This window comes from Passer montanus, unplaced genomic scaffold (assembly GCF_014805655.1).
Source record: "Passer montanus isolate IOZ18808 unplaced genomic scaffold, ASM1480565v1 scaffold11, whole genome shotgun sequence".
Classification (NCBI taxonomy): Eukaryota; Metazoa; Chordata; class Aves; order Passeriformes; family Passeridae; genus Passer; species Passer montanus.
The window spans coordinates 18,490,999-18,635,177 of NW_024357613.1; the positions used below are offsets into that span (position 1 = coordinate 18,490,999).

A 144,179-nucleotide genomic window follows, 5' to 3' on the forward strand; every position below is an offset into this window, starting at 1 on the left:
AACAAATTGAGAAATACAGCACACATCATTGGTCTGAGGAAAAGCTTCCAATTCTCCTGTCCTCCCAAACACAGGACTCTTTCTTGCAAAGCCCCAAGCCTACCTGAACTCCTGCTGCCCCAACCACCCCACTCATAACTTGTGAGTGCTGTCACAACACTGTCACAGCAAATTGAACCCCAGCAAACTTATCAGCCACTTTGTAACAAAGCTATTCCACCATGCAAGAACTCATCCACCTGAGCACACACTTCAGATTCCCTGGATATAGCTCACAAGCACCACCATACACTATTGTCCCTTATATATGGTCCCCCATACATATTAAATCTCAGCAGGAGCAAAAACCAGTCTGGGTAAGGCTCTCACAGCCCCTTCATCGACAGATCTCTCAAGGCTATGAGCCCACAAGAAGTCCTTGATTTAGCTGACCTCACGCTTGGCTCACGAACACTGTTGATACCAGGAGCTCCCATCACCCTGCTGGCCTCACAGCACCTGGAACTTCATCCCTCCCAGGCTGAGCTCCCTCTGCCCAGATCAGTCTCTCTGAATTTCAATCCCCTCTTACTTGGCAGGAGTACACTTGTTCTCACAGCGAATGGAAACATAGGAAACACATCTATTGTTTCAGGACAGGAATGTGACCACCCCTCCTGCTTAGGTCCCTGAGCCCCTTGCACCAAGGCTGAGAAACGAGCAAGGCTCAAACATTCCCACCCCTGAGCTGCCTGTGTACCCAGCAGAGACCGGGCACAGCAGCCCACGCTCCGCACAGGGCCCGGGCTATCCCCGGGCACTCTGCGGGCAGACAGCCCCCTTTGCACCCAACCTTGCGGCCTTAAGCTGAGACAGGGGAGATTCAGACTACATATGGGGGAAAATTTCACTGTTAGGGTGGTCAGGCATTGGAATAGGTGGGAGGTGGTGGAGTCCCCATCCCTGGGGGTGCAACAAGAGGTGTCCGGATCTGGTGCTGGGTGATGCGGTTTAGTGGTTTAGGGGTCACAGTGGCAAGTGCCGGGTGGACCGTGGGACTGGGCGACTTTAAAAGGTTTCTTCCAACCTTGATGACTTGACTGCATGCATGCAGCACTTAGAGCAAAGCAGAGACTAAGACATGCGGCAGCACCTTGCAGATGAGGGTCTCCCACTCCCCGTGCCACCAAATCCACACTCTCGGGAACACGAGCTCCGCCAGGAACCTCCTAACCCGACACCCCTCCCGGCCCACGGCTGCCCTCACACCGGGCACGGCGTCCCGGAGCGAGGCTTCTCACCAGACCGGCATCCTGCCCGAAATCTGGCACTGTCGCGGTTAAGCGGAGCCCGGCCAGGGGCACCGAGGTGCGGGGCTCCCGCACACGCTCCCGGCACAGCCCTGCGGGATCGGACAGTCCCGCCGGCACCGCCCGCACACCTGCCCGGCGCTGCGGGCCACGCAGGGAGATGGTTGGGATACTTTTACAGCAAGAAGCAAAACCAAAAGGATTGAAAGTGCTTGATACCTCTTAACGCACCTTTTACCTATCCTCAAACCCCCTTCCTCCCCTCCCGCGGTCCCTCAGGCAAGAGCCCGCTCGGACCGAGCGCTGCCCCAGGAGGGAAGGACAGGCAAACCCATCTCGGGAGCAAGAGGGAGGACAGCTCTTCATCGCCCCGATTCCCCCTTCAGGCCCCCCGACGGGACGGGGACGGGGGTGGAACACTCCCGGCTGCCGTCACTTCTGTCCCCGGGGAAGCACCGCCCTCCCTCCCTCAGCGGCGCAGCGGCGGCAGCGCCCGCGGGGCGGGCCGGGCCGGGAGCCCGGGCTGGGGCGGGGCATGCGCGTGACGTCACGCGGCGTGGGCGGTGACGCGGGCCCGCCCCGCTTTAAGCGCCGCCTCGGCGGGGCGGCCGCGCTCCGCTGGCGGAAGTGAAGATGGCGGCGGCGTCTGACCTGCTGACGGGATGGTGCCTCTTCGGCCTGGCGCTGCTGGTGAGAGGCGGCTCTCCCGCCCTGCGGCGGCCCCCTCACACATCCCCTCCCCTTCCCTGGGCCGGCTGCTACTCCTTCTTCGGCCGCTCGCTGTGCCAGTGCTGGCGTCCCTCCCGGTCCCCGTGCCCCTGAGGCTGCCCCGGCCGCCGGTGCTCCCCTGCCGCTCCCGCGGGTGCCGCAGGGCAGAGCCGGGGGCTGGCAGCGGGGCTGCCTTGTCCTTTTGCCCGGCGAGCCCCGCTGTTTGTGTTTTCGCGTGTTCCGCGTGTGAGCGCCGGTGTTGTTGCTCAAGCTGCTCTTAAGGAGGAGTGACTTTTGCGTGGTCAGTATAACCCTGGTGTGCTCAGGTAAAAGGTGTCTTGGTACTATGCCAGGCATCCGTACAGGCTCTAACATCAGTACCTACTTGCTGACGTTGTTATATACAGCTCATGAGTATTTTTCCCTGTGTATTTCAGGCCATTTTAATTTTCTGCTGGGTTTATGTGCGCAAGTATCAGAGTCGGCGGGAAAGTGAAGTGGTTTCTACCATAACAGCGATTTTTGCCCTGGCCGTTGCTCTTATCACGTCAGCACTCCTGCCAGTGGACATCTTTTTGGTCTCATACATGAAAAACCAAAATGGTACATTTAAGGTATGGACTTTAAAAAATGCTAATTGTCTCTTCAAAACAAGCACTTGTGTTGCAAAAGCATGCTCCTGGGTTGTGAAAGTGTTTGAAACCAGTGCTAATACCTGTTTTAGTGACTTGACTTTTCTCAAAGCTGGGTACTAGCACTGCATAAAGCACTCATATCTGGTATTTGAACTGGATTTCAGTTTTGACTTCTATGCTTTCTCAGATATTCTACTCATTTCCAAATGCTTGTTCCTTCTGTTGTGCAGAAGAGTGAATGTACTGACCTGAAGATAAAAGCAAATTGCTTAAGTGTTGCTTTTTAGTGCATTGTCACAGGGCATTGTGGAATAAAACTTGTTGTGCTTTTGTTCAAATATAGACTGTATTGCCCCTTTGTAACTTAGTTCTCTTTTTTTGTCAGCAAAAAAAAAAATACTGGAACATTTAAAGATTTATAAAGATTCACTGTGATAATCTACCTGCAATGTAAAGCCTGAATTAACAAGCATTTTGAAAGCTGCAGAAACCCTTGGCAGAGGGGACTGCTGTAGTATCTCTTTTGGCTGATAAAGCCTTAACTGAACTACTGCATGTATAAACTGTAGGGGGTTGCTGTGCAAAATGAGTTCCTAATGACATGAGTACTTGTTCATCTACTCTAAGAATTTCTGTAAGAGCTCTTCCCAATACTTCAAATATTACTTGAATTTTCAAGAAGAATTCTTGAAGGTATTGACCTGGTGTCTTTGTGAGGACATTGTGAGTAACAAGAGGTCGAACTGGAGCATGTGGCTATCTTTAATAACAACTTACTTGGGTTTGGAGCCTAACTGGATCTCTTGTAAAAGTTATGTTCCTGAAACAAATGATAAAGTGGGAGAAAGGTAAATGCCTGCACACCAGATTGTATTCCCTTCCTGTCCTACTTCCAAAGGAAGATACAGGTCTTGCCAGATCTGTGTAGTGCTTCAAAACTAGCTTGCAGTTAATATAGTGCTCTTTGGTTGGTGCTTATATAAATGCAAGGTATGAGAAGCCTTTAGAACTGAGCTGTGATGTGTTTTTTGTCGTCTTTATTGCTGATGGTTGATACAGAATAAATTAAGCTGTTACTCAATGCTGTTCTGAAAAGTTTGTGTTTTCAGGCCTTGCTTGGAATTAAAGTCATTATAGAAGATGGAAGAGATCTTTCATATGTCAGCAATTCAATGAAAATAGGAGTCTTAAATACATTGAGTGTCACTATCTAGAGAAATAACCATGGTGCAGCTGGGTCCAGCTGAAAAATGCACATCTAGTGGGGACTAAGCAGAATTCCCTGCTGCAAAGGACACATTTTTGCTAATGTGTACTTTGCCTGGTTAGAAACAAACCTGTGAGAACAGGTCATCAAAGGTGGTCATGCAGTCACTACAAATTTTTATTTAAGGAAATACAATTACTAGAATACAATTACTTATAATACTGTTTTTTGTGGGCTAGAAATCCTTGTTAATGGACACATGCTGTGATATGGTGAGGTGGATAGGTTCTATTTAAAAATTGTACTGAGAGCAAGCATTCATGCTTGTGGTAAACACTTCTGTTGTCAAGTACCTTTTTGGCTATGCTTTTGAGGCTTCTTTGCCCTGCTTAGTTCCTAGTGTTTGTAGGTACTTCTCATGGCTTGTTAAAATACAATTACTCCATAGTGCCTTGAAGAAGCATTCTTCTGTGTCTTTTAAGTCTCAACTTAATTAAGTTTCTAGCTTGCAGAAATAACGAGATCTACTGACATTAATGCATTTGAGCCAAACACAGGTGTTGAAATTATGATACAGAAATATTAATGTGGCCTTCTAAGTTGAGTGAATCTGAAAGCAGTCAGAACCTACAAAGCTATAGGTAACTACAGCTTTATTGATGCAGTAATTTCAGTTTAAGGGGTAATGTTGAGGTAGGAGGCTGAGAATGTCTTAAAATGAAGCATATGGTGTCCTGCACAGGACTGGGAGTGGTGATCCTGATGGTCCATTCCAGTTCAGTATTTTCTATGATTCTGTGGTCTTCGTGAATTGTTAAAGCTTTTTAACTGTCCTTGGTAACATGTGCTGCTTTCTTGCCATTGCTTTGCAAGTAGGATAGACTGAATTGTGTTTAGACTATTTCCTGAAGATTATTGGCCTTTCTCTGGACCATTCTTTCAAGTCCAACACTTCCAAGATCCTATAAATGATGCTGGGGTCTGAAGGACCATGACTCTGGCAAGACACCTTTGTTGCTTTGGATGGGCAGAGTGAGTTAAGTCTTTAATCTTCTCAGTGACTTTTTGAGGGAGATCCAGGTAGCAGATGTAGATGATATTCTCTGTAGAAAAATTAGTAGTTAATCAAAAAACTCCAACAGGATGATTTCAGAGCTGATGCCAAAAGAGTAGTGGCAGTTATCCAGATTCTAAGTAAAAATTTTTTCTTCTGTAAGTACACTTTTCCTCTAGATTCCTGTAGCCATGATATTTTATGAAAAATCCTTTGCTAGGATTTTTCTCCTATTCTAGCTGAGAAGCCTCAGAAAAGAAATGTAAACAATAGATCTCTGCTGTTGTGGAATGCAGCAGGTGCATCTGTGGTTGGTGCATGTTGGGTGTTTCTAATTAATGGCCAATCACAGTCAGCTGGATTGGACTCTGTGGGAGTCACAAGCTTTTGTTATCATTCCTCTCTTGTCCTTTCTAGCCTTCTGATGGATCCTTTCTCTCTATTCTTTTAGTATAGCATTTTAATATAATATATATAATAATATAATAAATCAGCTTTCTGAAACATGGAGTCAAGATTCAGATCTTTTCACTCATCCTGGGAGCCCCTGTTGGTTCAACCATATATCCCAGCTGTAATTCCTGGTATCAGTGTTAAGAGTCATGAGAAAAAAGGGTGCTCAACTTGAAAGAAGTGCTAAATGAATTTTCAGTTCATTTTTGATGTATCCGACCCTACTGTCAACTTGTAGATATAGCTGAAGGTTTACAAGATGAATAAGCTTGTAGCAAACCTAGGGAGAATCACATTACACTAGCAGCAGAGGTTAAATTCAAGGCTTTGATGGTTCAAAGTTCTCATTGAGAATTGTGTGTTCTGTGACAAGGGAAGGTGGTGTGTTCTGGCTACAAAGATTGGCTGAACTGTAAAACTGAGTGTCTTTTTTCTGAAGGTTGTGAATATTATGCTGCTTTCTGGGGGAATTCACATGAAAGTGTTGTGTAGCCTTTTTCCATCATGTATTCTGATGTGCCTTCCTTGACAAGGGCTGGGCTGTATGCTATGCCTTGGTCAGCCTTTGTTAACTTGAGGTTTTGTTCATTTCAACACGACTGGTAAGATAATGTTTATACATCTTTCAATTACTACAAATTATTGTTTATGGTAAAAGTGGCTTGTAGCATTTAGCACGTAATGGTGTATCTCATCATATTCTGAGCCTTAACAAATATTATCTTAAAGTTTTTATACTGAGTTAATTAAACAGGTTTGGTATTGGGAAGTTTTGCACAGTAGTTACACAGTAGAATTCACTGTAACTCCTTTTTTGGAGGATTGGATTACTTTGGTTCCTAGTACTGTTAAGTAGGAAAGGAGGCTTTTTGTTTAATACTAATAAAAACTTGAGTGTTACCTTGTACTTGAAGTCCTGATAATATTCAACAGCAGCACTTCAGCTCAAAGGCTTTGACTGTGAGCACTGTCAGTGCTTTAGTTTGTTTCAAAGGATTTCAAATGCATCCAGTTGCATCTGATCTGTTTGATCTGAAAACTTGTTGGACTTAATACAAGCACATAGGAACAGAAAACCTCGCCGTAGCTTAAAAACATAATATTGCTGCTGGAACCCAAATTCTCTGGGTCTGACCTACAAGTCTCATAAATATTTAAAGCGTAACTGATGCTGTCTTCCAGCAGGAAGACTGCTTGAAACAAGGGTGCTCACATCATTGTACTATCTTTTTTTTTTCCTACTGTTCTAGCAGAAGGCAGAGAGGGTGATGAAACCTTTCCCTTCCTTTTTGAAATGTATGAATTCTTGCTACTATATGAACTTAAAAGCCAGTGGCTTCTTTCAGTCTGGTTAAGACTGAGTGTGTCACAAGCCTTGGGTGTCTACATGAGCTGTTAAAAGCCAGTTGTCCTCTTAATGATTCAAAGAGTAGCATCTGCTTGATGGGAGGTACTTTTTGCAGACCATTTAAGGTTTTTTGCATCTTATGAGGGTGAGAGGGAAGCAACTCATTATGCAGATGCTCAGAATACAAAAACAGTAGAAATGTCCAGGATTTTTGTTTTTAGAAGGGTGCTAACTGAGAAGTTATTGACTGAGACCATGCCTCCTGAGTAAGAATTACTAGTTATGAGGCAATAATACTTGGCCAAAACATTGTTGCTAGGCAGATGGGGCTGAGATTGAGATGGGGCTGAGATTGCACGTTTCTGGATGCTACTTTCTATCTGGCAGTCAAAATCCTGGCACTGTCCCATTTTGGAGGTAACAGGCTGGAAGATCTGAGATCTGGATATGAAATTTCCTCATATTTAATCATGCTATGACTTGGTCTCCAGTCTTTCATACTGCATCTTCCTTTTGTTGCCTAAGCTTTGGCAGAGGCTAGTCAGAAGAATGAGTGCTTCATCTACATTTGATGAAACATCACAAATAGTGAGATCTGTTTTGTTGCATAACTTTAAGCTCTGTTAAGGGACATTTGCAGAGAATGGGAGCTAGCTTCCCTGGGTACTCATGAAAGTCTTACAGGGTCTAGCAGTTACAGTAAAAATGTCAAATTTAATGGGGACAAAAGAATAAAATTCATGGTTGTTCCTCACCAAAAACAGTGGAAAGTCAGATTAACTTACAATAGTTTTGTCTGTGGAAGTTGTCTGTACAGTTTGAATAGTACTGTTAAAATATGTTAACATGAGTCACTAACTGGACAGAGTTGCTGGGAGAAGACTTTGCTCAATGATTAATGCAGGAGCAAGTGTTCTTTGTAACTAATTTTCCATTAATATAATTATAAAATTAATCTTCTAAGGGAACTTTGCTTTGGATTTAGCATTTAGGTAAACTTAAAGTGTCTAAAGCTGCTTTTTTATGTCTTTACTTACATAGCAACATTTTACGAGTATATGTACTTTTTACACTTGTTTTTAACATGACCTAAGTTACAAAATACTTAAACATAATAGTTTAATTGGGGTCATCGTGCTCATTGCAATTTGTGGTTTCCCTTGTCTCTCAGTACAGTGCATCGGTACAGGTATTTTAAAGCTGATACATGTTTGCTAAACTGCGTGAATAAAATGAAGTACAGCACAACAGTGTGGAATGCCTGAATTCTGCAGGTCCTTAGAGAATGTGTTCCCATTTTGACACCTTAAACTGTTTGTTGAAGGCAGTTGAATTTTTACCTCCCTAATCATTGTGCTTCTACGCCATTTACTGTATATATTGTAAGCTTGGGTTGTAATGAATGGAAAAGAAAAACACTAGATCTAGGAGCTGCTCAAATGAGTTCTCAGCTGAGTCCTGGATGTGCTAGTTGAGTAAATTCCTTTACCTAGCAGCCTAGTATGTCAGCAGGGATGATGGGACTGTTGGAGCTCTGATACTCATTAGCTAGCAGTGCTTGCTTTTGACAAGACAGTGCTGCTGTCAGTAGCCTTTGAAACAGCTCGGATGAACTGGTTGCTGCCTTTGAGTTGCTGATGGTGGTGTGCATATGGATAATTTGCCAGTTAGAATTAAGTGTTTTGCTATGTAGTTTGTTTAAATGTGAGGCTTTGGCAGCTGAAAGGTGACATAATTGTGATATACCATTAAGTTGACTTGCATTATGTATTCTTCTTGTGCAGATAATGCAAAGTTTGTATTCTGAGGCAGATGTAAGTAATGGTGAAATGCACACATTTGCAATTTGAGTTTGTTTAGTGTAATATAGCAGCTCACTATTTTACTATGGTGTAGTGTATGCTTCCTAGTATAATACTCTGGTCCTGTATGTAACTTAATTTAAAAAACAAAATTAAAAGCAATTGCAATGTTTAATGTTTATCTGTATTGTGTTAAAAAAGCTTTTCTGTAGCTGAAGGAGAAGCAGTTCTTGGGCAGCTAAGCCATGTTGTATTTCCATTACTAGCTACCTCTTCTGTGCAACGGCAGTGCCTCTTAAACTCTCTTAAATTTTGGGTCTCACTGTTGCTTTTCTTGCTTGTTCTTGGTTTTTGTGCATTTTAAATGTCTCTATTGCTCGTAGGAGACACGTTTTTTCCAATAGCTACTTGGAATCAAGCCATGCAAACGGTCCAGTTCTATCTTGGTTTTCCCTTAGGCTTACTTCAAATCAGCATTTTCTTAATATATAACACGAGACAATTTAAATGTTCTGTATCTGTTCTTATTGTAATCTAATTTTTTGTGGTATATTTTAATACAAATGCCTAGAAATTTCTTTTTTAAAATGCTGTTGTGTGCTCTTGACCACATGTAGATTGGATCCCACATAACTAAAACAATTTTGAAATATGTTTAAGCTGTACCGGCAGCATTGGATCATTGTATTCAATCCCTGAGTTTGTCTGCCAGTGATTGTCATAAAATATTTAGGTTCCTTAAACCAATAGTTTCTCTCTTGGAGGTGAGGGAGTGGGCACAAGAACTTGGTTTCGGCTGTCTGGCTGACTGCAGTTTCCAACATAGTTGTACTTTCACTTTCATTGCTTCTGTTCTCCAGGCCATTCCCCAGGACTGAGTAGTGCAGTTACTTTTGCTTTTGTTCAAGGGATATATGTGCTCTTGGAATTTGACTTGTAAAATTAGCTGTTGCTAAGTTGAATATTCATGTAATTCAAGTGCCACTCAAACAAAAAAGTGAAGTCTTGCACTTTTGAAAAAGGAGATGAGAGCTTAAACTGATGTAATAACTAATAAAAATAAAAGTTAATGAATTATATATAACTGAGCATAATAAAATTTTTTCTTACACTTATGTCTAAGTATTGTTGTGTGTGTGAATTTTAAATAAAGCTGTTCTGTGATGGAAATATTGTGTACATTGTATACTTTGTCCAACTGTGTGGCCCATGGCGCAAGAAAGCTGGTAAAACAAGGCCACAGAAACTGTCAGATCTGGAACACTTCTCCTGTGAAGACAGCCTGAAAGAGTTGGGGTTGTGCAGCATGGGGAAGAGTAAGTCCTGTGGAGATGTTGTTGCTGCCTTTCAATACAGAGGGAGCTTATAAGAAAGATGTAGAAACAATTTTGACCAGGGCCTGTAGACACAGAAGAAAATGTAATGGCTTTAAAATGAGAGGGTAGATTTAGCTATGAAGAAGAAATTTATGGTCGTGTTGATGGTTCTCTGGAACAGGGTTCCCAGAAGAGTTGTGGATGCCCATCACTGGAAGCATTCCGAAGTCAGATTGAATGGAACTTTGAGCAACCTGACCTTGTGAAAGGTGTTCCTGCCAATGGCAGGATGAATGGACTAGGGGGTCTTTGAAGGTCCCTTTCAACCCAGACCATTCTATGATTATTTTCAGAGACTCTTACAAAGATTCTGTGGGAATTAGCAGAACATATGTGGGAGCTGCCAAAGCTATTTAATGTTCCTTTGGGTCTAAAACTTTTGAGAAACTGTCCTATGCTTATTCCTGTTTGCCCAGTGGTTTTCACTGTTGCTAGCAGTCTAGCATGGAATTCTTTAGAAGAAGCGTTTTGATTTCTCTCCCTTTGTGTCCTTTAGTGGTTGATTCTTGTATAGTCTTTTTTTATTACCTTTGATAATAAATGCTTCTATCCTTTATTGCTAGGTGTGGGCTGATGCTAATGTTTCAAGACAAATTGAAGACACTGTGCTTTATGGGTATTACAGTAAGTATTTTATCACTTTTTATTTTTCAAGTAATAGGACCTTTAAGTGAAGTAATGAATTTTTAGAGGTCATATTGGGTTATCCCTTTTTGGTTAAACATGAGTGCTCTTAAGAGAATGTTTTTTCTCTTCAAGAGCCCTCTAAAATGTAAATATACTGAAGCTAGTTCATGAAAAGGCTAGTGGTTTCCGTTGTATAATCTGTGGTTCACATGTTTCCTGTGTATTTAGTGGTCCCTTAAGGAAAACACATAGTTTTGCTGTAACTTTTGTGGCACTCAGTTCATGAAAAGGCTAGTGGTTTCCCTTGTATAATCTGTGGTTCGCATGTTTCCTGTGTATTTAAAACACATAGTTTTGCTGTAACTTTTGTGGCACTTAACATATGCAGCAGTGTGAAACTCCTCTACCATGTATAAAGTTCATGCAGCCATGAGTGCAACACTTTTAATGTTCAGATTCAGTAACTGCTGTGTTCCAAGTAGCAGTTACTGTGGAGGAGCATAAAGGAGTTGATTCAAAAGTGGTAATCTTGGTAATCAGTTGTATAACTGATATTAAAAAGTGACTGAAATAAAATCCCTGTTTACCAAACCTGTGCATAGTCTTATATCAGTTTTCTAGTGGTCCTTATGAAACTTATGGGAAGTTTTACTACTTGTGGATATATGTAGTGGGTATAGAAGTGTACTCATCACAGTTAGAGTGAAATACTTGGTGCAAACTCAGTGGTGGTTGCCTGGTTTTGTCACATTTCCAAAGACTTGAAGCTTTTTCTCCTAGATTATTGTGATCCTTTGAAAATATTTTTTAGAACAGGAAATTATTTTAAATAGTGGACTTATTTCATTAAATTACAGATTAATTATTGCCTGACAGTGATAGTGACAAACTAGAATAGGCTTCACCAAGCATAAAAATGAATAAAGTCAAAAGTAGCAAGAAGACTTCTGTTTTCAAAAAACAACTTTTAAAACAGAGATTCTTCACTGTATAATAGTGTAATTGATGTGTATTTGATTTTTCTTTGTAGTTTGCCAAAGTCTTGTTTAACAGACCAAGTATTTCACAACTCACAAGGTGGAATAATCTTCAAGCTCGTCTGTGGACTGTTTGCTATAGATTTGTGAGACTGATTGATGAATTTCTGGAAGGTGTTTTGGGCTAGCTGAATCTTTTGGTAAATCTTATTGATGAATTTCTGGAAAGTGTTTTGGGCTAGCTGAATCTTTTGGTAAATCTTGAACTAATTAGATTTAAAAGACTTAAACTTGAATTGGGAGAACTGCTTTTGTTTTTGGCCTTTCTGGACAGGTCTACTTGAAATACTGTAGGAAAATGTCTTATTTCATAGCATATCCTCCAGATGGTGGTAGAGATTTAAACATGGTTTTTAAAATTTCTTCTCTTATGATAATTTGACTAGATACACTTTTTCATAACTGGTTTTATAACTAGAGGTATGTTTAATAATAGTAACTTGTTTTTTTAGAAGTCTCCAAAAATCATATATAAAAACACAATGCTTCTCCTACATCATCTAGTGCCCTGCTGCTGTTGCCCAGCATAGTGACATAACAGCTGAGAAGGAGAAAGTTAAGCAACTCTTCCATTGTACTACTATTCCACTTTTTTTTTTTGCTATCTTCCTGGGAAAGTATTTGATAGTGGGGTTTTTTTTAACAGACAGGATGAGCAGAAGTGAAGTACCCTTTTGTGCTTAAGAATGTGAATACCAGTATTTCCTTGTGTCTCCTGAAAATAGAGAGATAACTATATAGATCCTACTTGACTGGTGTAGTTGTATTGACAATTTATGGTATTAATAATTGGTGCACTTAGGTCATTGTCCTTCAATCCAAGTCACTTCTAATTGTAGCAAGAATATGAAGACTGGGATTTAACTGATATTTTAGAATTTTAATCATTACTTTGCTACTTGCATTGCTTTTTACTGATAAAGCTGTAACTAAATATAGAAAAGCTTTTTTTTTTTTGCATAGTTGTTAGACCCCCTGAAAAGTGCACCTGGTTTCTTGGATAGACTGATAAAGTAGAATCAGTTTGTGTTGGTAGAATGGTAAATGAGGTACCTCTCAGAGTGAAGCTTGAAATAACTGTATCTCGAAGTGGGATTTGAGCAGCCTAAAAGCTTTTCTTAGGAAACCAGTCTAATAATTGCTTTGAAGCCATAGTGGCTTAGTGTGTTACTATTTCTAACCCCAAATGTAATAGAACATGCCTCACAGTACTTTAGTGATTGAACAATGATCGATAGTTGGCAAATGCTCTAAAAAAGCCTGTCAGTTTGTTTGGAAGGAAAACTCTTTTGCAGAAAGTGTTATAATTGAAAACTGTCCAATACAGTTTGCTTTGTATCACAAAGAATGAGGTTGAAACAACTAACAGTTGACAGTAACCTGGAGGTGTGTGGTGTAGCTCTTCCTCTAGTGAGTAAATGGTACCTGTTGGAGTAACCTTGATGTTCAGTGTCCTTTGATGAAATTTCATTTATGGTCACAGGGTATTATTGGTAGATTCTAATCTGCTTGTGAGATAGACCAAGATCATGACCTACATATGTTAGATGAATCCCAGCTACAGTGTGACAATGACTGTCTGCTAAATTTTATGGGATCTCTTCATGTGTGCTTTGAGGTCTGTGCTAAACTTTAGATTGTCCATTTCCTTTTTGAGTCAGCAAAAGTATGGTGATTCCTAAGTTAAAGTTTTATGAGTAAGAATTTATCCAAAAGGGTAAATGGTATTACTTGGATGATTTTTACATGGAGTTTTGTCTGCTTACTGCAAATATTTGGTAAGTCATTGACACTGAGTCATCAATGCAAGAATTTCCGCTTCTATTAGTTCATATTTTTATGATCTGGTTCTAGGAAAAGCCATTCTCAATACTCTGAGAGGTCTGTAGCTGTGCTTGACAAATACTGTGGAGTTGATCTACAGAAACACTTTCCTAATTAGGGTAACTGGGAGCAATGTGCTAGAGCATAAATTGAAAGTCACACATTCACAATATTGAAGTAGTATGACTACTGCTGTAGAATGCCTAGGCAGGCTTCTTTGAGTTTGAGGTTTCAAGATATTTTGTAGCGCTGAATTTGCTCTTGGCAAATGTGAGAGTTCATGAACTAACAAAACTTGTTTCTGTTCTTGCATTGCCATACTAACTCAATATGCTAAACAGTAGATATCTTTAACACTTTTGAAATATTTTTCCAAAGAATGAGTTCTATTTAGATATAATTAGAGATTCATATTTAGATTCTAGGTGTTGATACCTATTTGGCTTCTATACCAACTTCAGGATAAAATGCTGAGGTAGATTTTTTTGGGGGCTTGTGGGCGCTGTGAGAAGTGCACTAGCCAAGATAAGAGAATGAAAATGAATGTATTCATGGAAAGGTGTTAATTACATATATATGTGTATATGGAAAGGCGTTAATTAGTCATGCAAAATGGGGCAAAGATGAAAAATACACAAAGATTACAGGACTTATGTTGTCCTGAGTACTTTTATTTATTCTTTCAGAGGTGCAGTTTTGTGCTGGCACAAGCAGTCTTGGTTGTGTAGCACTTCTGACATTTTGAAGGCTTAGTAAACTGTTCCAGGATACTTTTCTTGTGGAGTGCAAATACTGTTACAGACTGCTTCACAGGTTTTAGCTTCCTAATGGACTTCTGCAATGCTCATAGTATAAGATAATGTGGAGTATTGAAAGATTTTCCTAAATAATCATGTTCTAAAGCATTTTCAGCTTATAATACAGGGAGTGAAGATTTAAACTTGAAGTTCTCTACCTGAAATTGGTCTTTTCATACCACTGGCTAATCCATCCAATTGATTTTGACAAGCTGTCTTAATGTCTTCAAAACTTGACAGTATTTGTAAAGACAGGTGTTAATCCTTTTACTTTATGATCACCTGTGCATCAAAGTGACATGACAGAAGGACTGTTTTGGTTTAGTGGCTACGCAGTTAAATATTGGTTGCAATCTCCAATTAGTCCTTGTTTTAAAAAGGGAGCATGCAGTGATGATACCACATTGCTACAGCTTGTTTTGTTTTGTATATTGAGGTCAGTAACAGCCATTTCTTTCATCCATGATGTACTTATGTTAATAGGAGAATCTGGTACCGAGTGCAGTGATCAAAATACCTTTAAATTAATTTAATTTGATATACATTTTTTAAACAACCTGTTATTGGGTGCCTTAGCTTGCTTTTATTCACTGTGCTTTAAGCTAGTATGGTATATCACCTGCATACACTTGATTACTTTTAGTCTTGTTATTGCTGAATTGAAGATGGATCTGAAATTCTTAGTATGAAAGGGTTCGCCTTAAGGTCCTTTGGAATGCACTAAACAGTAATAGTTTGTATGCTGGCTAGTGACTTTTACTAACTTTTCAATGCTTGAAATTAAGAGCTAGAATGAGAGGAATCTTTCCTTTGAATTACTGTGTAGTAAATGAAGTGCCAATGTAACTGTCTTCATTTAATTCTTCCTTCTAGCTCTGTACTCGATCATTCTGTTCTGTGTCTTTCTGTGGATTCCCTTTGTCTATTTCTATTATGAGGAGAAGGAAGAAGATGATGGCAACACATGCTCAGTAAGTTTACTCTAGCAAATGCACCAAGCAATAAAAAGGCAAATGAATATAGCCAAAGCATGAAAGCAAGAATGATTTTTTAAATGTAGAAATGGTATTAACTTGGTGATATTTAAGTCTTACTATAGTTCCATAAAAATCCTGGAGCAGGTTTAAGGAAGACATAGTCTGACATTGTCTAGTCTAAGCACTGTGGTCTCACATGAAATGAAACTTTAGTGAGATAAATAATTGTCTGTATTTTCATGAAGTCTTCAAACTTTCTGAAAATTCTTTTGAGGAAGATTTCATAGACAGGAAGTTAAAACTTTTTGAGACTCCATAGAATAAAAGCCATATATAGTGACAGCTTTTAAAGTAGAGAATAGGAAGATGGTACTGATTCTGAAACAGGTACTCAAATTTCATGTTCTTCTACTGTAGTGTTTACTTTTTTTCTTGAAGAAGGTAGTATAGTAATTTACCTGAAGCTAACATGTTTACTTTTGTAGTGCAGTGGTTTGAGACCTCCTAGGGAATACAGTAACTGCATGCCAGTAAGGTGCTATGTTTCAAAGGAAAATACTTTTCTGAAGTATTTCTGTGTGGAGGTTTTTTGTAGAATACCTGTTATGCCAAGTATACTACTTCATAGTTTGCACAAATTCCTTTATATTCCTTTTATGTCAATGTATTAACTTTCTCTTGAATATTCAGCAGGTTAAAACTGCGCTCAAATACACTCTGGGATTCATCACAGTTTGTGCAGTTCTTCTGTTAATTGGGTAAGTATTTGTATTGAGCACTTGTTCTATGCTTTGTTTATCAGAGTTCTGTGCATCTAAGAGGTAAATTATGATACACTGAATCTGTATAATCAACATCAGCTTAATCACTAATAGGGCTTAAGTATCCTGAGAATTATGTACCTGAAAGATAAGAGTTTAACTAGAAGATAAAATGGTTTTCTTAATCGTGGGGGTGCTTGTGCTTCCAAGCTGACTGGATGTGCAGTGTGAATTGGTATCAAGGACATGGTGGCTTTGACACAACTACATTAATGCTTCAGTGTACAATAGCGAGTAAAAAATTTGTCCTTATCTATGTCCATCAAATAGGTTTTTGCTTTTCTCAAGTGATTCTTCTGAAACGGACATTGCAAAACAGCTTCTTAGGAAAATTATTAGATATTATGTGCTTATACTTTCCTAAATAGAAATGTTGTCTGAAGAGTGTTAGTGAGGTAATGCTTGACTTAAATTGTGCCTTGTATGATAAAGCTTTTGCTGGCGTTTGTTTAAAAGGCAAATGTTACTGAAGTAAGTAACCTGTTTGCAGCAAGTGATCTTGTTCTGAAAGTCCAAGTAGTAGCAAAAAATTTATTTTAGATCACCATTAAGCATGACATGTACACCAATACTGAATCTTTCTCATGTCTGCTGTGTCATAAGCTTTTTAGCATTTTGATTGCAGCAATGAAGTTGGTAAAAATTGCAGAATGTATGCTGAAATGATCCATATCAAAGTACTGGAGCGTGAAGTGGAAACCAGAGTGAAATTAATGCTTCCAGGTGTATACCATCTTACTGGAATATTTAGTTTTGATAAAAGTTAAAGGTACATTTCTATCAAGTGCCTTGTCCTTTTAAGTGAAAGTAAGGTATTTGCTCTTATAAGATTTTAGGAGTTTATTACCTTAATCATTATCTAGAAATATGACTAGAATTTCTGGCAAAAGCTGTTTCTGACAGTTAGCTCACATCATATGTATAGATAGATGTATTGTATAACACATCCAGTTTAGAAATCTTGGTAGTGTCTCTAGTAGAAATCCTCAGGTGTAAGCATGTTCATTCCTCCCTCCCAGTAAGATAGAAAAAGATAATTCTTGTATTTCCCTTTGAAGTGAAGCTGCAAGACTCCTTCAAGGGGAAAAGGCTCAGTTTCAGAGGCAGCTGAGGTGCCTGTGCTGAAGAAAAATGTGACTTATATTTCCAGCATAGTTTTATATAAATTAAGTAGCATATGTCTCAGTGTTCATGTGTGTGTTTTTTCTGACGATGTTACCTGTCTTAGTCAGCTCTTTTCATAGCAGGGGCAGGGAGTGGCCACAGAGTTCCACAGTGTGACCAGAAGGAGATAAGCATGTTGAAGCTGAAGCTTCTATCTGCGTGGTTTGACTGAATGTGGTAGTGAAGACTAGTCTTGCAGTAGTGGGGGATTCTCTCACTGGTGGTTAGGATCAGAGTAATATTAAAATAAACTGGAATTTTATGTGCTGGGTTTGACTCTAGGTGTCTAGGCTTAAAGGACTAGAGTGCTCCTGCACACAGATTGAGAGTAAGGGGGGGTAGGAATATTTCCTGGTAAGTGCCTAACAAATAGTCTGTCTTCCTGTGCTTACATGACTAGTGTATCATAACCAGACAGCCTCTGTTCTGATTGGTTTAGGAAGTAATCTGTATGATTAAAAAGGGTCAATAAATAGTTTTAAAATTCTACATTAGGAAGTTTTTGGCTCTTCCTGGTCAGCTGTCCTCAGATGAATTATAAAAGCTATATTAAGCTGAAAGTTTGAATATCTTTTTCTTACTGGAATGTTGCCCTTGCTCCACTAGAGATCATTGTGACTTTTTTGGGAAACAAATGTGTTTTGTGCCATATAGTCTTGGAGGTTTTTCTGACTTGATAACACAGCTCAGTGAGCAGGATGTTATTGTCCAAATTGTTATCAGGAGTAGTGTTTGTACTACTTACTTTACTTGTCTGTTACAAAACAGTTGTCTGGCAAAAATGTGGATGTCTGAAATACTTAAATCCTCTGCACACAAATAACTTGATGCAGAGTACCATGAAAAGCAAAGTATAGAGCAAATGTATACTGGGATACTCAGAACTAGTTTGTTTTTTTTATCATACTTTTCCCCTTCCATATGTTAGACACTTTCTCTCTACTGTCTCTAAATGTCACGTGCTTGTCAAGGGGCTTGACATACTGCAATCTACATTAAGGAACCCTGAAGAAGTCTAGTATGAAAAAAAAAAGGCAGTTTTTGAGACTAATGAACATTTGGTTCCAAAATGCATGCTTCTCTGGCTGTCAGTGTTTAGAATTAAACTGGTTACCTTAAATTTTCTAGAACCATTAGCTCTTAAAAAGCTATGAATAGATCTAATTATCCTATAAATAGTTATGCAAATTATATCACAGCAGAACTCACTTAAGGAAATGAGTCTAAATCTGATGTGTTGAAAAATAATTTCCTAAGGATGACAGTTAATGACACTCTGATTTCAGGATCAAACTTTATCCATCTACACTTGTGTATTAGCCCTGCCAAGAGTGAATAGTTTTAAACTGCTTGTCTTGCATTTACTTTCCTTGTTCTGCAGCCTAGATATTGATCTAGATTTTAATCATAATTTACCCAGGATGTGTTTTGAACAGCATAGCAATTTGCTTCTATTCTTAAAATTACCACAGTTAATAATTTGATTTGTGTCCAGAACTCCCAAGATCAGACATTACAGCTGAGCTGTTTTGTTTGCTTGCATTACCTAAATTTATAACTCCTGTGTTCCTTTCTGGGGCCTTTGGTGCATGGGACTTGAGCAGGAGCAGAATCAGATGTCCATCTCCTTCAGTCAAGGATTATCTGAGTACTAACTGAAGAGTATAATGTATTCAGTAGCCCCTGCTCTGATTAGTGTCCTTTGACATGCTGGTTGTAAGTAGTCTCAGGAAAAAAAAAAAGGAAAAAAAGCTATTGTTCTCAATAGTAGGAAAAAAAAGCAAGAAGCTATAAATATCCTAAAATGTTCTTCCATCTTGTTTGTTCCCTGCATGTGGCCCACAAATGCAAATCCATAGTTGTGCTAAAATAAAAAGGACTTGAGCAATGTTCTCAGTCTCCTTTAACCATTTTTAGCAAATAAACCTGCAGTTAATTCTTTTTGTCATTTGTAAGTAGAGATGTTGCCTAACTTGGTTTTGAAGTACCTGTGTCTTCATTTTGTCTGGATGCTGTTTGACAGAATTACTACTGGAGGCAGATACAATAACTAAATCCGAAGTCAACAAACATGTGTTAACTTAAGCAAATGCTAGCCCTCAATTTGCCTCTTGCACATTCAAGAAGCTTTCTTTAGAAATTAAAATCTTGACTTTTAAAATGTCAACTTTTTATTTTTTTGGCAGTATCAGTTTGGTTTTGATGTGATGATTATATGTGCACACAGTTGGTTTAGCCCTAACCTTGGAAGCAAAAGCATTTGTTTTATAATTTGAGGCTGCTCCTGGAATATATGTGTCTGTTTGGGACTTCAGGCAGGGGTCTAATTGCCATACAAATTATGCAAATTTGTCATACAAGTCCAGTTGATATTGTGAACATTCTTTATGGACTTAGGCAAAGAAAGAACTCAAACCTAAATTGTTTCCCTTAAAATCTGTCTTCCCTGTGAGTTGTAGACATTCTATTTAATGTCTCAAAGTTACAGTTTCAGTGGTTTTTTGGTATGGAGGCACTGTTTTTCCATCTATTGCAAACTCAGCTGTTTTGTCTGTACAGATGCTGAAGAGTTATTCTTATTAGTTGACTTCAGATGATGACAACACAAAGCTTTCAGCTAGGGGAGTGTTTTACCTGACATTGTTCTCTGAGAATTCTTTGCTAGTGTACTTATTGGAAGAACAAAGAAACTTAGTGAACTTCTCTGCAGCTCAGTTCTCTGGGCCAACTACAAAACAAAGAATGGAATGGAGCAGATGTGGTTAGTTGTAATAATGGAAGATAAACATGTCCCTTTATATTTCAATGCTTGTTTGAGAAATCATTATTTTATTTTGGCTTTCAGAAGTGTATTTTTAGATGAGAATTTGTCTTAATTGATACTTAAAGTTTATTTGCTTCTCTGCATATGAATCAAATCAGGATAGTAAATTATATTCATATGTCTTTTAATTATACTTGAGTGTGGAGTCCTTACCTCTTTTAGGATGGGTAAATAGAAATGGAGTAAATAGAGGACGGGTTCATCAGACCTCAGACCTGACTGTACATACAAGTGTTAGTTGTAATAATGGAAGATAAATATGTCCCTTTATATTTCAGTGCTTGTTTGAGAAATCATTATTTTATTTTGGCTTTCAGAAGTGTATTTTTAGATGAGAATTTGTCTTAATTGATACTTAAAGTTTATTTGCTTCTCTGCATATGAATCAAATCAGGATAGTAAATTATATTCATATGTCTTTTAATTATACTTGAGTGTGGAGTCCTTACCTCTTTTAGGATGGGTAAATAGAAATGGAGTAAATAGAGAATGGGTTCATCAGACCTCAGACCTGACTGTACATACACATACATGTACTCTGCTGATCTAAATGTAGCATTTGAGGAGAATGTGAATAAAATTAAACCCTGCCTTTGCTTCAGGATTTCTGTTTTCTTAATTTGGAAGTAGAATTCTTCTTTTCACTAATTAGGGTAAGAGATTTTTTTTTCCTGTATTACAGTGCTTTTGTTCCTTTGGATATTCCCAACAAGAAGAATTCCACAGAGTGGGAGAAAGTGAAGCTCCTGTTTGAAGAATTTGGAAGTAGTCGTAAGTTTGAGATTTGTTCTGAGTTTTGCATGAGTTCCTACTCTACTAACCTCTGTCACTCGTTCATTGACTGAACAAGATAGTTGATTTCCTTGGTGGCAGTTTTCTAACTTTTCTGACTGTTTATCTTCAGTAAGTCTTTACAATAAGACTTCTTCCTGTTCAGAGAAAAACAAAAGTTAGGACTATTGTGAAAGCAGACACTGCCAGCATCTCCTCTCTTACTTTAAATACAAGTCCCCGTTTGACAGCAAGGACTCCAGTGTTGTGTCCACTTATGTTTATGGTGGAGAGAGAGCATACTTTCTTCACTTAGCTTTTAAATGCTGCTTGGATGCTGAAGTTCACTGACTTTCAGGACATGGTGAGTGTGTGTGATGTTGTGGTGGTCTTCATTCATTTACCTAATGAAATGCAGTACTGCTGTTCAGTCAAAAGGAGTTGAGTGGTTCTGTCTATTTGGATGAGAAAGTTCTGTGGGTGTTACAACTCCTCCCCGTTGCTCTTACAGTACTGACCTCTTCTAAAATTGTTGTTTGCAGTTGTTATACTTTATACTAGGGCTGTAAGGAGATGTTGAGAAGGCCAAACTCCATTGAATAGTATTTAACACTTAAGTGATGTAGTTCATGTGCTTAGCCAGGGTATGTTTTCAGGGTAAAGGTGTGAAGGAAGTGTTTTATAGCTGAGCCAAAACAGACTTGATGTCACTTTGCGTTACCCTTTCTTGAATACATTTGTAAAGTTTTTTAAGACATTCATCCCAATGCATAAGTACTCCATTACTTTTTGTTCTTGATATGCATCAGAGCATTGGCGTCTGTGTGAATATTTTAGGACACAATCATACCAGCCTTCGTCAAGTCATATTCTGCATTAGTCTAGGAATTCTGTACTGAAAAAAAGTTCCCTTCAGTGGCATATACCAAACACTGACAGAGCTAGCTAATCCCTTCAGGGCCCATCAACTTTATAATGTATAGTTTGCTTAAGTATTCTCTAATCTGATCCTCTTCCACCATCCTCTTCCACGTATTCCTTCCAACTTTTCTCGCTGTGCTCCCTGGCCTGGATTTCCTGAAGTCTGGTCTTGCTGGTAAAAGACTGAGGCAAAGAAAGCGTTCAGTAGCTCAGACTTGTCATGAAAAAGTCCTGTCCAGATCTCTGCCCCACTCAGCAACAAGCCTCTCTTTTGCCTCTTCTTCCTCTTGCCACTTAAATACTCAAAGCTCTTGTTTGCTTTGACAGCCTTGCTAGGTCTTTAATCATATGTTCTGTGCTGTAATCTGTGCTTGTAAACAGAGGAGATGGGGAAGACAAATCCATAGCTTATTGAATGTTTTGGCTGTCTGCATGTTGGTGTTTCTCTTGCTTTGCAAAGATTATAACAGCTCAGGAAAAAATGCTACTTAAACTGTTTATACAGATTGTGATAACGGTTGAGCTGAGATGTAAGCTAATTTTTCCAGGTGACCTTGATATGACTGTAACAAAGTATTTGGCTCTGTCTTTGCTATGAAATACAGTATAGCCTATGTTTATTTCTAGGAGAGTAAACCGATTAAGGTACTGGGTTGGGATGTGAAAGTCTGATTTTGTTTTCTATTAGCATTCTCCTGTGACTTGTAATTTCATAGGATAATTCAGATTGAAGAGACCTCAGGTTGTCTATTCAAATCTGCACAAAGAAGGCAGCTGTAAGATCAGACTGGGTTGCTCAGGGTTGCTTGATCATGTAGATATTCAAAACCCCCTAAGTTTGTAGACTGAACTCATTGTGGAAAAATCTCTCCTCTTACCTGTTGTGGATATACTTGCTGTCACCCAATTGTCTCACACTTGACAACTATGCACCACTGGGCTCCACCTGTTTGCTGAGCAGACAGCTGTATTGGGTGTCTCCAAACCTGTCTCTGTTCCAGAGTTGCTCAGGGCTTTATCACCTAGATATTCAAAACCCCGAGTTTTTCGACTGAGCTCATTGTGGAAAAATCTCTCCTCTTACCTGTTGTGGATATACTTGCTGTCACCCAATTGTCTCACACTTGGCAACTATGCACCACTGAAGAACTGGGCTCCACCTGTTTGCTGAGCAGACAGCTGTATTGGGTGTCTCCAAACCTGTCTCTGTTCCAGGCCAAACAAGCCTGACTCCCTCAGCTGCTCTGCACAGCACATGCTCCAGCTTCCAACCAACACAGTTCTTCCATTAGCTTGCTCAGATTTATCAGTCTTAACCTGCAGCAGGGGCCTCAGAACTGGTTGCACTGTATGGTCCCTTCCTTTAACAGATGGACCTGCTGCTGTTGATATAGCCTGGAATGCCGTGGGACTTCCATGCTGGCATGGCATGCAGCTGGCTTATCTTCACCTTGCTGTCTCCCAAGACCCCCATGCAGGGGTCCCTTGTGTTTTCATAGAGCTACTCCACAGACAGCAACTCTCTGCAAAGGGTTCTTCTGTGTTCCAGGTGCTGGAGGAATAAGGACAAAATGCTTGCCTGTTGTCTTTACTTGTACCTATTGTCCTGGTTTTATATTAATTTACCCTTTTCCTTTGTCTGTAGTGGCCTAAGAAATACAGAGATCTTGAGACATAGAGCAAACATCCAGTCATCACGTGGTAGTTGGTTGTGGAGTTATGAAAGGAGTGCAAACTCATCCACTGAGGCAAAGCCTGATAATATACTTCTGGTATACAATTATCAATTTTTCAGCCAGTTAGTTTCTTAATGTTGCATTGAGCACAGTTCAGACTTCTAAAGTGGATATTAAATGTTGGTTTCAAGTACATGTACAGGAGGATCATCAAATACAGTATGTAAGTACATTGTGTGATATGTTACAAATAGGCACCACTTGTGGGCTATTTTTTGCCCCTAAACTTCAAAAACAACTCAAATTTTCACAGCTACTGAATGAAAAATAGTGCTAGGTGGTTTTTGGTAGGTTTTTGGGGTTTTTTCTTTTGGGTTTTTTGTAATAAGGTTTAAACATAGCTGTAGTATTTGAAACACAGGAACATACTGCTTTTTGCTCTGGGGAAGTTGTTTGATATTATCTAGCAAAAATAAAGGGAAATATTTGAGCAATGAAGTTGGATTGGTTGTGCTCTTCTATTAGTTTTTGGTGGTTTTGGAACAGGACTGCAGGGTTAGTCAGAAGCATGGTGCAGCTTCTCACAGAGTAAGGTTATGATTTCTCAGTTTGTGACTGCTTAGTGCTGTGTTCAGTAAATAAGAATGGAAACTAGCTAATGAATGGAAACAAGCTAATATATCTGTGTGAGTAGAAATAAAAATTACTGTAAATTCTTGAATTAACTAGAGGGGAGGACATGGAGAAAACAGTAAACTCTGGTTATGACTGAGCACAAACACGAAATTGTTTGCTGAAGGTCAATTTCTGAAGTTTATTATAAGTGTCAATGTTACTAAGTAACCAAAGCCACTTGTGATGTTTTAAGTGGTGAGGTTAGGGACAGACCTGTTCAAAGGATTATGTAAAAGGTTTTAGGGAGTTAAATGACTTTATTTGGTCACTCTTTTACTATCTCTTAAATTACTAGAGTTATGAGACTACAGTAACCCTATAGTCCCCTGAACCTTTTCCAGTTTGTTGGTCTGTATATTCATTGAGTGCAGCTGAGGATTTTTTTGGTTGGTTGGAGAGTCCATGCTTGTCTGATTCTGCATAATGCTATTAGGAGAGATCAGGTGATAGTAAATGAAACTAAGATGAACCATCCAGAATGCACATGAAAGTTGTGCAAGTTACCACAGCACCCTGGGGAGGCCAGAAATAAGTCTTGAAGAGGTATTAGACAGTTATGGGAGCAAGTTCATTAGTGTCCTTTCAACCATTTGGGCCAATGTACCTTCTGTGAGCTTGTGAAAATGACAAGAGTCTGTCCTGGATCCTGCAATTTGGGTCCAAGATCTGCTGTGGTCAAAAAGCTGTTTTAGGTAAGGTTTTTGTCTGAGTTACAACTGGTAACTATGTTTTAATCTTTTTAGTCTTTCTCATGAGCTTAAATCTGTTCTAATTTAGGAAGAAGTGTCTCTAACTAATTTAGGAAGAAGTGTTCTTATACATTTACTGTATTTTCAACAAGTTCTTTTTTTTTTTTCCAGATGGCTTGACTGCACTTTCATTTTCCATTAGTTCCTTGACTGTGATTGGAATGTTGGCAGCTATCACTTACACAGTAAGTTGTTATGATAAAGATCTGCTGTGGTTAAAAAGCTGGTTTAGGTAAGTTTTTTTGTCTGAGTTACAACTGGTAACTATGTTTTAATCTTTTTAGTCTTTCTCATGAGCTTAAATCTGTTCTAATTTAGGAAGAAGTGTCTCTAACTAATTTAGGAAGAAGTGTTCTTATACATTTACTGTATTTTCAACACGTTCTTTTTTTTTTCCAGATGGCTTGACTGCACTTTCGTTTTCCATTAGTTCCTTGACTGTGATTGGAATGTTGGCAGCTATCACTTACACAGTAAGTTGTTATGCAGCATTTGCAGATTTTTACCTTCATGATACTGGCTCTACCTGTGTGGAAAACTTGTCATCCTAAAAAGATTCAGCAGTGTCTTTAGCTCTGGATTTTCATGGTTTGAAACATTCATTCTAAGTTCTACCTTTTTGCTGCTAATTGAAGGACCATTGTGTTATTAGTACTGAGGAGAGACCAGACTTAATTTTGATGTGTTTATGCAAGTCACGTTACTTATGACTTGTAACGCAGTCACTGACTTTACTTGCTCTCAAGCCTTTTGCTGTATCCGGGTGGAGAAATAATTAAATGTTGCACTTTTTTTATTCATTGAACTATGGCATAACCTAGAGTTGATATGGAGCTAAAGTACTAAAGAACTAAAGTTCTTTCTGAGAGGGATTTGAAAGGGCTCATTCTGTAACCAATTGTAAATGGTATAATAAAGGTTATATTAGTTAAACTGCCTGACTCTTGCTTTTACATACAAAGAAAAGGAACTGTTTGAATTTACTGACTTTGACCAACATTTAATGTTTATGTGGTCATTTGCTTTCCCAGTCTGTTCTGTTTCTTCATTCAGTGAATAATCAGTGTGTTTGTAATGCTACATGTTTTAATTTGTCATCAAGGTAAAATTTTGCAGCAAAGAAGCTTAAAAGCTTAAGGTAAATGACTGATAACAGAAAAAGCTTCAAAGTTTCTCAAATTACTGGTTTTCTGACAGGTTTTTATCTTTAAATTCATGTCCTTGCTAATATAATGTTTTCTTCCTTTGAAAACTGGCTCTAACATGGTTGTTCCCATGTAGCTTTGCTAGTGAATTCTAAGTGCCTTTGTAGCCATAACTTATGCAGTAAATTGTTTTGAGGCATTGGTACCTAAGGAGGTGTCTGTTTCAGGCAAACTATAAGTGTATAAAACTTGAAAAGGATTTAAGAAAGAGGGGAGGGGGTAAGGTGCTTATGAAATACTACCTTTAGACTCTTAAATGAGTAACAAGTATAGCTAATGATTTTCTGTCTCTCCAGCTGGTGTAAGTTACAGCAGAATTGTGGAAGGCAGTTCAGTACAGGTTTGCAGATGTGTCAGAACACTGACAGCTTAGTGGCCATCAGGGTCTGTGCAGGCGGTAGGAGAGCAACTGGGTGGATCAACTAGTGGGTATTTTAGGTGAGCTGAATTGCTCTCAGCCCCATTGATGAAGTGCTTTAACCTGATGAAGATGATTAATTTTATTACTTTAAGCCTTTTCTTAAAGTGATATGGGTCATTAAATTATTCAAGCTATCTTGCTGACATCTGGATCATGTAATGGTCAAAAAAGATCTAGACCTTCACTTAGCCTGTAATAATGTGCCAGATTTTAGTTTCCCTTAATTATGGAAGAAAAGGTTAATTTCTTGTTTGGATTGCTGAAGAGTACATATAGTGTTATTTTAGTCATGATACTAGCAAAAAAACCACCTTTGCTGGGAGAATATCAGTGTTTTGTTCAAACAACCAAGTATGATTTTTGTAACTGTCAGCAAACATCTAAAATGTGAGATTGTGAAAATAAAGCAACTTTATTCCTGACTGAAATGTGAACAATTTACAACAAAAACCGTAACAGATGTGGTGCTTTGGGATATGGTTTCATGGGCATGGTGGTATTCTGTCAGAAGTTGGGCTTGATCATCTTGGATGTCTTTTCCAACCTTAATGATTGTGATTCTTGGAATTTTTTTTCAATTTACTGCTAGTATTTCCTACTTCCAGTGTTATTGCTTGCTTATTTTTGAACCCATACTGGTTATAGACACCATTCAGCTGAGTATCACAGTATGCTTCTGTCCTCAACACTAGCTGAACCTGGAAATATGTGGAACCTGGAAATCCATGTTCAGTAACTTCAGTGTTCTGTGTTGTCTGTGTTTTCTCAGATGAAGGCAATACCTGAATCTTCAATATTGTTGTTTTAGTGTCAATGTATTTACAACTTATACAAATTCTGAGTGATAAATGAGGTGAAACATCAAGCATGAGAACTCTTATCTGAATGCCTTAATTACCAAGACTTTTGGGCTAATTTATTGCTTTGTAAACTTCAACTGAGCTGTCTATGCAAGTGCCCGGAGTGTGAAACTGATTTCCTTTATTTTTAACTGGTGTATTTCATCCTTAAGGAACTATCTGTTCTGTTTTACAGTAGGTGTTAAGGGAGAGTGGGAGAAATGGAGGAGCTATTTTACAGACATTTTGGGCATGAGCTCCCACAGGAGTGGGTTGTTATCTATGTCTGATGTGAGTTTTTTGTCATTGTTTGCAGGCAGTTGTAGAATCTTAGCAGTGAGCTGGCTTTGGTGTATGGGTGGACTGAGGTATTTATGTCACAGACAGTGAAAATCACCTATTAGAAGGTCCGTTCTCCATGTTGGACAGTGTTTTCTTTGTGCTCTAGAGCTTTCATAACGCCTTTCCTACCAGCAGTGTTGGTCAGGCTTCCATATTTAAGCTATTTTCACCTGCAACAGCATGGGTTGAACTTACCCAGTGGTATGACATAATGCAAAAATTACTTCAGTAACGAAAGTTTTCTGGCCTGTTGTATTTGTTTGAACTTTAGGAAGAGGTTGGCTCAGAGTGTAGTCTGTCTTTGCCAGTTTGGATTACTCCACTTGCTCTACTTCAGAGCAGGAGAACAAGATTCTGGAAGGAGTGACTGTTTTCTCTAGGTAGTTTGTGGTGTCTTTGTGTTGTGGGGTGGGGTTTTTTGCTGTATTATCCTTGTATAAAAAAATCACCTCTAGATGAGACAGACAGGAGTGCACAGACAAGTTTTTGTTTTTCAGGAAGCCTTCTACTGCCTATCAAATTGTTTATCCCAGTTTCCAAAGGTGGGAGATCTTTGTGCTTAGTCATCAAACCAGTCTTTGATCATTGGTGTTGTTGTTTTTAAGCACAGAAAGAATATTACGTAAGAGTGAACACAAGAACAAAGACACCTATTCCAAAATTTTTCAAAAATGTTTAGTAGATGATGGAAAAAAGGATAGATGAGGACGCCATGTGTGGTATCTGAGTTCCTGTGTCTCTGAATGGAAGTGATCTCAGATCTGTGGTTTACGCAGTGAAGAGTTGAGGATTTATATGATAGACATAACTGAAAATTTTTGATATTCCCCTGACTTCTGCATATCCTCAGCCTGTTTCAGTGCCAGAAACAGTTAAGGGAAATGAAGAACAGGTATATCTGTTCTTCATTTAAGGGAATGTTAAGGGAATGTTAAGGGAAATGAAGAACAGGTATATCTGTTTGCTATTCTATTGTTAAGGGAAATGAAGAACAGGTATATCTGGTGTTCAGTGTACTCATTCACAGTAAAGGAAAAAAATCTATGCTAAATGCTTATCTAATGAAGGTTGTATTGTAATAAGTAATATGTTAGCAAGTCCCTTCATACCTAATTAAAAATGGCTTTACATTGAATGCCTACTATAACACAAAACACGAAAAATGAATAGGAGTGCTGTGACTGCAGTTGACTGATTTAATCTTAAAATGTTATTTATGGAAGAAACCATGAAAGCGATGAATCAAGTGATTTTATTGAAGTCCCTGGCAGTGCAATTTATCCATTCTACAATTAGTTAAATGTATGTTAACAGTACTGCTTTGTGTGGCCTTCAGCATGAAGAATTAGATTATGGCGGAATGAATCAAGTGATTTTATTGAAGTGCAATTTATCCATTCTACAATTAGTTAAATGTATGTTAACAGTACTGCTTTGTGTGGCCTTCAGCATGAAGAATTAGATTATGGCGGCTCTAAAATTGAATTTTTGTTGTGGTAATGTACAATAATGTGAGAAGTTGGGGGGAAAAGGCTTTGGCACTGTCAGCAGGTAGCCTTGAATTTGAGTAGAAATAGAGAGCAAAAGCTCACTTCAGCATGTGTGTGTGCCTAGGCTTCCTTCATGAAAGCATATCCTCCTGCTTCCACAGGAGGAGGGATACAGCAGGGTGGTGTTATTGAGATTGTAAATGGCTGCAGTTTAATTTATAGAACTAATAAATTTACCCCAAGGACTAATGTCATTAAAACCTATTTTTTAAGCATCAATCTGCCCTGATTGGCTGTTAATGCAATGAAGAACAGAATTCTTATCAGATCATACTGTGTTGTAGCATTTGATATGTTGGGATTTGGGGGTGAAGGTGACAGTTGAAGGACAACAGAAATTGAAGCATCGTACTGGACTGGATTTGTGGATAACTGAGCACTTGTTACTGACTATAATACATATGTAGGTAATGTTACAGTTCAATGGGATTGTCATTATATTAGATTGCTGGGTTCCATTTTCTATGGCTTCAAACATCAAAATCACAATAAATTTGATCTAGTGATACATACAGAGAAGAGCTTTTCTTGCAATTTGAGTGAAAATGCAGTTTTGCTTTTGAGTTGTGAGCTTTTCCCTGGCATCTGAATGGGGTAGGATGAAGTACACTCTTACAACTGAAATTGCCAAAGAAATAAAGCTTCTTTGGTATGAAAAGTTCCTGATCTCCTCAATATCTGTGAAAAGTTAAAAGCTAGTTAAAAGCTTTTGGAGGTATTAGTAATAAATACTGATCCTGAAAGCATCTCATTCCTTAAGGTAAATCACCGGTGAGGGTATTAGCATGGAAATTGCCAGTTTAAGGAGTTTGGTGCAAAAGTTGCTTTTCCAAAAAAAGTCAGTGAGAAAATTCACAACTACTTTCATTGATAACTTAATACAGAAGATTGTGTGTGTACTTGGTACTTTTACTAAGAAGCTATAATTATTATAATAATTAGATTTTAATGCAAGTTTTATGCTTGCTAGGAAATATCTTTAGGATTCAAGAGCAAAGTAAATGCTTTATGGTATTTCTTCACACAATGTCATTCAAATGAGAAGATGAGCTGCAAGGAAGATGATTAAGGAGTAAAAGGAGCATTTAGAGGATTTTAACTCCACACATTAAATGGAACATTTGGAGTTGGTTTGTTCTCTTTAGTTTTCCATGTAATGATATTTGGGACAGTCCTGCAGAATGTGGCAGCAGTGTCTTCTCTGGGCTATAAAGGTGTCTGGCTGTGAGATGTGTGGTTTTTGAATCCAAACCTTTTTCTGGTAGAGTTGGCATTCTACAGGAAAAACAGAGCTTCTCTAACACTTGATTGCAAAGCAAGATCAGAGGTGTCTAGCTTGAGGCTAGACATTTTGGCGGTAGTGTGTAGCGGTAATCTAAAGCAGACATCTTTGTTGTATTTGACAAGTGTCTCACCTTATTAAAAACTCCGTAGCAGTAAATTCTCAAGTTGCTTCCTTACATTTGCCCTATAGACTTTCACTTTTTTAGTTTTGGGTTTTTGGTTGGTTTTTTTTTAAAATTATGGTCATTCCAATGAATGACCATAAGTACCTTCCTCAGGTACTTACTTTTTAAGTAAGTAAAGTGGGCACAGAACTGAATTGTCTAAATTTCCCAAAAGCTTGGACTGTAGAAAGCATATAGGTTAGGACCAAAGAAACCAAAAATCAGTTAGACTTGTGGTCAACCAGAATGTTTTTCGACAGCATGACTTGTTTCTAACTGTGTATAACAGTTTGAGTGCTGTCTCTAGATCTTATTCATATTGTTACAGTACAATTTTTAAACATAATTAAAAATTCTGGAAGCAAGTTTATGGACAATCTGCATTGCACTTAATTCTGAAGCTTCAAAAATTTTATTCTGGAGAAGTTTTGAGCTAAGCTGTTTTCAGAGTAATAATTCCCATGTCAGCGTTCAGCTCTTCACACACTATTATACTGTTGTAATAGGGTAACAGCATCTCTTGTTGGTGATGTGGCTTTGCCATGTTTGGAAATTGTACATCTAGCTCATGTTGAGCCTCTCCCAAAAATTCCGCATAGAGAAGCTTGTGAAATATGGGCTGGATGAGCAGATAGTAAAGTGAATTGAAAATTGACTGAATATCTAAGCTCACTGATGGTGATAAGTGGCATGAGATCTACTTGGAGGGCAGTCACTTGTGGTGTATGCCAGGGATTGATACTGGTTGCAGTTCTGTTCAACTTTTTCATTAGTGATCAGGATGATGCAGGAGAACCCTCAGGAAACTTCACACAACTGGGAGAATACCCTCTGGAGTTTATATTGGCGCTATGCAGAAGGACCTTGCTAGGCTGGAGAAATGGGCTGACAGGAACATTATCAAATTCAGCAAGGGAACATGCAAAGCTGAGGAGGAGTGAGTGTGTGCCTGTCCAGGGAGGACCACTCAGGAGAAGAGCAGTTCTGAGGAGGACCTGGGAGTTCTGGTGGACACCAAGTTAACCATGAGCCAGGAATGTACTCTTGCTGAGACAAGGCCTGTAGTATTCTAAAGTGCAGTAGGAGAAGTATTTGGTTTGTGTCTTTATTCTCAACCTTGGTGAGGCCACATCTGGAGTTCTTGTCCTCTCGGTACGAGAGAGAAGGAGCTGTAGAAGGGAAACTGGTGAAGGCCTGCAAAGATCATCAAGACACTTTGCTCTTATGGAGAAGGGCTGGGAGCTAGGACTGTCAGCCAAGACAAAAAGATGACTTAAGGGAAGTCTTAGTGACATGTACAAACATCTGAAGGAAGAGTACGAAGAGTATGGAGCCGGTCTGTGTTCACTGGTACCTAGGAGTGGGACCAGAGGCTGAGGGCCCAAGCTGAAACACTGTGAAGGTGTCTGACCACTGGCACTGGTTGCTTAGAGAGCTTGTGGAGTCTCCTCCTTGAAAATACTCAGGAGCCATATGTACATGGTTCTGGACAAGCAGCTCTAGGGGACCCTGCTGGGGTAGAAGTGTTGGACTGGTTGACTTCCAGAGTCCTTCCAAAACTCAGGCATTCTGCTGTGTGGATCTTCAGGGTTTACAGTGGTACCAGTGGGTCACACTGTGTTGTACCTCATGGTGTGAAGTGTCTTTTCTTTAAGCTTGGGTCTGGCCTATGAAATGGCTGAGGTGACAGTGATTGACAATAAGATTGGTTCTTTATTGGATTAATTTTTTCTACCATACTGGTTTTACTGTTAGAAGCTAATTTAGCTCATGTTGGACAACGCAGCTGTTCATTTGTGGGGAAAAAAAATATTATTAGAGATTCTTACTATGATTTATTCACCTTAGTATAACTAGTATTTCAAAAAGTACACTGGGCACTTTGAAAAACTATGTAATGTCAAAATAAGTTAGTTGTGTTAATAACTGCTAGTTTGTGCAAGATTATTCTGTCAGAGGATAGTAATAACTTTGAAATACTTTGATAGCTGGCAACTTTCATAAACTAATTGGTTAAGTGAAAGGGAGTATTCAGAATAGGGGAACAACCAAACTTTTAATACCTCTTCTTAATCTAAGTAATACAAATTTATTTTTCCTTTATTTTGTAACTTTGCAGCTTGGTTGGGCAAATGCAAAGTTACTTCCTTCTGTAAATAGATGTAAAAATATAAAACCTTCAGTTATGTTTCTTTTGACTGACTTTGAGCTAATACTTTTTAGTATGTCTTCTTTAGAATATAATACTAAAACTTCATGTTGGAATTTCCTGCTGAATACACCGAAGAATCATCTTTTCTTGATTTTAATTGACTGTTTGGAAGACCAGGAAGGGACAAAAAAGATGTAACTTGTGTATGCTAAATTTTTAACTTCTTAGGGGGAAAAAATAAAATAGTATAGGTGAATAATGTAGATGAAGTCTACAAATACTTGATACATTAATATTCCTGGCAAGTGCATAAACATATTTCATTTTCTCAAGTACATGCAGTGTTTAAATGAGCAACATTATTTAGACCTATGTCTTGATATGTCTCAATTCTCAGCATAATCCTTAATTGGTAGTTGCTTTTCTCTTTTCAAGCTTTATCACAAAGACTACTTTTTTGGCATTATATAATGTAGTACTGAAGTACAATGCTTGATACTTAAAATTGTTTTGTAAGACGTGAACAGGTGATCTTCAGTGGGGCAAATCCATGACCTTGATGATTTATACTGACAGCTTTCTATGTCCTATAAATATGGAATAATAACAAGAAAATTATAAATTAGGCCTGCAGTGCTATGCTGGTTTTGGCTGGGGGTGAATTTCAAACAGTTTCACTGATGATGTAGTTTGCATCTATTCTTTCATTAATGTGTTTTTCATTGAAATGGTTCTACATGGCCTTAGGTATTAAAACAATTGTTGTCAGCTCCAGATTGCTATTTGAATTTGAGACAGAATAATGAGTTGCTTGTACAACGATAGGCAGATGAATTTTTGAGTGATCTTGTGCATTTCACTTAGCATGTCCTTGAAGGATGACTATAATTGGCTTTGTAATTTTTCCAAACATTTAATAAGCATTATTTGATTTCTTATGGAACTATAAAATGCTCATTTTTTTCTCCATCCTGAAAGAAGAATTGCTAAAAAGCATAGCTTGTCTACTCATAAATGTGATGACTTTTTGACTCCTAATTTTTGTCCAGATGATGGTTTACTTTTCCACAGTTGATGTTTTTAACAACCAAAGAGCTTAAAACCTCTTAGAATCTGTCTAACCTTAAAAGCACCCACTCTCTAGTGATATTCTTTTAAGCAGATGTCAAACAGCTATTGAGAAATTGAGATATTAGTAGCATTTATCATCATTACTATTTAATCACTTCAATGCCAATTCTGAAATGGAAATGTAATTCTTTCATTATGTTCACTTCTCTATGAAGTAATAAATGACAGTTATGAAAAATATTTTTAAAAATAACAAACCAGTTTGATGGTTGTTTTAACCACTTGATTCATACTACGCTGTTGAAGAACTGTAGATATTAAACTGGTGGATAAATTATAGTTTTGTACTTTAAAATTTTAGAATTGGAAAGTGGATTAATCTTTGTTGTTTATGCTTTTCTAAGCCTGATCAAGTATAGAAGGTGACAACTAGGCAAAATAATTCTGGTCAATATTGTAACTGAAGCAGAATTAACTCTTTCACAGATGTTTTGTCCAGCAAGCACAAGTACACAGTGTGTATTAGAATAGCTGTAGTATTCAGCCTGTTTTATTTGGCTTCTGTATCTTATAAATCTTGACAGTTTTTTTGTGTGCTTAAACACTGACAGATAATGTGTCTGCATGGTGCCGAGAAAACATGATGAGAAATGAGGGTGAATGTATAGCAGGATACTGCAGGGAGGAAGAATAGAGAAATGGAGAAACAAGTGCTCAGTGCAAGATTTGTGTTGAGTACTGCAGATCATACAAGAATTGCCATACTGAACCCATCTTTTGTTCGATTAATCTGTTCCACACTTTGAGATGTTTTTTGTAACAATGTTATTCAAAAATTGTGCTCTTATAGCAACTGAAGACTAGATGCTAAAATTTCCCATGAGAAACTGAGTTTTTGCAGATAACATGTTGAATGACTTGAAGCTGTATGGCATGAGTTTTTTAGAGGAGGTAAATGGCCAACTGTCCATGAGAGAGTTTGCCATGTTCAGATGCATTTAGTAGGTTTTCTCCTTTACCCCTCATAATTTAAGGGAAGATACATGAACTCCTGTCACTATTTGCTATGCTTAATGGTGTTTTGGAAATAAGATTCTTGAATTCCAATTTTAATTTTTGAATGGTAGTATGAGTAGATAGTCAGAGATGGGAGATGTGGCTTTAGAAGAAGTGGGTGATGAGTCCTTGGAACGTCAGATTATTTTTCAGGAGAACTGTGCAGTCAAACTGCACGGAGAAGGTACAGTTTCAATCAAAGTGGAGTCCCAGTTCCTCTTACACAAACTCAGCGTTGCCTGTATTGGTGTGACACCTGAAAGTGCACCTCCCTTGAGACTGTTTAATTGGACTGACCCATGTGCTCAGTCAGAAGCAAGAATGCCTTGTATCCATAGGAAGCTCTTCATTGTAAGCAGCTGAATTGTGTCGACTGTTGTAAAGGGTAGAAGGTATCCTGTGAATTCCCTTGTGGTTAGCATAATTCAAATAAAAAGCTAATTAGGCTACTAGTATATAAAAACATCTTCTATACCAAAATAATTATTTAAATTGAGGGGGGTTTTAACTGGGGCATTTGTATTGAAGAAAATTAGCTCATACTTGACTGTTTTTTAAATACTGCATATATTAAAATAGTTTAGCTGTTTCTAACTCTAATAGATGCATTTTTGTCAGTCTACTTGGTAGAACTGAACATTTTCTTTCAAGGTCACACTTGGAGGTAAAGTATTGAAATAAGTTGTTGTAAGAAAATAGGAATATTAATATTTTTGTCTTTGAAGCTGAGAACATTTCTGGTCTCTTTTATACGGCGGTTATAAGAATTCTGTTTTATTTTGTCTTTTGTTATGTGACTTCGCTAGAGGGCACTGCTGTGCAAGAAATGTTTGTCAATATTTATTTCTGTACTTCTTGCCCAAGACTAGATAGCCATGTTTTAAAAAGCTCAGTGATAACCTTACATGATACATAGATCCCCAATAATAAATGGAGTAGGAAGCCTTTCTGATAATGCTACACAAGTATTTTTCAATAATTTATTGAAATCACAAGTTTATTTTCTAAATATCTTTAACCAGAAAGAGCTGTTAAGCTGTCTTTATTTTTAGATCTGGTTATGCACCAAGCTGTTGAGAAAAAATTTACTTGTTCTGATTGATCTCTTAACAAGGAGAGATTATCCTGTTTGGACCACAGGTTAATCATTTGACCATATCTTATTAGCTGAACATAGCAGATTAGAAAATGAATCATAATCAACTTCCAGTTAAATTATAATGCCTGATGGCTTCAGGCTTTTTGTGGTAGGTGTTTGGCTTTAAGTCATTTAACTCTATTTTAAAGTCATTGACTATATTAATATGGTTTGCTGTCTTCCTCTCAACTGATCTGTTTGCTTATGGCTGATATGGTTGATGATTAGGTGTTCCCGCCTTAATACTCTCTTTATGGGATATTCTTTCATAGTTTGTGCAATTTAGAAATCTTACACTAGAGGTTATAGTTTCTAGTGAAAAACCTTTCTGGATATTTTTAATACTCAAGAGTTTATCCCTGAACTAGTTGCTTGATGCAACAACTTCAGTAAAACATGATTTTACAACTTGTTGCAACCTCACTTATGTTCTGCTTTCTGTTTGAATGACAATTATCAGCATAGCAGGCAACTAATAAGAAAGACTTCCCTCATCTGGCCATGGGTTGTGTGATTTTGGCAAGCCTCAAGTGTTGTAATATGCTGAGTCTGCAAGAGACTAAGAATCAGAACAGCAACTCTTCCTTCTAAATCCTGTGAGTGACATGAGAGTGGCTGAATTTGCTGCAGGATGAGAAGAACAGTGATCTGGGAAAAGTGGAGATAAGAACTGTGAGTGACATGAGAGTGGCTGAATCTGCTGCAGGATGAGAAGAACAGTGATCTGGGAAAAGTGGAGATAAGCAAGTTAGACACAATGCTTATGTAGTTTCTCATAAGGTATTTAATGCTCTGTTTGGAGCATGGGGTTTATTTGGGTTCAGTGGCATGCTCAGAGAACAGGTAGAGCATGCTTCTTGCTGCTCTTCAGTGCCAGCCAGTACTGCATAAAAGTACTGATCTATTTGTTGTATTCATGGGAGTTACAGGCTCCTCCTGTAGAGAGATTTATGTTCAGATTACTGTCTGACTGAACTACCACTTCCATGAGTAACAAATAAGACAGGAGTCTCAAAAGCTTTGTTTAGACTGTTCTAATGGGGTTGGGAAGCTGGGTTTTCTGTTGCAGTAAGTTGTTCTGTGTTTTTCTTCTTATCCTTTAAAGTAGAAGACCTTATGCTTCAAAACGTCTAAAAGTAAAAACTTCATTTATCCAGAGATGCCTGTGGGCAGAAACTCAAATGAGAACAGGACAGCTGCTCATGGATGCATCATAAAAGCATCATGGATGATGCTTTTAACTTGTAGTTGATAGATGGTCAGCTCTTAGGATTTGGCTTTCCAGCCCTTACGCTAAATGATGGTGATCTCTTGTGTTGAGCACTTGTGGTAATTCAAGAGAGGGGAGATGTTTCTAAAATAAGTTGATTTAACTATAAATTTAGATTATTTTTCTACTCAAAAATGTGGTTTCAGTGAAGCTGATCTGGCATCCAAGCAAGAGCAGAGATAGAGCCTGAGGTCTCAGAGACCCATCATTACAACATGTGTTAACAGATAACAGCCTGAACACTTGGTGTTTAGTACCAGACTCAGTTCATTTTTAAGAATCTGTGTTACAAAACTGCATGTATACTGTAATTGACCGTACATTTGGATGTCTGGTTTTACTCTTTGGTACAGTGTCTCTTATTTGACTTAACAATTCTAGACCAAAAATTGTCTAAAAATAAGTCCTGGAATGTGTTGTTTCAGTGGTATAAATATGTCAAGAATTAATTAATTCTTTTGTGTAAATTCATGTACATAAATTAATTTGTGTTAACTGCTTTAAGGGCTCTTTTTGATATGTTTTGATTCATATTCCAAGCTTTGAACCCACAGTTTGTTTCAGGACTATGGTCTCTCTTGGCTGTAGTGTATATCTTTGGTTTGTTTTCCTTTGCTATCCTCAATATCTCTCTCTTGGCTGTAGTGTACGTCTTTTGGTTTGTTTTCCTTTGCTATCCTCAATATGTTGTTTGCTTGTTAAGTTGCAGATGCCTAACATAATAGCCCTTGAATAATTTAATGCTTATACTAACCCAAGGGATTAAAACTTTGTCCAGGGCAACTTTGAACTTCTTTATCAGCCTGAAGGGATATGCAGCCTTGAAAATTAGTTAATACAGCTTCTGTTCAGACCTGTAACACATCACATGAGATGATTCATTTTTCTGTCCTTCATTCTATATATTGTCTTGAAGGACCAATGTGTTCTTTTCCCACACTGATCATGGGAGCCTTACTTGCATAATCATCTTACTATTAGCATCTTCTGTATTCAGGGAAGAACTTTAGACAGCTTTTATCCCTGGAGCAATTTTGATGTTCAAGTAGGTAGTTCACATTTTCAAAAACAGCAAAACAATACATCACTTTGAGAATTGTATTTTTCTTTGTAGAAACTTTGACTAAGCTTTAAAGCCTTGGATTTTATTTCTTAACTGTTTCATAGAGTGAATACTTGCATTGTTAATTGATATGCTAGCTGTTTGAAAAACAGGTGGAAACCTCAGATGTTGAAATCTAATTACTTCTAAGCTCAGGTTTGTAGAATTGTTCAGGCACATTGTGATAGTAATTGCTTATGTGTTTCTGCATACTGGCACTGGCTAGAAATATTTTGTGTTCCAGAGAGGGTCGTCAGATAAACTGTGACCTGCCTTCTAGCTGACTATTTTGTATGGTGTTCAGATGTCCCCTAAATTCTGTAGTTACACTACTAGCTGCCCTGAGTGAACTCTTTGGGTTAGTATGGGCCCAATGCTGTTTAGTCCTCGCAAATGACCTGGGAGATGGGGTTGAGTAATCATAGAGTTTGAGAAATATGTAAAACTGGGAGAAGTAGATAAAACAGAACCAAGAGCTGCCATAGAGGCATTGACAGATGAGAGGATGGGGCCAACCAGAGTGGCATCAGGTTTAGCAGATCTTAAGGTAGTTTCTTGCAATGGGTTTATTGCAAGCAACAGTTAGGGCTTGGGTCTGATCAGCTGGGAGATGGTTCTACTGGAAATGACCTGGAAGTCCTAGTGGGCAGCAAGGTGAGCATGATCCAGCAGTGTGCCATGCAGCAGAAATACAGACAGTGTCCAGGGCTTGCCTCAGCAAGACCGTAGACATTGTCATTGTACTTGGCACTTCCAGAGCCGCATCTGGAAATAGTCTGGTTTTGGTCCCCTAATTTATGAAACAGGTCAGCTGTAGAGGCTCCATTGAAAGCTTATGGACATGATTATAAAGTTGCAGAGAGCAATCCATAAATGAAAGCTGAAGGAATTTTGTTTGGCCTAGAGAAGAGAATTGTGGGAGAGTGCTTTTTACAGAATCAGCCAGGTTGGAAAAGACCTTTGAGATCAGGTCCAACCTCCACCACCTCCCTGGGCAGCCCATTCCAATGCCCAATCACTCTTTCTGGGAAGAACTTCCTTATGTCAACCTCCCCTGGCACAGTGTCCTCTTGTCCTGTCACTGGTGGCCTGGGAGAAGAGACTGATCCCCACCTGCTACAGCCTCCTGTCAGGGAGCTGTAGAGAGAGATAAGGTCTCCCCTGAATCTCTCTGGGCTAAACAACCCCAACTCCCTCAGATGATCCTCATAGGACATGTATTCCAGACCCTTCACCAACTTTGTTGCCCTTCCCTGGACACATTCCAGCATCTCAACATCCTTCCTAAATTGGGGGCCCAGAACTGGACACAGCACTCAAGGTGCAGCCCCACCAGTGCCAAGTGCAGGGGGACAATCACTGCCCTGGTCCTGCTGGCCACACTCTTGCTGATACAGGCTAGGATGCCATTGGCCTTCTTGGGCACACCCTGGCTCGTGTTCAGCTGGCTGTCCATCAGTCCCCCATGTCCCTTTCTGCCTGGCCAGTGTCCAATCACTGTCCCCAGGCTGCAGGGGTTTGTTGTGGCCAAAGTGCAGAACCCAAGACCTGGTCTTGTTAAACTTCATATCCCCTGATTGGGCCCATTGGTCCAGCCTGTCCAGGTCCCTCTGCAGAGCTCTCCTACCCTCCAGCAGATGAATGCTCTCCTCTAGCTTGTTGTCATCTGCAAATTTGCTAATGGTTGACTAACTCCCCTCACCCAGTTCATTAATAAAGACATTAAACAGAACTGGGGACAACACAAATCCCTGGGGGACACCACTTGTGACTGGCTGCCAGCTGGATGCAGCACCATTCACCACCACTCTCTGGGCCCAGCCATCCAGCCAGTTTTAACCCAGCAAAGAGTGCTCCTGTCCAAGTTCTGGACTGCTGGCTTTTCCAAGAGAATGCTATGGGATATGGTGTTGAAGGCTTTCCTGAAGTCTAGGTAGACAATATCTGCAGCCTCATGTGGGTGGCAAAGTGGCTTAATACTCTCAAAGGAGGTGGTCTAAATGGAGAGCTGACAAACATTTATAGACAGTTGTCAAGCCCAGGCTAAGTTATGGCATATTCAAAAATACAATCAAAAACAGGCAGTGCCTTGCTTTGGGTTCAGTGCATGAGACTTTGGTATGTCAGAGTAATTTTCTAAGCAGGTCAAATCGTGTCTTGTGTACAGAAAACTCATTATATGACAGCATGTATGGTGACATTTTTAACACACTAGCATTTGTGTTAGTTCTATTCTCAGTAAGAAATGTAAAGCTGTGCTTGAAGGAGGGAGTGGTATTTCTGTGAACATCTAGAAAACTGCTCTTCAAACTTCTGGAAATATTGAAAAGACTTGTAGACATGGCCCTTAGGGACATGGTTTAGTGGTCGACTTGGCAGAGTTAGCTTATGGGTTGAACTGGATAATCTTAGAGGTCTTTTTCAACCTAAACAATCCTCTGAAGCTAGCAAGTGTTCAGATATCAGACTCTAGTAAAATTGTGTGTTAATTGCTGAGGGAGGAAAGATCCTTCCTGCTGAGCTCTGCACTAAGAGCAACATATCATCTGCAATAAACAAATTACAAGCTTATGGCTGATGTCTCTAAACTGCCTGGAGTAACTTCTGATCTTGGCCTTGATCCATAAGAATCATCAGGTAACAGAGAAAAAGTAGTGTCATTTTGTTTACCTTGCCTCAAATATGTTTCTTTTTGTTAGTGGAAAGCTTATGAACTTTGCATTGGAAAAATCTGGGTGTGCTGTTGATGTAGAAGCTGGCAAAACACTTTGAATTGCATAGAATTTATAATGAGGAATAATTTCCAACAAAATTTATGAATGTGAATGGGTGTCTAAGCAGTCTTGGAATGTAACTGAGTTCAGATGTTCACATAACTTTTGCTGCCTTTTTACTGCAGAATTTTAGTTTTAGTAAACCAGGTGCTTTCAACTCAATTTTATTCAAAATCAACTTGAAGATTACTGACTGCAAAGAAATTGTGGATGCTTTGCTTCTAAAACGACTAATGTTCAATTTCTAGAAATTTCTGTATTGCACAAAACGTTGATTTTGATCTAAAGTGGGAAGGTTAAGGTTTCTGGAAGCTATGTGGTTTACAAAAAATGAGGGCTGGTTTAATAAATCCTCAGTATACTGTGCTTGTATGAAATCTTAATATATGTCTGAGTGGTCATGAGACACTTAAGTACCACTGGAATGATGTGGGATGCTGGAATTGGCATGGCATGTTTGTTTTGTTCAAAAGAGGAAATGAATTGGATGCCTTAATAAGAGATGGGATGGCAAAGCCACTCATTTGTGCTACCTCATAGCTACAACAGAGAGCAGCCTTATCAGATGACAGTATATGGCAGAAAATTTGAGTATGTATATTTCCTTTTTTTTAAGGCTTATGGTATGTCAGCTTTGCCACTAAACTTGATTAAGGGAACTACCAGTGCATCTTATGAACGTTTGGAGAACACTGAAGATATTGAAGAAGTGGAACAACATTTACTGAGGATTAAATCAAAGGTAAGGTCTTCATTGTTCTCAATTTCTTAATGATTTTTTTTTCCTTGCTTAGTAGTTCACAGTCATGCTGTAGAGTCTGTTCCGGAAAGAATAGCAAGTCAGAAATTAATAGCTTGCAGTTATTTGAGTTACTTTGAAGCACATGTGGTCACTTGTGTAGCAGTGATTACATTCTTTATGTCAGTCCTGCAGCAGTAGTTACTTCTGTCTAGCTAATAAGTGTTAACAAATTAAACTCAAGCAAGTGTTAACACTTCTTGATGGAAGAGATGCTTTGTAGGTATTAACCTCATTTAGTCTTCTACCAGAAATAGCATCCAGTTTGATTTACTCAATGCAGTATAGTTAATGGTGGATACTTGCTACAAAGAGCTGTCATGATTTAGATTCATCAAACTTAATAATCTTTATTAATAAATAAGAGCTCCAGATATTCTTGCTTCCCAGTTAATGTACCTTGCTGTTATAAATAATTTCTTTATGCAAAGCATACACATGGAAAGTTGTTCTGAGTCCTAAATATCCTTAAGATGTGAACACCATTTGTACACCCATGATGGTTTTGCGGCTAATGGGAATGCTGTGCCACATATAAGCAAGACCCTTTTAACAATACGAGTGCAAGCCAAAGGAGGGTAAGATTTCTTTAAACAAAAATTGACAGGGGAAAATCTCCCACCTCTTTTTTCAACCCATTTCAGATAATGGCTTGACCAGTGTTCTTACAGCTTGATTGGGAAAAGTGACATCAAGGTGCCTCGCTTCCATCCTGGCTGTCCATCTGTGCTGTTGTGTGCTCTGTGATAGTAGACCTCAGAGATGTTGAAGCAGTTCCAACAGTCTTCCCCTGATACTTGGCTTACCTCTACAGTGTGGGCATCTTCAGTGTTCTAGATATTTTGTTGAATAGAGAAATCTAAAAAGTAGTCTGTTTAAATTATCGTGTTCTGGTTTTGCACAAAGTACTACAACAACAAAGGCATCTCTTACTGGAATCAGTATGAGAAAAATGAGAGCTGTGATGATTGAATCATTACTTGTTACAGGAGACCTTGTTGGATTATGAAAATTTGCATGCAACTGGTCTTATTGTTCAGTCTGGTGTAACTTTAGGTTCAAAAACTAGGAAGTTCTTAATTTATGTTTATATTGTAATATGACCTTTAGTGAAAACTAATTTTTCTTGGTTTATGGATTCTGGTCAGGATTCTGCCTCATTCTGTAGTGGAAATCTTAGTTCTTCAGTTATATGTGCATTAAGTTGTGAAGAAAGTATTATTGAGACTACTATACAGTAAAAACTAGAAGTATGAAGGTATGCTACTGAGATTCAATATGTAGTATGTTCTTGTACATCTGGTAGGTTTATTTCATTAGTCTTAAATAATTGAAGCTTGAACATGCAGATTGGGAGCTTGAACTGTTGTCAAAAAGTCCTTTTTAAGTCACAGAGGTGCTATACAGGGTATAGTACATGGGTTCCTATTAAAAGTACATTGTAATCTCCAATTTAAGTGTTATGTATGTTTATAATGTGTAGTCTTTTTGACAATTTTTTTAATCTTCAGTGGTAGATGTTATATTATTTGTAGGAATGAGCCTTTAAAATAAGAGGAAATTTAATAAGGAATTTCAAGATTTTAAAATATAGTTTTAGTACATTTTCTACTATAAAATCTTTTTTCCCAAGTATGAGTTTGTAATACACAAGCATCAATGTTAGAAACAATTTTGGTTCAGCTCCTGGTGCCCATCTTCTTGCTTTTGCATTTAGCAAATAACTGAGATGTGAGGATGTGCTACTCACTTTACAGCAGAGTGTAATGGTTCCTGTTCAGTGTAAAGGCTCCAAATTAAAATGCAGTCCTAAACATAAAAATCAAACAAATTATCTGATGCATTCACCTAATTCTTGGGGTGATGCTACCTCTTATCTGACCTATGTTTCTTGCTCAAGAAATATAACTGAGTATCAAGTGGAATGTTGGAAAGAAAATAAGTGCTGAGTTGGATATAGAGATGATTAAGTAATCATGGAATGGGAAGTGACCTGAAAATCACCATGTTCAACCCTCCACACAAAATATGGACATCTTTGAGGTTAGACCAGGTTATTTAGATCATGACTATGCTTTTTAACCATTTCTAGCCATGGAGACTATCCACCCTGTTAAAGTTTTTGGAAATTTTTGCTGTGGAAAATGGTTTCTGCCACCTAATAGGAATTCCTCTTGTTGCAGCTTGTGACTTTTGTACTTCATGCTCTTGATATTCCTACAAATTACACATGTATGAATTATATACTAGTAATTCTTTAGAGTTGTTGTAAATAATTTAAGTAGCTGTCAAGTATTTTCTTAATTTGGTGACTCTTGATCTTTTGCACTCTTTTGCAACCAGTGTAGAGATGGTCGTCCTCTGTCATCGAGGGATAGACGGACTTTGCAACAACTGGAGGAGAGGTTAAGGACACTTAGAAGGAGAGAGAGGCATCTGGAGTCTATTGAGAAAAGCTGGTGGACAAAAGCTTGTGAAGCTATTCGACCTCTAAAGGTAAAACTTCTCATTTTTGGTACTTAAATTGAAATAACTTCCAGCTTTTCCCCACTTAAATCACAGGTAAAGTTTATCAGTTACCACCCTGAATATCAACTGCACCTGTTTTCTTAATTTACTCCATTACTACCCAATGATAGCCCTATATTGAACTCTGAGCTGTTGAAAAACCTTCTACTTTCTCAGCTCTGATTAAGATTAAAAATGAACAAATCCTAGCTGATTTACTTTAGTGCTACTGCCACAGAAATTCTGAATATCTTACTTTTTTAATCAAGCATATGAAAATGGGAAGAGAAGGAAAAATTCTATAGCTGTCAGTTAGCTTAGGTTAATCTAAATTACATGTATCCAGCAGAAATGAGACACTTTGATAATATATGCATTTGGAACAAGCATCTTGCCAAGGAATTCCTTGATAAATAGTAAGCTGGCTGAGTAGAATGTAATGTTGTGATACTTACCCAATGAAAAAGGAGATGGCTACTGGGGCAAAGCTTTTATCTTGGCCTCTTTGATCTTAGGACTTTGATTTTCAGTAGCTACCTGGTTGTGAAGACTAGTACTTTATTAACAGTATTGCCATATAAAGTATTTCTTGCCAACTAGATGTAGGAAGAAATTTCAGCATTACTTTCAACTGTAGGCTGCTTTTGGGAAAGCTGGGGGTGGAGGGTGGATAAACAATTTCTTCTGTCATTGCTGCTGTTAATGCTGAGTGCTGAAGGCAATGGGCTGGAATTGCCACTGAGCAAAAGCTTTCAGTCTGCAATTCTTAGTGGAGTTATCTTGCAATGATACATTACAAATATAGTCTGAGCTCTTTTATTGAAAGGACAAATATCCCTAGCTATTCAAGTTAACAGTTTGGAGGCTTCCTTTTGATTTAAAAATACTTAATACAGCTTGGGTGTTAAGTATTAATCTTCTACAACTTTTCACATAAAGCTCAAATTTGAGAAATATGTTGGCCATATATTTTGTCTCTGGCACTTGTACATTTCATTGTGTTCTCATGGGAAAGCATACAATAACATTATTTACTCACAGCTTATCACCTGCAGTCTGGATGGTATTCCTGTGTCTCCTTGTTTTTGTGGTTTGAAAGCTTTATATTCGCTCAGTAACTGTGACGCTCACTGTGAGTTGATTCATGAATCACAGACTAAAGCAGAGTTGCAGGTGGTTAATTTTTCCTGACAGATTTTTCTTGGTTGTGCTATGAAGCATGTCAGAGATGTTGTTTACTTTGACTAGAGCTGTCCTGTGAAGGTGGTAATGTCTATTACTTAATTGCATGTTAACTCTTGCAGAGCTGTTTTAGTATTGTTTGAAGAGCCTTCAGGATGTCTTTGCAGATATATAACTTGTGAATTGTTCAGCTGGGCTTTAAGAAAGGTGAAAATCTATTTGATATCCATATGTAGTACTTCTGTTCAGTGTAGAAATATAGAAAGTATCTTGGAGCTTTGCTTACTGTTTTACAATGTTTTCACCTTCAGTGTCTTCAATTTTTGATATTACTGTTCAATTATGTGGCTGCTTCGCAGACTTCAAGAAAAATTCCATTTCCTGTGAAGCAATTACTAGATAGAGAATCCTTTTTTCTGCTTTGTATTTGGGATGGTCAGTTTATGTGAGTTGCGGGCTCTTATTGGGACTAACAGAACAGAATAACATGTTCAGGAATTGCACTTAATCTTCAAGGTCTTTTACAGTGTTAGCATAGTGTCTACATTCAAACTTCTGTTACCATATCATCTTGAGGACACTATAGTGTTGTCAAGTGTTCTTGCTTTAATTGGTTTATTACTGCTAAGTATCTATTAGCATGTCATTTGTTGTTAAAGGCAAAACTTTCTTCTCTAAGTAGAAAGCCTCAGTTGATTATTATTTTACTCAAAGCTAACTCAAAGATGAATCTGTTAGTTTTTCAATTCAGTCAAAAGATGCACATCTGAAGATCCCAGGGAACCGAGTCTTGGCCAACATGAGGTTGAGTAATGTTGAATTTGTCACATTTTGTAGAAAGTAATTAGACTTGGCCTTTTTTTATGGATTCTTACACTTTCATCTGATAGTCTCAGCAACAAGAGAAATGTTGTATACTATAGGAGTTTTTAAATATATTTTTTAGGGCAAAAAAACTCCAGAGCACATAGCTATGTGAACATGGCTGTGTGAACAAGACTATAGGATATGAAACATGGAAGTCTGCTCAAAAATAATAAATTGGCAGTATTGCACCTGTATTTTCATTGTGTACTTTGCAGCTATTGGGAGTAAACTGGAAATACCTACGGTAATATAAGGAAATCAAGTGCTCGGTTTTGAGATTTCTGTGAGCAGAGATGCCCACTCTTTCCAAGGCTCAACTCCTCTTGTCCTGACTGGAGTGGCACAGAGGGGAATAGGGAGCTGCCATCAGTCCATAAAACCTCTACTCTGCTGTTGCTTCCTCTTCACACTTTGTTTTTATTCCAGTATGAGTGGACTCCATGAACTGTAGTTCCTGTCAGAAGCACATGTGGGATCTCTGTAGGCTGCAGCTTCTTTTATCCTCTTGTTCTGATCTGGTGTTCTCCATGGGCGAAGTGTGGTTATTTGTTCCAGCATAGTCCTCTTAACAAGCTGGGGTAGAAATGTCTTGCTCCATTCTCTGAAGCAGCACCTCTTTTGCTGAGCTTGGTGTCTGTCTATAGGGTGAATATTAACAATTTTTGGAAGTACCAACTGTTTATGGTTTGTTTCTGCTCAGAGTAAATTATGTCTGAAATTCTGTGGTTATCTTAATAACAATTCAAAATTATCCACCAATGAAATAGCTTAGCTTGACTGGTCTGGGAGCAGGGATAGGAGGCAAACTCCTAACCTGAACATTTCTAAATGTTAGATGTCACTTCAGAAGACAGGCATATTCCAGAGGAGATACAAACACCTGTCTAGTGGCCATAGCTGGCAGAAGGTACTGAAGAATTATGAGATTCAGACTCTTGCCCTCTATTGGTTTTCAATATTTATTTCCCATACTGCTAATACATAGTAGGAGTTTGCTGTGGAGAGGCAAAATCTTAGTACATTTAATTATGTGGAAATGCAAAACTTAATACTTACCTTGATATTGATCTCTAAATCTATATCTAATAAGATCTACATAATTTGAGTTGTTCTGTAAGTGATGTTCTAATACTGTATTAGAGTTTGCAGATGGAAGTTTATCTTCAGAATTGAATGAACAATAATAGCATTGTATCTCTGATACAGAGTTTTTAATGAGCAGGTGTAATAAAGTTCTTAACCTTTTCATGATGGTTGTGTGCCAAGTTTTGAGGCGATTAAAACTGTGAAACTCCCTCATTCACATGGAAGACCGTGCATTGTGTACCTGTGTATAGAATTTTGGAATAACTCTGTCTTGGTCTCAGGTCTAACAGTCTGAAAATGTTGTTTTGGGAAGTTCAGTGACTTACCTGATTGTAGTCCATGACTAGGATTTCTAGGAAAATAGTGATACTATTGGAACTGTAACTAAACGAGTTTCCTACCTAGGCTCTCTTCTGTGTATCATCCCCTAAACTCCCCAGGGAAAAGATTGTGAGGGAGAAAACCTGTCAGAAGGAGGGAGAGTCGTTTCCTGAACTAGCTGATAATCCAAGAAACGTAGGTGTTGTTCTGGTTGAGACAGCTTGGAGAATCAGTTCCTGGCTTGAGTGCTGTATTTCTTATGTCAACTGCAAACACTTTCAGTTAAATTGTTTTAAATCTTTACCTGTAGATTGTGTGGGGAGTGTTCTTCATCATTGTGGCATTGCTCTTCACTGTGTCTCTGTTCCTGTCAAAGTAAGTGCATTTCAGCATTTTCCTTGACTATTTAAATACCTAGTTTCTGCTCTAATAGAAAAATTTGGTTGGGTTGCCTCAGCCCCCTTCTTTTTGGTGTTACATTTCTGTCAGTAGAGATGAACTTCTCATTATAATAGTATATATTGAAATGGAGCAAAATGTATCAAAACAAACTGATGAAAGAACATGTTTCAGGTGGGAAACAGTTCTGAATTGAGACAGAAATTAAGTATATATATTCAGGAAGTTTTAATTCAGATTACGGAAGTATTCTGCTTGCTTGAATGAGTCTTATTGCAGGTACTTCTTGGTTAGCAAGTGCTTAAAACACTTGTTAGCTGCTGGTTAATAGGTGCTTAAAATCTTCCACTAAATTACATGTTTAATCCATTTTGAACTGCATTACATTGAAATGGTTTCATAGTGTCAAAAGCAACATAGCCAGCTGCAAATCTGGTAGATTTCAATGTGGATTGACACTAACCAAAGGTCTCAAATATTGGCATTTTTGATCTGTCAGACTGGGAAAATACGCTTTATGACCCAAACTGGGGAAAAGCAAAAATGCTGAGGAGATGCAGAAATCAATATATCTTTCACAGAACAAGTGCAGTGAGTGTGGTAAAGCAAAGCATGTGTCTGTATAGATGTTAGACAGCTGTCACTCTCTGGAATTAGTTCAGTTTGTTTTTTCTTTTGGGTTGCCCTTTCAAAACTAAAGACAAAGCTCTGGGAGAACCACAGTACTTACCCATATTTTCTAATTTCTGCAGTTTGGACAAAGCTCTGCATTCGGCAGGCTTTGACTCGGGATTTATAATTCTGGGAACTAATCTGACCAATCCATTGAATATGTTGTTACCAGTTCTTCAAAGAGTAAGTAAAGAAGTGGTGATATACATATGTAAGGATGCTCTTCCATTTCCTTTTAAACTTCTCCCCAAGTAATTAATTAAAACAACGTTGTCTAAATGTGTGTTCAGTAAAAGCAAGGCAGCTTCCTTACTGACTTCTAGTTCTTAGTTGCTGACATGAAAATCTTGGGTGAATGGAATCTGGTTTGGGCAAGGAAGGTGGTGCTTGAAACTGATTTTGATGTGATGAGAATACAGTGGCAAATGAGAAGGATAGCAGTTGTAGTTAGTATGCACAGAATAAAAGCAACTTTGTCCCATGATCTGCATACATTCTAGTTGGTGTACTGGATAGCTTAGGACTTTTTAGTGAAGTAAATGCATCTTCTCACTTTTTAATATATTGCACATTGAAAAATATGCAACATTGGCTGTATTATAGTAAGGCATTAGTCTTGGAAGCAAACCCAACATAAAAACATGCATCAGGTAACATTAGTAGAGTTGGAAGGACCAAAGTACACATACAAATTTGAGTTTGTCATGAGTAAACTGAGAAAAAGAACAACTTCAAAATTAAGCAACCCTTTATTCCCCCTCCAGCTGAGATATTTCTATATTCTTGGTGTAATGGGTCAGCACAATGCATTGCTTCCCCGTGGCTTTTAAAAGTGTTGAACATCTAAGCTTGTAGTTCACTGAGAAGAGTAGTGTTCAGCAGCAATATTATCTCAAGCTTTTATTAATGTAAATATAGGTTTTGTATGCAAAGATGATCAGAAAAATAGTCACAAATATGCACTCCTAAAATAATTGTTGCCACTGTGGACTTGTTATTCTGTGGGTGTATTTAAAATAATTATTTCTTGGTCTAAAAATATGTAACACTTCAAAATTAAGGCATGTCTTAAATTGATAAAAATGCTTAATGCTTTTCCAAACTAATTGTCTAAGCTCTATTAGCAGCAACCTATGTTAGTTGTATTTGGAGTCAGCCATGTAAAACTGTAAAATAGGACTCTGACTACTTCAAATACAAGCTATAGACGTAGAAGCTACTTACTTTTTAGTGGGAGAAGAGCTTTTCTTCTTGTCTTTTTAACTGCTTGTGTTCTTGTTTTAGGTTTTTCCACTTGATTATATTCTTATCACAACCATTGTTATGTACTTTATCTTCACTTCAATGGCAGGCATTCGAAATATGGGAATATGGTTCTTCTGGACAAGGGTGAATATAACTTAATAGTTTAGTTTCTAATACTCAGGTATTTAAAAAATATGTGCTCTTGAATATATTTAAGATTTTTGTATTGCTTCATAAATATGGGATGTTGCCAGTAGCATTGTCTGTATGCCTAATGAGTGTCAAAAGCCTATTGTACCATTTGCACTGCTTTTGGAAGGTGTTTCATTTTATCAAGTTATCAGACTTTTGGGCCATTAATACAGATAGAACTTAATTTGGTTAAATATCTGTGCTTTGAAATTTAGGTAAATACACCTGAAAACCTGCTTTGAACCACTGGAATTAAGTTGCCAGAAGATAATTTTAGCAACCTCCCACTTCTGGCAGTAGAATTAAAACTTACTTGAAGTAAAGAGGTTTTTGAATGTCTTCAGGGGAAAAAAAAAGAGCTATTTCATTGTATTAATACTTGTTTTTCTACTTTTAGCTTTATAAAATCAGACGAGGAAAAACTCGACCTCAAGCACTCTTATTTCTCTGTATGATACTTCTGTTGATAGTTCTTCATACAAGTTACATGATTTACAGTCTTGCCCCACAGTATGTAATGTATGGAAGCCAGAAATACCTGGTTCAGGTGAGATGCTTTTTTGTTTAAATTTTGTTTTCTGTATTAAAAATGTACTGTTTTCAGAAACTTTGAAAGTCAGACGCATTTGCAGTTTTCAGAGATTTTGGTAGGCAGTTTTTTAAATACTAGTAGGGCCCTTGGTAATACACAAGCCAGAACCTGACTGTGCTATGTATTACACAACTTAATTTCTCAAGAAATGAAGACTTAGTCATCTCAAGACTTTGTGTGAAACTGAGGTTTGTTTTACTCCTTCTGATAAGACAGTTGTTAGCTTCCACTAGATTTTGTACTGGTCTGCTTAGGTTGCTGAGTGACTGCAGGGAGGATTATTTTGAATGTGTAGGGCTGTGTACAGAATGAAATCAATCCTGTTCCACAGCTGATTGTTTTTACTATGACAAAGATAACTTGGTACAGTAGAAAATAAGAAGTTGAGGGGAGCTAAGTGTATGCAGATTAATGACATTTTAGGCACTTTGGACTGTCCACCTTCATGAAACTCCATGCTGTTCTTGTGCTGTAAAATGTTCTACAGAATTAAGCAATTAAAATTTAATCTCTGCTTTTGTTATTGCACTTTTGTGTATTTCAAGGTTTTGAAAAGTCTTTCAACTACTGTACCTGAAGAATTGAATTACATCTTAGTTTGAGTGGCAGCCTGCATATTTTTTGGCAAGTTCAAAGTTATATATCAGAAGCATCTTGAGAGGTTTCATGGATGGCTGTTTATTAAGGTCTGGTATCTTACAGGGGTAGACTTCATCAGATCTGATCTTGCAAATGTAGACAACTAACCAGGTTGTGAACTGGTTGCTTATTCAGGTGCAGTGAAGTCAAGATGCCTTGGTGTGCTGTTTGATGTTTATGTCACAAAGACAAAACAATTGAGCTGGAGTGGTCAAAAGAAAGGATTTAAATGAGATTGAAGTGATTGGATGCTGCTTTGAGCTTTTGGAATATCTCTGTAATTCTCTGGGAGGATGTTCCTGTGGTAGGAGGACACACCTGCTTTACAAAGGAAACCCCTGCTGACTTCCTTCAGCTGCAACAAATTAGTACAAATTTGTAACTTATTAATATCAGTTATCTTAGTTTGAACTAAGATATAAGAACTAAGATACTAAGATATAAGAACTAATTCTGTATCAGTGGATACAGAATTCTTGGGGCAAAAGGATTAGGAGGAGAAATTGAAATTAAAGTAGTGTTAAATAGGCTAGAAGATAGGAACTTGCTCAACTTAAATGTGTTGGTGTGGTAAGATTGTCACTGAAGGAAGTGGAGGTCTCAGCAAATGCTACTTTACTGCTGTCTTTACATTTGAATTATTTGGTAGTGGGCAATTGGTCATCATGATACCAATCCAAGCACAGTAATAGAATCACTGTAGGGAATGTGAATATTTGTTTAGGAAGTGTAATGCATTTTATTAGGTTTCATGCTAAATATACCTAACACAAAATAAACATGCTTAGGTGTGCATTGGCTCAACTTGTCAGAATTAGGGTAGTGGTAGCATGAAACTACAATGCAAGTCAGTTTAGGTGTGTTTACATAGAACTTTGTGATAATGTTTGTAGATGGCATGGAAGGTTTGAACAGAAAAATAATAAAGGCTGTAACTAGCAGTTTGTTTTGCTTTGACTAAAATAAAATGTGTGTATATTAAGGGAGGCAGAAGGATTGAGACTTAAACACTTGCATGTTAGCATCTGTAACTAGCAGTTTGTTTTGCTTTATGACTAAAATAAAATGTGTATATATTAAGGGAGGCAGAAGGATTGAGACTTAAACACTTGCATGTTAGCAATTTATGAGAAGAAGTATCTGAAGAAAAATACATAATTTCTGAGAAAAAAGGGTCAAGAGAATAGAGCACAGCAGTAGAAAGGCTCTTGTCATTCTTGCAGCTATTGCAATATAATCCTGGTCAGCACTGCAAGAAGGATTAGCTGGAATGGTTGAGTAGAGCTGTAACTTTCTGTTTAAAGGATTACAAAATGTTCTGGTCAAGATAGGCATCCTGAGACTTCAGGTTATGTCTCATTTCAAAGAGCTGTGTTTCAAGTGCATAATCTAATTTGAGTAGAAACTGGTTTTATTGTTAAAATAACACGAGACAAAGAATATGCTGGTAAATTACATCTGGGCTTCTCTGGCATACCAAATAGATAAAAGGTTTTCTGAAAACATCCCTTCCAGGAGCATTTCAGAATGTATTAGAAACATCTTCTGTGTCTGACTACCTTGGAAACTGGATGTTAAATTGTGATATTTTGAAATGAGGCGAGAGGGAAGCAAGTTATTTATCTGTGGAGGTAGTAATGAAGACGTTCTTAAGAGTTATTGAATTGGTTATTATGGATTTAGGAGTGTCCAGGAACATAATCAGGAGCAGGGCAAGTGAACTAGGCACAGCAAGCTTCCTGATGATAATGAAGAACCCTATGCACCAGCTTACTTTGACAGTCCAGGTTTTCATTGTGCTGTCACACTGCTGTTGATTTCATCCTTTAGAATAACACCACTGGTAACCAACAGTGTGTAAGAACCAAGCAATAAATGAGCATTATTCCAACAAAGCTTAATGGATGGATGGGCTGATAAATGTGTATAACAGTCTGGTGGCTCATAGGCTGTGTAAAAGGAGCATTTCCCCCCTCTGATTTGCTCTACAGTAACTCCAAATCTAGTAATGTGTCCAAATAAATTGTTATCACAATCTGTGGTAATGCATGGGATAGATTGGGTTCCTGTTTGAATCTTGGACTGTTTCCTTTGGAGAATGTTACTCTTAGCAAGAGCTTTTAATTTGGAAGTGCTGGTAACTTTTCCTTTTAACTGAATATATATGCGAAAGTGGAGCTTTTGTAAGGCAATTAATATTAACTAGACCTGGGCTACTTGCTTTATTAACTCTGAGCACTGGTGTGTTCAAAGCATGTGACCCCAATTCATCAAAAGTGTCTTCAGCTGTGGTGTCTGTCGGAAACTTTTGACAATTTCTTCTGCATGTTGTGCCCATACCAACTGAATCCTTCTGTACAAATTTGTTCAACTTTCATAGCTCTTCAGACACCAAGGATAGCTTAGTTTTGCTTCTTGCAGCAATTTGTCTTAACTGTTAATCAGCAATGACTCTTTGTGAAAGGTTATAAAAAGAATTGTATCAACATCTAGGTTACCTTAGCTTTCTAGCAAAGGTATAACTTTGCCCATATTTGAGGTATAATTCCTATTTCTGTTCAGTAAGGCCAACGGTTATTTTGCCTTTGTCTGAAAGAAAGACCACTGCTTGCTGATATTTGTCCCCAGTGGACCTTTAAGACTTGATTGATCCAGACAGGAATTAAAAAGCCAGTACTTGCCATAAGCAACACGGATATTTTCCCTGGCTTGGGACCAGAACAGCAATGATCACTTTGGTTCTTCAGTCATCACATAGATAATTTGGAGGAGTTAAATTGCAGGACCCAGAGTGTCTCTATTGTCAGCAGCAGGAATCCAGAAGTATCATCCCTTGGATGGCTAAGTGTGGAAACAGATCTTTTCAAGTTCTTGGTCCTTAACATAAGCAGAAACTAATCATGTAGGTGTAACAGGTTGTATCCTAACCCTTTATATAATAGCTTGCTATTTTCAGAAGTGTCCAAAATGTGTCAGCTCCTGAAGCACACATACTGAGTTACTGTCCGTAGTTTTGTCTCATGCTTGGCCTTGATGCATCCTGCTTTCAGCCTTGGAGTAGATGGGGTAACAGAACACTGAAGTTTTACTTTGGCAGTATTTGTACTAAAAATGTCTGAAATTATAGAAATGTTCATGGAAAACAGTGATGTAAGACCTGAAAAAAAGCATAGTTGTTGTCAAACAAAGCCCATAGGTCTGGATATTGTTGTATCTAAAGTTCAGTTAATATGGTAAAGTGAGTGAAGGTAAGGAAGACAAAACTTTGGAATAGCTATGTTGTGATTGTTTTGTGCTTTTGGTGTGCCCCATGGAATTTTACACGGTATGATACTGTTCTTTTGAAACAAGTGTTTGCTGTGACTTGGGGCATTTAAGAAGGTCCGTTTGGGTTTTCAATAGTTTACTTAAGAATAATTTTTCTTCTTCCACTCTGGCAGTTCAAGTATGTTGCATGCTACCATCTGGCTTTTAGACCAGAAGTAAACTGTATTCATTATCATTATCAATTCTAAGAACTCTGTGGTGACTTCATCGCCAAAGTTGATTTTCAAATTAATTTTCTGCACAGTTAAAAGGTTTCACTTCAGAGCTCAAGTATATTTTTCACAAGTCTTCAAAAAGAACACAAGCTATTGTTTTGTTAATGAAATCATACATAGAAATGTTGTTTTACTGCTCACAGCTTACTTTGCTTTCAAAAATAATGCTTTTAAATAGTCGATGAGATAATGCTGTTCAAAAATAATACTTTTAAATAGCCTATGAGATTTAAGAATTTTTTTAAATTAACTGGAAAATATATTTGGTTTCTGCATTATCATTGTCTATGGAAGACCACTTCTGGTAGACTAATGTACTAATTTTCTGTATTTATAATGCAGAGTAATAAGACTATTGATGGTCAGCCAGGGAATGTGACACTTGTGTCAAAAGACTGTGATGCAGATGCACCTGAAGGTAAGATAAATTTATTCCTTGTATTTCCAATATGATAGGTGCATGCTCAGCTGTAACAAGCAGCTTAATCTCTGTCTTCATAGCTTCCATTTGCCTAAAATGAAGCTTTGATGTATAGTTAAGTTAAAGATGCTTTATTCATTTGAAGGAATGACTATTTTTAGTAGAAACCATGAGTTACAAAGCATTCCAGTTAACTTTAAAATCTCACATTTGCTTTAATGTGCGTGTAGAAGATCTTAAAAATAAACCCCAGCTGGTGAATAGCTTAGCATTGGCTGGAAGTGCACTTCACAGTTTATCATACATGCGGACAAGTATTCTATTTGGTCTCTCAAGGTACTCAGGAAAATGAAGGTCTGAGCTTCTTGGTGGAGCTTGAGATTCTCAGTGGAAACTTACAGATAAGAGAATTACATAATTTTTAATGAGATGTAAATGGGGCTCTTCCATGAGCAACAATACCAGTAGAACTAGAAATCTTAGACTATTTTTCTTTAATTAGAGTTATGCTGGAGATTATAGGGAATGATACATTTTCTCAGCTGTATTAATAAATGCCCCCTTTTTGACTGTTACTTGAGCAGAAGATGTATTATGGTTATTCTGGAGTTAAGTAGTGACTAGCAAGCAGATGGAGAATGCTGGAATGCTCCTTGACTTTCCATCTATGCAGGTCTTAGTGTTGATATTTTTCTTTGTGAGAAAGACTAGTAATGTTTTATTTAGTGCTTACTCCTCTATGCAACTTAAGTAAGGCTATGAATGACTTTCAGCCTGGTTTTATTAAAACAAACAAGCTAATTGAAATCATGCTGGTTTTATTTTTTGCAGTATTCCTTTATACTTCCTTTGCCTCTGCATATATACAGTTTTTTCACTTTTTGAAGTGCAGAAGCCATTGCAATACTGATACTACTCTTTAAGGTCACAATCATATTGATTGCTAACACTTATCTCAGCATAAGAGTTATAGCCTTCAGAATGGTCCAGATTGTTTTGAACCCAAGCCTTCAATTATTTTTACTCTGGCCAACTTTCAGCTCCTCTGTATGAACAGCATCTGTATTGTGTCCATTTCTATCCTTATGAAAATGCTTTACAGTGTTAGTTAATTCCCAGAAAAGATAAATAGTTGTCCTGTGTTCTCCTCTTATCAGTATTCTGTAACAGCCGATTTTTTGACTGCCTCTTGAAGTTCTTAGTAGCCACTCAGTTTTTCTCTACTTTTGTTATTGGAAAATATGAATCTTAATTTATTCTTGTACTAGTAGAGGTGACTGGACCATTAGTTCTTTGTTCCTAGTCTGTCAAGCCAGGTCTCTTCTGCAGGGCAGTCCCCTTGTATTTATGCTTATCTTCAAATTTAGTATATGTGTTAGTCTTGTTCCTGGTGGTTCATATAATTTCCCAAGGGTGATTTTCCACCCTCCCCCCCCACCAGTTTTTTCCCCATACTTCAAATCATTAATCCATTTTTTGATGGCTCTTTTTAGACTTAATGCAGTTTCAAGTTTTTAGATATTTTGATAAATATAGTTGTTCAATTGATGTTTAAGCTGTCCTGTTTTTGTGACTAAAAATAGAAACTCAGGCAAAATTTAGAAGAGCAAATGTGTTGCCTTTCAAAATGAGATCACTTTTGTCCAAATTGTACAATTGTTTCTTGTTAGCAGCTTCTTGACTAGGCCAGTATCTGCTGAAAGCAGAATATACTCACAGGCATTGATAAGCATGTTAGTCTTGATCTTTGTGAGAAAAATTAAAATAGTCTGATTTACTCAGACTTTGCTAAATTATAGAAACTGTGAACTGTGATTGGATTTAAATAAACTTACTCAATTCCACCCATACTTCAGTTTTTTTGAATACTTCTAATACTTTACATAATTTTCTTTCTTAGTTTACTTTGATCAATGGAAACAATATGCTGATGCTTAAAACTAGTGTTCTGATGTACTGAACAGAAGTTGGTCTGTGTACCTTGTATTTATGCTTATCTTCAAATTTAGTATATGTGTTAGTCTTGTTCCTGGTGGTTCATATCATTTCCCAAGGGTGATTTTCCCCCCCCCCCCCCAGTTTTTTCCCCATGCTTCAAATCATTAATCCATTTTTTGATGGCTCTTTTTAGACTTAATGCAGTTTCAAGTATTTAGATATTTTGATAAATATAGTTGTTCAATTGATGTTTAAGCTGTCCTGTTTTTGTGACTAAAAATAGAAACTCAGGCAAAATTTAGAAGAGCAAATGTGTTGCCTTTCAAAATGAGATCACTTTTGTCCAAATTGTACAATTGTTTCTTGTTAGCAGCTTCTTGACTAGGCCAGTATCTGCTGAAAGCAGAATATACTCACAGGCATTGATAAGCATGTTAGTCTTGATCTTTGTGAGAGAAATTAAAATAGTCTGATTTACTCAGACTTTGCTAAATTATAGAAACTGTGAACTGTGATTGGATTTAAATAAACTTACTCAATTCCACCCATACTTCAGTTTTTTTGAATACTTCTAATACTTTACATAATTTTCTTTCTTAGTTTACTTTGATCAATGGAAACAATATGCTGATGCTTTTTTAGATATTTTGATAAATATAGTTGTTCAATTGATGTTTAAGCTGTCCTGTTTTTGTGACTAAAAATAGAAACTCTGGCAAAATTTAGAAGAGCAAATGAGATCACTTTTGTCCAAATTGTACAATTGTTTCTTGTTAGCAGCTTCTTGACTAGGCCAGTATCTGCTGAAAGCAGAATATACTCACAGGCATTGATAAGCATGTTAGTCTTGATCTTTGTGAGAAAAATTAAAATAGTCTGATTTACTCAGACTTTGCTAAATTATAGAAACTGTGAACTGTGATTGGATTTAAATAAACTTACTCAATTCCACCCATACTTCAGTTTTTTTGAATACTTCTAATACTTTACATAATTTTCTTTCTTAGTTTACTTTGATCAATGGAAACAATATGCTGATGCTTAAAACTAGTGTTCTGATGTACTGAACAGAAGTTGGTCTGTGTAAATGATAGCTTTGGGTCATCATCATCATGTTGTTACAGTGACTATCTCTGAGTCATGGTCTCCTTTCTTAATAGAAAAGAGGTGAAGATGTTGATATGCTGTCCCGTGCTGAGCTAGTACAAGTAGAAAATTGATGGATATTTCCTAAATATCAATGTGATCAAAAGGCTTAAGTGGAGTTGTGTTAACTGGCCATTCATGTGTTTCTATAACTGAAAGAAATGTTTATTTTGTAACAATCAACTTCAAAAAAAAAAAGTTGCATCAGTGAAAACACTTCAATGACTGTTTAATCCAGTCAATTTTAGAAACTGGAGATGTAATCCTTACCTTGGAATACTTGGCATTTTTAATAGCTGGTAACAAAACTAATGAAAAGTAGATGCTACTCTTTTCTGTGATCAGACAGAGAATTTTGACAAGTCAGATTTATTTCAGAGGTAGAAACTAAACTTCTGAATACAGTTTCTTTTGTTTTTAAGGATATTATACATGGGCAAAAATAAATGCAAATAACTTTAATATAAAGAAAGGTTGGTCAAGCATTTGCAGTTTGACTTGCCTTCTTTGGTACTAGGGTTTTGTGTAAGCCAGTGAGCTGTAACTAAATGCAAACATTGATTTGTTTCCTCAATTAATTTTGTTCCACTTAAACTGATTTAATTCTAACAGGTGTTTTTCCTTAAACATAAAGCAAGCAGTGTCTGATAGATAAGCATATAGCAATCTGCTGTCTTATTGAATGCTCAGATGTTGGAGATATGATTGCTACTTATTGTTACAAAATAAATTATTTTTTTTCTTTCTGAGATGGTAGAAGAGACCTGATCAAATTGTAACAGCTAATATTTTAGTCTGTATTGGGCAGTGTTTCCTGTAGATTTGTTTCAAACTAATGTTTGGTTTGGTCCAAAGGACAATTTCACCTCCTGGAGAAACAAAAGACTGTTAAAATGCCATCTTACAGAAAACATTCTTGAGAGTATTTCTAGTTGTATATGTTTTAGCATTATCTGCTTTCATTCAGCAAAGCTTGTCTCTATTTACTCCTGATATGCAGAGATAAGAATCTGTTTTATACTCAGATAAGGCCCATAATAATGAAACTATATGAAACACAATTGAAGACAAAATAATAGAGCTGGGTACATCTTTTATGTTGAAGTACCTTTTTTTTAGTTAATCATCTTGCACAAAAGGTTTGTGTTCTGGTTAACTTAAAATAACTATATGAAACACAATTGAAGACAAAAAATAATAGAGCTGGGTACATCTTTTAAGTCGAAGTACCTTTTTTTTTAGTTAATCATCTTGCACAAAAGGTTTGTGTTCTGGTTAACTTAAAAGGCTCTTTAAGTGTCTTTTGGGGGCAGCAAGTTATTTTTGTTATAAAGTTATATTTGTTATAGGCAAAACAAGCCTAAGTTTTTAGTGTTCAATACAGCTGGGCAAAAATATAATTTCATTATTTTCAAGGCTAATGACAGCTGAAATGTTGGGTCCACAATTCAGTTGAGTATAAGGTAAGGCAAAGAAGTTCAATTATTTAAGACTCTTGCAGCAGGATTGTGTTGAAAACTTGGTATAGGTTTAGCTTAACAGGTTAATGGGATTTAATGTAAATGAGCAATGACTCCGCTGTGAGCCTGAACTATGAGATCTGACAAACACTATCTGCCTCTTTCTAGATGAAAAAATCTAGTTTTTAGGCATCACTCACTTTAAGTTCATAACTTGCTCTGAATCCCTCTTGGATCCTCTTCCTTCATTGAGGAAATGAGCCTTGCCCAAGGCCTTTTACATGCTGGGTATAGTCTATCTGCTAGGCCTTTTTCATAGACCTGTGGTGATTTGCAGTTACATGTGAAGTGAGGGGAAAAAAAATCTCATTTCTAAGGCTTTGAAATGACTTAATCTGTGTCATCTTTTAATACACTTATTAGGTAGAAGTGAAAGTGTTTAGGACCTCAGGCTTTATTTTTGCCTGAATAAAGACTAGATGTAGACATTACTCAAGCTGGAAAAGAGGACCAAATACAAATGCCAAAACAGGAACATATTCTGTTTCTCTTCTTGAGAAATGCAGACCTTGCAAAGGGAAACCACAAGCAAGTTGCTCAGAACCCTCAATATCAGTAATTTTGTATGAAGAGTTATATGACTGTAGGTTATCACTTCCAAACTGTTGTTCTAAATCAATTGGAAAAGTTACAGAATGCTTTACATAAAGTAAGGATTTTAGTGAGTACTTCCCATTTTCCTGGTGCTTTGTGAATGACCTCACTGGTACTTTACCCTGAATCTGTACTTACACCTAACACTTTCAAAGTCCTCTGTAACCATAAGAACTCCATCTGCATAAGCACAGTGGTGCATGTCTGAGCACAGAAAGGCCTGTTTGGCACCTGTAAACAATATGAACAGCTAAGACTGCTGTAAATATCTTTTTGCAGTACATTGTTAACTGGCGCGCAGGTCTAGATATGTCAATTCCCACAATTATTTTTCCTAAAGGAGGAGGTTTTGATAAGAATGAAAATAATAGGCTATACTGTCTGCTGCTTCCTTTGTAGAATTTTACATCTGTGTTCATCCCTAGAGTATTGCCTTTGATGTTTATCACTGGCTATATCTTTAAAGTAATTGTTTGCCTCTAGTTACTTTAAAATAAGGTTTTGAAGGGAGTGTCAGAAAATGCCTCTTAAAGAACTTCAAATTTAAGGTGGCAATTCAAAGTTGTGAAGTAACAATTACTTGTTCTTCACACCTTTGAATTGCCACCTTAAACCCATGTGTTTTGCTTGTCACCTTAAACCCATGTGAATTGCTTGTCTTTAAACCCATGTGACTAGTGCTTGTAATTAACCTGAATTGTGTACAATGTTTCAAGGGATCTCTACTGTCAACAAAAGCACTGAAAATACTTTTTCCATCAGCAGGCTGATCCAATGTTTTATTGCTTCCCTGTAGAAACGGAGCATTATCTTTTTGGAATTAAAGTGGCTTCAGATTTAGCTTTTGGCTAATGCTGTACCTTTTCACTTTATACATGGACTTGTAGCATTAGTATTTTCCTCACTTGAGGGTACTTAATAAACATTAAAATCAAGTCATCCTTTAAACTTATGAAAAATGAGATTAACAGGTTTAGCTCTTCAAATCTCCTTAAATGTTTTTCACCTAGTCTATTAATACATGCAAATCTTGGCACCCTCGCAGATTCTCTGTAACCAAAGTGAAATAGAAACCTTACAGCTGGGTGAAATTATGTATTAAAATGCCATAACTGTGCTAGCAGGAACTCCAAATCTAAAATGGCCACAAAAGGACTGGCAGGCTCTCTGAATGTGTAGGGGGAAGTAGTGAAAACTCTTGCTGTGTTTAGCTAAAGTTTGTGCTTGGTTGTAAGATCCAGAGCCTTCTTTCTACAGTTGGCCCTTCATTCATACATAAATGCAAATCCTGTTCATACATGTTGCTTCATTTAAATTTCACTGTTGGGGAAAAAATTACCTTCTTTCTACAGCTAAGCCCTTCATTCATACATAAATGCAAATCCTGTTCATACATGTTGCTTCATTTAAATTTCACTGTTGGGGAAAAAATTGTGACACCCAGATCACTCAATAGGACATAATTTTTATTATTTAGAATTAAGAAAGATAATTAAGAATTAAGAACTGTTTTCTTCTTTAGGCACAGAATCTTGGAGGATCCTACTGGGAGCCTCCTTATGCTATAAAGCCCTGCTAGCTGATGGGACTTGAAAATTCTCGAGCCATTTAACGTAAACATTCATAATGTGTAATTATCATCAAGAAATTTTGTGATGCTGCAGTTGTGTTCATGTCCTGTAAAATAACTGCAAAAAGCTATTGGTTATCCAGACTTGTAACTTTTGTTACAAAATCAGATCTATTTGTTATAAAATCAGACTGATTCACATTGATTGCATCACTTTTCTGTGTGTCTTGTTTTATATCAGGTTGTGTTTGATTTGCAGATAGACCATGAGAAGTATCATACACAATTTGCCTGTAACTTGAAGCACCAAAAAACCACAAAGTTTACTTTCTAAATAATTTGTTTCAAATAGCTTTTTCAGGCTCCTCATTAGTCCCTGGTTTCCAGGTTTCTGGCTCCTCCTTAGCCTGCTAAATACTTTCCTTTGTCAGGATTTGATTCCAAACCTACTGAGCAGCTTCTGTTGAGTAAGGTACCTTTTTGGACTAGACTTTATCTGGCTATACTTTTGGTCTCTACAGGTCTAATTTAGCTGCCATCTCACTACCACTTCCAGCTAAGCAAAAAAACCTGCACTAAAGTCAGACACTGGGATGAAACAGCAGGCAGCTTTTTTTGCTTGTATGTTAGACATAGATTTTAGAAGATTTTTAGATAGCTGCAAACTGTTGTTTAGCATCTAAGTGATTTCTGTTGTGCTCTGTAGTACTTCAAAGTGCTGTCAGCTTGAAGTGTTGGAAGCTTAGTGATTCACATCTCTAAGTGGGGAGTTATTGTAGCTACATACAACCAGTTGGGAAATGTTTTCAGATCCCTGGTATATGTGAGTAGTATGTGTTCCACTATGCTTTTCAGTCTGATAAGGGATCAAAGGTGTAATTTTATTGCAAAGTTAACCTTGAAGCGAGTGGTTCTGAAGCTGTTTAATACTGGCATTATTGTGCAAGCTGAATGAGCGATGAATTGAAATTTAAACAGTTTCTGGGAGAAGTTAGCTGAGACAACTGGTATGGGATGCCACAACCCAGAAGTTATAAAAGCTTTGTTTAGGTGATTAATTTTAGCTTGTGAAACCAGAGTAGTAGCAGCAGTGGAGGGGCTGGATTGTCAAATACAAAGACAGGCTCAGCTGAATGAGGTGACTATTAATTCTGTGTGTATGCATATATATATATATATGTGTATGTGTGTCTGTATATATCACACCAGAGACGAATATGGAATAAGTGGGGATATGCTCCAATACTATATTAAAAGAACACTTGTAGAAACTAATGATTAAGGAGCAATTAAGAGCATAGTCATTTTTTGCTGTTTAGCCAACAAGAAAAGAAGAAAAATCCTGTGTTTGTGGCTGGGACAGCTGTTGCCTGCATTCCATGAATCTGTTTCCAGAGAAATGTGGAAGTGATAGGTGAAATGCAGTCTTTACCATAAACTTCTATGGACTTTGGAAGCACTGGAGTGACCTGAACACTAGGAAATATTGATTAAGATGTTAGGATGTGAGATGATATGTACAAAATGGAGAAAATTTTAATATACCTGTTAATATCCTCCTGTAGAGACTCCTGAAGCATGCTTTGTCTCAACAATTTGATCTCTGATACAAAGCCATACCTACAACCTTCGTACAGCAGCTCCTTTTTGCAATGATTTGCAAAAAGCTTGATTTATTGACAAGGCTTTGATTTTTTTGGCAGCAAGGCTGTATGAAATAAGTATTCTTAGTTTCCTGAAGCTATGCCTGCAATACTTCTAGGGTCTGAAATTTTGCAGTGCTTAGGTGTTCAAAAACAGTAAGGATGCAGCTTTTCCTTTGGAAGTAGTTTTGAGTGTATTTTAAGTAAAACTAAGTTCTGTGTGAATCTGGGGACATAGACTTCATCTGTCTTTGGATAACATTCTCACTTTGGGGTTTTCCATCCAAAAATACCATTGTTATTTAGATTTGTGTTGTCGCAATGTCTACGTTCATGTAATGATTTTGAGCGCGCACAGGACCTAAGAGGCAATCTGGTCCAGCCCCCCAGCAAAGAGCAAGTAGAGCAGGTTGCTCACATCCATTCAACTTTGAATTTCTGAGGGACAGCCTGCTTCAATGTTTACCTATGCTGATTGCCTCCTACTATTTAACAAGAGTATGTCTTGCTGCAGCTCTGTCATCTGTTGTCTTGTTATGCAGGTCTAGGAGGAATCTCATTTAATATTTAAGGTCCCCACTAGATAGCAGAGGCAGCAGTAAGACACACCTGCAAACACCTTTACTTCAAGGTGAAAACACATCTTCATTGTCTGCTGTGTGCTCTAAGCTGTTGCAGTGGTCCTCCACTAGATTTGCTTCAATAAGTAAATGCTGCTTTTGTACTGGGCAGCCCAAAATGGCACCATTGCAGATGGCAGTTTGTCACAGTGGAAGAACTGATCAGTTTCGTGGACTTTTGCTGCATTCCAGACAGTGAAGCCTGATACTCAGTTACATTTCTGAGTTATAGATAAATAAGTGTAGCCACATGTTCTGTTTGTTTACTGGGAGGTGAGGTCGCTTTCTGCACAGTTGCATTTTATCTGGCCAGCCCTCAGCCTGCACTACTGCATGGTGTCATATTGTTCCAGGTGCACGGCTTCAACTTTGACAACTGCTTCAAGGGGCTTGAAAAACAACCCTTTGCTAAATCTGACCATCCAGTGTGTTGGACCTCTGCTATTTATTTCTCCCCAGTTTGATCTGTGGATTTACAGAGGGCATAATGTGTTTCACTGTCTAGTTGATTAATAAAGAGGTAAAACAAGTGGTACAGCATTGACTTTCAAATAATGCCAATGTTTATAAATTATACTGTTCACAACAACTTGTAACTCTTCCCTAAGAAACTATTTCCTTTTACATGCTTTTGTGAAAGCTCACTGTGTTTTGAGATGCATAAAAGACAGACTTCATCAGTAAGTTTTCATAATTTGAGTTTTCAGTGCAAAAAAATCATGTTTTAAGCTTTAGTATCTGGCTTTGAACAGAATTATCATTGTACTTCATCATAAACTACCTAATTCACTTCCTGAAAGAAGCCTTAATTTGAAAATAGTACATTAAGTGTAACTGTTTCTTACCATAGTGAAAAACTTTATCAGTGAACTCAAAAAATAGTTGACTCTTCTGGTAGTGATGACTATTCATACTTGTAATTCTTTATTTTAAAAATTGCTTTGTCTTGAATCCTGGCTATTTAGCTTTGTTCCTTGGTCAGCACTACATATGTACATAGAATGTGTTGTGTTTTTTAAATGGTGGCTTTTTTAATTGGAGGCTTGGTAGCTTTCCATGTGGACTTTTGTTCCACATTATCAAGATACATGTAATATTCACATTGCTCATTCTGGGTAGAAGTAGCTAGCTTAATTCAGGCTTTTCATTATAACTTACTCTAAATTGAGTCATATGAGGAATCAGTTGATGAAAAATGTCATGTCAGCCTATTAAGTAACATTTGTTCAGAAACAATAGCTAAAATTTAGTTATCTGCTCTTGTAATGTTGCACAGAAATATTCTCGCAAGGTCAAACTATTCCAAAATATTTATCATAATCTGTTTAATCCAATTACTATGAAGTGCCATCTCAGTCTTTTAGTTGTTTTTTAATTCAAGTAACCAGCTGGAGAGCTGCAGATGGTATTGACAGTATTATCTACAATTCTTAACTATCTTCACATCACCGGCATTTCTTTCTTAGATGGCTGCAATAAGCAAACTATGTAACTATATAAGTAGTTATACTCAGAGCTTTAGAAGGCAGGAAATCTTTACTTCAACTGCACCTGGGGAATATTTTCCAACCTGGGGTCTGAACTGAGGGACAAACAGGCAGTTTCTGGGTTTTCCTTACTTTCTCTGGTGTTCAGCATGTTTGCACACCAACTCCTACTCTGTAATGGGCTTTAGGTGGGGTTTGAGGCAAAGTAAGCATAGTATAAAAAACCAAGATGACCAAGCAGGAACTGATATTTTACTTTAGCATGAACTCAGTGCATGCCCTTCCTTGCATTTGAGAGATGAATGAACTGGCTTGCATGTCCAGCTGACCATCCTCTAGCATGACCCCTTAAATGCCACAGGTTCAATGTCCTATACAAGCCTTTATGCTCTCTATCTGCATGTTGGAAATTACTTGGAAATATGATTCTTAATTTTAAAATCTCCCAGTTAGAAATTAAGGAAATACACCCACATCAGAGAATCCTACTTCAGTATTCTTGTTGTTAGAGGAGTAAGGTTTAACCAGTACAGTCAGGTCTTGTGTACAGATAAGGCTTCTGTTATCTGGATGCAAAAGGCCCAGTACATGTTGGAGTTTTTTTGTGTACATGTAATTGACTTTTGATTTTTCAAAAAGCTTATGTAATCCTGGTAGAGACACAGTTTTTCGAAGTCCTGAAATGTGTATGTTAATCCAGAACCTGCTTTGTATGGCTGTGGTTTATATAAAATGGGAAGTGAGTTCCCTTTTGGACCAAATTCTAATTAATAATTGACACATCTGCATGAGAAATTGTTCCCAGTAGTAATAGGTTTACCTATGTAAATTGTAGCTTCATGTTACACGGTCACTCCCCCATAACAAGTGTCCCTTTTGTATACCTTCTTGGTAGTAGGGTAAATTCTCCTCCTTCTTGGTAGGAGAGTAAATTAGATGTAATAGAGTGTAATTGTTTTGCAGAGTTAAATATTGCTAAATGTTGCTAAAATAGTATCCTACTGTATGGTATGAAGCCGATTTTGTTTATCAGTGTTAACTGTGTTAATCAGTGTTATTTCCTTTCAATTTAGATCAGTGTATTGTCACTCGGACATACCTCTTTCTTCATAAATTTTGGTTCTTCAGTGCAGCCTATTACTTTGGGAACTGGGCATTCATTGCAGTAAGTACTTGGATTTTGGAGACCTCTGAATCAAGTTGGGTAATTTACAGTAGTTGTCATTGCATCATTTGTATCACGACACTACAGCATCATTTGTATCACGACACTACAATTTGTTTTACTTACATTGCCCTTATATGCCCCTGAACTGGATAACAGTAACACTTTCTACTTTAATTTTGCAGGTCTTTTTAATTGGATTAATTGTTTCATGCTGCAAAGGCAAGAAATCAGTCATTGAAGGTGAAGTAGATGATGATGATTCAGATATGAGTGATGATGAGCCGTCTGTTTATTACCATTGACAGCCTTTTGCCTTCAAGATGAAAAAATGTCAGGTTATGTTGAGAGTCATGCCCATGTGGAACTCACATCCAGATAAGCATCTTTGCACCTGTAAAAATAAATGAAATTAGTGTACTCACTTAAAGGGATAAAAAACCTGAATATCACTTTGAGTGTCACTGTTAAATGAGAACAAATGTTGAAGCTGACTTGGAGTAATATATAGAAAATATTGTTTTATCATAAAACATGTGTAACCTTCTGATGTATAATTTGATGAACTGTTGTAACTATTTCATAATTCATAATGCTTTTCTGTTAACTTAGATTTTCTTAAATACTTTCATGCTGAACTTGTAGGACTTTTTTATTCATAAATACATAAATACAACTAAAATCCTGCAAAACAGTGAAAATAGTGCAGGAAAGATTTGGATGAAGTTCACACTCTCAGAAGGACTTGACTTTTGTATTAGTTTTTCTGGAATTTCTGTATAATACAAGAGCTAACAAGAGACTGTCCATTAAAGTATGCCAAAAATATTATTTAAATGGTGAGTTTCCCATCTGTGAAAAGTAAGTAATTTTCATACTGTGATCTCCACTAAGTTACCGTGGAAATCCTCAAGTAACTATGAGATGGCTTTTGCTGTCTCAAAGGAAATCATAGTGTAAATTACAATATTCAGCACTATTGCAGTGTTTTAGTACGGTTCAGTTCTGAAACTTCCAGGTGCCTGATCTAGTCATAACCAATGGAATTATTAAGATGTGATTAATTTTTAACTTATTTTTCTCTTTAATGCAAATTGTCTAGTTTGAAGTTCTTTCACTATTTAAAGTAAATGTTGTCAACTTGTTTACAAACCAATATGTTTATATAAACACAGTTGAGAAATATTTGTCATTCGTGTTGTCTTTGTGCATTAATCTTATTTTAGCTATATATAGTTACTGAGCTATGTTTCTAAGGATGAAAAAAATCTTTAGATACCCTTTGACAGACTCTGAAAGAGAAAATGTTTACAAGGACAGGTTAAGCTTCTAACGCTACCTGGGAGACATTACAGTCTATGCAAGCACATGGAAAGGTTATTCGGTAGTCTTTTATAAGACTAATTGTGAAATAGTTATTAGAATGTAGGGTAGTTATTAATATTATGTCCTGCTTTCATGTTTGCAAGCACTAAAGTTATTTCAAGAACAATCTGCCTATTTCTGCAGTATTTCAGAACAGCAGGCTCTCAGGAACTTCTAATTTAGTTTCAGTATTGGAGGAGGTCTTAGGTGAGTTGTGTAGTTTGTGCAGGAATGCAGGGAACTAGTGTTTGGAATATAGGAACAAAAAAAACCTGATGTCTTTTAACAAGCTTTCTGTGCCAACTGCTCCAGTAATATAAATGTTGATGTGGCAATGTGGAAGAATCACACACAGAATAAGCGGAGTTGGGAGGGACCCACATGGATCATCGAGTCCATCTCCTGGTGTTGTAGGTGGCTCATAAGCTGAAAATACGCTTTCTGAGTCAGGTCTGCTCAACTAATACCAATCAGTTTGCTACCAGTGTGACATTTGAAAGGGCAGAAATGTATTCAAACACTGAGAGTAGGTACTGAAATTTGACTAGGCAGTCTGAGCTGTCTGACTAGAATTAGCTGAATATTATTTAAACATGACAACTGGGGAAACTTGCAAGGAATTAGTTATAAGGAGTTCAAGTAATTCAAACAGAAGGTAGAATGTGATGTTGACTGTCTGGAAGCTGCATCCAGAGCATAGGAAGAACTTGGAGTATACTTATTTGTAGATGGCCTGGTGGAAAACTTACATGAGCTAATTTAAATAAAGTTAACTGCTCAGATGTCTTCCTTTCTTTCTGTTTCATTTGTCATCTTCAGTTTTAACCAAAAATTGTCACTTCCTTCTTACAGGTTGGTTTGTAACACAGCTTTGCAGAGTTATATCCATTCTGCCCTAACTTTGCCTGGGGGGTCATCACTGCTCATCTGGGGAAGATTTTTGGGAAGGTGTTGGTTTTGTGCCATGCAGCTGCTTCATGCTATGTGCAGGCCTAGGGGATCACTGGCCAAGATGCCTGGCCAGTGCCTAGGTACATTTTGTTATAGCTCTCTATTTCTAGCATTTCCTTAATTTCCAGGAATTTCTCCCCAGTCCACTTCTGTTTCCTGTCTAAATCTATATGCAGTAATACAGCAATCTGCCTTTGAAATGGTGACTGTCTTTTTAAGTGGGGGATTCAGTGAGTACCAGGTCATTTTATCCAGGTATTAATCAGATTTATAAGCAGCCCATTGTTAATTGCTGCTATCAAGAAGCAGGCCTCTCTAGGAGAGTTCAAAAGTTACTTCAGACATCTGCTGTCACCCTCTGTCATAGAAGCAGTAAATAACTGCCAGCATTCATAATCAGAATTATTCGTCACCTGCCACATCCTCACTACAGTTTTTCAGGAGTTCAATGAACCATTTGACTGACAAGGTTTTAAAAGATTTTCCAGGCACTAATGTAATTGTAATGAATACACACTCAAGAATTCAGCTCTAAATACTTCATGTACTGGAAACTTGACTTTTGGATCTGTGCCGTGCCTTTAAAATGAACTAGAGGTGTTTTTGAAGTTTACTGTGTGAACTCTGACTGTTTTTCTACATCCATTATCACCCAGTCAAGAAACCTAGCAGTGAAGTTTAAGACAGCTGTGACCTAAACTACTTGGCTTTGATCAATACTTGCAGGAACTTCCAAGGAACAGAACTTCCAGTATATTTTCATTCTAGTTGTGCAGTCTTAAATACTTGCCTTTAGAACAATTCATTATTTTTCATCCACAAAGTGATAGTGCTGCTATTTTGAACTTTGCAGTCATGTTACAATAGTATTCTACCATGCAAGCAAACATTTAATATCCTCAGCTGAGTCTTCATAGATCTGTTTTCTTGTCTAAAATCACTAAAAGGCATTAGAATTTTTTCACTACTTTCTTCAAATAAGTGATATTTCAAATCCATCTCTGAAGTGTGGGCTTTCAAAACGTCTGTAGTGCTATTGTCAAACTTGCCTTAAGTTACCTTTGCTGTTGCACTTTTCTAGTTAGACTCTACCATGTTGGAGGCTCATGACCATTTAGAAACTACGGAGCCTTAAAGCTTGCTGACATGTCAAATAAAACAAGATTACTTGGAATATGTTGGATGGAATTCAGCAAAATGTGCCAAATAGTTCCTTATTTTGCTACTTGGACTACAGTGATTGGTAATTTATTCAGAGTTCCAGGTCATAAGTATGATAAAGCCTGTAATTGTTTGCTTGTTCCATATCTGAAGCTGAGAGTGTGCTGCAGATTCCCAGCTGGTTGTCAGAAACAAGTGAAAAACCTTTCCTGGTAAAGATGAAAAGAAATACCTGCTAACTTTTTGTATTTTCTGCTTTAATTTCAGGAAAATGATTGCAGGGTAGGCTTGAGATTTTTGCACTGAAAATTGTAATGTACTTCTGGGTAGAGTGTACCTGTACAAGAGCCATGCTGCAAAGGATGGTAATTGCAAGCTCAGAAAATTTGACTATTTAAGCTGAAAGCTAATGAACCTTTTCAATGCTTATGATTTGCTTCTGAATAATCAATGTAGACATAACTATGCAGTTTCTTTGAGATGTCTTCTACTGCTTAGAAACTATATTTCTTGGGTTTTCAGCTGTTATTTGGCTTTGTCAACACAAGTTATGAGTTGGACAGTTTGAGTTGGCCTACAACATAGTTTTGAAAAGCATTACACACTTGTAGAGACTATTATGTGGTTTATCCTAAAATAATGCTAAGTGCTGTTATGCATAGCAGAGGTACAGTTGAAGTGTTTAAGGTAACTGGTGAAGTGTACAAGGTAACTTTTTCCAATAAGTATGCAGATACTCAGCCCTTATGACTGCACTCATACAGTTCTGGGCAGGGGCAGGAAAATAAAGCCTTGCTTCTGAGATAAAGCAGAGGAAAAAAGGTTTATCCCTTTCTAAAATTATCAAAATATTATGAAATATTCAGGCTGTAACATATTTCAGGATCTTAGGTTAAAGATTATAGTTCATCTTGAAAATACTACATATATAAGTGTAGATCTGTTCTCCTGTAACCTTCTGCAAGGTCATTTTTCTTGCAGATAAAGCAAAGAAATGAAATTGAGAATCACTATCTCTTCTCCTGAAGCTGTGTCTTTTGAATGTACTTCCCAAAAGAAATAAAAGCCTTGTTTTGATTGTGGCAAGATACAATTTTCTATTAATACTCTAAACCAAATTCTGCTTCTAAATTAAGATACTTGCCAATTCTAGATAATTAAATGCATCAGAAATTCTTCAGCTTTAGTGAGATGTGGTTGTTACAGAAATTATCTGGAAGCTGGACTATTTTTAACTTCCTTCTATTCAGAGAGGTTGCATGAGTGATAGCACTTCAGTCAAATTTATAGCTATAAAGAGAGTTATTTCTTCTAAATAAACAGTTTAAGCACATTTAACAGGCTGTATTTACAGCTGTCTTCCAGATTTACCTCTAGAAATGTGGTGTATTTAGGAGGTCAGACAGAAGAATTTGGGTTTATAGAGGATGGGTAATAGTGGTAAGCCACAGAACTAAGTTTCATGATCCTCCTGTATTGACATTGAGTCCTTATTTTGCATGTTATAAACATCTGTGTTTTCTCACAAAGAAAATAATGCAAGTTGCCTATAAAATAAAACAGCTTAATTTTTTTGAGCATTTTTGCAGGATAATTTCAAAATCCTAATCATAAGAACCAAAAATCTTGCATAAAAATGGAGATTGTGAGATATTTAAAGTAAATGTGAAGCAGAACAAGTGTGTAGTTCCTACTGAAATGCCAGTCTGGATATGGTGCTTTTCACTAGAATGTGTGGAACTTCCTGCAAGGAAGTAAAATATAGATTGAGGTAATACCTTTACTTCTGCTAAACTGCCTAAACAATCATGACATTTGACATTACCACTTGTGGTATTTCTTCATCCAAGAGTACTTCAGAGTCAGGACAACAAGGACTTGGTGTGAATGACTGTGATATTTCACACACACATAAGCCCCTTCCCAAACGTACAGCCTATGGACTTATCACTATATTAGGCTCTTGAAGTGTCCTGGGACTTAAATATATTTGATTCTGACACTTAGTATATTAAGTTAAAGGTACCATTTATATCCTAAGTTCAGAATTATAGAATCATTTAGAAAACTTGGAGAAGACGTTTAAGATTATCAGGTCCAACAGTAACTCTAGTGCTGCCAAGTCCACCAGTAAAGCATGTCCCTAAACACCACCTCTACATGTTTTTGAATTCTGAGTTTTACTTGGTCTTCTTTAAACTTTTAAGTTGGAAAAGTGTCAATCTATGTTCTTATTGTATGCAATCTTTCCAAATAAAAATGGTAAGATGACAAGTATATCTGATTTGTATGGAATTTTCTTTTGTAATGGGTTAATGAAGAAAACTTCAGTTTATTTTAAAGAAAAGTGTTTTGTTCTATCTTGATGTGCAAAGTCCTGAATCTAGAACAGCTTTTTTTTTTTAAACTTAAAAGTTAATTTCTTAACAACGGATGCATCTTTCTAGTACATGGAGAAAAAAGAAATTCTAACTGAAAAATATGAACTCTGGAGGATTCCTCCTTTTCCCAGCTATGAGGCAGCTAATTTATTTTTTCAGAAATTTGTATAAAAGAAATTATATTTTTATTAATTTCCTTGTCTGGAAAGATAATGCCTTTTTAGTTGTGCAGAGACTGATATCAGAATGTTCTACAGTATGATTTTCAAAAATGTTGAGTGGGGCTCCTACTAAAAACATCAAGGGTTTCAGATCCTAGGGGATTTGGAACATGCTGCTTTGTGCTTGAAGTACTTAGAGAAAATATAAACTCAACTGTTTTCCTTTCTGTTCATGAAGTAATTAAATATATTAAAAACTTACTTTCAATGAATGCAGTTTAAAATGCTATCAGTTTTAGGTATTTGAAATTACATTCCTGAAAAGTTAGTATTTGACTAATTCAATCATTGTAGATCAGGTTTCAGACTTACCTGGTCTTGTCCCTGGTTCTGAGAGGCAGCAGAAGGGTACTGTCAGAATTGATTATTATAGATCAATTGTAATCTTTCCTGAACTATTTTTGAGCATAGAGTTAAGAGACTTAATTATAGAGAATGTTTGGTTTTTTTTGTTGAGACTTTTTAATTTCTGATTCCGTCCTGTGCTGTCCTGGTTCAGAGCTCATCCAAATGGTACCTGACAATATTCTGGAAGGTGCTGACAGCTCTAGGAAGCAATTGTTCATAGAAAAGACAAAGATTGAGAGAAAATATGTGCTAGATCCATGGCAGTTAAAGCTTGTACTGCAGATATCCACACTTCAGACAGTGTGCTATCTAACAGCCCAGTGCTGCTTTACTCTAGGCTGATTTGCATTGTGGGGAGGCTGCAGGGTGGTGTAAAGCAAAGCTAAGTGCTGAGAAAGGAGCTTGCTGGTTACTGGTGTGCAGGACCTAAACCTGATCTGTACATTTCTAAGTTTTGGTCTACAAGAAGGCTTTCATTGCTGACAGACAATCAGATTGCTCTAGTCCATCACTGGACAGGTGATCTAGTTGAAGTTATCCTTGGTCACTGCAAAGAAGGTTAGACTAGATGTCCTTTAAGTTCTCTTCTAACCCAAACCATTCTGTGATTCTCTTCATGGAATCATAGAATCATATTCTTGATGGGTTAGATCTCAAGAGCTGTATCACCTATTTTGGAATGTGGCAAAGAGGAACATTTGGTAGAAGCTGAGTGGGTGTTGATCCTGGATGATTAGACCTTCCACTTTAGTTCTTTCACATTCATAGCAAAGGTAGATTAAAACGTGTGGGCAGAATTTAGTCTGAGCAAGTCCTATCTGAAAACTGAGCCATTTAATTTGAACAAATTTTTTCCGGGTATTTTTAAAACTTAGTTCATGGTTTGGGTTACCAAACTTTCTAGATAATCTGTAGTTAAGGTCCCTTGTATTTTCAGAAATATCCTTCTCTGCAGATATCCTAATATCTGACATGTTTGAAGTACAGATAATACAGTATTTCATGCAGGCTGGCTGCAATACCTACCCAGTATTGCTAGATCATTACACTGCCCTCAATTTGAGTGAAACAAACTATTGTTTTCAGACCTGGAAAAGAATCCTCATCACCATGCTCTGAGGGAGAACTTTGTTCCTGCTGTTCAGTTGGATGTATTGCAGACTTCTACACATCTCTTGACACCAAAAAGTAAAGTAGAAGCAGCAGCTTCTATAAGCAATTGTATTGTGGTGTGTCCACGAGGCAAGGGTGGTGCTGGTGGTATGACCAGAGAGTGGTGTACCTGGCTAGCAGCAAATTATTTTTCTGGTCTTGGAGGCATTCCAAGAGTAGCTAGATTGGTCCTCCAGGCTTGAAAAAAGCTGTATTGTAACGTAGTTCAACCTAAAAGTATATTCATTGCCCATCCCAGCTATGTTGTCCTGCTGAACAAAAGGTTTTTCATGCTGTGAGACCAGTGCTACCATGTGAGGTGTGTGGAGCCAACACTGATGTGCAAGGCTTGCTGAGCAGACAAATGGTGCCAGTTCCAAGTGGTAACAGTAGAAATCCACATCCTACCAACAGGAGTCCTGTCTTCTGGAGATGAAGCATGTCTATTTTTTGTTTCAGAAAAAGCTCAAGATCAGCATCCTGACAAGCTGGCATCCTCCTACAGTGGAGCAAGGAGCTGTTTTGATGCCTTTCAACTGTTTCCCCAGATTTCCGGTGCCACGGTAGGAATCATGTGAGGATGGTTCTGTCTCATCCTCTTAGCAGTGTGTGAACAGGCCCTGTTTTGACAGGCTTGCTGGATGTGTGTTCACAGTTCCCAGTGAGGCTCCCAGGTCCCATGCCAAAGACACGGTGATAAGTACGTCATTCAGATTTGGCAAATCTATCATTGGGCTGGATGAATAATGTGGAGAAGGGCTGCTCTTCATGCATGTGAATTTCTGTCTTAAGGAATGTACTGAAATAGAAATGTTTTCATATTAGTGTCCTGTTTTAGGCTAGTGCCTGAAAAAATCTTTGTAGCAGCAACTCTGAGCTGTCTGATACAATGGGGATGTTTTGAATGGAAGAGCTCTTCTCATAAAATAATGTAGAATATTACTTCTGGTAGTGTTATTTTTAATGTTATTCCATGTGTTTCTGATTGGCCTTATTTAGATGTACCTGTTCCATTTAAATTAAATATAGGACTTAACTCATTGTTCTCCAATAACATTTTTTTTAAGCTTTTCTATATGAGATTTTCCATTTGTTTTTCAGCCTATATTTTAAAATACTTTTTTAGGACTCCAATCCTGTGGGCAAATGATTTTAAGTGACTTGAGAAATCCACTCATTTCATGTAATAACATTGCAAAATTTATCCTCAAGTAGTGTTGGAGCTCCATTTAAATAATCTGGTTGAATTCTCCTAAGTCATGATCCTCTCATGGATAAAATAAACTATATGTTCTGGCTGTACCTTGTGCCCTATTGTTGCTTTCTGTATATTATTTGGACTCTTTCCAGAACCATTCCTGATGAGTCTTTTGCAGATCCTGAGCTCTTAAACTGCAAAGATTATGGTGCTATTTGACAGATGTACTTTTTTAATTTCCCTTACATTTCATCACAGCTCATACAGCATCATTATTTTTTGAAATATGCCAGTACTCCTAAATCTGTAGTGCTCCTATGTGAGTTTTATAACATTGCAGTTATAAAACTTTACGTTTGGCCTTGAGTGTTAAATTGCATGGATGAGAGCTGTTCTCCATACTGGAATGCATTCAGCTTGCTGCTCTTGTTCCTGCTGTGCTCAAGAGGATCCTGCTCTACAGTCACCTACAGTGGCAGTCATCAGTATGAAGGAAAAAATAAAACTCTCTAATGTGCTCCACTCAGGAGTTTGTCATATTCTCTCCGAAGTTGCCCAGTTCCAGCAAGCCACAGCCAGTTTTTAACTATCCTTAAAGCACTTCTAGTTCTTTGCTGTAGAGTTATTCTCTTCCAAGAGCAAGTAATGAGTCATATTGTTTGCATATTATGTGTTCATGTGGTTAGTTCTTAGTTATGAAAAATGCTCTTCCACAGCAATGAAGTTTAATTTTAAAAAGTTCCTAGGGTGGGAATGGTTGTGCCAAAGTATTAAAATAACTTCTATTATGTCTCATCTTGCCGCAGAGATAGGAATGCAAAGTATGATTTTCATAATGTGGACACTTCTGTAACATTAATAAAATGTGTAGTTTGGTGTAGCATATAAAGTTTAGTGTCAGTTATGTTGTATTTATACAGAATTCTCAGAAGTGACAGTTATAAAAAACAGACGGAGTTCTCAATCTTGAATCAATTTTTAATTAGTGAAATACAAAAATATATATGCAGAAGTGAAAGTGCCTATTTGTATTAAGAATAATCATACATTGTCCCTTAGGTAAGGAAACAATAGGGTGAGTATGAAATTGAGTCATGCTGAACTGCTTTAGTAGCTTGCTGCCAAAAGGGACTATCTCTACATATTCCTGCAGCATGTAGTGCTTGCTTAATCTGTTTGTGAGCTCACTCAGTTTGCTACTGTAATAGCAAAAATAAACAGCAGCTTGGGAGAGGAAAGGAGGGAGAACTAAGCATGAGTGGAGTGGAGTGATGATGTGGGGAAGGATAGTGACTGACCTCAGGACAGCCAGCAAGTGATCACATTGTAAGGCTCTTGAAGAAAGATTTTCCATCTGTGTAAGATTCCAGGAAGACTGTAAGAACTAAGGTGCTCCACGAGAAGAGAAATGTCTGTGCCAGGACAGCAGACTTGGATATTAAGGTTGGATGTGATGATGTCTTAGCCATGCTGGAGGTCACTTGTCTAGCTAAGGGATATCAATGTCCTAGGGAAGTCTGGTTGCCAAGGGCTTCTTTTCTTGCCCCTTCTTCTTCTCTGCCTGTCATCATTCTGTCATTTTACATAATTTGTACTTTTGTACTTCTAATATATGGTGTCCTTTTGGTTTTTTTTAAAATCTTTTTGGAATGTTTGCCATACCATGAGTTGAAATAAAAGTGGTCTAAATGGCAAGTTGATAACATGACCTTTTTCACTCAAAGATGCAGCAGATCTCTACAATGCCAAATCCTTTCCATGTTCTTCAGGTATCCAGAGAGCAACAGACTTGCATGAACTAGGGAACAGCTGTCACCTGCAGAGAGAGAAGCCAGGGTTTTTTGACAGGTCACCACAAAGGGGTTTTTGAGTTGTGCTGAAGCACTGCATTGCACACTTGATCCTTGAAGGGTCCACAGGGAACTGATGAGATAGATGAGCTGACTGATGTGTCATGGCCTGCCAGTTCCTTGGAATGCCAGTGTGTTTGCCCTGCTTGAGCAGGTGTGCTCAGAACTCCTTATGGAGTAAGTCAGGCTCAATTACATGCTTAAAGGGGGAGCTCAGAATCGTCTTTGACGCAAAAGTAAAAGGGAAGGACTTTAATTAAGGTAAAAGATAATCCTGTGAACATCAGAAAAGAGGGAAGGACTCCTCTGTAACTCAGGAATCTCAACATGCATTGCCTAAGGCCATCAGAGCATTTACTACTTTTTTGTTGAGCCAGTCTTCACTGAAAGGGTCAGTTAGCTGACTCCTGTGTGCTGGTGCCTGGAAGATTTAATCCAGTGATGACAAGGTAAAATTTAGCTTTGTATAAAGATGGTAGATACTAAGAAGGTACTTCAGTAGAATACTACCAATTGGGTTAAGCCTGTTGAACTTTGTCCTAAAATTGACCAGATTCCTCTGCTGCTGCCTGCTCAAAACCTGTCTCACCTCCCCATCCCACCTGAAAAAAGGCTGATGAAATGTCAGACTCAGCTCTTTTGGGTAAGGCACTGATGATGTGTCACAACACTGAAAAAAAGAGCAAGTTGAGTGTTTCTTTCACGTGTAGAGATGAAAGTAGTATTCAGAAAAAGCTAGCCCCATCAGCTTCCAAGAAAAAATAGTTGAATAGTTGGTAGGTACCTGTAAGCTTCCCAGCAGATAAGTAATAGTTGCCATAGATTTACTGAAATCAATTTCCTACCCTGAGAAAAGTATGGGCACTGTGGACAGGGAAAGGCATTTTGACAGTCCTGATAGTGTTTTGATAAGCAATCTTGGGAAATCTCCTAGAAATCTCTCTCCTAAGTGCAGAAGTGATTGGAGAACTGCATTCAAAAGGTGTTAACTGATCATTAATAAACCCAGAAAAATGTGTTAGGTTGGGTATTTTCATCTTGTATTCAGTGTTATACTATAGTAACATTATGACTGGACCAGGATGATGAAATGTAGAATAGATTTAATAAATCTGCAAATAGTTTAAGTTTGAGGAGGAATGCAAGTGCTGTGAAATAAAATAATGAATTTTTAGGAGTTCTGAGAAATTACAAGAATGGTTGATGTGACTAGACAGAGCCAAAATAAAGAAGAAATAGCTACTGGGTCTAGCTTAGAAATTTCGCTGAAAATTCCTGTGAATTACAAGATGAACAAGTACAGTTTGTGGCTACAGTTTTTTTCAGCCCTCAGCAAATTTATGGGAACGCATAAATGGGCAGCTGACCTTCAAGAACTGCAAAATCATTTTTCCACTTAAAAATGTTAAGACTTACCAGGAGGAATACATCCTGCTACTCTGGGTATGGCCTTTGAGAAGCTTGAGAGCAAATCAGATAAAATTCTTGGGAGGGTAACAGGAATGATTAGGTGTCAAGACATGACTTGGAGGCACAGGCCAGATGAACTTCTAGAATAACTGTTCTAATAGCAAGAGCTGTGAACTTTTGGAACATGTTGTTTAGGAAAGTTATGGAGGCTGTCATGGATGACCTATGTCTAACCTGTTCTTATGTTTTTTTAGAAGGAAGGTACGCATCTCAAGGCACTGTAAAATCCTGCATTATGCTTCCAAATGCTTACACTGTTAAAGGCAGGCTTGCAAACACGCTAACCAGCACACATTAGAGCCTGTATCTGTAACATCTGTCTTGTGATGGCCTCTTCTTCGTGAACAATGCTTCTAACTTGCTGTTCAAGATTTTCTGGTACTCTCTCTCTTACTCCTTACAGGTGAGAGTATAAAGGTGTATTGGTTTGGCACAGCCTGGTTTTTGGTAGCAGCGGGGCCACAAAGATTGCTCCTGTGGGAAGCTGCTGGAAGCTTCCCAACATGTTGGACAGAGCAAATCCCTGATGGCTCTGAAGATGGACATGCTTCTGGCCAAAGCTGGGCCGATGAGAGAGGTTGGTAATGCCTCTGTGGTGACATATTTAAGAAGAAAATCAAAACAAAAGTCATAGGTTTTGCTTCTAGTCAGAGAGGAGGAGGTGAGAACATGTGAGGCAAACATGGCAATGTCAAGGTCAGTGCAGAAGAAGGGGAGGAGGTGCTCCAGGTGCCAGAGCCGAGATTCCTCTGCAGGCCATGGTGAGACCTTGGTGAGGCAGCTGTGCCCCTGCAGCCCATGGGGATCCATGGGGGATGCAGAGATCCACCTGCAGCCCATGGGGAAGCTGCCCATGCTGGAGCACATGGATGCCTGGAGGAGGCTGTGGTTCAGTGGGAGACCCAGTGGGGAGAGAGGGCTCTGTTTCCAGGCTGGAGCAGCCTGTCCTTGCAGGACTGCACCCCGTGGAAGAGAGAACCATGTCACAGCAGGTTTGGGAGGGATGTGGGCCCGTGGGAGGGACTCACATTGCAGCAGTCTGGCTGCTGCTCGTGAGGTTGGACCCACGCTGGAGGAGTTCATGGAGAGCTGCCTCCTGTGGGAGAGACCCCACGGCCTCACAGGGGAAGGACTGCTCTCCCAGAGCAGCAGAAGAAAATCTCAGTGATGAACTGACCAAACCCCCATACCCTGTCTCCCTGCACTGTAGGTGGGAAGGAGGGAGGGGCTGAGGGGAAGAAGGCATTATAAAGGCTTATTTTACTTCTCATTATCCTCTTCTGATTCTGTTAGTAATAAATTTCAATTTGCAACTAAAGTTGAATCTGTTTTGCCCTTGAAATATTTCTCAGGGTCCTTATCTCAATCGTGAAGCCTTTGTTAACTTTTTTCTTTTCCTTTCCCTCTGTTGCCAGCTGTGGCAGGGGAGGGTGAGCGAGCGACTCTTGAGGGTGCCTGGCACTGGGCCAGTGTCAAACCATGACAAAAGGAGATTGGAGGCAGGAGTGTTGGACTAGAATTTATAGCACAGTGGTATTTTCATGGGGATTTAAAACATTTATAGGTGTATAGGTTGTGCGTGTTTCAGAGGTTGAATTCGCACTATAGAAAGAAGTGGCCCATTTGACATTAATGCCTTATTTTGCTGGTTTATTCAGAAACAAATTCATCTTTTTTTCAAATATTGTCAAAAAGCAAATGAAGAAAAGATTGCAACTGTGACTTCCACTGATTTCTCTTTAAGAAGAAAAAGCAAGGCTGAATATCCACTGCTGGTGACTGCCAAGATAAATTGGGGCAAAAATAAATCTTTGAAAAGCTGTAAATCAATTTCAGTGACAAAAAAATCACTCATGGAAACAGGCTGTTTTGTGACAGAATTTCTGAAAGTTAAGCAAATAATGTAGAGCAAGTCAAAATGTGATAATGTGCTGCACTTAAGAGGTGTACCATCCCCCTCCCTTCCCATCCCCCTGATAGCACTCATATTCCTGTTTTTACATTAGAACACTGATAGTAAGAACTATTCAGTTAAGATAGCAAGAAGATGTTATCCATAGAACCAAGTGTACAAGAAAAGTACAGAAAAATGCTGTGGAAGAAAATGCAACTGATTCAATGACTTACTTACTCTTGACAGGTTAAATATTCATCTTCACTGTCTGTGCATTGCTTGAATATAGGCTTGATTATATGTTCCAGTCTTTTCTTTGGAATTGAGTTCAAGGTATTTTAGGTGGGGTTTTTTTTAACTCCTTGTTGTACCCCTGTGAAAGACAGATAATGACACTTTTAATATTTTCTGGAATTTCTTATCTTCAGGCCCCTGATTTTCATCAGTTCTAATGCAGAAGAAAGGTAAAGAACACAGTGAGGTGTGTAGTGTGGGTCACACCAAACATTTTTCTAGACCAGAATTTTGAAAACTCAGAGATTATGATAATAATGTCTGATACTTTCTAAACTATCTCAATATCCACTGATTCAGTTGGGTTTTGCCTTTCCCCTCCTTCTCCACACAGAATTCTTGCCTGCTTTCTCTTTTCACTTTCTTTGTGCTTCTTCTTGTGACTCTCATGTACTGAATTTTTTTGTGATTATTATCAAGAAACAACATGTCTCTCACTTTATCCTAGACTTTCTCATTTGAGTCTTCCACACTTGGTAATTTGAACCTATTTTTGTTTCATGTACTGATTTTATTTCAAATTTCACGCTGCTGAACAGCTCATGAATTCTTGTCCTTTGCCTGCTAAAGGATTATTTTTTTTCTACCTGTTTTTATATTAATCTGTAGTAACTGCAAAAATCTCCCCCATCCCACTCTGTCCTTGTCTCCTATCTATCCTAGCCAGCAAAATTGTCTTGAAAGCTATGTTCTTTAAATCTGTGCTCTTCTTTTGCTGCCTAACTAAAGATGCATTAGTATCATTCCACAGCCACTTGTGTACGAGATTTCCCTCTTACTGTTATCTTTCAACTCACTTTTCTAATTTATATGAGTAAACTGTAGGAAAATATTTTTATTTTCTCCAGCTTGGAAGAGGTAGTCCACTATTTTGTTACTCGAAGACATTGATGAAGAATCTGTATTGTATTGTACTTGTATTGTACTTGTTTCCACAATGTATTGTATTGTACTTGTTTCCACAATGGAGATCTAGATACTAAAGTATCACTATGTTGAGCACTTCAGAATTTTTCAGTAGGTATTAAAAAAACCGCAAAACCTTGACTTGTCTGGTCTTCCTGGTTTGGTGCTCTGAAGTAGTCCCTATATCATGATGAAGGGCTCAGGTTTTTGATTTTTCATTTCCTTCCCTTCACATCCTGTAGTAGCCTCTGTGGGCAGAGCAGGGCCAGCAGCTGAGGGAGCACCTACCCAGTTGCCTGCCCACTTTCTTCCCCCTTTCCCCTCCCCGCCACAGCAGGATGGAGGAGAGAAGGGCAAAACCAGGAAAACATGTGGCTTGAGATAAAGATAGTTTAATGAGTGAAACAATCTGTTCACCCAAGCAAAGCAAAATAAGGAATTTATTAACTGCTTCCTATCAGCAGGCAGGTGTTCAGGCGCTTCCCGAACAACAGAGCTCCATCATGTGTGATGGTTACTTGTAAGGACAAAAGCCATAACCAAGAGTGTCCTTATTCCAGCTACCTCTTCCTTTTTGGCCAGGTTTTTATTGTTAATCCCAATGTCATACCATATGGAGTATGCCTTTGGTCAGCTGACAGGGTCAGCTGTCCTGTCTCCTCCCAAATTCCTGCCTCACCCCCAGCCTGCTCAGTGGGGAACAGCATGAGGAGCAATAGCCTTGGTGCTCTGCAAGTATGGCACGGCACAGCCACAGCACAGGGGTGTAATCTGGGCTCTAAGTCACAAATGCAAATGATCATGTACCTCAGGTCCAAATTCAAAAAGTTGTCTATTTGCATAATTTATTTATGAAATTAATGATAAAAGTGACATGTTCCTTTCTGAGAGGTCTGATACCTGTGAAAGACTTAAAGGGGCTGGTGTTGGTGCAAGCATATTTACCTGGTTGTCAATACTGTGCAATGACTGTGTGATAAAACTTGTGCTGGCAGTAAAGCTTGCTTGGCCATTTCACGTGTGGGGTGAGACAGTTGGTGTTTGAACTGTTCTGAGCTTCTCTGGGGTCAGATTCCAAGAATTTGTGAGGCTTACAGGAGCCATTCAGCTGTTTTTTTTTGGCTTTTTGTATTGTAACTTCTTGCTGCACGGTGTCTTACTGCTAACAGGATGGACAAAAAGTGCTTCTCCCTTTACCCTTCCACAGTTACACAGTTGTGCTGTGCTTAGAGAACTGCTGAGGAAGTGGGAGAAGTCTGAGGAAAGAACTGACACCATGTCTGCTGTGTCCTGCCTGAATTAATTTATTAGCTTCTGTTGCTGACACAAATACTTTTTCTTTTGCCCTAGGTTACTGTGGGTAAAATCTTTTTATATGTCTTAAAGTGTGTCAGGTTCTGAAACTGTTTCCCACAGGTGCCCTAAAATTTCAGGAAGAAACGATGTGTTGTATATGACTGACTTTGTCACTACTTATGGATATCTGCCTTGATCCTAATTAGAAAGCAAGCCAGCTGTGTGTTCCACTCCTAACTTGCTGCCCCTCTTCACTTTGCAGGGATCTAAAGCACGCGATTCAAGCCTGTGTAAATCCACACTGGGTACTGGGTGATGGAATGCTTGAATATAATGACTTATTTCTCTGGACTGCACCATTAAGGATTTTACTAGTTTGTGAAGAAACAGATGAGTGGCCACATCCATTTGTTGCAGCTCCCAGCACTAATTTCAGAGCATCATTTACTGAAGGGTCAGGACCAACAATGCAGAAATTAAGCACCAAAGTGAAGCCTGTTTTGCTAGCAGCCTGACCACTCCTGTGTCTCAAGTGCTACTCAGTGCTGCAGGGCAATTTATCTCCGTTCTGAGTTGCTAAAGTGATGATGGGCGAAAACCAGTACTTGTCATAATTTCTCCTATTTGTATGGAATTTTATCGTTGCAAATGAAGATCCAATATTCCTTTCAAAGCCATGGCATATACGCAGCACCTTCTTTATAATTTCTCTTCCTTGAGCCATTTGAAATATTTGTGCAGGATTCCCAGCACTAATTTTAGAGCATCATTTACTGAAAGGTCAGGACCAACAATGCAGAAATTAAGCACCAGAAAAAGTGAAGCCTGTTTTGCTAGCAGCCTGACCACTCCTGTGTCTCAAGTGCTACTCAGTGCTGCAGGGCAATTTATCTCCGTTCTGAGTTGCTAAAGTGATGATGGGCGAAAACCAGTACTTGTCATAATTTCTCCTATTTGTATGGAATTTTATCGTTGCAAATGAAGATCCAATATTCCTTTCAAAGCCATGGCATATACGCAGCACCTTCTTTATAATTTCTCTTCCTTGAGCCATTTGAAGTATTTGTGCAGGATGACTAATAAAATTCTCATTAAGTTTTCCTTATTGCCCTGTGAAGATTCACTCTGAAGGCTAGTATTAGTTCTTTGTTTCAAGGGATGTTATAACTAAAATTTTTGCTCTCAAGTGGAATAAATTATACTGAAAAGATGTCAAATGTGCTCAGTTCCTGTTATCGTAGGAATTAATGAGCAACAGAAGACTATTTTATAATTCTAAAAACCTTTCATTTGTTTTTGTAATCCCATTTTATAATTCTAAAAACCTTTAATTTCTTTTTGTAATCCCATTTTATTTAAAGAGGAAGCAAGCTAATGTTTTGACTCCAGAAAATATTGTCTGAAGGGTCAGGAAAACAGGCCAGCTTCATTTCTCTTAAGAAGTGTAATGACAATACAAAATTATCTCTATGAAAAGAGAAAATAAGCCTGGCTTTTGTGTCTTCTGAGTGTCAGTTCTTTTCCTGAAGGCTCTGCTCTGATTCAAAGACTCACATTGATCTTAAAATGTCATCCAGCATTATTCTACACAGAGTTTGTGCAGGAATGTGCTGCAAATGAAATGCAACTCCCAGCAGCTGTTTCTGCTCTAGTTTCTAGATGCAAAAGTAAACCCCAGCTCCTCCTCATAGAATCAGGAAATCAAATGTGCTGGAGCTCCTATGTATACACTGGGCTTTAGACAAGGCTTTGAAGTATGAAGAGTGTGGAATAATTGTATTCTCTAGCCAATTTCAAATCCGTTTGGGAAGGAATGTTGTACATCACAAGACTGGGAATCATCAGAACATCTGTAATTGAAGATAATTTTCCTTGATCTTCTAACAGGAAAATAGCATAGCAATTTCACTGGCTGAAAAGCTTCAGTTTTCAAAAAGATAGAGACAAAGATCCCAGTATTTGCAAAATAGTACAGAAAAAGTGAACCACTAATGATTGAAGTGGCCACATAGCTGAAGGCCCACAGAAATGTGTAAGAGACTGGGACACTTATCCTATGAGGAAGGGCTGATATAGAGCTGGGAGAAGAGAAGGGTCTCATCAATGTATGGAAATACCTGAAGGGAGGATTCAAAAGAAGACAGAGGGGGGCTCTTTCCAGTGGTGCCCAGTGGCAAGACCAGAGACAGTGGGCAGAAGCTGGAAATTACTTTTTTTAATGTATTCCACCCTTTTATGCATTGCAGTAAGGCTCTCAAAAACTCCTTTCTTTTGTCTGCTCACATTCTCTGTCAGTTCTCACTTTTGGCTTGATTCATCATCTGTTCAGTCTCAGGTTTTGTCATGCACTTGAGATACACAGTCTCCTTGGGTGCTAATATCTTCACTCTCAAAGCCAATCTTCCCTTGCTGACCTTGATGAAATGAGTGAAGAACCCATGGCTCGCTGTCAGTGATCATGACAAGCATCATTATGCTTGTGTGTGCCTATAATAGCATTTTCACATACATGCAGACATATATATGTATTCATGTTTCTGTCAGCCATTAGAAATGCTTCATGTTGGCCCAAATGCCCTTACAACCTTCCTGTCCTCATCTCCTTCCAAATTTGTGCTCTTCACCTTAACTAGATTTACTCAATAGTTGACTGTAAGTGGTAGGAATGAGAGCACTCTCTTTTAATGGCTTTGTTAAATGTCAGCAGTAATGGAGTTCAATCATGATCTACATCTCTTGGGATTCCTGTAGCACAGACAGATGGTTTCTGCTCCAATATTGCTCAGTCTCACACTGTGGGGACTTGTATTTTCAAGTAGAAATTAAGAAGAAGCCCCCATATATTTGCTCATTACTAAACGACACATTTGTTTTTTAAATGCTTTTTTCTTCCCTTCTTTATATAATTCATTGTTAAAGAACATCCTAGGCTTTAGACTGAGGTATTAATGATAGAGTTTGGTTTTTAAGGTATTCAGAAGAAGTGATACAAAAATGTGGTACCTTGCAAAAATCTATTTGTAACAGCTCCTTAGAAGCCATGTGTGAGAGCACTATAGTCGTGCTGAAGAACTTCACATGAATACTGATTTAAATTCTATTGAGAATATTTCAGTCTAAACTACTGCTTAGATTAAAAAAAAAGAATAGCCTAGCTTTGCTTTTCTATCACAGGTTTAGCTCTTTGTGCCTACAGCCATAGTTCGTATCTCCATCATTGCAGCAGAACTTCTGAATGTTAAGAATAGTATTGACTTTGGAGAATTAATCCTTCTTTTACTGAATACCACATGAGACTTTAGGAGGCCTGGATTTTTTTCTTTTTTTGATTGCAATAAGTGGTATGTATATAATAAATTCATCAGTTCTCTTTTCAAAAGACTATTCGAGCACTTGCAAGGATCAAGCCACAGTAAATGAACCAAGATTTCTTTTTATAGCCTTAGTAGTTTATGCAGGCATGTCTCCTTCCCTGCCCCAATGGCAATGAAACAGGCCAAAAAAAAGTGAAGATTAGCTATATCTAGAGTTGCAGATGGTCTTGTTTGCAAGTAAAAATGGTAACTTTTGTCATGAATTACAGAATATGCTAAATTGGAAGGCACCCACAAGGATTATTGACTCCAACTTCTGGCCCTGCACAGGACCATCCCCAAGAGCCACACCCTGTGCCTGAGAGCATTGTCCAAATGCTTCTGGAACTCTGTCAGGCTTGGGGCTGGGACAAATGCCCTGGAGAGCCTGTTCAGTGTCCATCCCCTGGGTGAAGAACCTTATCTTGATATTCAACCTACACCTTCCCTGACACAACTTCAGGCCATTCCCTCAGGTCCTGTCTCTGGTCACCACAGAGCAGAGATCAGTGCCTGCCCCTCCTCTTCCCCTCACAAGGAAGCTGTAACTGCAGTGAGGCCTCCCCTCAGTCTCCTCCAGGCTGAACAGACCCAGTGCCCTCAGCCTCTCCTCACAGCTTCCCCTCAGGGCCCTTCACCATCTTTGTTGCCCTCCTTGGGCATTCTCCAATAGTTTAATGTCTTTCTTACATTGTGGCACCCAGAACTGCCCCCAGCAGTTCTGGAGGTGAGGCCACCCCAGAGCAGAGCAGAGCAGGACAATCCCCTCCCTTGCCCGGCTGGAGATGCTGTGCCTGATGCACCCAGGACAGGGTTGGCCCTCCTGGCTGCCAGGGGGACCCATGAAAAGGGAGATACCTTATATGCAGCAAGTATTTCCTAAAAGGGTTACTTAAAACTGCATTTTTTGTTGTTGTTGTTGTCGTTGCTTTACAAAACGATACCAAAAGCCATTGCAAATTTTGTGGAACCTTTAAATTCTGTCCTGATAATTGTAGAAATTCAGGACCTCTGCTGAATAACTTTTAACAGCTAGTTTTAGCAAGACTTTTGTGAATTGGCAGTAATCCAACTCATTGACTCATGGTCTTAGAGAGTGCTATGGATGATTTGTCTAATGACCCAGCATAGTGCTGCAAAGAAGAGTAAATCACAGCATGAAAGACTTGGATGTGTGACCAATGTGTTTTGTTCACTGGGTCAGGAAGTAATTACAGGGAAGATGCAAGCCCTGGCACACAACTGGAGCTATCCTGAGGAAGAAAGGTAATGCCATCACTATAAGCTATCAACCTTGGAATGCTTCCTCTTTGTCCCCTAAGCTCATCAACTTAGAGTCTAGCATTAACTGCAGCACTTGTAGGAGTCATTCCTATTCACAAGTACAAAAGCAGGAAGATCTGAAGCGTTTGGACATCCTGTTATCTCATGTCATAAGTCCTCCATCTCTCTTTTCTGTCTTAACATTTTGTTTACTGACAAACAAAAGAAAAAAAATTCTTTGCTTGTCTGCATGTGTGTAAATTTTTAGGAATACCTGGATAGTGCAGATAACGAAGGTGCCAGAAAGAAAGTTCCTTTTAACTAAGTATATTTTTTGAAAAGTAAAATATAAATTTTTCCTCTCTGTACAGAAATATAAAATAAGCTGTAATAAATACTTTTTTTCTATGAGGACTGTTTGCTTACTCTTTTGGATGCTCTATTAGACCATATATATCTGAATAGGAAAGAGAATGAGAAAGGTCACCTAAAACTTACGTGAGAATATTAAAATGGCTTTTAGGCTGTGAATTGAACAAAGGAATAATTTAGAACTGCAGGACTTAATAATTTGGGAACTATAGAACTTAAAAACAGCAATAAATAAAGGCATTACTTGGATGAACATTTTAGAAAATGGCTGTATTATTTTTAAATAGATTGTAGGAATAGATTAACTGCAGTATTAACTTTATGCATCCATTAATGTCTTCAGCCTAAAACAGCAGGTATAACCCACAAGTGGCATTTTTAAAATTAAAATGTATAGTGTTCTTAAGGAAGAGCCATATTCTTAGAGCTACTTACAATGTGCAATAGAAGTCTGATATTGATCCCCGAGAACCTATCCAGTCCTTGACTGCCAGAAGTAGAGGAACTCATGGCATAGTAAATGTTTTACTTTTACCTGAGCATGGAGAGGTTGTCCTTTATATTTTATCAAGTTTCTCACAGGGCAAGTCTGCCTCTGCATCCAAGAAAAGAAAGAATAGAGCATGCAGTGTCAAGTTCTTTTCTGCAAGACTTCTTCTTTGTCACTTCTCTTTTTGGTGGCTGTTTGTTCCAGCCAGGCTATTCAGGTGCTCCAGGCATGGCTGCTCTGAACTGAAGAGACACCTTTTAATCTTTTTCATACAGCAGCTGAGAACTGAACTTGCCTGATCGCCATTTCTCTTCACTTCCCTTACACTTGCTTAGACCTCTAACTTCCTTTCCAGATCCAGTTCTTTTTGATTTCTAGGGAGAAATAGTATGCCCTGTTGTCTTTTTTTCCCCCCTATTTTCCTCTTAAATGGCATTAAATGCTATGTATCTGCATTTGGGATGCATATTCTTCTTTCTCTGTTGTTCAATCAGGAAAAGGTCAATTTTTTTATTGAACTTTTTTGCTCTGTGAGTGTGCTCTATCAGAACTCTTTTGCCTCTTTCATTACTAGTGCCAGCTTTTCTGTTGATGCAAAGATGCTTCCTGAGTGACTGGTTCTGTGCAGAGGTAGAGAATAAGGTGTTTGTTGTCTCCCACTTCTTGAGAGGCTTTCCTCTTGGCAATAAATAGTAAACAAAAAGCTGAACTGACTTCTTGCAGATCTGTTGTTTCAAATATGTGAAGGCTTTTCCCGAATCATCTGTCCATGGAGCTTTAGCTCTCCATAGTTGGTAGTTAGGCAAACAAGTAGGGTTTTGGAATAACTATCAGTTACTCAGTCCTGTGTTAGAAGATTTGTGTGGTGAATCCCTGGGTGTTTCCTCTTCTGTTTGTAAAACTAACCTTGTGTACTCAACCTACTGTCTTGTTATCATACAGTCCCTTATAATATGCAGGGTAGGTTTAATTCTGGGTAGTCTCCCTCTCCCAGCCCTGTGTTTCAGTTGTGCAGTAAGGAAAATTGGAGTGTTTCCTATTCTGCCTGTGTTGTTTTACCCTTGTCCACTGAGGTGAGGCTGCAGTGAGAGAACCAATTCATATCTTCCTTTTCTTAATGTCATTGATACCTCAATGAGCCTGTCTTCTCAGAGCTTTATTTAATTTTGCCCTTTTTCAGAACAAAATCTTAATGACATTTGCTTCAAGATGTTTACTGCTTCTTGGAGATTGTAATAGAACCTCTGAAATGCTGAGCTAAAATGACTTGCTATTGTAAAGTGAGATGATGCTGGCATTGTTTTGTGGATTGCATGGATTTGAATTATGACAGCACATTTTCAGTAAATGGTTTTGAATTCTTAACATGCTTCACTTGACGTTATTTTTGTCATCAAAATTAGAAATAATTAAACCCAGAGAAAATTCTTTTTCATTCAAGAGCTCAGTATATTTCCTTAGTCTTCACTCACTTGCATTTCATCTGGAGTTGGAAACCGCCTGTAAAAAATGAGTGAAATGTGGAAAATTAATTCCACAGAGCTTCTAAGGATGACTTTCATGCTGAGGTTGTTTAAGAAATAGAAAACTATTTGCTGTCTCTGTAGCAATCAGATACATCCTGTGGAGTCTGGATACCCTGTTGTGGATACATCAAAACATGATGTACTCCCATGCTCCTCCAAATGCTTCAGTGTAGCACTTAGCTCCCACTAATGTTCACAGAACATCCATTAGGCTTGCAGCCACTGAACCTGACTCTGCAACTAAATTTTACTCATCATTGCCTAAACTCTGGTACCTTCAAATCACTTAGTTTCTATCATATAACAGTACTGGCAGAATTGACAAGACAGATATTCGCTTTTGGAACACAGAAGTCCCAATACACGTTTAGATGTCATTTAATGAGATTAAGTGTATATCTTCCCCCCACCCTTCTTCTTTTAGAGACCATTGATTTAAGAATCAGGGACTATGAAGTTTTTCCACCAGTCCTTAAGTTTTCTTGTCTTGTAATAAATCCACTTTGTACACACTACTTAAAAATTCATTAAGTGAAAGACAGAAAGCAGAAAAGGCTGGGGCTGTACAGGCCAGTAGCTGGGCTACCTGCTAGGGAAGCAAAACAGCATCATTTGATTTCCTGCTCCAATGAATACTTAATATAAAATACTGAAATATTAATGGGTAAGTGAAAATGGTATCTGACCACATAAGAAGTAACATGAAGTTAAAATGAAGGCAATCCTACAATGAACCTGAGGGAAAAAAAGGTCCAGCATCTGACATAGTGTGTAATTAGCTGGTTGTTAAGAAGTATTGAAAGAAAACTTGCTGACAGTGTTATTGAGGAATATTTTTATGGGCTTTTATTGGGAGTTGGAAGTAATGCATAATTGTTATAATGTAAGATATGCAACTTATTTCTGTTCTATTAGGCCTGATGGGACCATACAAAAAATTATTATAACCAAAAACAAACAAAACTCCTGCAAACAAATGCAAACATGAAACAAAAACCAAAGTAAACAAGAAACCCCCCAAAACCCCCCGTTTGCATTCAGAATAGCTTTGTCCCTACCAGAACTGTAAAAGAGACTCTGCATATTGAGTAGCAGATTAAATCTTCAAAAAGGAATAGTGACATTTGCAGTGTGCCATGAAGTGATGATCACTAAACTTAGTTATTTCAGTGGGGAATTTGTTATACTGCACATTAATATTTTGCTCCATAAAGTACAGGACAGCAGGCAATATATTATAGTGAACTACAGAAGTCCAGGCTTTATGTGAGGGTGTTAACTCATAAAAATGTGTTCCCCAGTGCAATCCAGGTCCTAATAATGAAGTGGGTATTCAGGTATTGGGAAGATACAAGTGGTAGAAGGCTGTAGATGGATGGGCATTTCACAGAAACTGCCACCAAAACTGCCATTAGGTGGAAACCTTTGTTGGTAGCTTCAGCTGAAAGGTCAAATCCTAAATGGACAAAGAAATTAATCTGATATTTCTTTCTTGCCTGCTGATAGGAATTAGTCTGATGGATCTATTTTGTCCCTTTACTGATGTGAGGTGTTTGAACTCTGTGGCATTTTAAAAGATTCACATCCCCTGTAAATTCTCATATGTTTGGAGTACAGGTAGGTGGTGCATAGGTAAGGTGAGCAGCTCATCACTCACTGTGCACTTCTGCCACTTCTGTGCATCTCCTACTTTTTTCTCAGTGCAGAACACTGGGTGGTACAATTTTGATCCTCTCTAAAATCTTTGGGGGAATATTTTCAATAGCAAAGGTAGTTAGTCTTTAGACATTACATGTTGTATTGCACTTACACTCTTTGAAAGCCAAGTAATCATTAACTCAACATGTTTTCTTCTTTGCCAATAGCCTGTAAAAGTTTTAAAACAAAGGTACTTGTCTGAAAATGTTTGGTGGTATCATATAAACGTGCCTGAAACTGTCTTTTCATGACTTTTCAAAGAATTCTATATTCAGGTAATTATTGTTTATTGAAAAGTAATTAATTAGGGGTTTTCTTAATCTCTGATTAAATGATATAGAGGTAATGATCTATTCTGTCCTCACAGTTAAATTTGGTTACAAAATTAGCTTGTGTTTAGTTACCATGGTGATTTTTTTTTAAATATAGCTGTATTCTTTTCCCCTTTTATTCTTTAATGAGCAAATGTAAGCTTCGAGACTTTTCTTAAGCCTTTACATGAACAAAAACTTGATGTATAAAATGTTCATAAATTCCAAATGAAATACTGTATCATTGAGGTCAAGAAAAAATATTTGCTTTTTTTCATATTTGTAAGTAGCCTCTTTTTAAGCTATTGGTCTAGGCAATATATCTCTAAAAAAAGTGCCAAAATAGGCAATTCTATAAAATGTGGTGATTTTGGCTTCTTCTTTCAAACACCTTCTAAAGAACAAAAGAAATTCTGACCGATCTCTCTCCAGCTGCTAAGGACACAAGTTGTTGATTACTGACTGAATCGTAGAATCATAATTGACTAATAATTAAAATTCCCATGAACACGTATGGATAAAATCACAATAATGGCATTTTTTTCAGAACTGAGTATTCAGTGAAAAACTGAATGCATGACCACACAATGTATGCTGGAAGAAAACTTGAGGGGTCGTCCTATCTATCTTCTGCTTCAAGGGTCAGATTATTTCCTAGAGATGTTTCCTCTTTTTATTCTTGATGGCCTGTAGCCAAAACATCACAGTTTTTATGGATAACAAGAAATGGATGAATTACATGAGAATGCTTGAAACTCAAATGTGGTAACCTTGGATTTATATTCTTTATCTTTGCCGGCATGTCAGGGAAGCCAAACTGATTGCACATTTCTGCAACAAATCCTGTGCTATATAACCCAACTTCTGTAGCAACTGTGCATGAAAAGAGGTTCTCAGAGACAGCATGACTTTTGTGACAGTATTAGGGAGAAGAGAAAGAAAGAAGGGGCACTACTGATGGACACAGGTGTAGGAGTCTTCTCTCAGAGAAAAGTAATATTCTCTGTAAGACAACACTCCTACCTCTCTAGAGAAGCTACAGAAAATTTGATTATATCTTTACTCTGTAGCTTGATTATAAGATACAAAGATGACAAGATTAAGGAAAATTCAAATTTAATTTTAAGTCTTCATGCATTTTAAACTTGAAGACATATACAGTACTACCAACGATGAATAAATTAATTGGAGCTTTTCAGGAGGATTCAAAAGCAAGATGTGCAGCATGTAGGAGGTGAGTGGTGTGGACAGAAATAGGAAATGACAAGCAATATGAAATTGTAGAAGTAAAAATATTTAATTGAATTTTTGTGATTTAAATAACCTGTCACTGAATGCTGAGGCTTTTGATGCAGAAAAAAAAATTCAGGTAGAAATGGATGCTGATCTGTTTTTTACTTTGGTCCAGACTTCGGTCCAATAAAGAGATACCTTATTCTTAAATTCCTGGGTGTGGACAGCCTTTTTCATTTTGTTTTGATTATTTTTTCCTATTATCTTAGAAATTAAAAAAAAAAAAAGGCAGGTTGAAAGTTCTTCCTAAGGTAGTATTTAAAAATACTTACTGTCCTTTTTTCTTTTTTTGGAACAGACAGTGTAGAAACACTGCAGATGACACACTTTTTTCCGACTTTGGAACATTTAACTTAATTTCTAAAATCTATTTTTTATGTTTTCTTATATTTAAAAATCATTGAAATTGTGTTTACAGTCTAATTGTTTCTTTAAACTTTGCAATTACTAATCTTCTCAGCTATATCTGCTTCACAACTTATACTTTTCTCAAAATAGTATTAATGCCAGACATTTAAATATTCCATTTATTTATCATTGTCTAAATAACATCCTAGTTTTCCAGAACCCTGGATGCAGCTATTTTTTCACACCTGTGCATTGTAATCCTCTAGACCTGGCTGTAAATTCTCTCTTTCAGGAACATAAATTATTGCACAAATGCAGAAACCCACCTGTAATCTCTGCAAGCATGATTTTTTAATAACCTTTAATCCTACCACAGGAGGAAGACTAGATTCCAATGGGAAAATAGCTTTGGCTATGCCATGGAGATGGCCAAGAAATTCCCATGTGTGCCAGAACCTCTTAGTTGAGAGACTCAAAGGTAGTAACTATATTAATGTTTGAGTTCAAACAAAGAACAGACTTTGGAAGTGAATCCAAATGTGTCGAGTTCCTACTTACCAGGCTTGGAGTTGCACTGTGAAGAAGTGTTGGCCTGTGTTAACAGAAATTAAATCAAAGGCGTGCTCCAGCCATGAAGAAGTGTTCATTCTGTTGACCACATCAGAAGCAAATTGAATCAAAAGCTTCAAAATTCCAGTACTGGGGACAAGTATGTTCTCAGCACCAAATAATTAAAATTCTACCAATTTTAATTGTAGGGATTCTACAAATCCATCCTGTTGCACAGAGCTACTTTTCAATGTAGATATATCCTGCCAAATCTCTGCTTCTGTCTGATCTGCTTACGTACTGTTAAAGGGGGAATGAACACAGTAGGCATGATTCCTTTCTCCAAGCTGTATTTGATCAGAACTAACCATTTTTCAGGTGTCCCTTTAAGAGTAAATCACAGCCTGTGCACCCCTGACTGCCTGAATAGTGTGGTAGAAATTTAACAGCAGAACCTCATCTCGTCCTTTAGGATTTAACCTTGTCAAAATCACTTAGCACTTAAGGTAAGAAGAAGAGAAAAAATTGCTTAAAATTAACCTCATTCAATATACATGAAGTTATATTTATAGTGATGCAAAGAAAACAAAAAGGAGTCAGTGCTGCAGATTTTTCCTGCTATTCACTGAATTTTTTTTTGTGTTCTGTTGCTACTTGGCCAAGTGAAAAAATGGCACTGTGATAAATTAGTCCCTTAATGGATTTATTAGGATGCTAATCAGATGTTTGAAGTGGACTTTATTGGAACAACTTTAATGATTGAGCACCTTAGCAATAAGAAAATAATACAAGTATTATTTTGTTACCAAGCTTGCTTTCACCTTGCAAGCACAGGGAAAGAATTCTTCAGAAAAATTTGCCTGCTTTGTGATGGCTTTTTCAGTGGTTTTTCATGAACTCTGACACACAAAGGGTGAAGCAGTTTAATTTGTTTGTAGTTCCTAATTCAAGTACTGCATATAGCAATATTGTCACTAGAAATCCATAGCACTCTCCTGTAAAAAATGGACCCCTGTTACACTTAAAAGATTCCTGAGGCTGGGATCCAGCATGAGACTAATTATTTGGGACCTCTCTGTCTCCCCACTAACTTGTGCAAGTGTGAGAAGTAGTAGCTCTTCCCCTTTGTATTTCCTGTAATGGCAAAAACTTCCATTTTATTTTTCTAAAAGAAGAAAAGAAATAAACAAACAATACCAACAACAGCACCACCCCCGCCTTGATCTACCTGGGGAAGAAAAAGGTGTTTTGCTGCTGCAGCCTGTTTAAAATGGGAACCCTAAGGAGGGAAGCGATAATATGTGTCTTTCTCCTGAATAGCTTGGTCCATGCACTCAGGGAATGCGCTGGGAGTGTAGGGCAGGATGGGCTGGGAGAACCTACATGAGGACCCTGCAGAGTATGCTCTCCATATAGATATATTGTTGGCAGGAATACACTTGTTAACAGACTTAATAAAATCTTTTTTCCCTTCTCTGGATGAATTTTTACTACTAATAAAATTGATTGTGTCCTAATAAGGTTTTGTGTCTACAGGAGCGCACAGTGGAAGAAAGGGCATCATTTCCTTTCAAGTCTTTGGCCTGTTGGAGACCCTGCCCCAATACTGCAAAGTCCCCTCCATGTCCCCAGCCCTGAAGGAGAAAGATGATCCTTAAAGAAAGTATCTCCTTTTTTCCATCCTGCCTGCACATTTTTTGTTGGTATAGAGAAACTTAGGTTTGGAGCTTTTGTCCTAGGTCTTGTACACATCCAGTAATATCTGATTATTTCTTAGAGAACACCAGAGGAGGTAAAAGTTCTTTTATTGCAATAGCAACAGTCTTTCTGTTTCAGTTTGTGTTTTCTGAATCCTCAAACCACCAAGTAAGACAAGACTTTTGTAGCCAGAGGACAGAATGAACCACAGAAGTTATTTTTGGCTTAAGTGGTAAGTAGAAGTGAAAACACTTTCCTTATCCTGCTAACATAAGACTTGAGTTTATGTCAGCAGAGCAGGACTGAAGTTCACTGTATAGTATCATGGGAACCCACACGAAAACTCTGAGAACTTCTCTCAAACACTGACATCCAGACCTTGTGTGAACCTGATTCTGAGCTCCCTTGCACTTGGAGGGCTGTGTTTGAGCCTGTGAGGGTTTACATGCACTGCCTTTGGCTTTCTGCCTGAGCTGCTTTCAGCTGCTGTCCTTCCAGTCTTTGAGTGAGAATCTGCATGAGCAGCTAAAAGATGATGGCTGTACCCTCAGGGTTACAGGGGTCAGAGGAATGTACTGCTGCCTGTAATGGGTCCTGTGCTAGAAAGTTTGGTAACAATTTCTCACCCAACTCAAACCAGAATTTTCAATTCCATTTTTCCTGTTTGAGGTTGTGTCTTCTCAAAGGGACATAGAGATGACACTGCATGGTTGAGCCAAGGTCCCAGCTCAGCCAGCACACACAGTGTTTGGCACTGAAGATGTCTGGAAACTTGCAGAAAGCAGAATAGGACTCACCTGTGTCAGGACTCAGAAAATTATGACATGAGGCTGGTATTGAGTCACTTATGATGATACATTTAGATGTGTCAGAATACATGCTCTCTGACAATATCCTTTTGACCCTTCTGCCTTTGTGGTTCATTTTCAAGCTTCTCCCTGTAAGTTATTGTTTGTTATTGTTTTTATTTGGTTATTTTTATTTGGATAAAGCCCCATGATTAAAATCTATGAACTGGCAACACCAAAAATTGGATACAAACCTTATAATTTAGTCTTATTTTCGACATAATTTATATGGATGTCCAATACAATTCTTATGTCTATAATCATGGTTCCTCTTAATTTACTGCTTAGCAAGTGATTATCTCAGTAATTCCTGGCCTTTAATATCTGTAATAAGATAATGTTTGCTTTCTCTTTTCTGAGATGTCCATTGGCTCCAGTAAGTGTGGCCAAAGTTTTCTCCACAGCACAGAAAAACAGCTCTATCAGTGGAGATTTTGTACATAATTAGCAGACGTGGTTAGAATTAAAAATTATTGATTTTCATGGTAAATTTTTATTTGAAGGTTTATGCTTAGAGCCCTACATTCAGTGTTTATATCTGATCCCAAGTTGCAGGAAAATACTCCTGACAATGTTTTCCTTATGCCCTGTACTGACTGATTGAAATTTACAGCTGACCTCCCTGACAATAATTCTGTCAGAGGATCAGTCCTTCAGGCAAATTGCCAACTCAGACATGAAAGTCAGAAATTAAAGAATGCAGAAAGCCTTTTCCTTTAAAATGTAGAGATGTAAATTTTCCCTGACAAAGCTGGCATTGTGGGCTTCTTCTGCAGCTTTCTCCTTTGTCATTTTTCTTCCAGCAGGGGAGAGGAAAATTATACTTTTCTTCTTCCAGAGCATGTCAAATCATACTAAAATGCAGTTGTACTAAATGCCAAGGACTCATTACTGTTCTTGAAAATTTGTCTCTGTAATGGAAATCTGTGGCCTCTGAGAAAGTTTCAGTTAGTTTCTAATTCCAGGTATCAAAATTACTTCAAAATGTCAAAATAGAAGTGTTTCATTATGAATTTATCTAAGGGAAAGTGTATTTTCATTGTGGGGTTTTACTGGTAGGTCACAGGCCTTAAGAGCTTTATGGCTATCAAGTACAATGTACTGTAAAAAGTCCCAGTGATTCATTAGGGCACAGTTTTCTTATTAACTGATTGATATATGGGACAATTTCACAGGCATTATGTTCCTGAAGGTGCTGGTTTTTAAGCTGGAAAACACATCCAGCCATGTAACTGTGTTCTGCCTTATGATTCACTTACATTGTAGTTAACAATTTACTTCTTCACCCCAGTTCTGTACACCCCAGTCTGTACCCAGACTGTTGCTGTGTCCTGTAGAATAAATACTGTGTAAAAAAGATCAAGAAAATGAATCCAGAATTTAATGAATAATTAACACACAGATTTCATAGGTAAAATGCCTTGGAAACCCCAGGGATGAAAAGTACTATGGAGAAGTACTACTCTGACAGGGTGAATTTATGTTGAATGCAGACATGATCTCAGTCCAATTCCTGCTTCTTTTGGACCCTTCCCAAGTAGTTACAGGTAATTTATTTAGACTCAGATCTTTGTGTAATAGACCACTGCCCTCATGAAGGTGTTTTTCTCAGAAGCAGTCAGGAAGATGAAATAAGATCCCTTAGAAAGGCCAAAAAGCTAACAGAAAACTCCTCCAAGCAAGAAGCAGCAGATGATGCACTCAAATTTATTTTTCTTTTTTGCCAAAAGGGAAGACATTATACATGCATATATATGTATATGGAACTTAAAATTTATCGTTATGCTGGTGAACACTTTAAAAGTCTAACCAAAATATACCAAGCGTGTATTATTAGTCCAGCTGCAGGAATACCAACACTCATTGTTCACATTGATTGAAAAGGTTTAAAAAAATGCTTTTTTACCACACTTACATAAGAAAAGCTTGACAATGTAGATCTTTTTCCTTGAGTATCATGCTTATCCTTCCAATGCAGCTTGGCCAATGCAGGCTGACAGCTTCCTGCCTCCTGGAGCAGAGGGCTAGAACGTGTTGTGACAAAGTGCCAGCATCCTGCTGTCCTCAGCAGGAGGAGAGTGATAGTCATGGTGGGGCTTTCTCCTCCTCAGTGCTTTCCTTCTCCTGAGCTGCCAACTGCAGCCTGGCAGTGGCCCCCAGCCACACGAATGGCTATGGTTTGTCAGGCAGTGGCTGGGGGACAGGGGCTGTGTGTGTGTCACCTCCACTCCACAGGGCCATAGCTGGAGCTGGGGAGCAGCAGTCCCTGGCCCCAGCCCAGGGCTTAAACCAGCAACACTGATCAGGTTCTTCTTTCTCTCTATTTTAAGTTATTCACTAGTTAGCTTTTTACTGGTGGACTTGGAAGTGAGCCACGGATTTGTGATTAATTCAGGTTTTGCTGATCTAAGCTTATACTTCTGGCCAGTCTCTTGTTTGGCAGCAGCAATGTTTATTTCATTGTGTGATTTAAATACCATCAAGACTGGCTTGAAAAGCACAAGCACTGCTTAGGTAGTTCAAAATATATGACAAGTGATATCCACAACATAAAAACTAAAGATCATGTTTCTAACATGAAAAGTTCAGCTCTTGTCACCTCAAAAGTTTTAAACACAGGTAGTGATTATGTCCTTCCTCTAGGAAAAATGTCAGTGGACTCCAAAATGCATCAGGAAGCTTTCATTTGACAGCTGGGTGCTTACAGGGAGTCAGGCTGGACAGGAGGCCACTGAAATAGCAGTAGAGCCTCGAAGCCTCACCTGTGCTTGCAGCAGGTCACACAAGGGAAAGGCCTGGTTATCTCGGAGCTTTGCTGTCACAGCGCAGGAAGGCGAGACACCAAGATGCTGCTAAGAGCACTGGGCCTGGTGAGAACACTGGGCCAGTGCTGCCCCTGAGGGCCTCTCCTAGGGCAGCTCCAGGGACACTGTCAGATGGTCCTGCCAACCAGTGTTATCACCTGATCTTATCTTTCTATCTATTTTCTACAACAGGATTGACACAACCCTTTAAAACACGTTAACATTCAAAATTATCTCCTTGTTTGCCCCTTCTAGCCTAAGAAAATAACCCTTAGTTCCATATATAGGGTGTGTTTTCTTCTAGCTTCAAGATTTTCAGTGTAACTCTGTGTGTCTTAAATTGCCTCTTCTGGAAACTTCACTGACTTGGAAACTGTGTTCTGAAGAGAGGTGCTTAATTAGCTGCTTCCAAATAATGAAAATCAAATAATTTTAATATTTGTCTGCTTCATGGCAGAGAAAGACCTAGCTTGGTTTCCTCCTTCTTATATTCCATCTTGCATGTAAGGCACTCATCCAGGATGGAGAAGACTTGGTTCTACTTTCTCAAGGAAAAGGATTTCAATTCCATCTCTTCTCAGCCCCATCTCCTTGGAGAATGTCTCACGGCTGGGTTTTAGGGGCTGAGAAAAGGAATTAAATTCTCCGTCCTAGAAGTTCTGTCACTGACATAAGTACTTGAATCCTTGTCAAGTGTGGCACAGCTGTGTATCCTACCTGGTTTTCACAGCTCCCTCTGTGTGGGAGAAGTTCTACCTTTGACTTCTGCAGCTGGGTGGAGAATATGTTTATAGAACATTTACCAAGAAATTAATAGAGAGACCTATAGACACAAAAAGAGGTCTTTATTTTCCATATGCTTATTTGAAATATGTAATTAACATCAGAAATCACAAACCTGAATCAATGGAAATCAGTCATAGGGATATATGTATATGGTGTGTAAAAACACCTCCATTCATTTTTCTTGATCTACATGACATTAAGTTCATAAAGTACATGTATTTTAGTGCAGTCTTCAATCAACAGTTTTATGTGACCAAATAAAAAGGGATTAAGCTGAAAAGAGATAATTTAATTTACTAATTTCTTTTCATTGTTAATCTTGCTATTGCAGATTAATCACTGTGGTAACTGGTAGAATGTTCTGAGCCTTGGAATTCTGTATTTTGGGTGGAAAAAAATACACTGATGGATATTAAAAAAAGAGTGAAACCTGAACAATCAAATGAGATTTAATAACAAAACTTGCTCATTTTCCTGTGCAAATAGTTCTATTGACTTTTGCAAGACTACTATGAAGTGAAACTAGTAATTATAGCTGTCAATTTCTAAAGGATTAATCTCTTCCTGCAACAGAGAACCATCCTTTCTCCTCCTGTGTTATACAGTTAAATAACATCTATTTCTAATGGGTTGTTTTTTCTGCAAAGGATTATTTCTGACTCACTTGTACACTTAGAAGAGTATTCTAATAATAAGGGTAGGTTTAGGTGAGATATTAGGAAGAACTTCTTTACTGGGAGGAGGGTGGGCACTAGAACATGTTGCCCAAACAAGTTGTGGGTGCCTCATCCCTAAAAGTGTTCAAGGCCAGGTTGGATGGGGCTTTGAGCAATCTGGTCTAGTGGAAGATGTCCCTGCCCATGGTAGGGGGGTTGGGACTAGACAGTCTGTGAGATCCCTTCCCACCCAAAGCATTCTGTTGTGTTCTGTTCACAGTGCTGCTGCTCTGGGCTTACACACTGACGGTCTGTCCTAGCTTCTTAAGATAGTACCATGACAGATGTCTGAGCTCTGCAAGACTGTCCCCTTGTAAATGCTATTTCTGTCCCTTGTTGCTTACAGCTATTCCATAACTCTATTTTTTGTGCTTTTGAACTTCTATTGTTAAAGAAAGGAGAAACAAAAAAAACCAGACAACTACAAACCCTGATCTCTGGATTCAACAGCGTGCCACGGTTTAGGAGTAATTCTGATGAAAACAGTAATTGAAAAGTCGGAGGTGAAAAGGGGTAAAATGTAAAATGATGTAAATTAGGCCACACTGGCAGCAGTAGGGGCAGTGTTGGGGCCCCTTCAAGGAAAGACTGGAGCTGCTGGGCATGACTAAACCTGCAACTGAGGTGTGCTGATGCCTTGAGGAAAACATATTTAAGAAAGGGCAAAAAGTGCCCCAGGGAAAGGAGGAGGGAACATGAGGTCAGAGGAAGAGGAGGTACTCCATGGCAGAGCAATTATCCAGGCTGCAGCCCCTTGCCAAAGCAGGTGGATATGGCCTAAAGCAGCTGCAACCCATGCAAAGCCTACACTGGAGCAAAGAGTGACAAGGAAGGAGTAGCTAAGAGGAGCTGTTAGGGTCTGACCCCAAACATCATTCCCTATCCTCCTGTGTGGTTCAGGGTGAAGGAAAGGTGGAAAATTTGAGAGGGAAGGAAGTAACTGTACACGTGGAGTCAGCCTGGGAATGGGGGACAAGGGGGTCGGAGAAGGGTGTTTTTTAATGTCCTTATTTTCTCCCTCGTGCTGACTGGAAGGGAAGCAGGAGGGTGAGAAGCTGGGTGGAGGTTTGGGTTAGCCAAGGCTGATCCACCACAAAGTTTAATTTCATACGTTCTTTAATAATACTTTCTTACCTTTAGTAGTTGGAGTCAGAACTTGATGTCTTGCAAAAGCTCTGTTTATCTTACCTCTCCATCAGTTTGTCATGACACCATGTGGAAATCCAGTTTGAATCCTGAGCAGTGAGGGAAGAGGTTACTGAGACTTTTTTTCACAGAACCATACCACAGAATCATGGCTGAGTTTGCAAGGGACCTCTGGAGGTCATCCAACACCTCTGCTCAAGCAGCTTCCCCTACAGCTGCTTGCCCACAACTGGATGCAGACAACTTTTGAACACCTCCAAGTACGAGGAGATGCCACAACCTCATTGGGCAACCTGCTTGGTCACTCTCACAGGAGATTTTTTTCCTTTTGTCCAGAGAGCATTTCCTGTGTTTCAGTTTGTGCCTATTGCCTCTGGTCCTGTCTCTGAGCACCATAGAAAAGAGCCTGGCTCATCTTCTGTACACTCTCCCTTCAGGTATTAATATTCACTGATGGGATTCCCTGCTGAGGCTCCTCTTCTCCAGGCTCAACATGCACAGCTCCTTGCTTTTCCTCACAGAGGAGATGTTCCAGTCCCTTCATCATCTTTACAGTCCTTTGCTAGACTTTCCATTGTATCTCTCACGTGAAAGGCAGCCCACAACTGGGCACAGTATCGCAGGTGTTGCATCACCTGTGCTGAGTTGAGTGGAAGGACTGCCTCCAAGGACCTGCTGGCAGCATTCCTCCTAATGCCTCTCAGATGCCACCAGCCTTCCTTGCCACAAGGGTGAGTTGCTGGCTCATGTTCAGTAAGGTGTCCACCATGCCCTCCAGAGCCTTTCCTGAAAGGTGGTTTTCCTGATGGTGGTTCCCCAGCGTATACTGATACCAGGGTTTGTTTCTTCCCAGCTGCAGGACTTTGCATCTCCCTTTGCTCTTCATGTGGTGAGTTCTGTCAGCCCATTTCTCCTACCTGTTTGGGTCCTTTTGGATGGCAGCACAAATCGCTGGCACTTCTTTTATGGAAAGAAAGAGGATCAAAGCTGCTGGAGCATTAAAGTAGGCAGTTTTCACTGGAGAGGGAACTCTCACTAGCCACAGATGACACAAGTCCCATTTGAAGTTCAGTTAGGTAAGGTTTAGAAAGTTTTGTAAAGCATTTGTTTTGCCTTTGGAGTAATAAAGTAGTTTTTATTCATGCTGGTTATCAAAATAATAAAATTTTAATCTGGCAAAGGGTCTATAATCACAATTTGCCCAATTGAGTCAGGGAGCTTAAATGAGAAATTCAAGTCTTAACTTTACAGAAATGAAGCCAGAAAAAATGTGGACCTGAGAACCACACCTGATGTGAGTTGCATGCTAAGTATGCTGAAACATAAGTCACCTTGTCTTCTAGAATAAGCTGGCAACATTAGTTAAAGACAAATAAAACTAATATATTTGTGTTTGATTTTGCAAGAATTGTTTGCATATGGGGAAATTGCAAAGGGAATATTGACATGGCAACAAACTAATGTGTTGACACCAGCTTGGAGAAGACAATTTCCATAATTAATCATATAATTCTTTTATTAACACATTCGGTAGACAAATTAAAATGAAAAACTATGCAAAATGAAGTGGTTTTTAAGAGTCTTTCTATCATTAGTGCTCCTGATTGTTTTGAATTCTTTCTGCTAGAACATGTTAAGGTAAAATAGGGAGCCAGATCTAGACACTGAGCAGTAAATTAGGTTCTTGATTCCTGCGGTGTTTGCAATAACTTTATTCTGCACTGTCAGTGATAAATCCATCTAGTGTAATTGATGCTGTGTGAGCCCTGTCTAACCCCATTCTAGTTGGAACACAGCAGAGGGAAGAGTCTCCTCCTAATCTAGGAGTATCCCAGGTCTTGTATGTAAATCTGTATAGCCAAAGCAGCTACAGGGTGGTGACAGATTGAATGTGGAGGCTGAACAGTGTACAGGTGACTTGATTCAATCAAGCTCCTTGTTTAGGAAATTGAAGGCTGCCTAAAAGGGTGGAATTCTTGCAGGATGGACAAGGACTGTGTAGGAGATAACTCCACTGACAAAGGTAAATCAGAGTCCTACATAGTCATGGTTTGTGCTGATTTTGTTTTCAGAGGCAATCTTGAGGTAGTTTAGCTGAGCCTTTTGTTGATGTCAACAGGATGCTTGCAAAGAATAGTTATGCCAGCTTTAACATATGTAGACTGGAGTTTCACGTAGCGAGTTAGAAATATGTGGAAGAAACATAATAATCTACAGTTGTGAAAGTAGTATCATAGATCTATGCATTAGGAGTGATATTTCTCGACTTACGAGCCAAATTCAGAAATGATCTGCTAAAGTTTAAGTGGGGGAATTTATATCTTCATAATGTTCTCTAGTATATGATCTAGTGTATATCTCTTAGGCTAGGTATATTACAACCTTGTTTTATATAATTTTTTATATTGGATCATGGCTTGCACTAGAGTTTTAGAATTTACTTGTTCAGAGTCTACCAGGATGGTGTGAAACAATCAAAGCAGAATAGGATTAACTTAAAGAATGGCCCTTGAGTCTCTTGCATTCTCCTTTAGCATGGGAACATATGCACCAGCAGAGATAACTTTATAGTAGGCCAAATTAAAAAGGTCATGATTAAAGGTCACAGTGTAAATGAATCAGATTCTGCACGAGCAGAGAAGAAATAAAAGCAATCGCTCAGTCTCCCTTGCACCCATTTGCATTCACCTCTCTTTGAAGCTCGGTGAAGCTTGGTTTTAATGAACCATGCACTCTGGTTTTAAAACACTAATGTAAACTCTTCCAGGTTTGATTATCAGAGCCAGCAAGGTATTAATTTTTTAATGGGATGTTCTGTGTGAGGAAGATTTCTGGCAAAGTGTATCTTAAAGTCCTACTTAAGATGGAAATCTAAAAAAGGTGCCAAAGGAAAAAATGAAATAGAATTCTCAGCCAAATTTTACTAGACAAGATTATATAATGAAGACTGTAATATTACATTACGGCGGAGTTCTACTCTAAGAATTACTAATAAAACACTGAAACATTTATTAGGCTCAATTATGCATATCTGAAACCATTTTGTGGAGCTCTTCATTTAGCCACAGTTTTTAAATGAGTAAGATCGAACAGATGCATTAAGTCCCTTTCCACTTCCCAAGCCTTTATTCCACCATTAGGTTTTCTAAACTGAAGTATTCTGTGCTTATTCTACAAGCCTCCACTCAGAGGATGGATATGGGCACCTCTCAGTCTGCACAAGGGCTCAGACAGCAACAGCAGTGCCAGCATGACACACGTGAGCTGTCCCCATGTTTGTCTTGCGCACTGTTGGTTCATCACAGGCTGCTTGCTCTGAGTCATTGCAGAGTTTAAGAAATGGATGGCTGTTTAAAACTAATTTGAAATGTAATGGCCACCATGACAGGGAGTAACCTAAAGCAACCGGTATATTCTTGAGTATACTGAGGATCATATTTAGGAAGAGATTCAGTGTTTTGACAGAAGACGAATTTTTCCCCACATCTAGACAATCACATCTTGCAGCTTAAGTCCCAAGTTTGCCCTTGTTTTATTTATGATAAAAAATTTTCTTGTTGCTTCATTTATGAAGATCATTATGTCTGATTCAGTTTAAAAATTCTTTAACAGTTTATAATTTGTAGCCATCTGTCAGTGGCCTGGTAATGCATAATGACTATTTTCTGTTCTCAGGCATTAATACATTACTCTGAAGCATCTTTCTCCTAAGCCATATAAGTCATTATAATTTACCCTACATCCATTATGCTTTAATTACCTTATCATCTGTGCAGATTATGGTTCAGTATTAAAAATAAAAGGGAGATTCACAATGTTTGTCAGAAGCAAGTGCCCTTTTCGCATCTTCACCTGCTGTTTATGTTTGCTCCAAATTAGGCTGAGGTTCATAATTGGAAAAATGAAAGAGGTTGTATGGACTGAAAATCAATTTGGTGCACAGAAACACATGGCACAAAGAATGCTTTCTCATGAGACATTTTTGGGTTTTGCCTTTTTGTGTACCCATAATTATTTATACTAATTATAGCTAAAATACCTCTCCCTTACATGCACATGAGGCTGGCAATTAGACATGACCTCCAAACCCAGAAATTTGTAAGAAACAAGTTAGAATTAGAATGCTGCATCCAGGTCTGTATTTGTCCTGGAGCAAAGGCAGTGTGCTCTCTCTGCTATGCAGAAGGACAATTTCAATTTAGAGTAAAGGAATTGGCTGTTCTGTGCTATCCAGTTATATCATCAGAGGACATGTTTAAAACCCCCTTTTGGTTGAATTCAAGACAGATCCTTGGCTGGATAAATTGCCTTGTCTCTGGGTCCGACAGCACTATGTTCACATACCAGCTGAAGGTCTTGATGGATTATGAGCAATTGAAAGTACCTGATTACCTAAAATGCAGTGTGGTGGCCCCTCTGTGGTATGGAACAGAGACTCCCGTTCCCACTGGTTGGGAGCCCTTCTCTCATTCTGGATGGCAGACTTTCCTGTTTCCTCATTCCCCTGTTCCCTCTCTTTGCTTGGGAAGGCATCTCACCCTGAAGATTTAGGCTGTGTCCCTATTTGGTCAAAGAGTCAAGACCAACAGCATTTTAGTGCAAGGTCCTAGCAAAATTCCTGCCTTGTAATTTTGAATCATGCAGAGAAATATGCCTTAAAGACCATAATGACCTGGAAATAAAACAACACACTTCTGAGACAATATTAGTATGGGAGGTAATGTAAAATCTGTTCATTAATTGGAGGCCTCCAGGGCCAGATATGGAAAACTGCCTGCCCCACATAGGGCGAGTACAGTTTTATGAGTGGAGCAAATTAGCATAATTGACAAGATTTCCCAATTAGAAGCACAAGTAATGAGGTAATTCCCCAACTTGGTTCCACCTCTTCTGGTATCCCCCCTTTATTAGCTGTTCTTTGTTTATGAGAAAATATCTTGAGAAGCTGGTTTCCACCTTGGTTCCCAGAGGAGGCAAGATAGGAGTGGAGCCTTTGGAATGTGTTTTGTGGTTTTTTGCCTGTCAGGGTAGGAAAAGTACTGGAGTTAGCTAGTAGCTATATAACTATAAAACAGTAGTCTACAGAGCTACAAATATATATGAAAAGCAAAAATCATTTTGGCATCACTGCTGAGAAACAAAGAAGAATCTGCAGAAGTGTATTCTCTACTTCTTTATTTAGAAAACTAAGTCAATAAAAGTAACTAAGGTAACACAGATCAAACTTTTTTTTTTTTTTTTTTTTTTTGCCTTGGGAAGTGGCAGACAGTACCAAAATTATGCTGTGTTATTCAGGGTAATGCTCTATTTGTGCGGCCCCATCAGTAGTTTTCACTCAACTTTAGTTGATGGGATAGAGAGGCAAAAGATATATGGTAATGTCAAGAAGTTATTATTTTCCCTGCAACATATGGAAGTAGCCTTTGTCCTCCCAAGTCCTACACTTGAGGGGATGGATAGGTGTTAATTTCAAAATCTTGCCTGCTCCACATGCTGTTCACCTCATGCTGTGACAGTAACTGCTTTACAGTACGGGCCCACTGTGTTGTTGCTCACCACATTGTTGCATCTTTACCATTCTATTCCTGGATGTTTTGAGTGTTGGTTTGTGGTTTCTTATTTCTTTCTGTCACATGAGTTCTTGTGGATCGGATGGACTAGATGTATCTTGATGCAAATAGGAGTCAGGAAAGCCACAATCGTATAATTTCAGACAGATACTTGGTCAAACAAGGACATGTGGCACATTGCCTGTGGCAAAGGACTGAGGCAGGCCTGTGACATGAAGCTATTTGCACCAATTTTGATTGCCAACGGCATATTTTAGAGAAGAGTAGGATTGCTTGTAGGGTTTGTGACCAATCCTACAGATGTGCATAATGGCATATTTCTGATAACATTTTTGGCTACAATGCTGTTAGTCTCATAAAAGAATAGATTTGTAAGGTCTGAGGACCATGTTACATGGATGAAACAGTTCCTTTGACTGTAATGGTTGGAAAAGCTTCACAATTAAAACAATTCATCCTTCAGATCTTCTGTACTACTAAGTGTTTCAGTTCTTCAGTTACAAAATAACACAAATGTATTTGTTTAATTTAAGATTGAAGTTGGGACATACTATGGTAATGAAACATAAATATTCTTAAAATCAGGTGTTCCAACCCCGCTATTCAAGGTTATATGTATAGAGTAATCTTTTGAAGTGCAGTAAAGGTAAATCCAAGAGGAAGGCACTGCAAGAGTCAGCTGGGATCTATAAACCCTGTATCTTTTTTCGAGACTGCCTGTTGATTTGGATAAAATGTCAGATGGCTTATCTATCTTCAGATCTTGGTTGGATGTCCATATTATATTTAAATTGTACCATATAGGATGACAGCCTTTTTCTTCCTTGGTGCAGGGATCTTTGCACCACCCTTCACAGATGAAAGCAAGTGAAATGTTTTTTATGTCTACACATTGAGCCGTGTTAGCCTGACCTGGATTATAAGGGAATAGATTCCAGTCTCCTTTAAAATAAAGGAAGATTTCCTGAAAGATGCTTTTAGTTTTATCCCTCCAAGAAAAAAGGCTTATTTTTTCTTGGATTATATGTCTCTCTATTGGATATTTGATCTTGCAGGTACACTTTAGGTGAAGGATCTGTTACTAAGTGCCAGTTTGAAAAAAGTAGACTTTAAGGAGTATTATAATAAACAGACCCAAAAAACGCTGTAAGAGGCTGAGCAATGTACTGAAGAACAAAGGGTGGTTGGTATCATAAACATATAATTAATATAAATTACAATTCGTAATATTCCATGATAGTCCTAAAAAAAAACATTTCCTGAGGACAAATGAGTAAAATGAGAAGGTAAGCTTATGACTAGTTGCTTGGCAAGATTAAATAAATGAATTGTAAACAATGGAAACATAACTTTTATGAACCTGACTTACATATAGCTTGATCTCTTCCTACGAAGATAAATAACCACAAAATTTCCACAAAACCCTCCACAAACTTCCCTTTTAAAATCTCCACCAGTATCAAGAATTTGCCTCACCAATGACTTTGTGAGACTGAGTGTCCTAAACACTTTTGAAAACAGTATACTGGAGATAATAAAAGAGTGACTCAGTGCTTTGGCACACTCCTGAAAATGTGAACAGTTGGGACCCCAGCTATGAGCAACAGATGGGAAGTGCTCAAGCTTTGAATGTTCAGTAGGAGACCACAGTAATTCTGTAAGCATGCCAAGGAAAACATTGAGTTGTAAGAAACAATTATTAGATTTGTCTTCTAGGCTCTTTAATCCTTAAACTTGATATTCAATGCTTTCCTTCATGTCCACCTGCTTATTGGGCCTTCATGATCTTTACTTATGAAAAGCAGTGGCAAAACTCACACCACAATGAGAAGTACCTCTTGATTTCCTACATCCTTGAAGAACTTCAACTTATGTTGTCTTGTTTGAAGATTTTCTGAGGATGTTTCACATGAAAGTTGCAGAGTGCAATTGCAGTTTATTACTGACAATATTAAAATAATTTTGCACAGCTGGTGATATTTTGTTCACACCAGTTTATTAATGTCCCCAGCAGTTTCATTTATAATTTGCCCATTTCCACCAAGCTGTGTGGTGAACATACCATTTCCCTGTTGGGCCACAAGAACAGGTAACCATGTGGAAAAAACTGCAATGATTTTGTGTTCTACCGACACTCAGCTTTCTATCACCATGCCAACCTAAGAGACTAAATACTGAGGCCATTGTCCAGGGATGATGGAGGCACATTTGGCAGGCAGCCAGGTAGGGACCATACTGTGCTCATGCTAGCGACTCGGATAAAGCATCGGTCAGGGAGGAGAGGCTCAGATGACACTTCTGACACCTTTTGGACATGACTTGTGATTTGATGTTGCATGTTTGATTGTGGCTGCAATACCAAATCCTTATTTTCTCTTGGATAATAATTTTGCAGCACCCAGGGTAGGATTTTATGGGCACTATTCTGTTTTCTGTGTGTAGACCTTGCCTCTGAGCCATCAACTATTAAATCAACCATTTCAAGGCTCCATTAGCCTTGGAGGTGTAACTACAAGTTTAACTTTTTCAAAACATAAACAGCAATGACAGGTGCAGCTCACCCATGAAGCAGAGCCTCGCAGTGCTGCTTATTACAAGGCTACCAAAACTGTTTGGTGGTTTCCAGATGATTGCAAGATATCAGTTTTCTCTAACTGAACACACACTGTGTGTGAGTAGTCAACTGGAGATAAAAACGGCAGGATTCTGCCCAGATTATTGGAAACTTACACCGGTACAGATAACAAAGTTTAAAATGCAATTTATCTAATCAAGTTCAAATGTCCAAGTGATTTGAACTAATTCTAGGCTACTGGATAGATCTTTCTTGACCATAGCAGGAACTTGGACACCTTGTGTACTTGGAGACAGTTGTGTACACATGTAAAGGTAGGTGGTTTAGTCTGATGTCTAATCACACTTTCCCTTTTTGGGTCATGTACTGTTAGAGTACAGAGAATAGAACAGAGATTAACCTTTACCAAAACAATAAAGGCTTTTTTAAGCTAGAGCTATTTTTCCTAAGCTTATTTTTCAGTTTCAGATTTAGAATATCCTGTATCCTGTGAAATTCCACGTTTTGTAAAGACATCTCCTTTAGTGGGCACTGTAAGAAGACCAAGAAAAAGTAGTATTCCTGATTACTTGTTTAATTGTGTGTGTTTGTATTCTTTCAGTCAAATTGGAAAATTCTGAATTTAAGCTTAACTATTAGAGCAAGCAATCACTTATTTCAATTAACAGCAAAAATAAGCCTGCATTTGAGTAGCATATATGCATGCATAGCTGACTCTAAATCTTTATATAGTTAAGCGTAGTCTCCTAATAATTAATCATTGTTATTTTTTCCAATTGGTATTTTGGAAAAATCTATTAAACTGACATGTCACAATATAGAGAACAATAACTTCTCTGTAAGTCTCATCGGTTTGCTGGTTAAGTGCTCCAGCTGTCAGGAGTCTGTGTGGATTCAGCTCCAAAATCTATCACAACACACTGTAGTGAGCATTCTGGATATTGTGTTCCCCTTGTGATGGGCAGAGGGAGCACTACAAACCATGGGTGCCTCCCTGCCAGCTTAGTCCCTCCCTGCAGAGACATGTGCAGAGAGATGAAGTAGTTTTTCCCTTAAGGAGCATGTGATAAATAGTCATGACAGCAGTCAAAGGAAAGAAGATATTTTTAACTTTTGCTCAGCTTAAGCAATCTTCTGCAAGATAATGGAGAAAATCTGTGGTAGAATGGGAAAATGACTTTTGATACCCTGAGTCACAGCTCAAGGCCTTGCCAAGAACATGCTTTCCCTTCAGGGAAAATTTCCTCTTTTTCCATAAGAATACTTGTCCTGTAAAAGTAGGATGATGTCAGTTCCCTGTTGCTTTTTAATATTCCTGCTATTATGCTACTGCTGGTCAGACAAAGAATATCAAATAAATAAAACCACCTCCACATGTCAGTAATGTACTCTTTTATTAATCATACTGAAGGTAATTATTTTAAATGAAATCTGAGGTGGTACATTTTTCTAGCTTTTCAAGTGTGTGAAAAAAAAAATTAATTCCAGCATAGAAAATAAGTTAAGATAAAAATTATCTGAAATCTATGTATTCCACAAGGAATGAGAAAAATAAGCAAGAACCTTGCCAGTCTGTTAATGAGGCTGTGGGAGGTAAAAAATATCAATAAAGAGTCCAAAAGAGCTGATTTAAGCAATGATCTAATGAGCTCCTATTTCATAGCATGAAATTTTTTCTTTTAAAGGGACATAGTTAAATAAATAATCTCAGGCATGATCTTGTTTTAAGGTCATTCTGATTTTGTGGAAATATCCCTAGTTATGCAAGCAGTTATTTTTTCCCTAAAATATTTCACTTTAGGAGAAAGATAATAACTGATAAAATAGTAACTGCTTATAGGCTGCTATGTCCTTATTTCCCCCCAGTTTTTGTGCAGGAGCCAAGAAGTCTTTCCATATGCTTTTTTTCCCCCCCCAATTAATCTTAGTAATTTCCTTATGATGAAACCAAATCAATTGCTTGTAATCAACTGGGAATTAAATGCAATTCAAATTTTATTAATTTAAATGGGCCACAGATCTCCTTTTGAAGTTTGACTAATAAAGAAAGAGAGGGGCGTTTCATCCAGATCCACACAGGTGGAAACTTTCTTGTTTCAGAAATATAATGACCAGATTGGTGATTTTACTTTGATTTTCCTTTGTTTAGGGATTGCTACTGAGACATCTACCTAATGTTTTGAGCTGAAGTTCCACTTCTTTTTCCTAATCCTTTCTCTCCATCTCTCCTTTTCCCTCTTCCTCTCTTCTTCCCTCTATTTTCTTCCTCACCCTCTTTTGTTTAGCCAGTGTTTCCAGAGACCAGAATCCTATTTTGCAACAAAAGGAGGGGACCAAAAAAAATGTGGCCCAGAGAAAATATAATTTCCATTTCAGTTCTGTCCCCTACTGCATAAGCAGGTATGATTATTCCTGTAATCAGCTGCCAGTAGTTCCATATGTAGCTCTGTTTCCATCAACACTGCCTCATGAAAATCAGTCAGGTGCTGCTTGCACACTGCCCAGTCTACAGAGTGGGTGTTAAGACAACAGCAGAAATGGCTTAGCCTCTCTTAGGGAAGGTCAGCCCCATGTTGAAAAGGAAGGAAGAACTTCTTCTTATGCTACCAGAAGTGGGAGGTTTCTGGAAAAGAAGTAAGAAGCAAGAGCCTGGTAGGAGCTCTGTCGTAGTTGAAGGAGGAACAGTGCAAATGCAGTTGCCAGATTTGTGGCAAGGCAGAATGGAAGTGGTCTCAGTAACCTTACTTGTCTCAGTAACACCAATACCCTGCAGGCCCAAAGGTGCACCCAGAGGTGCTCAGAGCCCAGGGGGATGGCTGAGACATGGTGGTTCTCTCACAATGGTTCTCTCCATTGTGAGAGAACATGAGTCCCATTGCCATGAAAGGGTGTAATGCATGTGGTTGGTGCCCTGTTCTTACACTGACAAATTGTACCACAGAGGCAAATAGGAGATGCAGATGGTTGCTTTGAGCTACCCTAACAGATCAGCTGAAACCTGCAGAGCTTTCCTGGCAGGAATATACAGAACATACCAACTTGCAATTGATGGCAAATCAATAGGAATCCTATCACTGTCATTCGTGTGTGAAATCTTAAATTTCACGGTACCTTAAGTCACAGTTATACGTCACATTAACCTACCTTTGAGAAAGTAGTAAGTTTCAAAGAGTAAGAGGTGTCTTTAAATGGAAAAATCTATCTTATAGTTGGTCAGCTATTAACCTGAACAGAGTTTAAGACTTTCAGACTTGTTGATTCATATATCAAAAGCAGGGCTGCCATGTAAAGGTTTATGGCTAAAGGCAAGGTAGGTTAATTACTAACCAATGGGCTGAATCCTAAGTACTCTGCAATGTGATTTAAATTCTATCTAATGGTGATTAATTAATGCACAGTGTGGATTAAGACCAGGTAAAGGAGGGGGAAATGCTCGTGGAACAATAAAGATGATAATTTACTGTGGTTATATAGAAACGTTCTGTTCTGTTTTTCTGAAGTGCCCAATAAGTCCCTGAGAACCAGGAACTTTTTGTAAGTAAACATACCATTATTTCTACTGCCATTTGATGCATATGGCATATTTTCCAAGGTGTTTCAAGATAAGTCTCAGCCTATAAACATGAACTGTCTTCCTCACCAGCTCTTAATTATAACAGATTTCTAACTGCAGCCTGTTAACTTATATATGTGTCTTTAGATTTCAAGGTCTTTCTTACAGAGGTATGTTACATTTGCCCCAGATTCTGCACAGTGATCTCTAGATAAAATTAAGGGTATTCTTAGTGGAAATAAATCCTCATTTTCAGACCAAGAAGGGATTTTACTGCTGGTAATGTCTTTCAAATAACTTTGTTTTTCTCCATGAGCTTTCAACCAAAATGTCCTTCCTCTGCTCAGATGAGGCTATGGAAAATATAAAATGGCTGTAAACTCTGATGTTTAGTATTGAATTTTACCAGACTAATTGATCAATTATATCCCTTCCCTTCCCTTCCCTTCCCTTCCCTTCCCTTCCCTTCCCTTCCCTTCTGCTACAGGTCTGAACAGAAGCAAAGCAGGAGCAGGAGAGGGAAGCCACCACCAGCTTGCAGGGACAATAGACCATGTTCTGTGATGCTGTGCTCCAGCCTGTTTGTGTTAGCAGAGAAGGAATTGACCCTTGAAGACCATATTGCCTATTAAAATAATTTGAAAATTACCTTCTGTTCTTCAACAACACTTTATAAGCGGTATGTTTGTTCTTATTATTTCACTTTTAAATATCCTTGGGTTTTGTTTTTCAAAATAAATGCTGAATCTAGTCTGGATTCCTTATCTTGACAGCATCTGCATCAGACCACTGCCTATTGTGAGGCCAGGCCAGTGAAACTGTAGGAACAGCACAATCAGAGGTCATTAACCCAGCAGGAAAATCATTTGCCTCATTGGCTATGGGTGAGAACAAATTGATGAGATAGTGAGCACAGATTGTCCCTTGTGAGTGGCTCAAGGCACCCATTTCTAAAGAATTGCCAGTAGGTTGGAGGCAGTCATTTAAAAAAAAAATTATTGACTGAGCTTTAATTTACAGAAACAACAAATGATCATTTCAGTGCATGCCATAAGGAAGGTATTCTCTACTGCAGCTTTGGATTCAATGCCTACATTATGATTTTTTTTATTCTTATGAAGGCAATATCCATAAACACTGATGGAACATATCTGGTGATTTGAAAGCAATAACTGCAATCTTGGGTGAAAATTTGCATCTTTTAGTGCAGTTGAAATCTTGAGTAGCCATCAATAAATCAATGCAAAAAAGGCCCTAAATCACTGTAGATATCTATAACTACTTCTTTCTGACTGCAATCTAATCTATATTGTGAATATAAATAATGACTTTTATGCTTTATGTGATAAGCTCTCTTTTCTGAACTCAAGAAATATGATATACAAACACAAGTTAGATGAAGTAAGGCTTTAACTCACACTCTATGCAGGGTTGTTTTATATTGAACAGTCACTCAAGTTCTGGTCATTTAAATTCAAAGTGAATAAAGATGGAGTGCACACATTTTCCTTCGGATGTCATTCCCCAGCCAAACAGATGTCAGTGTCAGAGATATTTGCTGATTCCTTGATTTTTTTCCCACCTAATTGGATTCAATTTCTCCTAATTATATAGACTTTTACTATTCTAAAGAATTAATTTTCTTTTAAAGAATGTATATGGGCATTATTAGTAAATTTTTTTCAAAAAATAAACTATGCTGTGCCAGTTTCAAGTGGTTGTTCTGCTCAGTATATAAAGACTGACTAATTTAAAAAGTCATGCCAAATATCTGCAATATTTCAAGAAAGAATTCACAGTCTTGACTGCAGCAGTAGAATGTCTCACAAAACTTCAAAAACGAGAAAAAATATAAATTCCAGATTATTAAAGGAACTTTGCCCTGCTGCTCTTAACCACTCTTAACCTCATTTTCAGTCCTCAGTGCTTCAGATCTGAAATCCTATGCAATTTTGTTTGGGAACCACTTGATTTCTATGTTTAGAGCAAGCTCAGGGGGGCCGCACGGGGGATCCTTTTCCTATCTTTATGTCAATTCACAGCCCATGGTGTCTCCTGAAGCCCATTTCTTTTTTCTTATGACATCTTGGTTTGTCTTGAACATTAATTTTCCTGTTAGAGGTTGCATTCAGCATACCTGGTGGAGCGTGTGCCTGGGCAGTTCATGGCTAACTCTACAATATGGCTTGGCCACAGCTTGAAACACCACACAGCACCCCAAAACTGCAGCCAGTTGGAGCAGTGCAATCCTTGGATGGGTCCAAGAAAGGCTGGGAGCTGTCAGAGGCAAGAGATACCTGTGAAATCACCTGAGGAGTTACATGAGGACACATCTGAGAGACACAGAAGGAGATGTGCAGGTGGGGACCCTTGCTGGGGACACAGCTGGAGTTTCACTCATGGAAAGGAGAGCTCCGTGACTGAGCAAGGGTGCCTCTGAGGGACTGTGGCCACGGGCAGGGACACTCCTGAGGGAGTCCAGGGTAAGCTCTGGATGAGTAGAGGGGCAGTCAGAAGAAAATGAGTAAGAAGAAAGGAGGGCAGAGAGAAGCCATTACACCCAGACTCCAACCTCCTGCTCCATCCATCCCCTCAACCAAGGGCTTAGGAGGGCCAGAGTGCAAACATACTGAAAATATGGGAGCTGGGTTGAGTAAGGGTGAAGGAGAGCTGCTGAAGGGAGGAGAAGTTTGGGCTGAAGCTGGGGAGAGGAGAGGAAAATAGTTTCCATTGGTACATAGACTTTTATTTATTTATCTATGTCTCTGAATCACTAGATAAAAGTTTATGTATATTGCCACTGAAGTAAGCCAGGTACAGTTTTATGACTTGAGATTGTTTTGCCTGCTTTGGTAAGGCCCAGCAGTGCAGGGGCTCAGCCTCACCGTGGCCTGGGCTGGCTGCTGCTGCTTTAGACTCTGAGCTGGTGCTGGTGCTGCTGTCTCCAGCTCCAGCTTCTGTTCCATGGCCCTTGCACAGCCACTGCCTGGCAGTGCCCTTCGTGTGTGTGTGGGACTGGGGCCTGGGGCCACGGCCAAACAGCAGCTGGGAGCTGGAAACAAGCAGGGCCAGGATTAAGGGGAAAAAAGCCCCACCACGAGGATCATGCTCCTCCCACTGAGGATGGCAGGGTGCTGGTGGTTTGTCATTGTGTCACCTGCCTCTACTGCTCAAGGGGCAGGGAGCTGTCACTGCTTTCACCAGACTACACTGGAGGGACAAGCATGATACCCAGCCAGGGAAAGGGGTCTGTATTTGTAGGCTTTCCAGTATAACAATTTTAGAGGTACTAAATGGGCTTTTTAAAAGTCAATTTGGACAATAAGAGTTGGTATTCCTGAAACAGGTCTAATAGTAATGCTATATATTTATTTGATTGTTAAAGCATTCACCAACTTAGTAGTGCATTTTTAACTCCTGAAATATAGGGTTTTTTGCCTTTTGCCCTTTAAACTTTTGAGAATAGCAAAGGAGGGCAGATAATGGGCAGGCTTCTTGCTACGCTTCAGCATATTTTTCAGGTGGGGTTCTGAGGAACAGAAATCCACTTTTTCAGCTTGCATGTCTCCTGCAAGTCTGGGATTTAGTGGCAGGATTGTCCTTTGTTTCATTGGACTTTGCCCAGAGAGTGCAGTGCCACATCTTTAAATGTCCAATAAAAAGATGTCCCCATGGAAATGTAGGACTGGAGAAGACCTCACAGGATTACCCAGCACAATCCTCTCTTCTGAAACAGCAGCAAGATTCATTCAGAGGTGAATATCAGAGGCATCAGAAGCTTTGAGAGCAAGCCTTTCTACAACTTTCCTATGTGACATTTCATTCTCTGTGTCTGTTAAAGAGTTTGTCATAACAGTCATGATATTTTTTTTCCTTTGAAATTGAAGTTTTTATACATTTGTCTGGGTTTTCTGGACTGTGGGCAGCTCTGACAGAGCAATAGTGTGCTAGCTCCAGTACAGATCAGTTGCCAAATTCCAAACGTCTTGAAAATGCAGGCACAGGACAATGTTACAATGGATTCACAGGTCACTACTGCTGCCCAAACAAAAATGCATTTATGTACACTCTAAGTGCAGATTCCTAATTTACTTTTGCAGATTTCTGACTTAGAACCCACTGACCATCTCTGCCTCTCCAGCTTGGTGTTCCCTACCTGGCCTGCTCCTCTAGGTGAGTATTTAAATTGAGATCCTACTCATATTTTTCACTGCCCCTGTTTCCTTGTATCACACTTCAATTCCCTTTCCCCTTTCTTTCACTCACTTAAGCCCCTGTGACCTCTGTAGCCACTTCTCTCTCACCCTGCTCTTGCAGCTCAGCCTGGGGTTCCTCATCTCCCACCTGCTGCCTTTGGTACCTGAGCAGCTGCTGCTGAGCAGCCCTTGCAAGGGGCCCGTGCAGCGCTGCTGTTTGTGTTTGCGGTGGGAGAGCAATCGATCCAGGTAATATTTCTTCAGCCTTCTCAGAAGAATGTGTCTCCAGACAGTTTCTAAGCCCTTGCTAAAGCAAGATACATTACATCTACTGCTTCCCTTTAATCCATTATGCCAATTATATTGGCAGACAAGGACATTAGATAGGTTTGACATCATCAGTTCTTAACACACTCAAGTGAGTTGTCTTTTATCATCTTACTGTCTTCTGCTGCTTTTGAATTGATTGGTTAAGAATTTGTTCCAGAATCTTTCTGGGAATTGAAGTCAAGTGCTCTGTAATTCTCTGGATTCTTCCCTCACCCCTTCTGCCCCCACACCCCACACCTTCCTATTTTCAAAGTTTCCTATTTCTAGTCCTTTGGGACTTTTGTGGTTAAAAATAGGTAGACTTTTGATAATGTTCTTAAATCCAAAGGGATGAAAATGGTTTGTCCTAATTCCTTTTCCCTAGTGCTTTTGGTGAATATCATAAGACCCTGCTGAACTGAATACATTTATTTACTAAATATTGAACCTCTTTTTTTGGCTTAGTTTCCTGCTGGTTGTTAAATTTAATTTCATTAAGCCTCAACAAACTAATTTTGGGAGGAGTGAAGCCCAGAATATAACCATTTTCTGCTATTGTTCTTTTTTTCTGGCCCTTTAACTTCTTGACAGCAAGGGAATTCCTTTAATATTTGTTGAAATGTATTTTTCTCATAGAAGAAATAAATCCTGTTTGACAGACTGTAATCTTCTTCATCCTTCCTCCTTACATGCCTAAATCTAAACAGAGAAACAGTTCCTTAGAGATGCCTAAAACCTTACATTTGAATGAAGCAAGTGTCTAAGTGTCTGGATTAGGAGAGATAATTATACAAACATGGGGGGAAACTACTGTGTGGAGATTAGGAGCAACATTGTTTATTAGGCATGATCACTGGCTTCATGCCTCTTTAAAGCTGACTTTGGATCTCTTCTGTTAGATTGCTTCCATCTTTGTACCTTTCAAATAAGCATTTCTCATAAACATAAAATCCATATACATACTTGGATTATTTCAGTCGTATACCTGGGGGAGGGCTGAAAGAGTACTAAAAATAATCTTTCAAGTGGAGAGCAAAAGTGCCACATATGAGTCAGAAAATATTTCTGTAGGAACTACTATTCCTTTAAAATATCAATTTATATTTATGTAGCACTTTCCACTGAAAGATCCCTATATTTTTGGAAATGCTAGTTGACTCTCCTGTGGTGAATCCTAAGAACTAAGAAGGAAACACCTAAAGTTTAGATGAGGAGAATCAAGAAAAGAGCATGAATCACTTACCTAATGTTACACAGAAAGCCTCTGATGGACCAGATTAAAGAACCAGGTTCACAAGTCTTTATCTTGTTAGCCTTTCCCAGTATAAATAACTGCTTGTAGTAAAATTACCTTTTTTGAAATGGAGTTAACTTTGATCTAATCATATTAGGAAACTAACTAATAATAATAATAATAACAACACTAATGAAATCTCTTTAGTACACATCTGTTTTGATCTAATCATATTAGGAAACTAACTACTACTACTACTACTACTAATAATAAAAATGAAGAAATCTCTTTAGTTCCTGCCTGTTGCAACTTCCTTTCAAGGATCTGGTCTACAGAGAAGCTTCACTGGGCATGCAAGATTCCTTTCTTTTAATTAGAACATTAATATTCCCACTGTTTCCTTAGCTTCTAAAGCTAATGTCAATCCATCCCCCTCCAGTCACTTGGCAAAGAATGTGACGAGAGTATCAGGAGGAGGTTCTTTATGCAGAGCTTTCCAAGTGACAAAACATAAGGCTGTGTTGTTATACCTGGTTTTTTTTTTTGTTTGTTTTTTTTTGTTTTTGTATAGCAGTTCCCATGCAGACAAATTTCACATTATCTCTGTACCACAGCAGGATTCATTTGCTTTGCTCCTTCACTCCCCTGAGCAATGTTTTCCTGTATTTTGAACTGAAGCAAATTATGTCATGAAAGTGTGTTTAAAATGGTTGCAATATAACAAAAAGTTTATCTTTCCTAACAATAACAACAACAACAATAACTATAATAAAAAGCCCTACCAATAAGCATGTTACTTAGCAACATGGCACAAGGAGCTGAAGGGATTGCCGGAGTCCGTTGGAATTGACAAGGGATCTGCAGGTGAGTGATGGAGCCACTCTAGCCGGCAGCTCTGGGAAGCAGCTGGAAAGAAACGATTACAAACCACCAAAATTACTGATAGAAGAGGGTGGAATGAACTTCACAATGAGAGGGATAGTGTAATACAACAACAGAAAAGAAATAGTAGAATGTAACGGAAAAAAGTGAAGGAGAAAAGCAAGATAGAGTAAAAAATTCATGAGGACTCCAAGCAGTTGCCAGAAAATATGATTAATGTTCATCCCTAAACAATTACAGGAAATAATTCCCTGTGGTAAGTGTGAAGTGACATGAATAAGAAGATTTGGGTATGAGCATTTGCACAACCTAAAGTGCAGTGATCCCTGCAACTTGTTCACTCACACACTTGTGTGGACTCGAGAGGGAGCTGGGAGCCATTAGCTGGATGTGCTTTAGTGACCTGTATCCCAGCCCCACTGCTTAGCATGGCAAGAGCACAGCAGGAGTGAGACAGTGTAGGGATTGTTCCTCTCTGCTCTGTAAATATTATGTGCTTGAATATTCATGCTATTTGAATAAACATTAAAACAGAGGCCATATCAGTCATGGTCAGTGTGTGCACCTTTGAGATCACAAGTCAGTCACCACATGCTCTAAATTGATACATGACTACCAGATTTTCAGCTCCAGATTAGATGTATACAGCCACCAAGGGTGTCTGAGCTGAGCCAGGTGTATGTTAGAGCAGGTGTGGGAGCACAAAGCATGTTTTCATTTCCCAGCATTTGAACCGGCTTGTGCTATGTCTCTCACAGGATCCAGTATTCCTTTTTCATAGTCCTTTGCAGTTTATACTCAGACTTTCTATGTATGAAAATGTGCACATCGATAACTGTTAATATACTTTACATTTCTTTTAGTACATGAGCGTTTTCAAAATGCTTTAGAGTTTTCATAAAAATGAATATGCATTGTGCCCAAATTCTGCTTACTCTAATGCCAATTCATAACTGTGTTTACTTTAATGGTGGTGCCAGATTTACACTGCAGGATGTAAGCTGCTGTGCCTGCACCAATAGTTGGATGTGCAAGAGCACAACACAACACGTGGCTTCTCTCTTTTCCCCTGAAAGATTATCACCTTAGGAGTACAACATGGGAACTCTAACAAAAGTACAGTAGCTATTCAAAATGCACTAATAATCTTTTGGAAAACAATAAAAAAAACGGTATGATGGGTTGTATTACTTCAAGAAGTGTACAAATTATGTATTTGATTTCAGATGATTAATTATAGCAATTTATTTTGTACTACAAGGGAGAGACATTTGAAATCACATTTTTTTTAATTTCTAAAGCAGATGTTTAGTATTTTGACAGCTCCATTATTTAGGTACTGATATAAATTTACTTTTTTTTATATATGAGAGAGAATACCAAGTGTCTTTACATTCATGTGTTGTTAGCTACTGCATAAATATGTGAAAGTGGAAAAAAAAGGACTTTCCATTCAAAGCCACTAAATACCTCTAAGTCAATGCCATATTCCATTAGTTATCTTAGTAAATGTGGGGCTTAGCAATGCTTTCTAATGAATTTTTTGAAATATGAACATATATTATTGGATACGTTCCACATTGAAAGTAGTGAAAATGCATACAGCATCAGTCTTGAGAAACAGGAAGAGAAGATAATCTTACCAGTTGCTATGCTGGTTAATCAAACTTAGATCTGTTAAACAGCAGATCCCTAACCGAGTTTCCTTTCTCTTCTGTGGTGTGTTGGGTACAGTATTTGAATGTCACAGCCCATTTGTTTCCTCCTCTGAGTATTCTCTCTGGCTTTAGGCTTTAGTCATGATGTTTCCGTCTGTGATTAAAGCTTTCAGTTGTGACTGGGTGGCTGGAACTGTATGGGCTGAGGTCAGCAGGCCTTCCGAAACCATCCTATGTTTTTTACTGCATGTCATCTGTGGTAATACAATGAATTTGACATCAGTATTCAGGAATTTCTCATAGATACAGAGCTCTGTGTACTCAGTTATGCATGTTATCAGTGTTGGGCCTAGAGACTTCTCCTAATGCTAAGTCAAGCTCAGTATCCTGATCCCTGCTTGCCCTTCTTGTTCTCAGCTCAGAGTTTTTAAGGTTATGTCAGCATTGCACAGCAGAACTCAGTGCTGTGGTTCCACAGCTGGCACCAAAGCAGCTAGCAGAGGGGTGGAAAGTAGATGTGGTAATAGGGCAGTATGTCCAAGATGACAGACTTAAGGACACCAGCAGAGGTGCTGACACTGGCATGGATGCATACGAGCTCCTGCAGAGGCAGACTTCACTGCTTTGCTCAAATGGACATAGCCTAAAACATCTCCTGCCAGTCTGTAAGGACCGAGTTATTGGTACCCTCACTCAGGTACAAGTGAACCCAGTAACTCATCTGTTCATTGGATGAAGGCTTGAGATTGTTTTGAACAACATCTGTCAGGAACAAGGATACTGTCAGGTTTTTTTTTTTGTTTTTTTTTTTTATACTGTCAGTTTTCCAGAGAAAGTACATGGCATGTATATTTTTCTTAACAAAACCACTTCCAAAATCTGGCAGTCTGGGAGTCTGTGTTTCCTGTCTCTCTCTTCAGAGAAATCAAGCTTCAACCTTGACCAACATTACTTTTGTCACCCTGTGCACTGGTGGCTGGTATTAAATTCTGGGATAGCAAGAATGGGATGGGCACTTCTGTGGAACCAATGACTACTGCTTGCAGGCAACTCAGCTGGGTCAAGCCTGGCTGGCTCCTCCTTGTGTAGGCTGCTTCTGGGGCTGGTTTCACTGCTGGTATCACTGACATTGGTGATGTACTGTGGGATAACTTCTGTTCTCCTACTTGAAAACAGCTTGTGTGACATAATGTCTATGGTCATTTTACCTAGCAGTTACCAGTTTTTAAAGGGCGGCAGCTGTCATCTCATGCTAGCTAAAATGGTTGATTTCAGAGTTTACTGCATTTCTGGTCAGATTTGAAGAGATGAGGGAATAGAATGTCCTCCTGTTTCTGGTCCTCTATTTTGTTTCCCCCTTGCTATGCTAATTTAGTGCCAAATACTGTGCCCTTCTCTTCAAATGCCAGTAAATCTGCTGCAGCCTGGGGTTGCTACATGTGTTGGTCTGACACTCTCTACCTCTTTGGGCTGTGTCAGTGCCAAGAACTGTCATCTCTGCCTGTTTCATACACTGTGTTTGTTTCTCACAAGTCTTTAAGATAAATAAATGAAAGAATTTGTGTAGGTGTTTTTTTTTAATTAGGTTTTTTTTTTTTTTTTTTTTTTTTTTTTTTTTTTAACTCAGCTGTCACTTCCTTGTTAGAAATGTTCTGTTCTTGGTCTTGAGGGAGCTCTTAAATCCAGATATGGTGGGTGGCCCAGATGGTGCCTCAGCTGAAGAAGGAGGTCTTGTATAGAGTGGAATACAATACTCAGCAGTGTGCAGACCACTGCTGCGTCTCTCAGGCGTTAAGGGTACAATGCATTAGCCACCTCAGGACAAATGAGTAAATGGATAGAATTGCTGAGGAGAGAGCAGAGAGTGCATAATTGGTATCAACTGTGTTATCAGGACATGCTTCAGATAACAGTTTTCAAAAGACATATGTGAAAATGACCTACTTAAAAAAGAAATGAGAAAAAAGCCAAAAGCAGGCTTGTGCCCATTTCTGGTGGTTATTCAAGTGGAAATTTAAAGATCCCTCAGTGCTTTCTGAAGAGAAAGAAAATACAGCTTTTCTGGCCTGTACTCCATCAGCCAATAAAACTGACTGTTAAGTTAAAAACTTCATGTGAGTTACTGCCAGAGCTACAGTAGCTATTGCAATTGCCAAAAGAGGCATTTACAATGCTGCTATCTTACTTATTCTTATGAATTCTCCTGAGATGAAGACAGCACTCCACATAACCCTAGTCTTTATTGGAAATTTCATTTATAGATACACAGTTTTATGTAGTAATTCCGTTTTGTCCCCACCGTGACACTCAACCTCTCCTTGTCCTATCAGTCTCCTGCAGGAGTAGATAGAGATGTTTCTCTACTGCCTTCTGTACTCAGATAAATGTTGTATCTATCACCAGAGCTTCTGATAACCTGAAAACCCAACTGAAAGGAATTCTTCTGTCCAAGAAATGACAGTGGTATCCCAATTGCTCAAATTCGTTGAACTGTATTTCTTATGAAATATAACTCTTCTTTTACTGTCCATCAATTTCTTAAGCTTTCTAAGCTTTCATAAATTGAGAAACATCAAAAAGCCTCATAAGAATTCTTTAATACATTGTGAAACAGGTAGATTGGGACTCTTCTCTCTTTTCTACTCTGGGTTAAAAATGGAGACACAATTAAATGCTCTTGTATTTTTACATTGCTTTCAGATTATAACAGATAATATTTTCATCAGCCCATGTACAACTATCATACAGTTGCTTGGGAGCACATGTGAGCAGACCAAGTACAGCTCTGTGCACCCTTTACCCCTCTAACTGTTAATTTGCTAATGAAAGTCTCTTCAGTGAAAATGAGGAAGATATTCTCAATATGACAGCAGACCTGAATGAAAACTTTGCTACGTAGTCTGGAATTTTCCCCATTTTCATTTGAAAACTAGCAATGTCAAGAACAATGCTCAGGTCTGTTTGTTTCTTTATTCCCGGTTTTATGTGGCAGATAACACTTGGTGCAGTTTCCAAAGGAGCTGCTTACAGAGCTGGTATCCGGTGTATGAAAATCCAGTGGGCTGGTTTATGATGGAGGCTCCATTGTCAGCTGTGGGCAGCATTCCTGACTGGGCTTCAAGAGTTTTCACCCTGCACTTTCAGCACTCAACACAATCAGCACCCCTTGCATTGTGTCAGCTGTCATCAGCTGGGACATTGACACTAGAGCAAGCTGCCGGGTGAGCTTGGAGGTAACAGTGAAAATTGAGACTGAGCTGGGAGACTGGACCTGGAGTAAAAACCTAGTGGACCTGGAGTAAAAAGGAGAAATGTGAGGAAAACTGTTACTTCAGGTGGAACCTGCTTGTGAAGAGGAGCTAATTGGCTTCTCCCATATTGTTGTACAAGTTGGTGGCAAGGCTGCCTGGCCTAAAAGAAACTATATCAGAGGCAGTTCTAACAATTTATGGGTATGAAGTATGGATGGAGGATTCCTAGGATCAATGTCTATTCTATTTACTAGTGCAGACAAAATCTGAAATTATGCTAACCGGCTACTGCAGTCAGTTGTCCACTTCAGGCATGTGTTTTTTGCATTACATAACAGTTTTCCTCTTGACTTATATGACAGAAAATGCGTCATAAGGAAAGATAAAAAAATATGTTAGAAGAGTATTTTCAAGGCAGCAAAACCAAAATTTCAAAAATCTGGAAATACCAAAATACCTCTGATGGATATACATTAAGATAGTCTTAAACCACATAAATGCATACTGTTTCTCCCAGGACACTTTCCTCACTTAGTGCATACAGTAGATAGCCCTGTTTTTTTAATCATTATATCTCCTAGTAAACAGCTTCTATTACAGTCCTGGTACAACAGATCTTTTGCTGACCATCATGAAAACCATCTGAGAATGTAATTTTGTTAGTTTGTGAGGGGAAAAATATGAAAACTCAAACAGAGGGAGAGGTTATATATTAAGGGAAGAAAGAACAATCAGAGTTGTACTGATATACTGAGTATATTCATAAGGGTGTGGTAGACACTGCTGTAGTCAGTGTGGTGTTCAGCTGGGTCAGACATTAGCTGGAAGCAGGAAGCCCAGCTGGATGCAGGAGTGCTCACTGGACAGTAAACCCAAAGTAGCTGTGGCTTGGTATCAGCACAGACTAATAAGGGCAGCGTGAATGTGAGCGTGGTTGTAGCTGTCCCTGTAGAAACTCCCACAGCACTCTGGGAGAAGCTGTCAGTGTGGGCTTGTCAATTCAGCAGCACAGCCATGCTCTGCTTGTGCTCCTCTCTTTTCTTTCCTCCTTGTTGCTGGGTTGCCAAGAGGACAGAGTTGTGTGGCCTGCAAAGAGTCAGGCTGTCTTGCCTTAGACAGTTTGCTACGAAGAAGAATTATAGCTAACACAGTGGTTTTTATTTGTTCATTGTTTTTTCTTTGTTAATGTTACTAATGTTCTGTATTCCTTATGCTATGAACATATTTTTTTATTCTTGGATTGGGTCCATTGGTCCAGCTGGTCCAGGTCCCTCTACAGAGCCCTCCTACCCTCCAGCAGGTGAACACTCTCCCCCAACTTGTTGTCATCTGCAAATTTGCTAATGGTAGACTCAATCCCCTCACCCAGATAATCAATAAAGGCATTAAACAGGACTGGGGACATCACTAATCCCTGGGAACACCACTAGGTGTCAAGTTAAAGAAGAGCCTCTATTTCTAGTATGTTTACTCAGGAGGTTCCAGATGACATTTATTTATGAATAAAAGTATTGTCACCTCCTCTTTCATGGGCTGTACCAGCATTCAAAGATCATCTAGTAAATGGGGCTTATCTGTGACAGTATGGACGTTTGTTCAAACTGCCAGGGGCTAATTCACTGCTACATACTCTTAAAACTATTGGATTTTGCTCACTCTTTTACATGCACACTGGTCTCCAATTTAATTAATTACTGACCAGTCCTAGCAGTATCTTTTACCCTATTAAATTAATCACCTGCCCTTTCTTCAAAGCTCAGCTGGCTTTCTAAAGAAATAAAGAGTTCCTTAATTTAATCTGAGCCCTTTTACAGTGCTTATCACATTCAATCTCTCTACCAGACTATCTGTGAACTTGACCTGGCTTCTCAGAAAAGATTTCCTTTTTCCTTCTAAGTGATTTCTTGAGTGATGCCCCATTTTCGAGGAGACAGCATAATTCTCTAATGGCTCTTTAAGAAATTAGCCCTGTTCTTATGGAAGGGTTGAAGATGTCTGGGCAGCAACTTCTTTATCTGGCATACTTCCATTCCCTGCAAATGGTGGTTCTCTCCTCAAGCACTGATTCCACTACTTTGATGACTGCAGTCTTGACCTTTTTATGAACTTTTCTTCCATCTCCAGGAAAGTGTGTTTGAAAATTGTTTCAATTTATGGTGCCTTGCTTGACTGTGCAAGGTTTTTTTTTCTGAGGAACACAGAGGCCAATTAAGTACAGTGAGGGTCCTTTATTTGTCCTTCAGATTTGCATAAGAAATTACAGTTTTGAAATAGAAATGGTTTTGAAGGAATATAATAGCTTAGAATTTTCAGGTACTAATTTTTACTATACTTCTAACAGAATGTGAGAAATGGTCTCTCTTCCTGAAATGCATTTAGTCCTTAGCAGCCTGTTACCATAACTTGCCTTCAGTAAGAATAGTCCTTTAAACAAAGTTCTTCTGGAGTCCTTCGCAACTCTCTAAAGTTTCCCCAATGGTGATCCTAAATTGAGGCAAACATTTTTCAGACAGCCAATACTTTGCATGCAAAACCTTCCTGACTTTAACAATTCATACTGAGCAGCATTCCACTTAAGAGTTTCTCATTTGGCTGAATAAACAACATGGGGTGGCAGCTCAGCTGGAGTAAATTAGTGTAATATTGTTTCAGTCACTAGAGTTAAGCAGTTTAGACCAGCATAGGCTTTGTCACATATTTTTATTTAGAATTTTTTTTTTCATTTACTCTGGTATTCTTAACTGTAGGAGATGGCAGCTTCACAGACACAATTCATTCATCCAGATAGTTCCCTTGGGAGCTATCCCCTAACCAGTCCCTTTGGAAACTAGAGAGGTATGATATTCATTTTACAGATGATCAACTAAGGAACAAAGTCATGCTTTTTAAAGACATTGACATTTCTAAAATGTTTACTGTCTTGATGCTGTAAAAAATTTGCATCACAGCATTGCAGAACCATAGAAACATTGGAAATGACCTCTGAAAACCTTGAGTTTGTTTGCCTACCTGAAACAGAACAGGTTTGCCATAGCTTTGTCTAATCAAGTCCTGAAAACCTGCAAACACAGTCCATAAACTCTGCAGACAACAGGAGTCAACACTGAATTGACCTTCTCATGATTTTTCCTCCCTCTATTATTTAATTTGAACTTCCTAAACCACAGCTTGTGGTGGTTGCCAAACTTTATATTACTTTAGCTCCAGAACTTTTGTAATTGTTTAATGTAGTCATGGCAGGTAGTTAAATCCCCTCTTACCCACTTTTCTGTTGGATTAAATCAGCCCAACTCCTTCCAGTTGTCCTTGCAGGCCGTGTACTCTCAACCTTTGACTATTTCAGTAGCTCTGTACTGGACCCTCTCCAGATGCTTAATATTGGATTTATCCATTATATTCTGCCCTTTCTGTACCCTAAAGTCTTTTAAAATAAATTCCAAATACAAATACTGATTAATTTTCTCAAAGCCAACCAATATAATTATTAGTAATATTTTCTAAGGAATTTAGGAGCCAAAAAAGATAGATATGATATTACAGATATTAGAGATATTTTCAAAATTACCCAGACATCCATCAGCTTCTTCAAAATAATCTTGGCTTCCTACTGACTGCTGACTCTCAGGCAGATTTTCACTTACTGGCCCCAGTGTAACTGCATATAAAACAAAAAATGGGTGAATATAGATTTAATCAAGATCAGGGCATTGTTTGTGGAGCAAGGAAATGTATAAAGGTTTGTTTGGAATGGTTTACAATGATTGATGACCTCCCAAGTATTGGATTCCTATTGAATCTACAGAATTCACTTAACTATGCTTGCAAGTATTGTTCCAGTCTGGATATTTGCTGGTTTGCACACAGGTCTTGCTTTGGCAAGAACCCCTTGTGTGAGGACACGAGGCTTGACTCCATTTTCATCAGAAGGCTGATTTATTATGTTATATATTATATTAAAATACTACATTACAACTATACTAAAAAGAACAGAGAGAAGAAGATCAGAAGGCTACAAAGACAAGAATAGAATAGGAATGAATAACAAAAATCCTGTGACTGCTCACAGCCTTGGCACAGGTGGCTGTGATTGGGCATTAATTGAAAACAATCCACATGGACCAATGGAAGATGCACCTGTGGCATTCCACAGCAGCAGATAGTTATTGTTTACATTTCTTTCCTGAGGCTCTCAGCTCCTCAGGACAGGAAAAATCCTAGCAGAGGATTTTTCACTAAAATATCATGGCTACACACAGGTTTTTAACATTCTGCATCTCTATCCCTGTAAATATCCCCAGAAATGAAACAGAGGTAGTGTATGATCTTTGGATATTGTTCAATCTCTAGAATGAAATGACTGTTATTAACATTGTTTAATTACTTATAGTGCCATTGCCTCTAGAAGCTGTAATCATTAACCAGAGGATCTGCTTCAACTCCATGCACTGTTTAAATGCAGAACAGTGAAATAATCCCTTGTCCAGCCTATATTCAGCGTAAGCATGAGGAAATAGGAAGCAGATGGGTATACAAAAGCAGGAAAATGGCATTGGTCAGAAGGAAAAGCAGGACTGTCAGGGTACCAGAGGATACTATGAATTTTTGTAGGCATCACAGTATTGGAAAAGGAGTGGGGTTCTCCTTTGTGAAAGAAAAATGGGATTGAAGTAAGGTCTGAGAAGAAAGAATAACAGCTTTGCATCACATTTATTGGGCATAACCTGATGACAGAACACCCATCACAGGACTCCTACGTGACAATGAAAGGTTTTAGTGAGGACACAGTAAAGAAGATAAAATTATCTTTTATGTTTTGCTCTTGTCTGCAAAAGACAAAACAACGGCTGGAGGTGCAAGTACTTCTGCTTGGATAGGTGGAAGCTGAGGCTGCCTGTGGATAACTGCTTTCTCTGGGAAAGTGAATGTATTGAAACTGTGGTAGATAGCAAAGAGCCAGGTGTGTAAGCAATTAATCTAAGGCAGGTTTTTCTTACCCTAGGAAATGGTAGGAAGCAGTGGTGACAACTACTTTATAGAATACTGCGTTTGTCCCTCTTTAAGCTGTAGCACTAACATAATTTGTCCCCTTGGGTGTGTTTGCCTATATCAGCTTGGCAACATTTCTCCTTCAACATAATAGAACCACAGAATCATGGAAATCATCCAGACTGAGAGACCTTCAATACCATCCAGTTCAGCCATCATCCCAGCACAACCATAATCTCTCCTAAACCATAACTCCAAGTGCCACATACGGACACCTCTTGAACACTTCCCGAGGTGATGATTCCACCACCTCCCTTTCCTCCTTTTTCCAATGCCAAATCACTCTTTCAGTGAAAATTCTTTTTTCTAGTATCAAATCCAAACCTCTCCTGGCACAACTTTAAGCCATTTTTTCTCTTCCCTTTGCTTCAGACATGATGGAAGAGGCAGATCCCCACCTCACCAAACCCTCTCAGATAGTTGTAGAAAGGAGTGAAATTCCCCCCAGGCTTTCTCTTCTCTAGGTTAAACACCCCCAGCTCTCTCAGATGCTCCTCATGGACTTATGCTGCAGACCATTCACCAGCTTTGCTGGCTTTCTCTGGGTTTTCTCCAGCACCTCAGTGTCCTTTTTGAAGTGAGAGGCTGGGCATGATCCCCTGGTTGTCCTGCACATGCTGTGATGGCACTCAGGATGATCTGCCTCTTGGCCTTCCAAGGTACTGCGGTCAGGCTGACAGTACTCTGGGTAATATTTCCAACCTTTCTTGTAGATGGTGTTACATTTGCTAATTTCCAGATTACTGGGATTTCTCTGGTGAGCCAGGACTTCTGCTAAATGCTTGAAAGTGGCTGGGCTCTTTAGCCAGCTCACTCATTACTCTGAGGTGAATCCCATCTGGACCTGTAGACCTGTGGGTGTCCAGCTGGCGTACCAGGCATTTTCTCCTGGATTATGGCACCTTCACTCATCTCTCAGCCACTAACTGGGAGCTGAATATCCTGAGAGTAACTGGTTTTGGTCTTAAGGACTGAGACAAAGAAGGCATTCACCTCTGCCTTTTCCTCATCTGCTGACACTGTGCTACCTCAGAGTGCCTCAGCTGTGTACATTTTGCAAGGACATGAGTCCTGCAGCAGGCTGCTCTCCTCTGTAGTGCTGGTGGCATGCAATGATGGCAGTCACTCTCATCCCTTTTGCTGGTGACTGCTGAGATGGCACCTAGTGCTCAGGAGCTGCAGTGAAGTTTTGACCACCTGGATAAGTTTCTGTCTCATTAACCCCTTCCATTATTTCTCAGCTCTTAACATCAGGAGGTGAGCAACAGGAAAATCACAGACAAAGCAGCCATTTAATTAACGCATTAGTGCACCATCTGCCATACCTTCCTGACTCATGAGAGAAGAGTTCTGCTCTTACTGCTCTCACTCTCCTTACTATAAACTTTTTAAAAATTGAGAGACAGGGTATGTTAGGTATGAAATGCAGAAAAAAACCAGAGGGGCTCTTCATGTATAATGAATGGCATGAGGAGTTATGCTGAAAGTGAGGTCATATCCTCGTAAGGGGAAGGAAGTGGAAAACCAGAGAACAAATCTGTTGGAAGAGTGGTGGCTGTACGAGATTGTAAGAGTTAGCCACACTGATTAATGCCTGGCTCAGACTTATTACAAAAATCATTGTTTCTTTTGATATCAAATAGCAGGAGATTGGGTTCCACCTAGTCCTGGGTTTGCCTCTATAAAGTATCTTTGTTGATTGAACCACTGTGAGACAATGGAAGTATGTAGATTAATCTAACATGATAAATTTAGAAATGTACTGAGTTAAAAAGGGATTTGTTTCAAATTCTAAACATCTCCTCGAACCACTGAGGTGTGCCTAGAAAATTAAATACGTCTTCCTTCTGTGGGCAGCCTATATTTGAAAATGATTCCTGTGGAAATTAAAGTATAACTAAAGAATTTAAACCACACCTGTGAGGGTGGATCCTGTGCTAGGATTGGGAACACCAATAACATTTGAATCTCTGAAACTAAGTTTATCAGAATGTATATACTAGAGAAAATGTAGTGAGAATGGAACAGAAATAAAGAGGCACAGTAGGGAGGCCTCTGCCAACAGGAAAATGGGGTCAGATATTTGGGCATTCTCTGAGGACGAGTCTTTCAATGGCATCCTCAATGACAGTCCCCTCTGAATTTTGTTTGTATATCTGTTCTTTGCCTTTCTTACCATCCTGCTGGCTTTCATTACTTTTGCAAGCCCCTTTTTTCCCTGAGATATCACGCTTTTCATGAGTTAAAGGTGTTCTTGAGGTTCTCATTTACATACTCACAAGTAAGACTGAACCTTCTTGTCTTAGAGCATTTTGCCTGACCCACAGTCCAGAAACCACTACTGTAAAGCCCAGGCACACCTATTACTCTTTTCTGTGCAAAAGAATGACATGGAAACATATTACAAAAATTAAGAAAAAGATATGATTGTCATAACTGTGAAATAACATGTACCTGCAAAATCCTTCTAAACACACCAGAATCCTCATTGCATAACCTCTATATTCTGTAAACAAATGTGGATGGCAAAATTAAAGAACAAACACCTACAGTTAGCTTATATTATTTTAAAATAATTTTCATTTAAAAATGATGTGAAATGCTTATGGTGATAAAGTCTAAAGCTCTTTGATCTTGAATAAGATGTACAAGATCTGAAAATAATATGCATATTAATATGTTATTCTTACAGGTCTTGTTGAATTCATGTAACTCCAGAATAAGACAAGCATTAATATACATTAAAGTCACCTAGAATGTTTTTCTAGCTGAATAGTTAGTGTTTTGAAAGGTTATAGCAAATGAAGTTTTTCTTATTGCAAGACAACTAATTCTCCAAGGTGTGTGACATTTCAAATAACTTTGTGGAACAAAAGAAAAGGAATTCTTATTGGATTTGTCGCAACTATGTGACAAAGCTCTGAAGCACACTTATATTTGTTCTTTAACCTTATCTGAAGATCTTAAATTTTTTTCCTGCAGCTTGTCTTTCAGGAATTTCTAGACAGCTTTTTGATTTTCCTTTCAATGTTATGCTTCTCACCCAGGCACCTAGCACAAAGCCTTAAGAAGTGTCAGGTTAACATGTGTAGTCCCTGCTCCACCTCACCCTTTGCTTTCTAGCCAGACTCAGGTTCTCCTACTGCTCGTACATAACATGATAGGGATAATCTTTGCTTGTCTGACCCTGACTATTTCATTCTCATCCTCCAGGCATTTTGTCTGACGTCTGATACTATCTGACATGACATTCTTTCAAGTCCCTAGAACCAATGTGCAGTTTTAGATACATTGCTCTGTCATTTCATTTCACCTTACTTTGTCTAATTTCTTCTTTCTGTGCCTGAAAGCCTCTATTCTTACACTTGGACTTACCTGCTAGAGGCTTATATTAGCATATCTTAATTTTCTGTCTTAAAAAAAAATAAAAACACTGTGTACTAAATCTACATATTGCTTATCTGACATGAGTTTCTTACATTAATAAGTTATTTAAGGAGTAGTCCAGTATTTCGATTTAGGAGCATATATTTCTTAAGTGTATCCTAGTTCCTCCTGAATTTAAAATGTAAAGGCATGCTGTCATTTGCATTCATAATTTACATTCATATTTTAAAGCAGAAAGGTCAAGAAAAAAGCCTTTATCTTCCCACCTTGTCTAAGAATGACTGGTCTGGCGGTCTTCAAGAGGTTGAAGGTGTTCTTTATTAAAGCTATTGTTTTTTTCTGGGCAAAGCATGAAAAATTAGACTGACTAGACAGTGTTGCTTTTTATTTGCATGAAGTCAGACAAAAAATATTAACAGTCCAGTTAGGCCATCTTCCATCAAAGTATTAGATATTATTACTACTGATGCAGAGAGACAATTCCTTTTATGTTTTTTATCAAATACTCTTCTTCTCTGTGTCTTTTAAAACCTCAGTTGTTTGTTAGAGCTGTACAGAAAGTCACTGCAAACTGTTGCTGTTGAATTACTAAACACTCAAAAGTACACTAACAAAACACTTTGTTATATTCATGTAAAAGTCACCATGGCCATAAAAAGTCAAACCCTTAAGTCATGTAGCACTTTTGAAAGTCTACAGTAATACCTCAGGAAAGCAGCTCACACTGTTACCAAGAGCACTGGAGATTTTTATAATAATTTATAATACAACATGTCAAGAACAGACAGGCCTTGCATTACAATTTTTGCATTAGGCTACACACAGCAAGCAGTGCATAAGACTACTATAAAAGCACAGATATATTGAAAGAATATTCATCCTTTTATTAATGATCCTTTGAAGAGGTTTTTACATTCTTTCATGTATTTTCTTGCAGAAACTGTCCACTTGATCTATTATGTGCAATAAAGAGACCTTGTTTGCATTGACAGCTGCAGTCTTGGAAACAGACAAATGGAAACTCTCAAAATTAATGTATTGATAATGGTTATCTTTATATTCTTTAGTTCTGGGGTGTCAGAATCCAAAAAACACAAATGGTTTTAACTAAACTGAAGGAAAACAGACCTTATTTTTCTTTTATTGGCATTACTGCCATGGTCTCCATCATAAAAAAGAAGTGAGCTGTTGCAAAGGGTTGAGATATGTACCCTCCAGAGCCAGGCTGTCAACCCTCCTGTGTCCTGGGCAGCAGCTGCTCACTAGAGTACTCTGTCTGACTTCAGCCAGTGGTACTAAGCAAATAATTGGTGCCCACAAGTGACTAAGGACATGAGGACTTGAACCCAGGACATGAACTTTCACCTGAGGAGCAATACTGTGCACAACTCAAAATACAATGCAAATCAGAAAGTCTCCTGACCATGACCATGGTGCTTCATAAAAAGGTTTTGAGTGGTGTTATTCTGCTCTGGGTCCAACAGCAGTGTGTGCTATTGGGTAAGTGCAGGTAAGTCCCTGGAGATTACATGGGTTTCAGGTCTCTCTTACCTTAGAGCTTGCATTGAGCACATCTCTTTAGGTCAAATCTTTAAATGCTGCTTTTATTTTATTGCCATCTTTTTCTTGTATATTTATGAGAACTCAAATCTTTCCAGAGCAGAGACCTCGCATGGGGTGCAGGTATTGTAAATGCATGACTTGCAGGTTTATTCACAGCTTCCACTTCCAGATAAGCAATAGTAATTCAAATTATTCCTGGTGTGCTTCATTTCAAGTAAGCACTAAGCCTTTTCACCTTAATGTAGCTCCTAGCAGATCTATATCTGGTTAAAAAGCTGTTTATGCTGGGCAAGTACAATGACTTATGCACACACAGTAATTCTTGAACAATCTAAGTGTGGGAGATCTATAGCTAATAATAAGTGACTATGGAAAGGGATGCTTAGGGTCATTACAAAATTACAGGCTGAGATTGCCAGCTAGTTGGTGGTTCTGATCAGTTCAAACATTTGGTGTTTTATTTTCATTCAAATAAATGTGTTTTTACATGCTGCTCCTGGCTGCCAGATGTCACCATAGATCTGAAACCTGAGGGAGGTTTTGCTGCAGAAATGACTTTAGGGAGTGGGTAGAGTCGCATGGAGTATTCATCACTGCAGTAACTAATGTAAGCAGTAATGACCTCCAGGTCAGGTAGATTCTTATACTTAATGACTGTCTGAGCAGCAAACATTGCCTCAGACCATTAGCTCCTCCAGACAGTCATTTTAGTGAGCCTTAACTGCCAGGCATTCTTGCCCAGTATTAACAATACTCATAACTAGTTTCCCAAACTTCCCCTATCATTCAATAATATAGAGTGCTACACCATCTTCATCTTCACAGACAGTTTAAAAGCATGCTATTATACATAAAATTTCCTGAAAAAGTGATTATCTGGCTAATAGTTCACAACTGAATTGTGCCATAGTAGAGCGGATCAGATATTCACCATTTCCCAATACTTAATTTAATTTGATGAGAAAATGCATGCTGAGATGAAAATATTTTGTGTGGAAATAATCTTCCTGGGACATTATAGCATGGAAAACATCTGCAAACAAAACTGCATTAGGGTGATTCACATCTATCCATATTTACCTAAGTACATCGCAGGTGCAGAGAGGTTTTTGTCTTATTGTTTGAAAACTAGTACTGCCTGAGCTCATTTACTTGCTGTTTTTAAAAAGTGGACTCAGGTACTAGTGTCTTCTACTGAGAGAGTTTAAAGAACAGTTTAGTGTAGCATTTGTTCCATTAAAATATCTCTGCATATCTTCCTAGAAATTCTGAAAAGGTCCAGGAAACATAGAAGAGCTGCAATCTATTCTGCAAACAAATCAAACTTATTTCAATAGATTCAAGATTAGATGGCAAGATAAGATTTTCAAAGGTAATTCATGTTACCTCAAATGGAAGAGTTTGCAATTCATGGTGATATTTCTCTTACTACTTTGCCAGCTCAGGGTCTGCTTAAGGAGTCACTAGTTTCTGTGCTCCCAACTAAACTTTCTCTGCTGTGACAGTGTTCTTGTTTCTGAAGAGATCAAGTTAGTCTTCTCATTTTGACAGAATGACTAAATAAGCCTTTGGAGATGTGACTAGCATAACTTTCAGTTAGGTAGTTAGAAGGAAAATTTTCAATAGCTGTTTCTAAATTTATTTTGATGAGGTCATTATCAAATGGTTTCACATCTTAAAGGGGGAATGGAAATGAGAATCAAAACCTATCAGACTAACTAGATGTTCAAATTCTGTTCTATTTTCCTTAAAAAAAAAATAAGAAAAAGTAGTTGAATGGCTCATTTGCAATCTTAGGCTAGGTCAGAATTTATTAAAAAGAACAGAAATGGACTGTAGAGCTTTTGGGAGTCTTCTGAGAAGATTCTGGGTGTTGACATATGAAAAAGGTATTGAGGTAAAACCAAGTACTTACATTACCAGAAATGTAGATTTCTTTTATATAGTGATGATTTTATGACAGGTGAAGCTGACAGTGAAATGATATAATTTCTGGCTTGTAAAATGTCATTATTAATATTATTGAAGATACTCTCTTTGCCCAAAGCAAAGTAACTAACTTTTTATTAACAGATAAATTAGTGGGAAACTTCATGTTCATTGAACTTTGTATACTTTGAAATATTTTTTCCATTGATTTAAATAAATGACAACAGTCCTGTTGAAGGTGTGCTACTAAAAATTTTTAGTCACAATTCAGTAGAAAATAAAAAAGTAAAATATTTAAAAAATTATATTAGATCTATGAAAATTCTCTGATTTGGGAAAAATGGAAGGATTTTCTGAATGTCACTGGCTTCAGATATAAATTGGAAATGCAAATCTGTGGATTTCTCTTATATCCTTAAATTTTGTAAAATATATGTGCTACCACAATAGTTAAGGTACCAAATGTTGTCAAAGGCTCCTGACTCTTATAAATGTATTTAGAAGTTTTTTAGCATACTTACTGCAGCAAATAATTATGTAGTATGACTTATCTCCCTTCATGAATTACAGTTGTCTTCTATCATTTCTAAAAAGATTTAAAAACTCAGGGGAATGTAGTGGCAATCACAGTGCTTTGTTCGGGTGTGGTATCTCATCAACACTTGCTCATTTGTTTAACCTAGAAGTAGACAGGCACATAAAAACATAATATACTTGCAAGTTTGGCTTTAAAATTAGTGTTCAGAAAGATATTGCATGAATGGCCAGAGGCACTTCTACTTTCAGCCAGAAGGGTTTGATTTAACATTTTGACTAAAACATCAGAAGCTTCAAACCTGTGTGAAACAAAGAGGTCTTTCATTACCTATGTGAATTTTGGTCAAGGATTCCATGACAAAAAAATGCAAAGATGAACATTGTGAAGTCGTCACTCATTCTACTACTGCTTCTTTTCATTTCCAACTTCAACTCTTAATTAACTTTCATATTTACAGAACACAGCTGTGTCATTTTTTGTACCTCCTTGTAATAAACTTCTCTCTCTCTTTAAGTTTCTTGCAGTGCATTTTGATTTTTTCTGAGATGATTTCCAGCTTCTTGATGACACCTTTGCAGTTTTCTTGCTCATAGAATACATTTGACTTTTGACTTTTTAGAATTTCTTACCATTTTTTAAACACCTAGGGGTTAAATCTTTAATCCCTAATGCTTTTCGAAGCATCTTTTGGTTCTATTCAATATTTCATCATCTTCAATGATTTTCAACATCTCATCTTTATAAGCCCATGTTTATCTATCAAAAAATGAAACTCTCCTCCCTGTCCTGCACCACCCAATTTTCTCAAGAATCTCTTGCAGTTCAGAAGCATCATGGATTATATTTTTGTGAAATTGAAGGGAATGTTAGTAGGATAGGATTTCTGGAGGTCATCTTCTTCCATAGAGGTAGATCATGGGCCCTAGAACTCTGAATATCTTGGAGACTTTCTCCACTTTCCCCATGACTTCTGAATGTCTTAGAAACCCTCTCTGCTTTCTCCACATGCCTCTAGAACTGTGGGGGACCAAAACTAGCACTAGAAACTACTTCAGATGCATTTCACCACTGCTGAGGAGATGGAATATAGTTTCCCTTACAAGCCATGCTCCTGCAAATGTAATCTGCAATATGAACTGCTCTACCGTGGGAGAGCATCTTTTCGCCTTAGTGCCCCCTCTCACCTCACCTTTGCAGAGGTTTTCAAGTCTTCTAAGTTTTTTGCACTCAGAAGAGTAAAAGCAAGCACATGGGAAACAGATTTGGAATATGATTTAATGATGGATCTGTACTCAAGGAGTCAGTCTTCCTTCTCTTGTGGCTTGTGAAAAATTTGTTGAAAATAAAGTAACTTGAAATGATGCCCTTTTCTCTGCTCTGTGTACATAAACAAAGGGTTGAGGTTTCTTTTCCTTAATTCCATGTAGATTACTTCCTTCATGTACATGTCTCAGCAGCAAGCCACATTTTAAAAACACTGTATTCAGAAATATGAACCTGTTACCCTGACTTGTGTTCCCAAAGCATCCCAAAGGACACTAATAGTCATAGCTGTCAGAAATCACATTGCTCACAAATTGTGTGTAGATTCAGCACATCCATCTAAAATGAGTGCTGTTAAACAAACCAGCCCCAGCAGATTTGTTAAGCAGTATTATCTTGCTTTAAGCTTAACAAAAGTGCCATTTTCTGCAGGCTGGAAAAATGGCACTGAAAAACATTATTCAGATAGGTGAAGATCAGGCTAAGCCTTCTAAACCCCAGTATTGGAAGATAGTTGGGGTCATCCACAATAAGTCAATTTAACAAGCATTCATGTGTCATGAGTATTAGCTCTAAGGGAGCTCGGGTAGCTGTTTTGCTGAAAGGGACTAATTATTAAATTCTATTGAATTGTGCTGTATTGTGCTAAGTTTCAAGTGCCTAGTTTTGGTGCCCCCTGGTTCAAGAGGGATGCTGCATAACAAATGTCAGGCAAGTCATTACCCCTATACCTGCAATTAATGTGCACACTCCACACAGATTATTCACAGCTCTGAGATCCAGAGGGTGATAGAAGTGTTCCTCAAGGTTGTTAATCACTTTTTTTATCTTCATAACCATTCTTATCTTTCATTATCTTCATCCTCATGGCTACTACAGACTTACTCCTGAAAAGTTTTGAATTAGACCAGTGTTTCTGTGGCCTCATGGCAATATATTCCTGTTGCTGTAAGTTTGGGAGGCAGGTCAAAAGCAGCCCCCAGCAAACAGGACTTTTGGTATGAGAGGCTGAAGGAAGTGACTGTCCATGTATTTGCAAAATCTCACTTTGAGCTTGTTTTCTCCCTGTTTGGCTTCCAGTTGCCTTATTTGCATAGCAGCAAGTAATTCTGGATCAACCCAGCAGAATGTGAGTTATTTTATTCAGCTCTGGGGGACAGAGCAGCTCTGGGCTGCTGTTATTTCAGGTGACTTGTGCCTGAGCATCACCTGAGATGAGGGCTGGATGTTGAAAAGGACATGACTACTTGTCACTAAAGAGTGCACTCACAGTTACCAGAAGTGAGCAGATAAGCCTGCAGAGATTTTAGCAACCAAAATCTTCTATTGCCCATTTGAAAATTTTTAAGTCTTTATGCAGGGAACAACTGAATATAGTATGAACTCACAGAGTAACAGCAGGCCCATAGGATGCAGCAAGCATGGTCAGTGTGGAGCACTTTTAATATTAGCTTAGCCAAGGTGAGTGCCCAGTGTAGCATTAGAAGTTAGCATTAGCATTTGCATTTGCATTTCTGTACGTGCTCAGGCTGTAGCCAGTGCATACATTTATAGTAATTGAATGCTGAATCACCAGAGAGTTCCTCTGTACCCTGAGATTTTGAGCTACAGGCTGTGGATCCCTCAGTGCAAACATTAGGTTGTCTCTTTCCCAATTAGCAGTCATGTAATTTCATAGCAAGTTTTGGGATTTATGTAATACATATATGATATATATAACATTTTATTTTATTTTATTTTATTTTATTTTATTTTATTTTATTTTATTTTATTTTATTTTATTTTATTTTTTCTTTTAATGAAGTATTTTATAAAAATTCATGGTTTTCTTGGAGTATCATCTGCTTTTAATAATTTTAAGATGTGGAGAAATACATGTCATGAGGATTTCAGAGATGAGTTGCAACAGCAACCAGTGGAACCAAGCATTGTCACTTATGCTGCATCCTAGTCCTTTTCAGGTCTGTCTGTGAATGACAATATCTGTACTTCTACCTCACCTCTCTATTATTTTTGCATCCACATCTTGCTCTGTTGTGTAGCTCCTCTACTATAACTTTTATCATGTTATCTTGCAGAGTGCCTGGCCCAGGACCACTCTTTTATTTTCTGTTGAGTCTCCCTGGCAGAACTACTCATTTGTTTTTGTGTCTGTATGTGCTATTCTCAGACTACACCTTATTATGTTCATCTTCACTTAGTTGGTTTTTTTTCCTTTTTCTCTTTTTTAAGAACCTCTATGCTTTTAATCCATAAGTCATTGCAGGAAGGACACACTGATTGAAAATCTCTCTCTCCAGGCAGAATGGTAAATTGCTTTTCATTATATGCTTCAGATTGCTTCAATTTTACCTAGGTCCACTTTTATTGAAAAAAACACAACAACATCCAAAGCCAAACAGACAACTCAAAAGTATCTTTTGAGAATGATGTTGAAAGTAAATATTTTGTTTTGCATATATTTAAGTGAAATTTATTGCAGAAGTGCAATACTATGATTTTTAAAGGCAGGCTATTGCTAAAAACACCCTGATGATTTACTAACATGGCAAAGAAAAATGCAGGAGAATTTCAGAAGTAGAATCTTGCATGGCAGCATTGAGGATTATGTCTCACCTGGTGTTCATAGTTTTGCTTGCAGCAGTCTAGAAGTAGCTGGTTGTGGGATGCCTCATGCTCTTTTTTATAACTTGATTTGGTGAAGAGCCAGATGAAGAACCCTGATGTCAGTGTCCAGAAATCTGACTTTCTGGAGTTATTTGGGGAGCAAAATTGTTCCTGCACAGATGCATTTCCTTTTTAATTCCATTGGTCATGCACTAATGAATTTCTTTCAAAAGACCAACTCATTTAGTAAGGACAAAGTTGAATTTTGATTTTGTAAATGAAAAGTGATGCATTTCTTAGCCATTGAAAACCAGCACCTCTTCTTTATTCATGAGGGTATGGAACAATGAAGAAAATAATGAAATTGTTGTCAGATATGGAAGAGGTAGGAAAGCACATTTTAGTATCTTCCCTAAAGTCTTTCTGCAAAGAAATACATTCACAAATACATGTAAAGGTCAGGGAAAGCCTCCAGCAGCCGTAGAAGTTAATTTTAAGTTAATTTTGTTTCATTCTATTTTTTTTTTGTTTTTGTTTTTGTTTAGTTTACTGCAATTCCTGAGCACTTGCCCTATCTGTGAGAAGTATGGAAGTTTTAGGCAGAAATAATTTCGTAGCTTGGCACATTTCACAAACCTATTGTACATTGTCTCCTGTCCTCTTGCTTGTACCAATCTGTTAGGATGGCATAGTTTCAAGCTGGTCAGACTTACCCATGGAAATTAAAGAATCTGCCAAAATTAGTATGAAGCAAGGAAGAAGATACTAGTGAAACTTTCCTCAGAACATCTCAGATCTGCAGTATCAGTGTACTGGGTTAATTTCTGCTCCGTGATTCTTCTGCAGAACAGAGGAGCCCATTATACACTCCCTGCCAACTTTTGCGATTACACATGCACTGATCTGGCCTCTCAAGGAGAGCCTCAGCTTGAGCTAAAATCATCCAAATCTGGCATATAGCAAGTTTGCCTCAAAGAAAGATGTCTCAAGTGTAGAGTTCAGGTGAAAAGCTGGGTTTTGTCTGCCTTTTCTCTGATCTTGAAAATCTAACCAGTTGAGGTCTGAGTGACTGTATTCAGGATCAGACTCTCCACATAAAATTGTTCTTACTTACTACAGGTTCACTTGTCCGAAAAGCCTAATGCTTGACACTTAAAATAATAGCTTTGCTAGGCAGGAGGTGCTATTTTTCCACTTCTGGATTTTAAAGACTGAATGCATACAATAAAAGACTACACAGATGTTTATCTGTGACCTAACGTATCTAGGAAACGCTGCAATTATTAATATCTAATGACTAGTTGTTAAAATTGTCAGAATCATAACTGCAGGTAATATACTTTCTTTTTTTTTAATGTTGCCTGAAAAGGAAGCTTTTAGAAAAGTTCCAAACAAAACTGAAATTCTCAATGTTCCTGGAAAGTTTCATATGGTATTTGGGACATCAGTAATGATAGCTGGAGTTCAGCTTCTGCTTCTTGCCAATGGGTTGTCCTTGCCAGAATCTTCCTTTAAAACACGAAAAAGAAAACAAATGTATAGATGTATTTTACTGATTTATGTGAGAGTACTGTACATAAAGAGAGATTGATAGAATAAATTTAATCACTTTACATACACATCAAATGTGCAAATCTCTGTTTACCCTATTTGGGAAAAGAGCTAATTAGACTTTTCTT

The 144,179-nt window shown here is 38.3% G+C and overlaps 1 protein-coding gene across 3 annotated transcripts; it reads left to right on the forward strand.

Annotated features, from left to right (window-relative positions):
* Positions 1-1,854: 1,854 nt before the first annotated feature.
* Positions 1,855-69,406, forward strand: LMBRD1 (LMBR1 domain containing 1). Of its 3 annotated transcripts, none has more exons than XM_039727609.1 (16): positions 1,855-1,979; positions 2,435-2,611; positions 10,436-10,496; positions 15,031-15,128; positions 15,825-15,892; positions 20,626-20,714; positions 24,847-24,920; positions 41,720-41,845; positions 44,246-44,398; positions 48,177-48,241; positions 49,018-49,120; positions 50,222-50,326; positions 50,772-50,921; positions 55,490-55,565; positions 67,160-67,251; positions 67,437-69,406. In XM_039727609.1, the coding sequence occupies exons 1-16, from the start codon at positions 1,923-1,925 to the stop codon at positions 67,554-67,556; spliced, it is 1,614 nt and encodes a 537-aa protein (XP_039583543.1). In that variant the 5' UTR covers positions 1,855-1,922; the 3' UTR covers positions 67,557-69,406. The 3 variants fall into 3 exon arrangements, with proteins under 3 accessions (XP_039583543.1, XP_039583552.1, XP_039583561.1); XM_039727618.1 differs by lacking the exon at positions 24,847-24,920 and adding an exon at positions 25,135-25,208 and having other exon boundaries at positions 67,437-67,856; XM_039727627.1 differs by lacking the exon at positions 1,855-1,979 and adding an exon at positions 2,062-2,298 and having other exon boundaries at positions 67,437-67,856.
* Positions 69,407-144,179: the final 74,773 nt, after the last annotated feature.

Excerpts from the sequence above, each read along its gene's own strand:
- LMBRD1 (XM_039727609.1), top strand. The coding sequence starts at position 1,923 with ATGGCGGCGGCGTCTGACCTGCTGACGGGATGGTGCCTCTTCGGCCTG. Across the intron at positions 15,129-15,824 it reads ATGATGGCAACACATGCTCA|CAGGTTAAAACTGCGCTCAA; the intron begins GTAAGTTTACTC and ends TTGAATATTCAG. Across the intron at positions 44,399-48,176 it reads AAGCTATTCGACCTCTAAAG|ATTGTGTGGGGAGTGTTCTT; the intron begins GTAAAACTTCTC and ends CTTTACCTGTAG.